Below are 142735 nucleotides of genomic sequence, written 5' to 3' on the forward strand. Positions count from 1 at the left end.
ACACAGAGACGGACAGGGTTAAAGAGATACACAGAGACGGGGTTAAATAGAAACACAGATACGGGGTTAAACCGAGACACACAGGTGGGGTTAAACAGACACAGAGTTGGGGTTAAACAGACATAGAGACAGGGTTAAACAGAGGCAGGGTTAAAGAGACACACAGAGACGGAGTTAAGCAGATACACAGAGGCGGGGTTTGGCAGACACGCAGAGAGGGATAAATCACGTACAAACACGTGGTTAATGAAAACAGACGAAGCCGGACAGAGGCGTGCATGCTTACCATACCCCTGTCGCACAAACACAATCCAGATCACGCTTTATGTAAGACTTGGGTGATATTTACTTGTCTGCACTTGCATTACCTAGCAAAGGCACGCGTGCAGGTTAAACTGAGATTATGTGGCGAATAACCCAATTTGATGAAAATACGAGGAATTCAATGCGAGCGTCCCGCATGAATATACACACCAGGAACACATCACTTTTCATTTCGCATACAAAATCAATCACATACAATCGACTCGAGTTATAAGTAAGGGTTGAGCCTGAAAAATGTGCTTGGATGGCCGAGAACCGCGCGTGTAACGGATGCTATAGGTGCTGCTGCTGTCAGCAGAGGGCAGTGCAGCCGTATCTATTGTCGTACTGTATTACACAGTGCACCACGTACTATACACGCTGCTCGACTGCATCGCCCGGCCAGTTAACGGGCATTTAGTGTGGACAAAATAACCCGCACGGTACGGCGAGGCCCTCGACCAGCAGTGGATTCACAAAGGGCTGCACAGTACGGGCGCACACGTGGACCATTGGGTAGTTCAAGCCCATTCACCGCATTGCCCAGGGGCGGTTTCTTCATTAGGGCGATTGGGCGACGCACCACCAATGTCATTCAACCACAGAGTCACGCTAGCCGTCACTGTCAGTCTCTGGATATAGTCCAATCAGCGTCATGTTACGTTCTGTGGAGTACCGCCTCTTTTTGGGCGATTTCACTACGGCTGAGAATCGCCCCGAGTGGCCCCATAGACTTACATTCAAAGATGTTTTTTTTCGAACGGGGGCGCTGCAATGCATTCTCTATGGCTTCCGGGAGGGCATGCACTAACGTGCTTACGTCATCATACGTGCTAACGTCATCATACGTAAGCACGTTTCATCCAACAATATAATTTATCGCCACCTAGTGGAATCTTTAATAAAATAAACTTGAGTGGTTTGTTTTAATAGTGAGTATATAAACAAACAAGATGTATTGTAAGAGTCACTTTATTTTTCATTAATATTAAAGAAGTGAAGTTGCCTTTACATGCTTAAGCTGTTAATTTATTCATTGCATGGGTGGACCTTATCAATCATCCAGACATTTGCCCCCCCTGAGAGATTTTGCAGGAGCCGCCACTGGCATTGCCCCCAGTCGTAGGAGCTTCGCGCAGACACTGCGGTGTCTTCCCATTCGACTCCCACACTCCATTCTCAGCCACGACGTTTCGAGCGGATTTCCGGAGTTCACCATCACTCGGACGTGTTTACTCCTGCCTCGAGCGGCGACGCCGAGTGGCTATGCCCCAACAGTGCACACGCCGCAGTCATATTTTACACATGAAATAAGCTGGCGGTAACGCCTCCTTCCCATATCTGTATGTCCACGTTCATAAAACATATTTTTTTGTTACACATCGCATCGCCAACATTACCTTCTCGGAGTGATTCCACAGCATTGCTTTATACAGGCAAACTCTAGAGCCCGTGTTGACATTCGGTGTGTCTCGTCAGTATTCAGGCTATCTTGTACCAATTATACCGATCTGCCAGATGTTTATAGGCGAGGGCGCAGCCCTATAAATACAATTGTGGCCCATATGTGTTGCCCATACGGTTATTGCACACAATACCGTGTGTGTGTGTGAGAAAAAAAGATGGCAATAAAGGTTGCTACTGTGGGGAATTGGAGGTGGACGATGAGATGAAGTCTGTTTTGGCGCATCTGGGACAAACAACACTCATCCTGCCTCGATTCTCCCCTTACCGAGCGATATGGTCTACATTCGCACAGATCCCCGGGGATCACCATCGCCCCTAATAGACCCACGTTCGCTGACAGTCCCCACCTCTGATTATTTTATCGATTTGCATAATGTAATTTCAATGTTTACCTTGTTTGCACGTGTGACGGTTTTCATTTCACGCTGTTACACGGTGAGCTCGGCCGAATAATGACGCTCGCAAGGCAATACACGAGACATTACAATCGAGTCGCATGTTGTGCGTGCAGAAATCCATCACTTACTTATATGCGCATGTAACAGTTAAGTGTATAGCCGAAACTAGACCAAGCGTAAGAGACGGACACTACAAACAAGGCAGTACCAACGAGCCAAACATTTGTTTTTATTATTCAAAGTATTTGGGGGAGCTAGTTGACATATCCCTAACGAAGGCTACATGGTAGTTGCTGATAGACCCCACTGGGTCTGGCTTGCTCCACTCGGGGCTCAATCAACGCAAATCCCGGCAAGCCGCAAAACGCAGCCGAGATGAACACGCGGAGATCAACGCCGCAGTAGCAGTGCCGGCGGCGGCAGCGTTACACGCCGAGACGAAAGGGACAGGCGGAGAAACGGTGGAGATGCGGAGAGAGTGAACGGGGAGGGAGATAGGGAAGGGGGGGAGAGAACGGGCGAGAGGAGAGGGATAAGGGGTGAGAGGCGTGGTTTTGGGGAGCGGTGTGGAGACGGAGCGGCGAGCGGCGCACATCGAAGCGCGCGCCACTGTGGACTCGGTGTGCGGAGTGCGCAGGTCCCGGGCCAGAGAGTGGGGCCACAGGACACGAGAGGTGTGGAGGGAGGGGTGCTGCACTGAGGAACGGGGCAAGGAGGGAGAACGAGGAAGGGGTACGAGGTGGGGGCACGACGGTGGCGGCCCGAGGAAGCTGTAAGTGAGGGGGGGGGTTCCTCTGCACCCCCCCCCCTGCTATTCAGTCTTCTCGCAGCTGTTTCACGTAGCCGGCCTCTTCGCTCCTCGAGCCGCCCCCGCGCGCGTTGAGCCGCGCGGCATCGCGAGCCGCGCTTTGATGGCGCCACTCGCACTGCTGCCGCTGCTGCTCGGACTGACGGGAAGCAAACCCGGCTCGTCCCAAGGCGTGTACGGTGAGTGGACTCTGTACAGTGTCTGGTGAGTGGGTTCTGAACAATGTCTGGTGAATGGTGAGTTGATTCTGAACAATGTCTGGTAAGTGGTACGTGGATTCTAGCCAATGTCTGGTGAGTGGACAATGGACAATGTCTGGTGAGTGGTGAGTGGATTCTGGACAATGTCTGGTGAGTGGTGAGGGGATTCTGAACAATGTCTGGTGAGTGGTGAGTGGATTCTGGACAATGTCTGGTGAGTGGTGAGTGGGTTCTGAACAATGTCTGGTGAGTGGTGAGGGGATTCTGGACAATGTCTGGTGAGTGGTGAGTGGACAATGGACAATATCTGGTGAGTAGTGAGTGGATTCTGGACAATGTCTGTTGAGTGGATTCAAGCCAATTGCTGGTGAGTGGTGCGTGGATTATGACCAGTGTCTGATGAGTCGATTTTGGTCAATTTATGGTGAGTGGATTCTGACTAATATCTGCTGAGTGACTGCAATACAATGTCTGATGAGTAGATTCTGGCAAATGTCTGGTGAGTGGTGATGTTCACGTGAATGTCTTAAGAGTCGTGTATGTTGGCAGGTAAGTACTTGGTGTCTAGTGAGTTGTGTCTGGTGAGTGGTATTTGGTGTTCGGTGAGTGTCGTCCCCAGTTTATTGAAAGGTATTCAATCAAAAGTCTCCTGCGACCGAGAAATGCGCATAAGGCGGTTGTCATTCTGGTGGATGGGGAGTAGGAAGTGATGTAATAATATTTGCACATGTGAAGAGTTAAAGTAGCCCAGAGATTTTGCTCCGCTCTCACCAAGATGCCCCTTGGCGAACTCTGCCGCCGTGTGTGTGTTAAGATTAATTGGGACTGGATTTGCTTAGACGATCGTTTTATCAAGAGAGCTGACTTGGGGGAGGGGGGAGGGGAACGGAGGATGAGCAGGTCTCGACGTCGGTGCGCGCGCGTGCAGCTCCCCCCAGCGCGCGGATCCTCGCGGGGGGTCACGCTTGCCTCCTCCGTGACGACGGCTTCAGCGAGTACGCCTACGTCATCAGAGAGGGGCACTCCCTGCAGCTCACCTGCGTCGTCTCGGGGCACCCACGGCCACAGGTACTCGCGCCAGACAACGGGTGGGGGGGACTCGCTCCTGGCACGGGCACTGACCGCCGCACGCGAAATTCACTAAAGCGCGGGTACTCGCATGTGGTACAAAATGAACTCCTTTCGCACCACCGTATGTAGCCAACCGTGGATAATATGAGGTGCGGGGAAGGGGCGGACAACAAACTAAACACAAATAAGTAATATTTGAAAAATACTTTTTTTAAAACATGCTTTAATGAAATGTACCGTACTCGTAATGGCAAAACTCCACGACTCCAGGAAGTGGCCCCGAAGCTGGCCATAACGTAGGGGCCGTGGTGATTTACAGTCAACGTCAATTGAGCGTGGACAATTAGACCCAAGCCGAAACATAACATATAAAAAAGATGGTTTAAAAAAATATACAAACTAAGATAGAATATAGTATTGTCATCCGTATGACATAAGTATACCAAGTTTGCAGTCGATACCATATTGGGAAGTGGGTTAAAATTGAGTTACAAGATTAGAGGATACGACAACAACAACAGAGTGAGTTAAATAAAAGCGTGTAATAATAAAAAGCAGAGATTGATGGGTAAAACCTCTGACCTGGCTTTTGAGATCTAGAGGTAAAACCTCTGACCTGCCATTGGAGATCAAGATGTTAAACTTCTGACCTGACATTACAGATTTAGAGGCTAAACCTCTGACCTGACTCTAGAGGTAAACCCTCTGGTAAATTTAGAGGTAAAATCTTTGACCACACAAAATATCTAGAGGTAAAACCTCTGACGTGACATTAGAGATCTAGAGGTTAAACCTCATACCTGACATATTCCTCGGTTCATTTGGTAAAATCACGTAGATAGAAAAATAAGAAAAAATAAAGTGAATAAAAAAAAAGAAAACATTTTTGGTTACCCCTGCTATGTATGGCAAGGCGATGGTTTTGATAGCAGGGGTAGCCAAAAAGATTTCCAAAATCATGAACAAACACAAGATCCAGGTCCGATTTAACACAGTACATAAAATTCGTGATCTGATCCCATCTGTGAAGGACAAGATTCCTGATATGCAATATCCCGGCGTCTACAAACAAAGCTGTATCTGCGGCAGCAGTTACATTGGGGAAACTAAGCGACATGTCTCGGACCGTGTTCATGAGCATAAGGCTGATTTTGAAACACGGTAGGACCAATACTTCTAACATGGCTGATCATTCTTTTAATGCGGCTGGCTCACACCAAGTTGATTTCTCTAAGATGATGGTACTTTGCAAGCCTACTGGCTATCAACAAATATTCGTTCATGAAGCCATCCATATATACAGACACAGACACAATTTAAACCGAGGGAATGATTATAAGCTCAGCAATCATTGGAAAGATGTCATCAACCACTTTGGGGCATGACTTGATTTGTGTTTTCTTGTCAACCTCCACCGTCAGTAGTGTGGGTGTGTGGAGCGAGGTGCAATAATTGCCTGGCGGCCCTTTGATTGTTGTAGACCTACTGCTGGTGTCGTTGTTTTCTCCTACATTAACATTAGCTGCCCCGCCCATGCTGCTGACACACTTGGGCTATGCCCATCTCTAAACCTTTATAAACAGTTTGGCTTTAGAGGCTAACCCCCCTTTTCTTGATGACGACCGCTTGTGTTGTGATTGAAACGTCGTGGTTTTTGTTTTTATTTTATTTGTATTACTGAAAGAACCAAAAATAAGTCTACATTATAGATGTTGAGGCTGCTGCCCCCCGATTCCTCTCCCCCTTCCTCCTCTTCTTCACTCCCCCCTGCTGCCACTTCCCCTCTGTGAAACATAACTCTTGGCTGGCCCTTGGCCACCTCGGGTCACTCACACCCACTCTCCCCGTGCATTCCCTCAAACATTAGTAGGAGACTCCCTGCACACCACTGCCCACACTCGGATACGCACAGCCACTCAAATGTGACGTCTCCGCTCTCATAACCCCGCGCACCAATCACACGCGCGATGGGGGGTCAGGGGTCAAAGGGCAATGTCACTCGTACCGGCGTAGCCGGTTGGGGGGTTGTATTGGAGATGATTTAAAGGGCTGTGGGGCGGGTATTCGGGAATGATTTTAGAACAAGTGTTGCTGTGTATTGGGGAATTAAAGAAAAGGCTTTAATCGTTCTCCAGCCCCTCTGCGCAGTGATGAGCAACTGGTGACAGGATTCACGCACTATGCTCGTGCACAATCTAAACAATAGCCGTATGAATAATCCCACGTATACCCGTGCGAGTCTACCATTGCTCCCCATTGGCACCCGCTAAACAAAAGCCGTATGAAAACAAAAGCCGTATGAATGTACCCTTGCGAGTCTACCGTTGCTCATCATGGGCACACGCTAAACAGTTAGCGCAGCGCAAGCGTAACGATAACCGAATAGAGGGTAAGATCCGCGCATTAACCCGTCGTTCACACCCATGCCCACACACGCAGCGCGGGAGTCAGGGGCCACAGGACGAAACGCGCACTCGCGGAGTCCTGTGGGTGCAGCGTTTCTTCCACCGGGACGCTGCGCACCCAGCCACACACGTTACGGCGAGCACACACACCACCATGCACTTTATTCACACTCGTAGAAACCACACGAGGCTGTTATCGATTACTAACGATTTATTCCCAGCGTGTCTGCGAGTCACTATTTCCCGAATCAGTCGGAATCAGCAGGGCAAGGCTCTAGCCACGCCCCCTCATGGAACCTTCCCGATGGTTCCCGCACGTTCCCCTTTGACTCCGCCCATTACCTTTGGCCCAGATATATCCTTGCTTGGGATTGGATACCCGCTAACCGGTGGTGGCCATGCGGTTACCCCTTTCCGCCCATTAAATGGCACTCTCTCATTACATTTGTAAGGAGAGGAGACTGTATTCATAGTCACCGTTATATTAGAAATTTATATTTATAGTTTTTTCTTCTTCTCTCAACCTTATAACAGTAGGTTAAGTCAGGTGAGAACTCACAAGACCAGAGGAGATAGTCTCAGGCTCCACCTAAAAGAAACTTCACCACAGACATTGTGACTGAGCGCATCACTAAGTACCATCCTGGGAGCACAGCAGCTCCCAGCTCTGCCTTGTAGGAGTACAGTAGAATGCGCTCGTGAGTACATACATAATACTTACTAATATTAGTAGATATATTGCTCATAAAAAATGATGGTGTCGGGAACGCATTCCCACATACACAGCGGTGTAATGACCCTCGTTTAGCGCAGATTCCATTAGCGCTCACTTTTCTAGGATCGCATCTTGAGCACCAAGCGAGCTTTTTACCGCATTCGTAAACGGTACTCACGCGCACAGGGAAATACAGTATCTATGCCCTCTGTGTGTTGGCACGTACTCAACGGCGCGTGCTGGCTGCCGTCACTGCCACAAGCGCGCGATCCCAACGATTGGCGTGCACGGCGAGAGAGCGTCTCCAACCAGCCATCTTTCTCTCCTTCTTCGCTCCATATAGGTGAGGTGGACCAAGACGGCGGGCACCTTTTTGGAGAGGTCCCAGGAGATGACGGTCTACAACGAGACGATGCGGATCAACGACATCGGGCGCATGCAGGGAGGCCGCTACTACTGCAAGGCGGATAATGGGGTGGGCGTGCCGGCGCTGCGCTCCGTCCGTGTCGAGGTCTACTGTGAGTGCCCAGAGTGGAGACGCCTCCACCCACGGGGCTCGTCACCACCGTCAGCATTCATTCACTCGCGCGCTGGGTTTTTACACAAGCTGGGCTTGCGCAGCTCTTTTCGATTTCATTTGTAACCCGGTTATTTTTGCTCTGATCTCGAATTCGTTATTTTTCTCTGATCTCGATTTGGTTATTTTTCTCTGATCTCTATTTGATAATTTTTCCTATAATCTCTATCTGGTTATTTTGCTGATTTCTATTTGGTTATTTTGCTGTGATTTCTATTTGGTTATTTTTACTTTGATATCTATTTGGTTATTTTTGCTCTGATTTCAATTTGGTTATTTTTGCTCTGATTTCTCTTTGGTTTTTGCTTCATTGCTGCACTTGTTTTTAGTGTATGGCTTTCATCATATTTGTGACCCAGGTCACTCTTTCAAATGAAACTCTCATCCTGGTTTCTTGAGCTCTTACCTGGTTGAACAAACATGAAATCCGATAATATATGTCCTGATTCAGACAAATTTGAGTGCTAATTATTTAAACAAAAGTGCAACAGTATGGCCTCTCTCCTACGTCTCCGGGGTATATCCTTCTCTTCAACATATGACCTTTGACCAAACCATGTTTCTAAATCTAATTTTTCTTTGCACCTCTGATTAGCACGGTTGGCTACTTATGGTGCGAAAATTCAACTTACATGTGTAGTGGGTTCACTTGAGAGACACACTAATTCAGGAGGCAACACGTTTATTCTACAACCACAACGGGGTAATTATATAAACAGTAACCACAACGGGATAACTAGATAACCGGTAACCACCACGGGGTAACTATATAAACGGATCAGGTACGTCGGCACACTGCCTGACCCACGATGCCGAGCACGAAGACCAGAGACCCAGGAGAAGACGTAGCACGGCGGGTTCTATTCTAGCAGACAGCCCCAATGTGGCCCCGGGACCTCCCTTTTATGCCCCTCAGCGTGGCCTGGCTCCACCCTCGGCCACGCCCTCTTCTGGAACTCACCAGAAGGTTCTAGGCCCTACACCACATGTACCTTCTGTCACCTTTGGCCCACATCCTTACCCTGTCCTGCTATGTGCCCTTGCCAGCCAACCAGGCTGCTACGTCCTCAAATGCCCCCTCTTTGCTAGCCACCAGAACCATGCTCCCCTAGGGACCCTTTCCATGACATAGCATACCCTGCTGGCAGAAAGGGCCACTACACGCCCAGTTCCTCTCTTTATCAGGAACTGGCGCTAGGTGCCGTAGTGACACATTATATGTCACTGCACATGTAAAAAATACAAATTGGATATGTATAGCGGCATCTAAATGGAACCACTTTTCCCGACACTGCACAGAACAGCTGAGCATTTATATCAAGGAAAGAAAGAGGCAGACGTAAGCAGAGTAAAAATGAATGTCTGGAGACTGGACTTAGAAAGGGAGTTGAAAGTACAGGTTACTGGGGGAGGAAGGGTGCCTGTAGGTTTTAGCAGCAAGCATGGAGTGAAGAAGTCTGAGTCAGATGACAGGATAGAGGTGGCCAGGGGAGAATCCAAGACGGATCTTGAAGACTAGCACTGCCCACGCATTTGCGCAGGATGTGACTTAACTGAGTTGCAAAGGAACGTGGATTTATTGCTCTTCATTTCCCAAATGATACGCGCTGGCCTACTTTCTATCAACTGTAACGTGATATATCAACACCAATAACGATTTGGCATAACAATAACAACACCAACACGAATGACACATCAACATGAAAAACAATACAATTATTGTTCATAGCAACACAAATACTATATGAACAGCAACAACAATGACTGATCAACAATAAAAATGTGAATGTATACATCAACATTGACACCACGTGTAGAAATATCAGCAACAGCTGTACAACTATTTTACAACCACACTTTGGTTCTTTCGGTAAAGTCACGTAGAAAATAAAATAATAATAGAATGCAACGTTTCGATTGCAACACAAGCAATCATCATCAGGTAAGAATGAATGATGAAAAACACAGACACGGAAACAACATAGGCAGACACACATGCAGAGAAAGACACACAAAGATACACTGAGCAAGACACACACCAAGACAAACAGAAGGACAACGACTCTGTGCCGAGGCCTTAAATAGCGAGAGGGGGGCCAGGGCAGAAAGAGGACTGCGGAGGCGGACCAACGAAGGAACCAGCAGACGAACGAAGGGAGCAGTGTGGAATTCCGGACCACAGTGGCCGGAGGAGAGACAATGGTTTAGAGCAAGAAAATCGAAAGTTTGAGAAAATAAATTTTATTTAAATTAAGAAGTGTAATGCAATGCAACATAGAGGGTCGGTTAACACACAGTTAACGCATAGCCTGGTTGATTAACGTTTTTTCAAAGCTGGATAAATTAGAAATTAAGTGTGGAACAGACAAGCAAGGAGAAATTTAGAGAGAGAAATAGGAAGTTTGACGACAAATTTAGTAAACTTGATTTGGAGCTTTCGTGACTGCAGGAATTACTTTTTGGTTTGTTCGGTAAAGTCATGTATAAAGAAACCAAATTAAATAATAGAATACGACGTTTCGATTGCAACACAAGCAATCATCATCAGGTACAAATGAATGAGAAAAAACAAACCTAGTAAACTTAGAAATATAAAGCAATACAACACAGAGAGTCGGCTAACATAATAGTCAACACCCTACCTGGTTGATTACGTTCTTTCAAAGAGTGCTAAATTTGAGAGAGAGACAAAACACAGACACGGAGATACAGACAGACACGTAAGCAGAGAGAGATAACACAGAGACACAACGCATCAGTGTCGAGGCCTTAAATAGAGAAAGAGGGGGGCAGAGAGAGAAGGGGGGGGGGTAGAGAAATTAGCATGTCAATGAGAGATTTTGAGCTTTCGTGACTGCAGGAAATACTAGAGAGACAACACAGAGACACAGAGAGAGAAAATAAACTTAATAAAACAAACTTGGTAAAATTTGTGAAAGTAATGCAATGCAACACAGAGAGTCGGTCAACACACAATTAACGCATAGCCTGGTTGATTATGTTCTTCCAAAGATTGCTCAATGAGAAGTTGAGTGTGACATTTGAGAGAGAGACAAGACACAGACACGGAGACACAAAGACAAACACAAGCAGAGAGAGACAACGCAGAGACATGGAGAGAGAGAAAACTAACTTAAATCCTCCCCGTAGAGGTGGTTTAAACTTGATTTGGAGCTTTCGTGACTGCAGGAATTACTTTTTGGTTCTTTTGGTAAAGTCACGTAGAAAGAAAATTAATTAAATCAAATGTCACACTTACATTTTTTTTAAAGCCAGGGTGGGGGGGGGGGCTGTTAAGAAAGTTGCACAGTTGAGAAAGTTAAGAAAGTTGCACCGTTGTTTCAACTTCCGTGTTGGGAGATTGAACCGGCAACCTCCACATTGCAAATCGCTCCGACGTGGAACAAAATCAGTTGCGTGCAATTAAGTTACGCAATTGTCGAGGACGATGTGCTCGCGTAACCGATTGCTCAACTGTGGACGCGGCTGCGCCGCCGTCTGCTGGAATGAGTTCTGTTCAACGAGCACCTATTAAGGCTGCCGTGCCAATCTAAGGGGGGATTTGGCCAGAAGTTTGCAACGGCCGCGTTCTTCTCTCGAGTGCCGATGCTCCACACTGCACTCGGTGCTCAACAACTGACGGGGTTGGTCTAACTGAAGCCCAGAGTCAGGCATCGACTTTCAACGCAAGTTGTGCATGGCAATAATCGAACCCAGGTTTCTAGGGGTCATCGCGTTGTGAGCTAACCACTCCGCCATCACTCTGCCATCACTCTTTACGAAAAAAGACAAAAAATCCCCTGTATGACCGAAACAGACGTTTGGAGCAATTGCTGTGTGCGAGCACCTATGAAGCAGGTTGGCTACGTACGGAGCAAAAGAGGTTCAACATACACGCAAAGCCAGCACAGTATACGAGGGGGTGGGTGGTCAGTACTACGCCCGACCTATTATATACACACACACATACTCAATAGATATAGATAATGGCTGCTTGAATTAAAATAGTCGATATATAATATGCAATGCGCAGCGATGAACTTCCGACATTAGTGCACAGTGTGACACATTCTTTGACAAGAAATTTACTGAAATAAAATCAAGGCAGCTGCGCACGTCGGTTTGGGACGTTTCTCTCGCTACTGTTCGGATATTCAACGAGTTACTGTGGCTTGGCTCTCCAACACACCGGTGTGCTGTACTAGTGTAGGGGTGTTACGGAGGGGCTGTATACATAGGATCACACGGGAAACAAACACAGTGGGTGGGGCTTCGTGAGTGCAGGGGGAGGTGCTCTCAACGACGTCCGCACCGGGCAGCCTGGGGGGCTGGCCCGGAGTTGTGATCCCCCGGGGGCCCCACCCCTCAGCGGGGGGTTTTGGTATAAAAGGGGATGAGCCGGAGAGCTCGGGTTACAATGTTAAAGCTAAACCAGTGAAGACCGAAGATCGTCTAGCTAGAGCCCTGGACTCCCCTGGGTCGCCGCCCTTGTCAGGGCCGCGCAGGACCGAGCCAGCGGCGTGGTCCCGAGAACCAGAGCTAGTGCTCTGGGACTCCGGGTACCGTAGCCCGACTTACCAGTGTCGGGCCAGACAGCCTCCCCTAGCCCGTTAGTGGAGGACTAGGAGGTAGGTAAGAGATAGCTAGCAGTGTATTCCCAGCTAGCCGGGTGAGGGGGCCGATACCCCCTCCAGTGTTGTATGTCCGCGGTTGTGACAACTGTTGCGGAATAAATACGTGTGCCTCAACCCCGGCGTCCAAGAGTCCTCAACGATATTACATCTGGTGACAGAAGTGAACGACCACGAACATGGACACGCGCCGGACAGCTCGAGCCGGGGTACCGGAGGCGGAGGACACCGCTGAAATTGTGGAGCCCGAGACGGCTGAAGAAGGCATCGAGCAGCCGGGGCCGGACGCACCCTTACCGCAGCATCGGGATGAAGGGGAGCAGTCAACAGAAGGACTGAGGCTGGCTCACGCGAGACTGGCGGAGCTGCTGTACGCTGCTGCCGCCACGCTCGAACACATCACACGGCTGGGGGCTGGTGGACCACCACGGGGCGAGGACAGCCGACGACCGGTGTGCCTTCCCTCCATTTCAACGGAGCCCAACTTTGAATCTCCCGCCATCGCCGCAGCAGCTGCTGAGGGCGTGGCCGGCCTGAACCTCGGGTCCGACATCGGCCTCACAGGGGCTGCCGCGTCATCACCAGCGGACAGAGCGTCACCACTGGTGCGACCGGCGATGCCATCCGTCGTTCGCGCCGAAGCCCAGCCGAGTAACGGGGACAGCGGAGTGCGAGCTTCCACGGCGGCCGCTGCGCTGCACCAACGGCTACCTCCACTCAAAGAGTTTGTGGGCGAGGAGGGTGACTGGGGCGGCTTCCAGTGGCGCTTCCTCGGATGCCGAGGCTCTCTGCGCGCTGCCGGCGCTCCTCAACAGCGACGCCCTCGCCGCTCTTACATCGGCGCCGAAGGACAAACGCTCCACGCTACAGATGGCGCTGCAGTTGCTGGCTGCGGTCTACGGACCATCGTCGGAATGCAGGCAGCTCTTTTATGATCGCCAGCGGGGTGCAAAGGAGTCGCCCCTGGCGTACCGTACGAGTCTCCTGGCGCTGGCGAAGACGGCCTTCCCACGAATGTACGACGAAGGCGTGGACGCGATGGTAACGGAAAAGATCCTCCTGCTGGCGGACGACCTGGACATCGCCGTCGTTGCACAGGAGGACACAGAAATGGGTTCCCTCCAGGCTGCGCGGCTCCTCCACGCCAACCTGCTGTCGCAGCGACGGAAGGCCAGCAGGGCAGCGGCCGGGCGTACGGTGGCTGCAGCCACCCTCCCGGCGGAGGAAGTTTGCGCCATCGACCATCGACTGCAGCAGAGGGTGGGAGTTCGGGCGGCCCGGGATGGATCGAGCCGCTCCGACCATCCGTCATCGCCGCCTGCGCTCCCGCGCTGTTACAACTGCGGCATCCGGGGCCATGTCGCCTCGGGGTGCCGCTCTCCTCGGCAGCGCGGGACGACGCCTCGACAGGACGCCGGCCCTCCTCCCAAGCTCCATCAACATAACCCGGCGAGTCGCGGCACCCCTCATGTTTGGCCCACGCACACACCCGTCACACACTCGCACACCGCAACGAACGGGGGGTCGACATTGCGCACCGTCGCGCCAACACGCACCATTATGGGGACTCAGATCGAACCCAGGCAGTGGTCCGTGTTGGCCCATCGCGTTGTGGCTGCATCGTCGGGGTCGTCAGCCGTGGTGGGGCACATTGACGGGGTTGAGGTGCGCATCCTGGTCGATACAGGAGCATCAGCGACCATCATTTCGGAACTAATTTACAATATTCTCCCTGTCCAGAGCCGTCCTTTACTGCCGGTTAACGTCCCATTCTATGCTGCTAACGGGGGCTCACTTGGCATCATTGGACAGATTCGAGCACAAATTTGTATCGGTGATATCAAATTGTCCGGCCCAATTTTTGTTTCCTCCTCGCTGGCGGTTCCGTGCCTGCTGGGGACGGACTTCTTGGGCAAAATGCCGATTCGTATTTTAATAGACCAGGGCTGCATTGAGCTCCCGTCGGGATGACGCATGGCGTTTCTGCCGTCCCCTACTGCGGCTCGGACGGCGTTCGCGACGGTACCGGCGTTCGTCGTTAAAACGGTTCGCGTACCGCCGGGGGCACAAATGTTGGTGCCTCTCAAACTTCGTCGGCCCTTTGCTAAAGGCATTGGGGACCAGGGAATTCTGCTGGGGCCATCTAGGGCCGGGGTTAGCGGACCTCATTTAATTCCGGCCCAGACCATCGTAAAAGGGGACGGGGACCCTTTCATCGCGGTCCTCAATGTGGGGTCGCAGACAGTGGTGGTTCCTCAAGGGACCGTGCTTGCTCACGCAACGCCGGTGCCCTGTGAGGAACCTGTCGCGAATCACGTAGGCACTGTCCCTCTGCCGCATCCACATTCGGACACCGATGAAGGGTGGCTCGAGGCGCTTTGTGCGGGATCGACGGACCTGTCGGATTTAGAGCGTCAAATGCTTAGGACACTGCTGCGTGAATTTTCCGACGTTTTCAGTCAGAACAAATTCGATTTCGGCTGTACCCATCTGCTGCGTCACCATATTGATACAGGTGACAGCGCGCCAATACGCCAAAATCCTTATCGGTTAAGTCCCGCCGAAAAGGACCATGTCAAATCGGCTATTGATGACATGTTAGCCACCGACATCATTTCTCCCTCTACCAGCCCGTGGGGAGCGCCGATCGTCCTGGTTAAGAAACAGGATGGCGCGTTGCGGTTTTGCGTTGATTTTCGCCGCCTCAACAAAATTTCTGTTGCCGACGCATACCCGCTCCCACGGATTGACGAATCGCTGGACGCCTTGGCGGGAGCGCGATTCTTCTCCACATTGGATTTGCTTTCGGGATTCTGGCAGCTTCCTCTGGATGATGATTCTAAGCCTAAAACTGCATTCCGTACACCACACGGTCTCTTCCAATTCAACCGGTTGCCGATGGGACTCCACTCGGCGCCGGCGACTTTCCAGCAATTGATGGAATTGGTTTTGGCTGGATTGCAATGGGACTCGTGCTTAATTTATTTGGATGACGTTATCGTCTTTAGCAGAACATTTGACGAGCATCTCCAGAGGTTGCGGGCGGTTTTCCTCAAAATGCGGGCTGCTAATTTGAAATTTAAACCCCAAAAATGTCATCTGTTACGCGAATCTGTGCGTTATTTGGGACACATCGTTGGACGCTCAGGTATTGCTACCGATCCCGCCAAAACGCAGTGCGTCAGCTCCTGGCCGACTCCCACCTCTGTGGGAGAGGTCAGGAGTTTCATTGGATTCGCGTCGTATTACCGACGCTTTGTCGCGGATTTTGCGACAATTGCAAAGCCCCTACACGCTTTGACGTCAAAGGGGTTCCGCTTTCATTGGGGACAGGAGGAGGAGGCTGCTTTCCGCTCCCTTCGGGACGCTCTGGTTAAAGCTCCTCCCTTGGTTTACCCCGATTTTTCTAAACCCTTTGTGCTCGACACCGATGCGAGCAACACAGGTATTGGGGGCGTGCTTTCCCAGGTGGTTGACGGCGTGGAACGGGTAGTCACGTACGGTAGTCGGGTGTTGTCTCCAGCGGAGAAAAGATATTGTGTCACCCGTCGGGAACTGTTGGCAATTGTCTATTTCATCCAACAGTACCGCCCATATCTGTACGGTCAGCGTTTCACCGTCCGTACAGATCATGCGGCACTACAGTACGCCCTGCGAGTTCAACAACCATTGGGACAATTGTCTCGATGGTTGGAGGTTCTCCAGGACTTTGATTTTGAAACCACGTACCGTAAGGGGGTTCGCCACACCAATGCGGACGCTCTGTCGCGCATGCCAACCACCCCCGAATGCGCATGCCTCCTGGGGTCGGGTCGTTGCAGGCATCCGGGTGAAATATCTGTTCCGGTCTTGGCGGCCGCAGACAACGCAGCGTCAATGACGAATTCGATCGCACAACAGGGATCAGATTCCCTGTTGGGGTTGCCTGTCACTGAATGGGGGCGCCTACAGATGGAGGATACCTCCCTCCTCGCGTTGCATCGTCGCGTCGGGGATGCTGGGCGGGGGAGGGGTGATGCCGACGCATGGGAAATGGTCACGGGTCTGCTGATGCATTGGGACGGGAAATCCCATCGACACCGGCTGGTGGTCCCTTCTGGGTTACGGGGTAAGGTGGTGTGGGCCGCTCATGAGCGCCTCCTCCACCTGGGGACCCAAAAGACCCTCGCCTTGCTCCAGCTTGATTTTTTTTGGCCGGGCATGACAAGGGATGTTGCAGATCTGTTGGGGTCATGCCCTCGGTGTGCGCAACGGAAACCACCAGCACGGGAGTCTAACCCGCCTTTGCAGTCTATCATAGTCTCCAGAGTCAACGAACTTGTCGCGCTGGATATTCTGGGCCCATTCCCCGCCACCCCCAGGGGCAATAGATATTTGTTGACCGGGGTGGAGTACTTTACGCGCTGGCCTATGGCCTGGCCCCTGGCCAACCAGTCGGCAGCAGCCATCGTGGAGGCCTTTGTCCAGGGATACGTCCTGGACAAAGGTGCTCCGGAGCGGCTGCTGACCGACCAGGGCAAACATTTTTCCGGCAAACTGCTCCAACAAGTCTGTGAGCTCCTGGGCACGAAAAAAATTCGTACCTCTCCCTATCACCCGCAAACTGATGGGATGGTCGAGCGTCTGCACCGAACCATCACGTCCATGTTGTCACAGCAGGTTTCGGACTCACAGACCGATTGGGACCTGCAAATTCAAGGGGTCCTGGCAGCATACAGATTGGCCCCCCATGCGGCAACGGGATTTTCCCCCTTCTTCCTCATGTATGGCCGCGAACCTGACCCACCTGTTCGGGCCCAGCTGCAGATCCCCGCGCCGCAGGGTAAAACTAAATTGGCCGACCATGTTAAATTTAACCTTGCGAAATTAACGGAGGCACGGGATGCTGCCATGCTAAATTCCGACCTACGTCAGAAAGCTAATGAGCGGCTCAGACTGGGTCGCGCGCACGTGCTACAGTGGAAGCCGGGGGACAAGGCATGGCTGCACTATCTCCAGGTACCACTCGCGACCTCCTCAAAACTGGTGCGGCCGTGGCGGGGCCCTGTCGAGGTGGTTGAGGTTTTGCGGCCTCAGTGCGTACGCATCAAATGGGGAAAGCGCCGGTGGTTTGTGCACCCCTCCAGATTGAAACCCTTCGTTGCGGTGCGAAGTCCCACTCCACACACGCGTGGCCAAACATGTGGGGGGTCGACCGACTCAAAGGGTCCGTCTCCGCTGCTCTCGCCTGATGTGTTGCCGGCTGTCCCGCCCCCAGGTGCACCAGGAATGACGGGCTCACGCCCGACAACCCCTACGGGGGATGCCGAGGGTCTCGCGACATCGAGAGGAGACTCACTCGGAAATGGACAGTTGCCACCCGACGACCCGCCATCCGGGGTTGCCCCGTGTGACGGGCCTGCTGCAAGGACGCGCGCAAGAATGCGCAGACTCTTGTTATGCACAAAAAGAAGAAAAACTAATTTATTTTTCACATGTTATGTTCACTGTGTGCTGCGTCGGTGGTGTGTTCCTGGCACGTTGGATTGTACGTATGTTGTGTTCACTGCGTGTTGTGTGTGTGCTGGGGTTCCCTGCAAATTGTATATAGGTTGGTTTTACGGAATTCGTATATATTCGGGGGTGGGGTGCGTCGGGTTATTTTCCCTTCTTGCTTTTCTGGTTCTTGTTGTTGTTCTCGTTCGCGTTATGGTTGAAAAAAATTGTGAGGCGCACGCGGGGTCGAGGGGTAAATACATTTTTATTGTCGTTTGTTGCAGCCGGGACGGCTGCGAGCTGTACGGGGGGGGGTGATGTAGGGGTGTTACGGAGAGGCTGTATACATAGGATCACACGGGAAACAAACACAGTGGGCAGGGCTTTGTGAGTGCACGGGGAGGTGCTCTCAACGACGTCCGCACCGGGCAGCCTGGGGGGCTGGCCCGGAGTTGTGATCCCCCGGGGGCCCCACCCCTCAGCGGGGGGTTTTGGTATAAAAGGGGATGAGCCGGAGAGCTCGGGGTACAATGTTAAAGCTAAACCAGTGAAGACCGAAGATCGTCTAGCTAGAGCCCTGGACTCCCCTGGGTCGCCGCCCTTGTCAGGGCCGCGCAGGACCGAGCCAGCGGCGTGGTCCCGAGAACCAGAGCTAGTGCTCTGGGACTCCGGGTACCGTAGCCCGACTTACCAGTGTCGGGCCAGACAGCCTCCCCTAGCCCGTTAGTGGAGGACTAGGAGGTAGGTCAGAGATAGCTAGCAGTGTATTCCCAGCTAGCCGGGTGAGGGGGCCGATACCCCCTCCAGTGTTGTATGTCCGCGGTTGTGACAACTGTTGCGGAATAAATACGTGTGCCTCAACCCCGGCGTCCAAGAGTCCTCAACGATATTACACTAGTGACGAATTGGCATGTTCTGTTTATGTGAGAACCCTTACTAGTTGGATGTGTCAGATGATGGCGGGTTTTAACGACATATTTATATATTTACGCGATCTAACCCAAAAACCTCTATTATACATGACCCCCGACATAGGAATGTATATTTTCCACCACTCGCTCTGCAAGCACTGTAAACGGGAGACGAGCATTTGAGCAGCAAATCCCCCCTTCTGACTTCTCGACCTCCGCTCCCCCGCGTTTTTTCCCCACAGACTTGGAGGAGCCCCGGCTCACGGTGCACCAGTACGCGGCCGCCACGCGCCAGTACTTCTATGCGGAACGCACCGTGTTCCTGCGCTGCGAGGCGCGCTCCAGCCCGGCGGCGCGGCACACCTGGTATCGCGGGGCGCAGCCTCTGCAGCAGGGCGCCGACAGCGGTGTGGACATCTACGAGCCGCTGTTCACGCACGTAGGGACCACCACACACTCGCAGATGCGCGCATGCGTCATTCGCCACCGCCGCTTGCTGCCACCGTGGTAGTGTAAAAAATATATGTTAAACACAGTTGCTGGGCAAAGGCCGGACATGTCAAGCGGACAACAACACACCAAGCACTGTCAGAACTTGCAGAAGATTCAAGTTAACACGCTTCTCAAATTGGGCGAGATCATAAAAGCTTGGAAAGAGACGATCGGATGGAATTCCAGAGTGAAGCAATGTGAGGAAATACGCAGAAAGACAAGTGAGGTGGCCTGCAGTGCGGTGTGTGAGTGGGTAGGTGAGTGATTGGGTGGGGATATTGTTGTGACCTCCAGGGTGGTAAGTGAGTGGCTAGGTAAATGATTGAGTGATTGGGTGTGTTGTTGTGACCTGCAGTGTGGTGAGTGAGTGGGTAAGTGAGTGGGTGGGTGTGTTGTCGCGATCTGCCTTGTGGTGAGTGGGTAGGTGAGTGATTGGGTGAGTGGGTGTGTTGTTGTGGCCTGTATGGTGGTGAGTGGGTAGGTGAGTGATTGAGTGAGTGAGTAGGTATGTTGTCGTGACCTGCAGGGTGGTGAGTGAGTGGGTAGGTGAGTTATTGGGTGAGTGGGTGGGTGTGTTATTGTGACCTGCAGGGTAGTGGTTGAACATAATGTGGATGAGACGAAAAATAGTCAGTCTGGCATTAAGAGTCTTCTGCAGGGGTGGGGGAGAAATCCAATGGGTGAAGTTCACGGGAACGATAACGCAAGGTTAGTAGTGACCAGAACGGCGTCTCCCCAACAGGCAGACACGAACATCCTCAAGCTGAAGAATCTGCGTGCACAGGACTACGCCAACTACACGTGTGTCGTGTCTGTGGGCAGCGTGTGCAACATTCCGGCTCGTGCAGCTTTTTTCCCGCTCACGCGCACTACCGGTGAGCAGTTGGCGAGGTTCAATGGGGATGTCCCATCGCCATTCTCGTTTGAAGATGTTGCTTTGAGAGTAAATGTTAAAATGTGCGTGGGGGGAGTCTATCGAGAGGAGCAGAGATAGGGCTGTGCTCACACATCTAATAACACAATAATGGGTCATTGGAAAGCTACCAGTTCCCACTGATCTATATTAAATGCATTATTATTTTATACAGCAGAACAATATGCCAATCTGACGATGTCATGACCGTGAGTGGTTCTACTTTGATGTCAATGCCAGTCTGGGGTGATCACATAAACACAGCCGTAGCACGTTCGCCACTTGTTTTGTCGAGGTTTTAGGTTTGAATCTGGCAGGTCACCCGAAGTAATACCGGAGGTGTGTTAACCATAAAATCTGCGTCACAGTGCAACGTGACAGATCCTGTGATGTCATTCTGTGATGTAATTCGAAGAAGAGTCGGCCATTGTGTGCCAGCATCACGGTCCAAATTTTCCAAAAATTATTCCTCCTGTGAAAACTTAGCAAATAAAGTACCTTGAGATACTCTAGAATTCAGATGTTGCAGGGTACCATGTTGTACAAAATTATGTAAAACCATGCCATCTTCAATCAGTGCTGAGGCTCAAAGCTGCTCGGACACTGTCAAGAATAGCAGCTGGTACTTCGAGGTCTGAACAGGAGTTTTTATTCTGTGCAACATTCTACCATTGCAGAGACGGCCCACAGACACAGGCGTTTGATGATCTCAGGCTCACACAAAATGATTACATCTGCGGCTATTTTTATAACATGCCCAAATTATTTTGTTCATAATCTGTATGACTACTGGCCAAGTAGCTCCATGGTAGAGCGAGTGACTCGCAATTGGAAGGTTGCGAGTTCAACTTCTGGTTGGGGGTTGACTCAAACGATCATCCTTCCGGAGTTAGTAACAAGTAAACCCGTAAAAACAAAGTTTTTCACTCTAAATCCTTTATATGCGTGGCGGCTAGAGTCCTCTCGTCCTCTGGCTTGAGATGGCTGCAATCTATGGGTCAGATGATTGTCTGCCAGTATTAAGCAATTGGTAATTAAATATTTAATTAGTTTTCCCTAAACAGTGTAAAATTTTGGAAAAAAATTCACGAAAATTTATTGTCACACACAACGAGTCTGTGTGGAAAATGTCAGCTCGATTGGATCACGGGAAGTGGGTTAAAAAACGAGCGAAAGATTTGCACGGTCCTAAGCAAGCAAGCGAACTTAATATAAAGGATTTAATAATATATTCGCCTGTCGAGGACGCGGGGATCGATCCCGCGACCTTTGGCATAGGAAGTGAGGGCGCTACCAACTGCGCTACTCCGCCACGGCCTGTGGAGGGGTTACGTTCTGGGCTCTTACACTGTGACGTTCAGCGAAAGCCACGAATGAGTTCTATTTGAATATATGTAAAATACAATTTTTTTGCCAAAAAGTGTAACATTTTGGGAATTTTTTTCACGAACATTAATTGTCACGCACAACGAGTCTGTGTGGAAAATGTCAACTCGATTGGATCACGGGAAGTGGGTTAAAAAACGACCAAAAGATTTACACGGTCGTAAGCAAGCAAGTGTAGGGGTGTTAGAGAGAGAGCCGTTATGCATGGCAGCTTATGGGAAACAAACACAGTGGGCGGGGCTACGTGAGTGCACGGGGGGGTGCTCTCAACGACGTCCGCACCAGGCAGCCCGGGGCCCCACCCCTCAGCGGGGGTGGAGTATAAAGGGGGATGTGTCAGAGGGCTTGGGGCAGAATGTTAAAGCTAAACCAGTGAAGACCGAAGATCGTCTAGCTAGAGCCCTGGACTCCCCTGGGACGCCGCCCTTGTCAGGGCCGCGCAGGACCATAGCCCGACTTACCAGTGTCGGGCCAGACAGCCTCCCCTAGCCCGTTAGTGGAGGACTAGGAGGTAGGTCAGAGATAGCTAGCAGTGTATTCCCAGCTAGCCGGGTGAGGGGGCCGATACCCCCTCTAGTATTGTATGTCCACAGTTGTGACTACTTGTACGGAATAAATACGTGTGCCTCACCAACGGTGTCCAAGAGTCATCAACGGTACTTCATCTGGTGTCAGAACAACTACGAACATGGACACGCGCCGGACAGCTCGAGCCGGAGTACCGCAGGTGGAGGACACCGCTGAAATTGTCGAGCCCGAGACGGCTCAACAAGACATCGTGCAGCCAGGGCCGGACACATTCTTACCGGGGCATCAGGATGAAGAGGAGCCGCCATCAGAAGGGCTGAGGCTGGCTCACGCGAGGCTGGCGGAGCTGCTTTACGCCGCTGCCGCCACACTCGAACACATCACGCGGCTGGGGGCTGGTGGACCACCACGGGGCGAGGAGAACCGACGTCCGATGCGCCTTCCCGCCATCTCAACGGATTCAAACTTTGAATCTCCCGCCATCGCCGCAGCAGCTGCTGAGGGCGTGGCCGGCCTGAACCTCGGGTCCAACATCGCTCTCGCTGGGGCTGCCGCGTCACCGCCAGCGGAGGGAGCGTCATCACGGCTGCGACAGGCGATACCATCTGCCGTTCGCGCCGAAGCGCAGCCGAGTTACGGGGACAGCAGCCTGCGAGCTTCCATGGCGACCGCTGCGCTGCACCAACGGCTGCCTCCGCTCAAAGAGTTTGTTGGCGCGGAGGGCGACTGGGGCGGCTTCCAGCGACGCTTCCTCGCCCACCAAGAAATGGCACGGTAGTCGGATGCTGAGGCTCTCTGCGCGCTGCCGGCGCTCCTCGACAGCGACGCACTCGCCGCCCTTACATCGGCGCCGAGGGAGAAGCGCTCCACGCTACAGATGGCGCTGCAGTTGCTGGCCGGGGTCTACGGACCTTCAGCGGAATGCAGGCAGCAGTTTTACGATCGCCAGCGGGGTGCAAAGGAGTTGCCCCTGGCGTACAGGACGAGTCTCCTGGCACTGGCGAAGACGGCCTTCCCTCGAATGGACGACGACGGCGTGGACGCCATGGTCACAGAAAAAATCCTCCTGCTGGCAGACGACCTGGACATCGCCGTCGTTGCACAGGAGGACACGGAGATGAGTTCCCTCCAGGCTGCGCGGCTCCCCCACGCCAACCTGCTGTCACAGCGTCGGAAAGCCAGCAGGGCAGCGGCCGGGCGTGCGGTGGCTGCAGCCACCCTCCCGGCGGAGGAGGTTTACGCCGTCGACCGTCGACGGCAGCAGGGGACGGGAGCACGGTCGGGCCGGGATGGGTCGAGCTGCTTCGACCGTCCGTCATCGCCGCCGGCGCTCCCGCGTTGCTTCAACTGCGGCGTCCGTGGCCATGTCGCCTCGGGGTGCCGCTCTCCTCGGCAGCGCGGGACGACGCCTCGACAGGACGCCGGCCCTCCTCCTCCCAAGCTCCATCAACATAATCCGGCGAGTCGCGGCACCCCTCATGTTTGGCCCAAGCACACACTCGTCACACACTCGCACACCGCAACGAACGGGGGGCCGACATTGCGCTGCGACGGGCCAACACGCACCACTATGGGGACTCAAATCGAACCCAGGCAGTGGTCCATGTTGGCCCATCACGTTGTGGCCGCGTCGTCGGGGTCGTCGGCCGTGGTGGGACACATTGACGGGGTGGAGGTACGCATCCTGGTCTATACGGGGGCATCGGCGACCATCATTTCCGAACTCATTTACAATATTCTACCTGTCCAGAGCCATCCTTTACTGCTGGTTAACGTCCCATTCTATGCTGCTAACGGGGGCTCTCTTGGCATCATTGGACAGATTCGAGCGCAAATTTGTATCGGGGATATCAAATTGTCGGGCCCGATTTTTGTTTCCTCCTCGCTGGCGGTTCCGTGCCTGCTGGGGACGGACTTCTTGGGCAAAATGCCGATTCGTATTTTAATAGACCAGGGATGCATTGAGCTCCCGTCGGGACGACGCATGGCGTTCCTGCCTTCCCCTACTGCGGCTCGGACGGCGTTCGTAACAGTACCAGCGTTCGTCGTTAAAACAGTTCGTGTGCCGCCGGGAGCTCAAATGTTGGTGCCTCTAAAACTTCGTCGGCCCTTCGCTGAGGGCATTGGGGACCAGGGAATTCTGCTGGGACCATCTAGGGCCGGGGTTAGTGGACCTCATTTGATTCCGGCCCAGACCGTCGTAAGAGGGGACGGGGACCCTTTCATCGCGGTCCTCAATGTGGGGTCGCAGACAGTGGTAGTTCCTCAAGGGACGGTGCTTGCTCACGCGACGCCGGTGCCCTGCGAGGAACCTGTTGCGAATCACGTCGGCACTGCTCCCCGGCCGCACTCACATTCGGACAGCGATGGAGGGTGGCTCGATGCGCTTTGTGCGGGATCGACGGACCTGTCAAATTCAGAGCGCCAACAGCTTAGAACGCTACTGCGGGAATTTTCCGACGTTTTCAGTCGGGACAAATACGATTTGGGTTGCACTCATCTGCTGCGTCACCATATTGACACGGGTGACAGCGCGCCAATACGCCAGAATCCGTTTCGGTTAAGTCCCGCCGAAAAGGACCATGTCAAATCGGCTATTGATGACATGTTAGCCGCCGACATCATTTTTCCTTCCACCAGCCCTTGGGGAGCGCCGATCGTCCTGGTTAAAAAGCAGGATGGCTCGTTGCGGTTTTGCGTTGATTTTCGGCGCCTTAACAAAATTTTGGTTGCCGACGCATACCCGCTCCCACAGATGGATGAATCGCTGGACGCCTTGGCGGGAGCGTGATTCTTCTCCACACTGGATTTACTTTCGGGATTCTGGCAGCTTCCTCTGGACGATGATTCAAAGCCTAAAACTGCTTTCCGTACACCGCACGGCCTGTTCCAATTCAACCGGTTGCCGATGGGCTTACACTCAGCGCCGGCAACTTTCCAGCGTTTGATGGAATTGGTTTTGGCTGGATTGCAATGGGAGTCATGCCTGATTTATTTGGATGACGTTATCGTCTTTAGTAAAACTTTTGACGAACATCTCCAGAGGTTGCGGGCGGTTTTCCTAAAGATGCGGGCTGCTAATTTGAAATTCAAACCCCAAAAATGTCATTTGTTACGCGATTCGGTGCGTTATTTTGGGCACATCGTGGGGCGCTCAGGTATTGCTACCGATCCCGCCAAAACGCAGTGTGTCAGCTCCTGGCCGACTCCCACCTCGGTGGGAGAGGTCAGGAGTTTCATTGGCTTCGCGTCGTATTACCGACGGTTCGTCGCTGATTTTGCGACGATTGCCAAACACCTACACGCTTTAACATCAAAAGGGGTTCGGTTCCACTGGGGTCAGGAGGAGGAGGCTGCTTTCTGCTCCCTTCGGGACGCCCTGGTAAAAGCTCCTCCCTTGATTTACCCCGATTTTTCGGAACCATTTTTGCTCGACACCGATGCGAGCAACACGGGTATTGGGGGCGTGCTTTCCCAGGTGGTTGACGGCGTGGAACGGGTGGTTGCGTACGGCAGTCGGGTGTTGTCTCCAGCGGAGCAAAGATATTGTGTCACCCGTAGGGAACTGTTGGCAATTGTCTATTTCATCCAACAGTATCGCCCATATCTGTACGGTCGGCATTTCACCGTCCGCACAGATCATGCGGCACTGCATGATCTCCAACCATCGGGACAATTGTCCCGATGGTTGGAGATCCTCCAGGATTTTGATTTCGAAACCACCTACCGTAAGGGCGTTCGCCACACCAACGCGGACGCTCTGTCGCGCATGCCAACCACCTCCGAATGTGCATGCCTCCTGGGGTCGGGACGTTGCAAGCCAGCAGGGGACATGCCGGTTCCGGTCCTGGCGGCCGCCGCCGACGACGAAACATTGCTTCCAAATTCTATCGCACAACAGGGAAAAGATTCCCTGCTGGGTTTGCCTGTTAATGAATGGGGGCGCCTCCAGATGGAGGATACCTCCCTCCTCGCGTCGCGTCGTCGCGCCGGGGAGGCGGGGCGGGGGACGGGTGATGCCGACGCATGGGAAATGCACGCGGGGTTGCTGATGCATTGGGACGGGAAATCCCATCGACACCGGCTGGTGGTCCCTTCTGGGTTACGGGGTAGGGTGGTGTGGGCTGCTCATGAGCGCCTCCTCCACCTGGGTACCCAAAAGACCCTCGCCTTGCTCCAGGTTGATTTTTTTTGGCCAGGCATGACGAGGGATGTCGCAGATCTGTTGGCATCATGCCCTCGGTGTGCGCAGCAAAAACCACCAGCACGGGAGTCAAACCCGCCTTTGCAGTCTATCAGAGTCTCCAGAGTGAACGAACTTGTCGCGCTGGATATTCTGGGGCCATTTCCCGCCACCCCTAGGGGCAATAGATATTTGTTGACCGGGGTGGAATACTTTACGCGCTGGCCTATGGCCTGGCCCCTGGCCAACCAGTCGGCAGCAGCCATCGTGGAGGCCTTTGTCCAAGGTTACGTCATGGACAAAGGTGCTCCGGAGCGGCTGCTGACCGACCAGGGAAAACATTTTTCCGGCAAACTCCTCCAACAGGTCTGTGAGCTCCTGGGAACGAAAAACATTCGTACCTCTCCCTATCACCCGCAAACTGACGGGATGGTCGAGCGTCTGCATCGAACCATCACGTCTATGTTGTCGCAGCAGGTTTCGGACTCACAGACCGATTGGGACTTGCAAATTCAAGGGGTCCTGGCAGCATACAGATTGGCCCCCCATGCTGCGACGGGATTTTCACCCTTCTTCCTCATGTATGGCCGCGAACCTGACCCACCTGTTCGGGCACAGCTGCAGATCCCCGCGCCGCTGGGAAAAACTAAATTGGCCGACCATGTTAAATTTAACCTTGCGAAATTGACTGAGGCACGGGATGCTGCCATGCTAAATTCCGACAGGCGTCAGAAAGCGAATGAGCGCCGCAGACTGGGTCGCGCGCACGTGCTACAGTGGAAGCCGGGGGACAGGGCATGGCTGCACTGTCCCCAGGTACCACTCGTGACCTCCTCAAAACTGGTGCGGCCGTGGCGGGGCCCCGTCGAGGTGGTCGAGGTTTTGCGGCCTCAGTGCGTTCGCATCAAATGGGGGAAGCGCCGGTGGTTTGTGCACCCCTCTAGGCTGAAACCCTTCGTTGCGGTGCGAAGCCCCACTCCACACACGCGTGGCCAAACATGTGGGGGGTCGGCCGACTCAAAGGGTCCGTCTCTGCTGCTCTCGCCTGACGTGTTGCCGGCTGTCCCGCCCCCAGGTGCACCAGGAATGACGGGCTCCCGCCCAACAACCCCTACGGGGGATGCCGAGGGTCTCGCGACATCAAGCGCAGACTCACTTCGAAATGGACAGCTGCCACCGGATGGTCCGCCATCCGGGGTTGCCCCGTGTGACGGGCCTGCGGCAAGGACGCGCGCAAGAATGCGCAGACTCTTGTGATGCACAAAAAGAAGATTTTTTATTTATTTATTTTTTTCACGTGTATGGTTACTGTGCGCTGCGTCGGTTGTGTGCTCCTGGCACATTGTGTTGTGTTGTGTGTGTGTTGGGGGTTCCTTGCGATTTGTATACACGTTGCTTTTACGGAATTCGTATTTATTCGGGGGGGGTGCGTCGGGTTGTTTTCCCTTCGGGGTTTTCTGGTTCTTGTTGTTGTTCTCTTCGCGTTATGTTGAAAAATAGTGAGGCACACGCGCGGTCAGGGGGTAAATGCGCTTTTATTGTCGTTTTTTTTGTATGTTGGCAGCCGGGACGGCTGCAAGCTATGCGGGGGGGGGGGGGGGGGGTGATGTAGGGGTGTTAGAGAGAGAGCCGTTATGCATGGCAGCTTATGGGAAACAAACACAGTGGGCGGAGCTACATGAGTGCACGGGGGGGGTGCTCTCAACGACGTCCGCACCAGGCAGCCCGGGGCCCCACCCCTCAGCGGGGGTGGAGTATAAAGGGGGATGTGTCAGAGGGCTCGGGGCAGAATGTTAAAGCTAAACCAGTGAAGACCGAAGATCGTCTAGCTAGAGCCCTGGACTCCCCTGGGACGCCGCCCTTGTCAGGGCCGCGCAGGACCGAGCCAGCGGCGTGGTCCCGAGAACCAGAGCTAGTGCTCTGGGACTCCGGGTACCGTAGCCCGACTTACCAGTGTCGGGCCAGACAGCCTCCCCTAGCCCGTTAGTGGAGGACTAGGAGGTAGGTCAGAGATAGCTAGCAGTGTATTCCCAGCTAGCCGGGTGAGGGGGCCGATACCCCCTCTAGTATTGTATGTCCACAGTTGTGACTACTTGTACGGAATAAATACGTGTGCCTCACCAACGGTGTCCAAGAGTCATCAACGGTACTTCACAAGCAAGCACGCAAGCACGCAAGCAAGCAAGTAAGCGAACTTAATATAAAGGATTTAAAAAGAGATATACTTCGCCTCTGTCATAGCAATGTGGAATTTCTACCACAGGCTCAGGGCTGTAAACTGCAGTGCTCATTGGAGAAGGTAATCACTGTGACTTTGCCTACCGTATGAGCGACATTGTGAGACGCACATACGACAATGGTCAATGGCTGCACCAATAGTTGACGTCACACTCATCAGCATGGGATCATGCGGCAGTGATGGGGGACTGCGAGCACGGTCACACGGTGGAGACTGCTTGGCGCGACGGCCGTCACACACACGCCCCAAAGGGCGTGCAACAAATGCTACACTCATGAGTGACAACGAGCAGCCACATGCATGCCGGCGAATTGGGTCTGTGATTAACCTCCACGGTGACTCCGGTCACTTAAAATCATTATTGAGGATGATTGGAGAGCAAAACTACACACAGACGAGAAAAGAAATTTTGGCCATGCGATTGTCAAAGTTTTCTTTGTGTCTTCTGTGACGTCATGAGTTGTCAGAGTCACACACTTGCCAGGGTTATATTGCATAAATATGAATGTGTCGTTAAACCCGCCACCACCCGACACAACCAATTATTAAGGTTTGTCACGTAAACAAAGCATGCCAATTCGTTACGAGTTCAGTACACCAGTCTTTTGGAGAGTAAACCCACAACATCTACAATTCGAGTACTATTTTTAACCGGTGATTACAACCAGCATAAATCAGGCGATAACCAGAATTGTGTCAATAACCAGCAATTACTGGCAAAACGTTGTACTCGAATGATCGATTTTTCGATTTAGAGCTTTCGTGACTGCAGGGATTCATCTTCTTGGTTCTTTCGGTAAAGTCACGTAGAAGGGAAGTAATAAAATAATAAAAATAAAACATAATAAAATAATTCTCACGACGTTTCGGGCTAAAACGCAAGCAGCCGGCTTCAGATGAAGAATGAGACACTGCCAAGCTTGGAGCTTATATATAAGCTGGGTTGGAGGTGGAAGAAGAGCGCCTTGACAAAAGAATTTGCATATCAAGAGGAATTTAGCATATTCATGGGAAATGCGTAGGAGGTGGGCGGGGGGGGGCAAATAATGCATTCACAGGGAATGCATTATTTGCTCCGCTGCGGGTCTCCTGCCACCGCTCTCCCATTGACATGTTTCATTGCTTCTACATACTATTAACATTCCCTCCCTTTGTTAATGTTACCCCCTACCCCCTCCCTTTGATGCTGCTAATCCTGCATAATGCATGGGCATAATATGACTTTGAATATTAATATTAACAACAAACAATAATATAATTACGTCCTAGACCAGCTGAAGCATAATCGGCGATGATGTCACGCCAGCCATGTTGCTTGGAGAACGTCATGGAGGCCATGCTGTATGGGATTGTCTTCCTCGCAGATGATTGGCCTGTGCAGTGGGAGTGATGACGCAATCCCTGCCATGCCCACAGCATTGTGATCTCACGAGGACTCCGTATTGCCTTTTAAATTTGCATACGCTTCACTGACATTTCTCTTGACTCAACCTTTTATCACTGCCAATCCTCCCCGACACCCCCCCCCTGTCCACCCGACCATAGCTCCTCCCGTCCTGGAGCACCCCACATCGGAGCAGCTCGTGGTGGAGCCAGGGGAACGCGTGCGTCTACGGTGCGCCGTCATAAAGGGCGACCCCATCCCCTCAGTCACGTGGTCAAGAAGCCCAGGGGGTCTCCCTCCCACGTGCCTCATTGGCAAAGACAACTTGACCATCCAGTCAGTCCGCGAGAGCGACTCGGGCACCTACACTTGCCTCATTAGTAACGGTGTCGGGGGAGCCGTGCGCAGAGCCATCAACGTCACAGTGAGATGTATGCTGCACCATCTTAACACGCGCACACCTTACCCTACATACATACACACCTTACGTTACACACATCTTACCCTTCACGCGCACACACCTTACCCTACACACGCACACACCTTACCCTACACACGCACACACAACCCCATAGGATACGTGCAGCCCTGCCTACATACGCACACATACACCAGATACATGCAGCACCACCCAAAGACAAAAATCCCCCGTATACCCTTAATAGACTGTTGGGGCAAATGCTGTTTGTGAGCACCTATGAAGGTCGGCACAGTACATGAGGGGGTGGGTGGCCAACAACACGCCTGACCGCCTTTGTCTCCCCATTGACGATGTTTGCACACTGCACCAGGTACTCATTTGAGGCTGAGTCGACCTAGGGCAGGCCCAGGACCGTTTCAAATAATCGCCACTAGTGTTGGCCGTGAGCAGGCGCCGGGTTCATAGCACAGTTCATAGCACAGTGCGCTAACCACTGCGCGACCGTTCTCCCCCAGCACCACCTACAAAAGACAAAGATCCCCCGTATAGCCTTAACAGACTGTAGGGGCAAGTGCTGTTAGCGAGCACCATGCCCGACCGCCTTTGCCTCCCCAATGGCAATGTTTACACATTGCACGAGGTACTCATTTGAAGCTGATTCGACCTTGGGGAGGCCCAGAACCGGTTCAGATAATCGTCACTGGTGTTGGCCGTGAGCGGGAATCGAACCCGGGTTGCCGGGTTCATAGCGCAGCGCGCTAACCGCTACACTATCGCTCCCACCACCTACACACGCAGACACACACACTCACATCTGGGTCACCTACATGCCCCACTATCAATACACGCACAAACACCAGTTATGAATTGCATCAACGACATAGGTGGGTGACCCAGGTCACATGCAAATGAGACTTTATCCTTGTCTACTGAGTTCTCACCTGGGTAAACAAACTTGAACACGCAGTATTGAGGGTATTTATTTGCCAATTGCCCTTGACAACATGCCACAATCCCTTCATGCCGTATATGAGAATTGTACGGTTCTTAAAAGTAATTGTCCAATACAATTTTCGTTACAGGAAATGTATTTAACTTAATGTTTAAATGTCCTTTCTAATGTCGTTATTTTTCCCATGATTTCTCGATGTGGTTGCTTTTTATCTGAGATTTATTTTTGCTCTTATTTCTAATTGGTTGTCTCTCCTCTGATTCCTAAGTTGGTTGTCTATACTCTGATATATGTACGTGTATATCTTATATTTTTGTACTTGTTTTTATGTTATTGCTTTTTAAAACGTAGGCCTTTGCGACTAATATTATCCATAATACACGTTTTTTTGGTTAGATTGCGTAAATATGAATGTGCTTAAAACCACAGCCATTTAGTAAGGGTTGTCACATGAACAAAACGTGCCAATTAGTTACGAGTTCAGCACACCGGTGTGTTGAAGAGTAAACCCACAGCATTTACAATTGAGTACCGTGACGTTTCGCCACTAATTACAACCAGAGTCAATGGTTATTGCTTTTGTCATTTTGGTGAGCCGGGACACTCTCGCACAAACCACACCGCGCTGGCCTCTTGAGCTCTCGCCTGGCTAACACAAAACAAATTTGTTCCCTCAAATTCGATCTCACGTCAAACTGTTTTTTTTGCGTTTTTCCCTCAGCGCTCCGTCGGGGTCGCTTCTGGATCACACCTGACCCATACCATGAGGACGACAACATCCAGATTGGACGAGAGGTGAAGATCTCGTGCCAGGTGGAGGCCGTCCCTATCGAGGAGCTCTCCTTCGCGTGGTACCGCAACGGGCGCATGCTGCGGTCCTCCGACCGCCTCCTGATCTCCAAAAGTGACTCGGACTTCGCGCCGGGCACCTCGAGCCTCGACATCATCGACCTCAGGTTCACGGACTTCGGGACGTACACGTGTACAGCGCGGCTGTCGCGCGCGCGCACCCTAAGCGACATTAGCATGGACGTCAACATTTCCAGCAGCACGGGTGAGAATGTGAAGGAAGCCGGCCTGGTGCTGGCAAACATAAACGCTTCCAAGGTCACGGCTGTAGATTCCGATCAGGAAGCCACTGCAGCTATGCACTTTTAAATCTAGATTGGAAACTAATTTCTTTGAAACTGTTCCTTGTGTTTAGTTTGTCCTTCCCCCGCACATCCGATTAGCGCGATTGGCTACGTACGCTTCGAAAGAAGTTCAACATACATACACACATACAAGGTCTGTTACATTAAGATTTCAGTAAAATGTAGTTAACCACTGTGCAAGGCATATTGACGGGTTGTGCTTGCCTGCTGTTTGTAAGAGCACACCTTTGTGTGTCATTAATTATAATTGCTTTGAACTTGTCCACATTTTCATGTGATTAGTCGATGATGTCTTGCTTCAATGAGCGCTGAGGCTGGGCTCATCTCTGTTCACAGCCCTGAGCCCATCGTGGAAATTCCAAATTGCTATGGCAGAGGCAAGTGTCTCCATAGGTCAACCAGTGTTGCCTTCCCAACACAATACAACTCTTTTTACTGTCCCCAGAGGAATAATGGGTGGAGTTAACCACTAAACAGGATTTGACTCTCAACCTTCGAATTTTGATGTGAAGTTTTCGTGACTGCAAGAATCCATACTCTTTGGTTCTCAAACGTATATATAACCTCTTGTTGCAACATCCCTTTCTTGTTCAGCAGTTCTACTGCTGTATCTTTCTACCTGATGACGATTGCTTGTGTTGCGATCGAAATGTCGTGATTTATTATTGTTCTACCTACGTGACTTTGCTGAAAGAACCAAAGAGTATAGCCTTCCAATAGCGAGCAACGTGCCATCATGTCTGGTTAATTCACCACAGCTTGCCCATATATCGCTGAATAAATACTTGCCTATGATTTGTAGCTTATACTTGTGTTGAGGCGTAAAGGACAACGCGGAGGCAGTCTTCAGGTAAGGGCTTGCGCCGAAGGTTTATTAAGGGTGTAGACACTTCCCGAGGGGTAGGGGTACTGTACTGGGTCCTTCCACATGACCCTACACTCTGTATGTTCCCAATCCGGGTAGCTCCAGGGCTCTGTCCACCGAGTCGGACCGGGGGATCAGCCAACACTAACCGATCGGGGAGAGCAGCCACTCTATCGTTACCGCCGGCTTCTCTCCAGACTCTCTCTCTCTCAACTCTACCTCTGGTTCCTTCTTCAACCGTTTACCATCCCGTGCTACCACAGTGACCCCGCCTTCGTTTACGGGGTCCCCGTTAAGTACCTAGAGGAGATATGACGTCATCGCCCCCGCCCAGCGTGCATGACGTCACTTCCCACGACATCATCGCACCGGAAAACGCATGACGTCAAGTCCAGTGATGTCATCGCACCGGAAGGGCGCGCATGACGCAACGTCCCCATACTATTCAGTGGAACCTCGGTATACGACCGCTTTGGAATAAGTCGAATTTGGTATACGTCATGTTTTTTCGAGAAAAAAATGTCTTGGGATACGACGTCTTGCTTGGGATACGACGCACTTGCTAGAACTTGTATGGGTCAGGATGAGTCACCGCGTACAGTACCTGCGTATGCCCCGTTCACGACTGAGACAAAGCGAGAGTGGTGGGGTGGCGTGGGGGAGAGGGGCAGGGGACGTGGGGGAGAAGGGCGGGGGGCGTGGGGGAGAGGGGCGGGGGACGTGGGGGAGAGGGGCGGGGGGCGCGGCGGGCTGCCCCCATGGAGGGTGGAGCCCCGGGTCGAGGCGCGCGCGACGTGCGGATTGAGGCACGCCATGTGACCAGCGCAGCTGGCAGCAGCGCGGTCACACGGCTTCTGTATGCATGTTAGTAATTAGAGTCTAAATTATTTTTTACAACCCTATTAATGTATAATATGCCATCTAAAATATCATTTCTTTTCCTCTGGAACGGATTATTTCCTTTTCCTTTATTTCTTATGGGAAAAATTCGTTTGGTATACGTCATTTTCGGTATAAGTCCTACCTTCTGGAACGAATTAACGACGTATACCGAGGTACCACTGTACACTTGTGAGACCTTTGTTTAACCAGCTTTGTGAGCCGAGTAAACCGGTTGTGTGGGTCTGTGTGGGTGTCTGCAGTGCAGTGTGAGCTGAGTAACCCAGTGGCGTGGCTCTGCGTGAGTGTCCCTGCAGTGCCACCCACGATCAGTGTTCCACGTGGCCGCTCCCCTGTGGTGGTGCGGGAGGGTTCTACGGCTGATCTGCAATGCATCGTCTCCGGGAAGCCCAAGCCCGTGGTGCTCTGGTCGCGTGTGGATCGAGACGCCCTCATGCCAGACGGGGCTCCATACACGGAGAGCAATGACGGATGTCTATACCTCGCCAATGTGACGCGAGACATGGCAGGCTCCTATCGCTGCCAAACGGGCAGATTCAACGGCTTCAACGTGAGCCCCCGGGAAGCTACCGTCCAGCTCATCGTGCAGTGTGAGCGTTGTTCAATGTACTGCACTCAGCGCTCACGCCAACGAGCGAGGAGGAGGCGGTGATGGGACGGTGGTGTGGCCGGCGTGGCAGCACATTTTGCCGTTCAAGGTTTTACGTGTTAGAACTATCGCGGTGTGCATCAACCATAAAATGTGAGACGCAACCGTCCACTTCGTGTGCGATGCATGTTGAAGATCCGTCATTGACATCACTCGAAGGGGGAGCCGGCCATCTTGTGCCGGCGTTAATGGTGAAATTTTCCAGATTTTAAAAATGGCACCCTGCCAATGTCTTCGTTGAGAAACATATCGCAATCGTCACCTGTTCAGTCAAGTGGCTGCTGGTACTTTGAATACAAATTTTTCAAAGATTGTAAAGAGATCCTAAGTTAATATCAAGATAATTAATATATTTTTCGCAATCAAAGTACATTTCAGGCAGTGCACACCTGTAATCTAGGCTTTGGTAGATCACAGATTTTTGAAACTCCCAAACCCACTGGACTGGGAGGTGGCCAGTTTGTTCGCCTGTAACGCGTGTTTTCATAACGCTAATTGGATATAACGCGATTAAGTGAATGGAACTACGTCGCGCGAGTAGGAATAAGCAATTGTACGGCTGCCTCAGCATAGCATCACACAAGGCGGGATGCTGCTGGATGCTTCTAGATGTTACCCACGTGCCTCAGTCTTTGTTCAGTCAGCGTACGCATCTCACGTGTTATTGCGGACTGTGCTTCATATTTTTTTGATATATTGTTTACTATAACGCGATGTTTCTCTCACGCAGTGTTCTTTAAGAATGCAACTACCACCTTATAGGAGAAAAGACTGTACAGCAAGTGGGTTTGTGTACCCACCTGTGCAGACCTTTGAGTCCTATTCTCTAATTTGCACATGTCTTCTGCGGATACTCTTCAGTTTCCTGCATCAAGCAAAATACACATTACAAAAGAATTGGCACAACATCCCATTGCAGGATCCTCCTGAGAAAGCCTTGAGAGTCAGCGAGGCTTCTGCTGGGTAAGCAAGCACAGTAGTAATCACAACAACGACAACAAAGATAACAGACGTGCGGTGCTAAGCGGGGCGACGCGCCTGTGTGCACACAGACCCCCCCGTGGTGGAGCCGCCCACCGCCCTGCTGCGCCAGGGCTTGGGCCAGAGCGTGAGCATGGAGTGCCGCGTGCTGCGCGCGAACCCGGCTCGCATCATCGCCTACGAGTGGCGCTTCAAGGGCAAGGTGGGTCGGGGCAGCCTCGAGCGTGTCGCCAATACCTACACCAACAGCTGCCATTCGCCGCTAAGTGATGGTGACATCACCACGGCGCCTGCGCCAGGCCGGGTCCGCTTTGAGGTCACGTGAAGTGTCGAAGGCTCGCTGCTGGCAGGAGGTCACGGGACAGACCCAGGTGTCATGGGTTGACCAACTTGAGATGACAGGCATGTTCACCACCAGCTGTGCAGCCTCGCACACGCACTTCGTGCCACACAGAGGAGGACCACGTGCCCCTTCCCTTTCAATGACGTTTTCAAATCGACCATTCAGTCGACTGCTCCTTAATTATAGCGATAAAGCCATGTTCATATAGTATATTGTCAGCTTATTTTATTTTGAAACTTATCTTCCACAATGACGCTCCTGACTATTCAGTGTTATTCAAGCTTTCCGTTGAACAAGCACTCATATCTAACAGACAGAGGGGAGTCCTTGTCTGTGGCAATCTGGCAGTTCACCACCGTTGTTTCAAGCAAGTTTGACTCGACTGATGAGATACTAGATGATGGCAAAACCGGTACACAGTTTGGTTGTGTGGAACAAATACTGCTGAAAAAATCACTCCCAGAAGGCCGTGCAGCTGATGGGATGTGTAAATACATTTATTTTTTAATGGTGGGAAAGATTGGGGAACGGTGCAAGTTGTCTGTGTATGTATTTCCCTTCCTTCTAGGTTGGTTGCGTAATCCACTCATTAGATATTAATTATGTAAGTTTGCATAGTGCGTGTGCATTACACAGACTAGCAACTCGATTCCCAGAAATAGAGGGTTAGGGGTCACGACCCTTACAAGATCCCATCGTCCACACCGTCTGACCCTCGGCATTTACAAGGATAATAGCCACCATTTACCACCAAGTGACGGTGATATCATTCCAGTGCTTGTGCGAGGCTAGGTGCACTTTGAGCCTATCACGTGCAATGTGGAAAGCTGGTTGACATGAGGCTATGGGACAGACCCAGATGCTCTGGGTTAACTAACTTAGTTCACTGGTAAATGGTACCATCTGTGCTCCCTGCTATGCCACGTTGGTGTATTTCATCCACCTGGTGCTCTACCTATTGTGATCTATGCAGTCTTATTCATAGCCATTACCACACAACAAGCACGTACATATTCCATTCGAAGAGACTAACAAGGGCACTTTAACGATCACTCTGGTTCCATGGCCAATACTTCAGGCAGCGCTGCTGCTTGGTGTCCAGAGGCCGGTGCAATTGCGGCCAGATTGTAGAGCTACCGCAGGTGGCTCAGTGTTACCACAGGCGGTGACAGGCACTCTGCCATGCCACGTGCGTCTGGGCTCTGCCAGCACGGGGCTTGACCTCGGATAGCCTCTGCCGCTTTAGTGAATCGATGTAATTTCCAGCAAACATTTTTTTTACTGCACAGACGCCAAGCAAAGGCTCCAAAACGTGAAGTTTTTTGGGCCTTTGCAAGGTTATCATAGAATAGAGCTTAGAAAAAAAGACGATGGGAGGGAATTGCAAAGTCGGGCAGCACCAGGAAAAAAGCAGATAGAGATTAGTGGGGCACACGATGCCTAGTCAGCAGTGAACATCAGGAGGTACTCCACCCCTGAGCACACAGATACACTTTGTATATATCAAAGAAACCTGAGGCAATGCACAGGCGGTGGTATACAAGACAGCATAAACCCACTTTAGTTCCACAAAAAGTGATTTCCTGCTCAAATTTGCGTTGAGGTGGTGCTTTTCTCCCATGGTGTAAATTACACATTCCTATGGCAGGGGTGCGTCTACCCATAGACCAACAACCACTGTTGACTTCCCATAGATTTTACCTATCCCAGAAGGATGACATGATGAGTCAACCCTCCCCACTCTTGGTGGATAACATACCTAAAAATGAGCAGGTTGTTTCCATAAATGTTTTCAAGACTGGATATCGCCCCTTAAACTGCAGAAACTTAAAAGTAAAAAAAGTGTGCAGCACAGTACCCACTGCCGATGCATAGACTTCAGGCAATACAGCCCTATGGTCTTGCAATGCAACAGTAGGATGCGAGGAGACTGCGCGGAAGGGTCTGCAGTCGGTGTCGTCTCAGCGTGTGTGCAATGTGTACAAGACCTCAGAATCAGAATATTTATTTGTCTACCGGAGGGATCCGATGAGCTATAAAGCTATTTTTCACAGATGTCCAGTAGGGGCGGGTAACAACGTTACAACAACAAAAAACATCTACTGTTCTACACGAGCCCCCAGAGGTGATTGTCTCTCTCCGTGCCTCTATGTGCCTCTCTCCATGTCTCTGTGCCTCTCTCTATCTCTCTCCAGGTCTCTCGCTATCTCTCTACAAGTCTCTCTGCTTTGCTGTGTCTTTTCTGTTTGTTGCCTCAGGTCCCTTTGACCCCCAATTGCACAGGACCACACTAAAAAACTGAGGTGACTGCCTACATTGGTCCCCCAATGGCTTTCACTGCCCTGAGGCTGCATCTGTCCCCAATAAAACCATTGTATTCTATCTTCGGTTTATGTTCACTGTCATACGCACTACCTTCAAAATTAAAACTATACAGTATAATGGATAATTGTTTTGGTAAATGGCCCAATTGTCAGAGTATGTTTATATATGTTGTATATATGTGTAATGACATAGTGACATATACTGGTTGGAAAAGGGAAGCACGGGTACAGGCACCACTATAAACATCATCCAATCCCAAAGGGAGAGGTATCAGGGCCAAAGCTAAAGGGCGGGGCTGGCCGAGATGCTCCGGGAACCGGATAGAAGGTTCCACGAGAGGGCGTGGTCGGAGGTGGAGCCTAGCCGCGCCTACGGCAATATATGCGGAGGTGGAGGAGGACTCGTAGTCGGTGTGGGGAGCCTTGGGTCCGGACTGCGACGCTGCTCGCCGTCATCTTTCTCCGTCGTTCGGCCACGTGGCAGATCTCCTGCGAAGTCCCACCACCCTCGCCGGCACGCCGTCAACCAGCGGCCAAGCCAGGAGTGGGTGGATGGAACCACGCTGTGGGATCGACCACGTGTAGCCTGTAGGGATGCTAATATATATTTGTGTATTCGGAAAAAGAAAGAGGATAAGGTTGGCCTGTGGTGTGTCCGAATGTGAATAAAAAAGAGAGTACCCTCTCCATGACGTGTCACGGAAATCGCCCATTACATATGTATGTGTAGTGGTGGTATTGACGTGCGCCGACTGTGACAGTGATGGATCACGGGGCGGCGCGGGGTGCGGGGTTGGGCACGCGTTGTGGGCGTGGTGTGGACGCGCGCGCCGGGAGTGACAGATGACGAGGCGGCGCGGAGTGAGTGGTGAGGCACGATGAGATGTGGGAAAAGAGGATCGTAGCCAGCACCCGGCGATTGGTCGAATAAGTGGGTGCTCGCAGCGACGTCCGCAGGTGGGGTATAAAGGGGGGACGCGCGAGAGCACTCGAGGAGAGTTACCCAGTTGAAGACCCGAAGACGGAGCTGAAGACCTAGTGAAGCCGAGTAGCTCAGTGGCGTTAGTCGCCGAGTAGCTAAGTGGATGTTGGTCATCCGAGTAGCTCAGTGGCGTTAGTCGCCAAGTAGCTAAGAGGATGTTGGTCATCCGAGTAGCTCAGTGGGCGTTAGTCGCCAAGTAGCTAAGTGGGTGTTTGTCACCCGAGTACTAAGTGGATGTTGGTCATCCGAGTAACTCAGTGGGCGTTAGTCGCCAAGTAGCTAAGTGGGTGTTTGTCACCCGAGTACTAAGTGGATGTTGGTCATCCGAGTAACTCAGTGGGCGTTAGTCGCCAAGTAGCGAAGTGGGTGTTTGTCACCCGAGATACAAAGTAGGTGTTAGTCACCTGTAACCAAGTTTGATAAAATAAAGAGTGTGTTACCCGTGAAGTCGTCTCCCGTGGAGTTACTACATTACAACTGGCGTCAGAAGTAAACCTGTCTTCAAGAAGTATGGACACAAGGAAGACTACCCGTACCCACGAGCGAGGTCGGGATGACGACGGCGTACCGGGGACACCGACCTCGGGAGTAGAGGACGAGGAGTTGCCGCCGATGCAGCACTTCGCGGTGATGGCCGACGCTCCGCTTGCCTCCGACACCGGCCTCCAGGACGCGCACGCCCGCTTGGCGGAGTTGCTACTCGCCGCCGCCGCTGTCTTGGCCGACATCTCCGTTCCGGCGAGCGGAAAAACGGCTGCGGGGGTCGTGGAGGAAGCGACGGTGGAGGATTCCCGCCAAAGGGCGCTTCGCGCCAAAAGCCTGGAAGTTGCCGCTGTTTTTGGGGGGCCGCCACCGATTGGCGGGAAAGACGGACGCCACGTGGCCGGACACCTCCGCGCAGCGCAGCCCACGTCATCGGCGCGCGCCGGAGCCCTCCATTTTGCGCCTGACAACCGAGCCGACATTTTACACAACTCCAGCGGAGCGCGGGAAAATCTCTCCGACGTCGACGACGATCGGGTCCTCCAGCAAAGATTGCCCGCGCTGTCGGCGTTCAAGGCGGATGGGGGCGACTGGGGAGCCTTCCAACGAAGGTTCCTCGCTCATCAGGAGATGTCGGGGTGGTCCGACACCACTGCCCTGCGTGCGTTGCCAGCGATGCTTGACGACGACGCGCTTGCAGCCTTCACATCTGCTGCAAGGTCGTCCCGCTCTACGCTCCAGGCCGCACTACACCTGATGGCGAAGGTGTTCGGGCCGCCCTCCACGTGCCGCCACCAGTTCTACGATCGGCGGAAGGTGGCTGGGGAAACGACGCTAGCCTACCGCACGGCACTGCTCGCCTTGGCGGACGCGGCTTTTCCCCGCATGGATAAGGAGGGGAAGGACGCCATGGTGACGGAGCAGCTGCTGGTGTTGGCCCACGAGTTGGGGGTCCCCATCAACGTGGCAGACGAGATGGAGATCTGCTCCCTGGCGATCGCCACGAGCATTCACGCGTACGAGGTCCTCAAACGCAAGCCGGGGGTCGTCTGCAAATGGCCGGGGAATGCGGCACTGGCCGCCACGATCGCCGAACCTCAGCCAGCTGCGGTGCAGGAGCGGGCCTTCGCTGCACCGTGTCCGGGGGAGTGGAGAACGGGAGGTCGTTCGCCCACACGTTCGCCCCGCAAGCTGGAGCAACCGAAACCTACGACGTCCGTCGTCTGCTACAACTGCGGCCTTCGGGGTCACGTCGCAGCCGGGTGCCGGGCCCCGCGTCCGCGCACCGCAGGACCACGTCGGGACGACGACCAGGGCCACAAGTCATCCCAACAAAACCCGGCAAGTCGCGGCACCTCACACGTTCGGTCCACAAACACGGCACATTCGGGTCGCCGCTTCGCGGTGGGGGGTTCGCGGCTGGGTGCCGGGGGTTCAATTCGGCGGGGGGGGTCCGTACGCGGCCCGCAAGCAGTCGAGTGGTCCGAATTGGCCCACAGGATCGTGGCTGCGTCAGCCGGGTCGTCCGTGGTAACGGGGTTCATTGACGGGGTTGAGGTCCGGGTGCTTGTTGACACGGGTGCGTCGGCCACCATCATCTCGGACCTTATTTATAACATCCTTCCCGTCCAAAGTAGACCCCTTCTGCCGGTAGACGTGCCATTTTATGCGGCGAATGGGGGATCCCTGGGGATCATCGGCCAGATTCGGGCGACTATTTGCATTGGGGACATTAAATTAGCGGGCCCTATTTTTGTATCATCATCGCTGGCCGTTCCCTGTTTGCTAGGTACGGACTTTTTGTCAAAAATGCCCATCAAAATTCTTATTGATCAGGCCTGCATAGAGCTTCCGTCAGGTCGGCGGGTTGCCTTCTTGTCGAGCCCTATCAAAGTGCGCACGGTTTGTGCGACGGTGCAGGCGCTGGCGACTCACACTGTACGGGTACCCCCGGGATCGCAAATGTTAGTACCCCTTCGGTTCAGGAAGCCACTCGAGGTGGGTGCGGAGGCACAGGGGGTGCTGTTGGGGCCGTCAAACAGAGCCAGTAAGGGCCTCGACTTAGCGGTTGCTCAAACCATGGTGAGAGGGGACAGTGAGCCGTTCATAATGGTCCTGAATACGGGGTCGCGGCCGGCCGTAATTGCGCAGGGAACGGTGCTGGCTCACGCCGCGCCGCTGCCCGTTGAGGAACGGCTCGTGGCTCAAGCAGATTTTACTGTCGAGTCGCATCCTCAAAGTGATGAGGGGACTGAGTGGTTGGACTCGCTGTGTGCGGGTTCTGCTAACTTGTCCGGGGTGCAATTGGGAGCATTGAGGGGTTTGCTCATCGAGTTTGCTGACGTGTTCAGCAAACATAAGTACGATATCGGCTGCACTGACCTGTTGCGCCACCACATAGCTACAGGGGACGCGGCCCCTATTCGTCAGAATCCTTTCCGGCTCAGCCCGGCCGAGAAGGAACATGTGCAATCGGCGGTTAATGATATGTTGGCGGCCGATATCATTTCGCCCTCTTCTAGTCCGTGGGGTGCTCCTATTGTCCTAGTAAAGAAACAGGACGGGTCCTTGCGGTTTTGTGTCGATTTCCGCCGCTTAAACAAAATCTCGATGGCGGATGCGTATCCGCTCCCTAGGATGGATGAGTCGCTGGATGCCTTGGCGGGAGCGCAGTTTTTTTCCACACTCGATCTGCTTTCTGGATTTTGGCAATTGCCACTCGATAACGAGTCTAAACCTAAAACTGCTTTCCGCACACCTGGGGGCCTTTTTGAATTCAACCGTTTGCCCATGGGCTTACATTCCGCCCCCGCCACGTTCCAGAGACTCATGGAATTGGTTTTGTCAGGCCTCCAATGGGATACCTGTTTGATTTATCTTGACGATATTATCGTCTTTAGTCGGACTTTCGAGGAGCACCTCCAGCGACTGAGAGCGGTGTTCCTCAGGATGCGTTCCGCTAAGCTAAAATTTAAACCGGCTAAATGTTTTCTGCTTCGGGAATCTGTCAGGTATTTGGGCCATATCGTGAGTCGTTCAGGGATCTCGACGGACCCTGCTAAGACGCATTGCGTCAGCTCATGGCCAACGCCAACCTCGGTCACGGAGGTTCGTAGTTTCATTGGTTTTGCCTCCTATTACCGTCGTTTTGTCAAGCAATTTGCCACCATAGCCAAGCCCCTGCACGCTTTGACGGCTAAGGGTGTGAGGTTTCACTGGGGGGCAGAGGAGGAGGATGCGTTCTGCTCCCTCCGTGACGCTTTGGTGCAGGCTCCCCCCTTGTGTTACCCCGATTTCACACAACCGTTTTTGCTTGACACGGACGCCAGCAATACGGGTATCGGGGGGGTGCTCTCACAGTTGGTCGGGGGGGTTGAACGGGTGGTCGCCTACGGTAGTAGGGTTCTTTCCCCCGCAGAACAACGCTATTGCGTAACTCGTCGTGAATTGTTAGCCATTGTGTTTTTTACACAGCAATTCAGGCCGTATCTTTACGGCCGTCATTTTACGGTCCGGACGGACCATGCGGCTCTACAATACGCTATGCGCGTGGCGCAGCCATCGGGCCAATTGTCCCGATGGTTGGAGGTCCTTCAAGACTACCAATTCACGACGATTTACCGAAAAGGGTTGCGGCACTCAAACGCGGACGCCTTGTCGCGGTTGCCGCCGTGCACGGACTGCACATGTTTGTTGGGATCAGCGCGGTGCAAACCCCCGGTCGCCGGCGCCCCGGGAGTTGCGCTCGCCACCACTGACACCCCGGGAGAGGACGCCCCCACGGGGAGGGATTCGCTGTTGTCGTTGCCCCTCATTGAGTGGGGCCGCCTCCAGATGTCCGACAGCTCCCTACTTACGCTGCGTCGGAAAGTTGGCGCTCCCGAACAAGGGGAGGCGCGGGTCGGTTCCTGGGTGTGCAGACAGGGTCTGTTGATGAGGTGGGACAACATGTCCCGGCGTCACGTGCTCGTGGTGCCTGTTGCTATGCGGGGTAGGATTGTTCTGGCAGCTCATGAACGGCTCATGCATCTGGGTTTTCACAAAACGCTCGCCCTAATCCAGCGAGACTATTATTGGCCGGGGATGGGTAACGACGTGGCGAATATTCTTAAGGGATGCGTAGAGTGCGCCAAAAGGAAACCGCCACCATTGGCGGCTAATCCACCGCTGCAATCCATTCAGGTTTCGCGTATAAACGAATTGGTAGCGTTGGACATCTTGGGGCCCTTTCCGGTTACACCAAGGGGAAATAGGTTCCTGCTGGTTGGCGTGGAATACTTCACCCGATGGCCTATGGCATGGCCGCTCGCCAACCAGTCGGCTGCGGCGGTGGCGGACGCCTTTGTCCAGGGTTATGTGTTGGACAAGGGCGCCCCCGAACGCTTGCTGACGGATCAAGGGAAGAATTTTTCGAGCGTTTTGTTGCGCGAGGTGTGCGACCTGTTGGGTACAAAAAAAGTGCGTACTTCCCCCTACCACCCGCAGACTGACGGGATGGTTGAGCGTCTGAACAGAACGATTACGTCTATGTTGTGCCAACAGGTCTGCGACGATCAGGTTGATTGGGACTTACAGGTGCCGGGGGTACTCGCGGCCTATCGAATGGCCCCTCATGCGGCGACAGGGTTTTCCCCATTTTTTCTTATGTATGGGCGGGAGGCCGATCCGGCCATGGACGTCCAACTGGGGATTTCCCAGCCACGTGCAAAATCTAAATTGGCAGACCACATCAAATTTAATATCGCCAAATTGACTGAAGCGCGGGAGGCGGCAAGGTTGAATTCGCGGTCGCGGCAAATTGCAAACGAGAAATTGCATGAGCGGAGGGTGCATACGCATGATTGGAAACCAGGCGATAAGGCCTGGCTGCATTGTCCACATGCACCGTTGGCTACGTCCCCCAAGTTGTTGAGACCTTGGAGGGGACCGGTGGAAATTGTGCGGGTTGCACGGCCCCAGAGTATACAGATTAAATGGGGGAAACGCCGTTGGTATGTGCACCCCTCCCGACTGAAGCCCTATGCGGCACCGTGTGACCCCGTTCTGTGCCGTGACGACCGGGCGTGTGATGTGACCGTCGACTCGGGGAGGGAGGTGTCGCAGGCTGATCCTCACGTGTCTCCACCTGACCCACCCCCAGGTGCCTCGGGCTTGACGGCTGATGACCATCGAGAGCCTGAACCACGGGGCACGCACGAGTCCTCGATGCCTGGCCGATGTCTTCCTGAACCGCCGGCACCACCGGACGTTCAACCGCGTCTGGTGCCGTACGACGGACCGGCAAGGCGGACTCGGGCTAGGTCTCAACAATTTTCATGAGGACGGGTTTTTTTTGTGCTCTACACCGAGCTCGCCCGGTGTTCCCCTCTGCCGGGATAATGTCCCGTTGTAGGGACGCTCGGAAGAAAAGGGGACACTGCACGAGTCGAAAGAAAAAAAAAAAATTTCCATTTATTTTTTTTGTATACACATTGCTATTGTCACTCGCCGGTTTGTATATATTGTTCTGTTGTCGCGGTGGCATTGGTTGAGGGTTGCGGATGGTGGTGTTCGCGTCGTGTTGTGTTGTTAGCTTAGTTGTTGTTCTTGTTGTTGTGTTGTGTTACGGGGCACACAGGGAGGGTTTGTAATTTTTGTAGCAGCCGGGGCGGCTGCGAGCTATGTGGTAGGGGGTGATGTAGTGGTGGTATTGACGTGCGCCGACTGTGACAGTGATGGATCACGGGGCGGCGCGGGGTGCGGGGTTGGGCACGCGTTGTGGGCGTGGTGTGGACGCGCGCGCCGGGAGTGACAGATGACGAGGCGGCGCGGAGTGAGTGGTGAGGCACGATGAGATGTGGGAAAAGAGGATCGTAGCCAGCACCCGGCGATTGGTCGAATAAGTGGGTGCTCGCAGCGACGTCCGCAGGTGGGGTATAAAGGGGGGACGCGCGAGAGCACTCGAGGAGAGTTACCCAGTTGAAGACCTGAAGACGGAGCTGAAGACCTAGTGAAGCCGAGTAGCTCAGTGGCGTTAGTCGCCGAGTAGCTAAGTGGATGTTGGTCATCCGAGTAGCTCAGTGGCGTTAGTCGCCAAGTAGCTAAGAGGATGTTGGTCATCCGAGTAGCTCAGTGGGCGTTAGTCGCCAAGTAGCTAAGTGGGTGTTTGTCACCCGAGTACTAAGTGGATGTTGGTCATCCGAGTAACTCAGTGGGCGTTAGTCGCCAAGTAGCTAAGTGGGTGTTTGTCACCCGAGTACTAAGTGGATGTTGGTCATCCGAGTAACTCAGTGGGCGTTAGTCGCCAAGTAGCGAAGTGGGTGTTTGTCACCCGAGATACAAAGTAGGTGTTAGTCACCTGTAACCAAGTTTGATAAAATAAAGAGTGTGTTACCCGTGAAGTCGTCTCCCGTGGAGTTACTACATTACATATGTATAGAGACGTAAATAGTGTCTCTACGGCACATATGCCGACTACAGCTACAATTGGTAAAATAGAGTGCACATACCTCTCGAGGGAGCTGATGGAGACATGGTGGAGAAGCAGGCCCTACAGCGCAGGGTCCCGTCGCAGAGAGAGACAGAAAGGGGACGTGCCAACTCAGGGGAGTGAAGGGGTCCCGGAAACAGGGGCCCGGAGGACATGTGACGCTGGCTCCGGTTCTGTCTTGAGAGACCGAGGAAGGGGCGTGGCCAGAGGCAGAGCAAGGCCACGCTCGGGAGGATAAGAGGGACAGGAGCGGAGCGATCGGGGTTGTCTGGCGGAAGGAGCAAACCGTGCGGCGTTGCTTCGGGGGTCTTGGAGCGTCGGTCCTCGGGGACTCAGTTTATATAGAGCCCCCTTTGGGGGTCTAGAGTAACCCCGAGTATTGTTCACCCATAGCCCTGTTCGGTTGTGAATAAATCGTGGTGCTTCCAGAATTCTGTGTGTTCCTTGTGAGATACACACTACATCTGGTGCCAGAAGTGAAAATACTTTATAGCTAGGTGATAGCGTAGGCTTAAAATGTACACGAGAACAAGACAACCTTCCAGGGCTTCTTCGGAGGAGGAAGATGAAGAGGGGGTGATTCCCTAGACAGCCCCGGGAGAGGCGGCCCCGGAGATGGACCGCGAGGGGTTTGGGCCTGCGGAGCAGCGCCAGGAATGCGACCTCGCCATGCCGCCAGCAGCGGGGAGAGACAGGCGGGTGCGTGGCCAGCGCTTGGGCGATCTACTGTCCGCTGCGGCAGTACTTGTCGTGGAGATGGAATCGGCACGAGCCGATTGAACGAGTCAGAGGACCGGAGTCGTGGGGCAAAGACTCCACCGCTGCTATGTCCCGCGTGCGGGAAACGCGGGAAGTGCAGGAAACGCAGCCCGTGCAAGCAGCCGCCATTTTGAGAGGTGCGCGGGACGGGGTTCCCGCCATTGCGAGCGTCCCGCCAAAAATGCAAGGGGAGAGGCCTGCTCTGAAGAGGCGCCTTTTCTTTGTGAAGGAATTTGTCGCTGCAGGGGGGTCTGGGTGGACGTCAGCCGCCGCTTCACTGCTACATGCGACCTGGTGGGATGGACGGAGGGGGAAGCGCTAAGAGTTCTACCGACTGTCTTGGATGACGCCGCCTTGGTAGTGTTCTATTCCATTCCAGCTGAAGATCGGGTGACGTTGGCACAAGCTCTCACACAGATGGCAGGGATTTTCGACCTGCCATCTAACATGCGCCATAGGTTTGCTGCGCAGAGACGAGAGGAGGCCGATACTCCTCTTGTTTTCCGTAGCGCGCTCATCTCGCTGGCCCAGGTTGCATACCCAAAGATGGATAAAGACGGCCTAGATGCTCTGGTCCTGGATCGCCTGCTCGGCCTGGCCCGGGACCTCGACATTGTGCTCCAGGCCCACCTCAACATCAAGCGTCGCTCAACGGTGGCGGCGTGCACAGGTGCTGCCGAGGAGGGAGCAGCACCCGATGAGGTCGAGTCGTTCCAGGCCTTCGCATTTATCGATGCCAGCAGGTGGAGGAGGGCCGAGAGGGGACAGAGCGATGACCGGGATCGACGGACGGGGGCCTCCTCCGGACCCGGATCTTCCCCCGTCGTTTGCTTTAAGTGCGGCCTTCCGGGCCACATCTCAAAAGGGTGACAGACCGAGCGTGAGAGACCATTCAGGACGTTGTCTTCCTTCAGACGACCATCGTCCGCTCCACAAGGCCCTCAGGCGAGTCTGGCTACACCACACACCTGGCCCTCGCACTCACCTCAACTCATCCGGTTCGTGCGTCGGTCTTGGTTTGCGTGTGGGGCTGTCCGCTCGGGGCGCAGGGCGGGTAGCTCAGAAATTGGTGGCTGACGGATGGCCACGGCGACCTGGTCAGTGATCGGCGTTGGGCCAACGCATTGTGGCCACAGCCGCGGCATCATCGGCCATTATTGGCACCGTGCAAGGTGTGGAGGTGCGGATGCTAATTGACACAGGGGAATCCGCCACCATCATATCTGAAATGATTTTTGACTTGATTTAAAGCTTTCGTGACTGCAGCAATTACTCTTTGGTTCTTTCAGTAAAGTCACGTAGAAAGAAAATAAGTGAAATTATAGAATACGACGTTTCGATTTCAACATAAGCAATCGTTATCAGGTAGAAAACTAACCTAGTAAACTTAGAAATACAATGCAATATAACACAGAGTCGGCTAACACAACAGTCAACAACCTACCTGGTTGATTACGTTTTTCCAAAGATTGCTAAATTTTAGAGAGAGACAAAACACAGACACGGAGACAACACAGAGACACACAGAGTGAGACACACACATAGACACACAGAGACACAATGCCTCTCTGTCGAGGCCGTAAATAGAGAGAGAGGGGGGGACAGAGATAGAGGTGGGGGTGCTGGAGCAGAGAAATTAGCATGTCATTGAGAGAGCTGTGTGGAAATCCACCCTGCGGCGACCGAGGGAGAGAAAGACCCATACAAGCCTGGTAAATTTTAGAGAGAGTTGTGTGGAAATCCACCCCGCAGTGGTCGGGGGGGGGGGGGAGAAAGTGCAAATGGACCTATGGAAGCATGGTAAACTTTTTGACTGTTACCTGTTAAATTGGCGATCCTCCGTCCGGTCAATGTCTCATGTTTTGCAGCCAACGGCGGCTCGTGTGGCATTATGGGGCAAATGTCGGCGACCGTGGCCATTTGCAATATTCAAATAACTGGCCCGGTATTAGTTTCCAAATCGTTAGCCGTGCCCTGCCTGTTAGGAACGAATTTTCTGGGGAAAATGGCCATTAAAATCCTAGTTGACCAGGGGTGCCTGGAGTTGCTGTCGGGCCGTAGAATTGCGTTTTTGCCCTCCCCGACTCTGCTGTGTAAAGCGAACGCTGTGATCCAGGCTTTCGCATGGGAAACCGTTAAAATTCCCACTGGAGCGCAAATGCTGGTTCCTTTGCGCCTCAGGAAGCAGCTCGATCGGGATGTCACTGAAGGAGGTGTTCTTCTAACACCATCCAACAAAGTAAGCCATAGCCTTATGTTGGTAGGGGCCCAAACTATTATCCGGAATGATGAGCAGCCTTTTATTCAAATTGTAAACGCTGATCTTGGGCCCACGTTCATACAGGCAGCCGCGGTCCTAGCTCATGACTCGCTAGCAGATGGCGATGTGGTAGGGACGGACCCCGTCAATATGGTCGCGGCTGCAGACCGAGGGGAGAGTTGCGATGACGCATGGTTGGATGCGCTCTGCACCGAGAGCCCTGGCTTGTCCGAGGTGCAGAGGTCCGCATTGCGTGCACTTATTCAGGAATTTTCGGACGTTTTCAGCAAATCCCAATACGACATTGGCCACACCTCATTGGTACACGATCATATCGACACGGGCGATGCGGCCCCCATTCAGCAGAACCCGTACAGGCTGAGCCCGACTGAGAAGGAGCATGTCCGCCATGCAGTCGGGGAGATGCTAGCTGCGAATATTATCGCCCCTTCCACCAGCCCGTGGGGGGCTCAAATTGTCCTTGTTAAAAAGCAGGATGGCTCCTTGCGGTTTTGTGTGGATTTCCGGAAGTTAAACAAAGTATATGTTGCTGACGCATACCCACTGCCGCGGATGGATAATTCCCTGTCAGGGGAGCGGTCCTTTTCAACCCTTGACTTGCTTCCCGGCTTTTGGCAGTTGCTCTTAGACAATAGCTCTAAGCCCAAAACGGCATTTTGTACTCCCCAGGGCTTATACTCTTTGGTTTTTTCAGTAAAGTCACGTAGATAAAAAAGTCTAAATAAATTAAGAATGAAAACAAATAAATTACGATGTTTTGGGTGCAACACAAGCGTCCTTCTTCAGGTGGGGACAATGTAGCGAAAGCACAAACGCTTAAGTGTGTCTCAGAGATGGCTGTGACGAGGGATTATATAGTCGCAGGGCATGGAGGGAGGTGGGGCCCATGGTGAGTGTGGGGGCGGGGTGTGGGCTAGGAGGCAAAGTTGTGAACATTGGCGGTGCGCTGAGAGGCAAACGATTGGAGCTGAAACTGAGGCTTTGTGATGTAGATGGCGGAAGTAGTTAAGCAAGCTAGGATTAAGCCGCCTTTTGTTATGCTGCCGGGTGGGTAAATTCCAAACGCAGGCTAACAGCGTGTGGAGTTCAAACTGAGATGTTAAAAGCTAAAAACGTGTGGTAATCGTGATGGTAGTGTGTGGAGCTGGGGGTAACAGACTGGGAATATGGATATGTTTAAGAAAATAAATCTAAACTGGCTGTCTAGCAGTAAACTGCACGGTAGCTAAAGTTTAACTTGGTTAATTACATCTTTCCAATTGTAATATGAGGATATATCTGGCTCACTGACGTATCACAACTCGTCATGGTGATTGGCTCTGCCAGTCCTGGTTTACAGCCAATGGGGGGAAGCCTGGGGGCATGGCCCTGACGTGATGGAAATGTGACAGCTATAAGGATTGGTTTTGCTGGCTTTGGCCACAGCCAATGGGGAGATGAGTCAGGGGCATGGTCCCGGGAGCTGACGAGGGAGCCTGGAAGATTCCATGCAGGCTAATGAGGATTGGCGGAAACGTACCACGGGACCCGGGTATTAAATAGGGGTGGAGACGAACGACAGGTGGTCAGAACGGGAACGAACAGAGGAAGGGGGCCACGCGGGAGCGGGGCTCCGAGTTGCCACGTAGCAGTGCGTCTCTCTCTCTATCTGTCCCTCTCACGCTGCCTATCAGCAGCGTGAAGTAACTGTAACATAAGTTGAATAAAATACGGATTCCAGAAGTCGACTCAACGAGCTTTATTACACAATGATTGCTCAATTTAAAACCATCCTCTCGGTTGAAGTTGTGTCTATGTTTGTATATCTGGATGGCTTCATGGACAAATCTTTGGTAGTATCCGGGAGGTTTGCAGAGTACTTTGGTATCGGAGAAAACAATATCATGAGAACCCGCTGTGTTGAAACAATGATCAGCTCGCAAATTCGGTCAGAAATATGTCGTTCCATCTCCCCAATATAGCAATCACCACACGTGCAACTCAGTTTGTAAACACCGGGGTATTGTAAGTCAGGAATGACATCCTTTACGGATGGGATCAGATCACGGATTTTGTGTACTGTATTGAATCGGACCTGGATCTTGTGTTTGTTTAGAATTTAGGAAATATTTTTGGTAACGCCTGCTATGTATGGCAACGTGATGATTTTGATCGGGGTTTCAGGGGGTTATTTCTGCATGGTGGGAGAAACAGCTTGGCAAATAGTATGGTCAGAGTATCCGTTCATCTTGAGGGCCAGATGTACATGTTTTAATTCACTGGCCAGGTGGTGTTGGTCAGGGATGCAGTGGGCCCTATGGTATAGTGTTTTGATGAGGGAATTCCTTTGAGCCTGGTGGTGGTGGGAATCAAGCTTCAAGTAGGAATCTGTGTGGGTGGCCTTCCTGTAAACAGAATGTCCCAAAGAGCCATTGGGCCTCCTCTCAAACAGAACATCCAAAAATGGTAGCTTGCCATCTTTCTCCACTTCCATGGTAAATTTGATGGATAGGTGTCTGGAATTGATGTGGTCTAGGAATTGGTTCAATGCTGGGAGGCCATGTGGCCAAATGACGAAAGTGTCATGCACATCACCACCACCCGATTGTGCTTTTGCTACGTTGTCTCCACCTGAAGAAGGACGCTTTTGTTGCGCCCGAAACGTTGTGATTTAATTTATTTGTTTCCATTTTTTATTTATTTATATTTTTTACCTACGTGACTTTACGAAAAAATCCAAAGAGTATGGATCCTTGCAGTCACAAAAACTTCAAATCGGCTTCCCATGGGACTCCATTCCAGCACAGCCACATTCCAATGGCTCATGGAATTGGTTTTAGCAGGGATCCAGTGGGACTCGTGCCTCATCTATCTCGATGACGTCATTGTCTTTGCACGTACATTAGAGGAACACCTACAACGGTTGCAAGCCGTCTTTCTCAAAATGCGGGCAGCAAATAAAAAATTCAAGCCGCAAAAATGCCATTTTCTGCAGAGGTCGGTCTGATATCTCAGCCACATTGTGAGTGAATCCGGAATAGCGACAGACCCCGACAAAATGGCGTGTATGCATATATGGCTGACCCCCAAGACGGTGGGTGAAGTGCAATGTTTCGTCGAGTTTGCCTCCTATTACCCTCGATTTGTGCCCAGCTTTGCGACTTTCACAAAACCCCTGCATGTCCTTATTGCCAAGGGCCATAAATTTTGTTGGGGGATGGAAGAGGAGGCGGCTTTTGTCGCGCTGTGGGAGGGTTTGGTCAAGGCACCTCCTTTCTGCTATCCTGACTTCTCCCGACCCTTTCTCCTTGACATGGATGCCAGCGACACTGGAATAAGCGCCGTACTGTCTTAGGTGGTGGACAGGGTTGAAAGGGTCGTGGCGTATGGGAGTCGGGTGTTGTCCCCTGCGGAACAGCGGTACTGTGTGACGCCACGAGAATTGTTGGCCATCGTCTATTTCATCCAATTGTATCATCCGTACCTCTGTGGGAGGGCGTTTGAGGTGTGGTCAGATCACGTGGCCCTTCAGTACGTGCTGCGTGTGGAACAACCATCCAGGCAGCTCTTGCGATGGCTCGAGGTCCTTCAGGACTATACCTTTAAAGTCTCATACAGGGAGGACGTTCACCATAGTAACGCAGATGCGCTCTCGAGATTGCCACCTCGAGACGCTGCAAACCCCATGCTGGGGAGTTGCCTCAGGCTATGGCGGCATCCGCGGATGCTCTGCCTCCGGACACGGGCCACATGTGTGATAGAACGCTCGGCCTCATGCATGATGAATGGAGGCGACACTAGATGGAGATCGCCTCCCTGCTCAAGCTGCAGCATCGTATTTTGTAAGGCAGGGGGTTAGGGTAACAGACGAGGAGTTGCATCGGTCATCCTAGATGGTGGCTTGCTGATCAAATGGGACGAGAAATCCCATCGATACGCCATGGTGGTGCCATCTGTTCTGCGGGGGAAGGTTATACAGGCGGAGCACGAGCAGCTAATGCACCTTGGTGTCCAAACACCTTTGGCTACTCTAAAAGTTAAAATTTTCTGGCTGGGCATGGCCGACGACGTTTATAATGTGCTGCACGGAATGCGCTCGCCACAAACCTCTACCAAGAGCAGATCGCCAACCGGTAAAATCCATCTGCGTTTCTCGGGTGAACGAACTTGTCACGCTCAATGTTCTCGGTCTGTTCCCCACCATTCCGTGGGGAAATAAATACTTATTGGTGGGGGTGGAGTATTTGTCGCGTTGGCCAATGGCCTGGCCGTTCCTAAACCAGTCAGCTGAGACCATCACAGACGCGTTCCTTCATGGCTACGTATTAGATAAAGGTGCCCCTGAACGTCTCTTGACAGACCAAGGCAAAACATTTTCGTCCAAGCTGTTGAAGGAGGTTTGCGAGCAATTGGGTACCAAAAAGGTGCGCACGTCGCCTTATCACCCCCAGATGGACGGCATCATGGAGAGGTTACACATAACCCTGACTTGTTGTGCCAACGTGTCAATGAAGCACAGTTTGACTGGGACTTACATATTCCAGGCGTGCTCGCAGCATACAGTTCCGCCCCGCACGCTTCTACCGGGTTTTCCCCATTATTTTTAATGCATGGAAGGGAGCGTGACCCACCAATTGATATGCAGATCAATCCACTGGAGAATTGTACTTGGATATCGAACCCCATGCGGCTTACCCTACAGCGATTGGCAGAAGCAATGAACGGCTCATCAAGCCTCGCCAATCCACTACCATATGGATGCCAGGGGACAAGGCATGGCTCCACTGCCCCCATGTCCTGATGGGTACCTCCCCGAAATTACATAAACCATGGCAGGGACCGGTCGAAGTGGTGGAGGTGAGGAGTCCACAGTGCGTGTGGATTCAATATGGTTGCCGCCGCTGGTTTATGTACCCGTCGCGGCTAAAAAAAAATTCCACCTGCCATTAGTCTTTTCTTCTCCACTTCCCGAGGGCCGGGTGTCTGGTCAGCCCGATGAGCTGGGGCACGCGTCGGCTGATGTCCTTCCTCAGGACAGTTCTATCATTCTGCCCGCAAGGTCCAAGCGCCTAACGGGACCAACGTCACCGGTCCTACTGGCCCGGGGGGAACGGGAGAGTCGGGAGCTGCCATCACTGTGCTCGTCGAGCCATCTTCCGGCTGCCCCCGAAGCCTCTAGGGGACCTGCACCCTCTTCGCTTGACGGCCCGGCATCAAGGACATGGGCAAAGACCGCTTGATTTAAATGTCCATCCTCCAGGATAAAAGTACACCTACACTCATGGTCCACGGCCGCCACTCGAGCCAGATGGGTCAATGGCTGACCCGGGCTCATCTTGTGCTCAAGTGCGGTGTTGCATGTGCAAGGTGTAGTTGTGGCCTGTCCGGGGGGTGGCTCGTCCATTGTAAATAGTTGCAACTAAGTTTTTTTTTTCTCTCTTCTTCCCACTCTTCTTCTCTCCCTGGTCCTCTATATAGTGTATATATCGGTTCTTCCTCGTTCAGGATTATTTATTGTTGTTCTTGTTGTTCTCTTGTTGCATTATAAATTGGAGGCCCACACGTTGCGTTGGTTATATGTCAGTCAGCCGATATGGCCGAATTTCATAAAGGGGAGAGGGGGGTGATGTAAAGACGTAAATAGCGTCTCTACGGCGTATATGCCGACTACAATTACAATTGGTAAAGGAGGGTGCACGTAGACGTGGCAGAGAAGCAGGCCCTACAGTGCAGGGTCTCGTCGCAGAGAGAGAGGGGACGTGCCAACTCAGGGGAGTGAAGGGGGCCCAGAAACGGGGACCTGGAGGACATGTGACGTTGGCTCCAGTTTCGTCTCGAGAGACCGAGGAAGGGGCGTGGCCGGAGGCGGAGTGAGGCCACGCTCGGGAAGATAAGAGGGACGGGGGCGGAGCGATCGCGGTTTTCTGGCGGAAGGAGCTAACCGCTCGGCGTTGCTTCGGGGGTCTTGGAGCGTCGGTCGTTGGGGACTCAGTTTACATAGAGTCCCCTTTGGGGGTCTAGAGTAACCCCGAGTATTGTTAACCCGTAGCCCTGTTTGGTTGTGAATAAATCGTGGTGCCTCCAGAATTCTGTGTATGCCTCGTGAGATACACACTACATATGCACTAGACTGTCAATTATAATCCGTGCTAATTATGGGGAGGACGGCCGCAGATAATTCAAAATCACGGATAATTATAATCCAAAAATATCCATTCTCCGCGGATCTCTATGCCAAAAACAACTCATATATCAACCGATTGATGCCCGTGCTCAGTGATAATACTCTCGCTTCTATGCAAAAGACTCGGCCCACAAAGTCGATAGCAGAGCCACGCCAATCAAAATCAATCAAACTCTGCCCACTGTTGTAAAGATATGCAACTACTGCACTGTGGAGGCGATCACATGGATTTCGGATTATATATTTTTCTTCGGTTTAAGCACGTTACTTGTCATGCACATTTCCAAGAATAACAATGTAAAGCTGTTTTTAGATTATTATGAAATTGGACTTCAGGGAAAATTAATGAGTTATTAATTGATCTCAAAATCTCAGATGCGCGGTTAATCCGCAAATTGGATAACTACACGCGGATAATTTATATATAGTCAAACCTCTTCATTGGCAGATTTTTCTTTAGTGAGATTAGATTATTTTCTATATTATATTTGTATACCAGTTCAGCTTATGCAGCTTTTTCCTTCAACTATTTGCGATTTAGCAACATCGCATCATGGGGAGGAGTACCTGCACAGTACCGGAGCACTGTTTTACTTTGATCATGGGGTCGAAGCGTCGAGTGATTGGAGGAAGTGAGAACGAGCGTAAAGAACCGAAAAAGTGATGAGTTTAGCTAAAAAAGTAGAGTTGTGGGGTAGACTTGGTCACGGTGGCGCTGTCTCTGCTGATCATCATCATCGCACCCCCACCATCATCCAAGGGAAATACAACTTCAAAATTTACAGTATAATTAGTTTTATTTAATTTTCTCTATTTTATGTTTCCGTATTTTTTGTTCCATGAGCTATTGTATTATTATAAATTTTAAATAAGTATATGAATGTTGAGAATAGGTTTTCCCCTTTTTTCTGGCAACAAACAGGGGTTAAGATGTTAAAACACCTAACTAAAACATTTTACAAGGAATCATGCCTGCATTAACCACAATACTTGTGGTCAGAATGCAAACAAAAAACATACTCTGATAATATATGCATTGTCTTTGAAACTGATTGCTCCACACCAGAGACAGCTTTCTTTTGAGCCTAGTCTCAAAACGGTGGCGTCCTCTGGTCTAACACCGTTTTGAGAGAAAAAAACGTGCAAAGAAACGTGGAATTACATGTAGAGACAGAAAGAGGAGCACACCGGATAGTTTGCAGGCTTGATCAAGACTCACTATTAGAAGAGACGATGGTCAGGAATAGCAACGGCGTGGCAGCTAAGGAATGGAACGAATCGGAAGAGGATGCCCACCTAGGAGATGGAGCGATGAAATCAGTAAACTAAATATTTATTTACACTGGAGGAATCTGATGAACTTTTAAAAGCAATTTTTCCCACAGATGTCCCGAAGATGGATTGTGCAGGTGCTGGATGGATTGTTGCTTGGCAGGATCGTGAAAGGTGGCGTCGTCTTGAGAGAAGCCTTCATCCAGTAGTTGATTAATCATGGCTGAATATGACAATATATGCTGATACGGTACTATAATCGATCATTACATTTTAGGTTGTTTGTTGTCGTCTCTGCTGAAATGTCACGCGAGTTTCAATGTTCGCAACGTCGGGGTGTGTGTGGAGTAGGTGCTGGCGACGAGCCGCCTTGACTCCGGTGGGTTTCTCTCGAGTCACAGGATCTCAAGCCTCTCGAACGACGACTATGGGAGCTACTCGTGCATCCTGGCCAATGAGGCCGGCTCCACCAGCTGCGTGTTTACCCTGACAGGTTAGCCCACGAGCCGAAAACACTCAATTACCAGCTTGCTAATTCACACTTTACTTGTACAGAGTTGTTTGGTGAATCAACAGAATGGATGGTAACCTAACATACGGTAACTATGAATGTTTTTATTAATATAATTTGTCAAAGCCAATTTTTCATATTGGATATTTCTACTGTAACTCAGTTGTTGAAGCTCTGATTCGTATTTGGTTGTCTCTGCTCTGATCTTTATTTAGTTATTTTTGCTCTGATTTGTACTTGGTTCTTTTTATTTTGGTTTCTATTTAGTTGTCTTAGCTCTGATTATATATACACACGCTTCATTTTTGTATATCTTTTTATATTATTGCTGTTGCCATCTTGGTCACTCAAGTTATTCTTGCAAATGAGACTCATCTTGGTCTCTTGGGTTTTCACTGCCAGGTTAAACAAAATAAACTCGAAACTATACTTTTAAATGTCCTGCCAAAGAGCTTATTCTGCTCATGAACAGGCAAAAACATATGCAAGTGCTTTATATTTTTTTAATAGATGTTTTTGAATGCAGTTAATACATGTTTACTCCGAATAAGCTACAGGTGATGGATTTTATCCAAATACACATCTGTAATCAGGATGCAACTTAGCAGCACCAGTGACAGCCATTAAATAGAAACATTTTCCTTGTTGTGTAATGGTAAGTTATTCCTACGACTAATTCAAACTCAGCCAAAGCTCAGTGGTGGAGCAGGTGGCTCACAATCGGTCGTTGGGGGAGTTTAATTTATGATTCGAGGGTACGACTCAGCTGATCATCCCACTGGGGTTGATAAAATGTGTCCCACTTTGTGTCAACAGTGGTTATCTTACGGATAGGCTTGCCCCCGACATGGGAACATGTAATTTCCACAACAGGAGATGAGCACCACCTACTTTCTCATTTGAGCGGGGCGTCACTTTGACTCTTGTTATGGAGAGCTGCGTGAACAAGGCCCATTGTGGCAGACAAACAGGGGTGACTCAGAGTGTGCGCTGGTGCTTGTGTGTGGGGAAGGAAGGGCACGTGCCCCAGAATTTTACTACGACAATCCGTCGCCAGTCCACCTGCAGCATCTCTGGGTCTACTCATACCTGGTGCAGTGGACTCAAGCTGAACCCACAGCTGTGGACCCAGTCACTGAGTACCGCCTGGAGGTGCGACAGGTGAGTTACTATATTGCAATTCACACCAGTCACTCACCGTCAAGCTGTCACCCCATCATCACTCTTCTTTTCGCTACTGAAATCGTAGCTGTTCCCATGAAATCCACTCATTAATTCCTCCACCCATGTTGAGGACACGGTCTACTACACTGACTGTTTATGTCTCACCCATGCTGTTTTGAACTAACACACTCACCCACTCACACACTCGTCTGTGCACTACTGCAGGTTCAATCACTTTTCTTCCCTCACACTGCTCGACTCCCTCCCATCGTCTCTTTTCCAAATTTCAGTTAAACTTTTGGACTTAAAGAAACCCATTAACTTTTATCTATTACTAACGGGAAGTACCCGGCATTGCCCGGGCAAAAAGACACACACATCGACTTACACACACACATCGACTCACACACACGCATACAAGAACAACCGCCATTCGCCACTAAGTGGTGGTGACGTTACCACAACGCTTGTGCCAGGCTATGTGCACCTTGAGGCCACGTGAAGTGTCGAATGCCCGCTGGCAGGAGGTCACGGGGCAGACCCAGATGCCACAGGTCGACTGACTGAGACGACTGGCTGATGCACCACCTGTGCCCCCTACTGTGCCAACTTGCTGTGCTTTAGCCACACGGCGTTCCGCTCGTTGTTGTGAGCGTCGCTCCTCCGCCCTCTGTTGTTGTTGGAGGGCGACTGCCTCCAACTTCCCAGTAGTGTCCTTCACGAGCCTCCTCCACAGAGGCCGATCTTGACACCGCTGGTACCAGTCATCGGCAAGTCCACTCGGCTCCACGTCCTCCTGTACCACATAACTCCATCTCTTCTCTAGCCCGTGCCATGCCCGTTTAGCCCCCTCGATCCAGCCGAACAAAATCTGTTTAGGCATGCGATGGCTGGGCATGCGGGCTACATGACCCAGCCAACGCAGCCTTGCCTGCTGGAAGAGCTCACCGATGGGACTTTACCCAGATCTTTCAAGAATTTGTGAGCTCCTCACACAATCCAGCCTGGTTAAACCCAGGATGGATCGTAGGCAGGCCAGCCTAAATGTTTATAACCGGCGAAGATGCTCCATTAGGGGAGTCCACGTTTCGCAAGCGTAGAGAAGGGAGGGAATGACTGTGGCCGAGAAGACCTGAAGCTTCGTGTGGAGCGACAGACCAGGTAGCTTCCACACAGCGTTACGCAACCGATGAAAAGATATTGCCGCTCGACTGATTCGGAGTGAGACCTTTGCTGTTAAACTGGAGCCGGTCATGAGCACACTGCCCAGGTATGGGAAACTCTCCACTCTCTCCACAACTGCCCCATCACCGATTGGGAGTTGTGTGGGTGGAGTGTCCGATAGTACAAAATACCCAGGCAGGTGCTTAGTTTTGGTGGGGCTGATGGTAAGGCCCCACATCTTAGTAGCACGCTCCAGTCTCAGCAGCAGCGTCTCCCAACTCCTCCTCTGAATGAGCAGCTATTACCAAATCATCGGCATACATAACGTGGTTGACCAATAGGGAGCCATCCCTTGATCGCACCCGAGCATCGATCAGCCTCCCATTATATCTGTACCAAATGGAAATTCCCTCGGTGCAGCTATTGAAGCCTTCACGAAATACGTGGTCAAAATAGATGTTAAATCATGTGGGAGCCAGAGGACATCCCTGTCGCACCCCAAGGTGTATAGGGAATGGCTCTGACTCCCGGCCACGTAGTTTTACCTGGGCCCGCTCACCATAATGAAGGTCCTTAATGATCGTGAGCAGAGGGTCAGGGACTCCGAAAGCACGAAGAACAACCCAGAGCCCAGGCCTACTGATGGCATCATAGGCCTTGACCAGGTCAATAAAGCAGAGATGTAGGTCTTGTTGGAATTCCCTACACCTCTGCTGTAGCAGACGGATAGAAAATATGGCATTTGTGCAGGACCGCCCTTTCCTATAACTGCATTGGGGCTCCGCAAGCCTCTCCTCAGCGTGCCTAGCAAGGCGATGTTGAATAATCCTTGCCAGGACCTTTCCCGGCACACTGAGGAGTGAGATACCCCTGTAGTTGTTACAGTCTGTGCGGTCCCCCTTGTTAAAGAGAGGGACCACCAGGGCATCATTCCAATCCTGCGTGGTCCAGACTGTTGTTCTGATGTCATATAGGGCAGTTTGTGCACAAACACCACCCTCCTTCAGCATTTCGCTTGGGAGATCATCTCTGCCCGGTGCCTTTCCTGGTCTCAGACTCCGGATCGCCTTCAGTACTTCCTCAACAGATGGCACCTCAGCCAGCCACTCACAGGGGTGACTTCTTCCAATATTTGAGGCACCACAGCCTCAGCAGGGTCATCTCTACTTGGTGCCATGATGTTTTCCTGGCTGAGGGATTTCCCCTCCCCCAGTACCTCACAGAAATGCTCAGAAAATCTGCAAACCTGTTCCTGCGGGTCAGAGATTGGATCAAATTAAGAATAACACTCCCAGAGCAGAAGGTTGGATGGCCACAGTGAGACGCGAATAAGAGCGTTGTATATCAAGGATGCAGACTCAGCTGAATAACAAGGCTGCGGAGGTTACCAGGAGTTCGCGTTCGCCTAGTTAAGTCGAAAAGCTCAATTATTCTGTATTGCTATTAAAGTAACGTTAAAGTCGGAATTTAACAACAGGATAGGCTAAAGTTATCGATATTCACACCCACTCCAATTAAACCAGGCCACAAGTTACGCCTACTGAACCATCACCATCATTAAGTCAATATGAAATGTTATTTCCATACTTTAATATACAACTCGACCCGAAGCATATGACAATCAGAACCTTCCTAAGTCAAAATTGAATCGCACCCAGACAGGAGCGAATAGTCGATATAAGGTTGAAGAGGGAAGGAAATTAAGAGCACGGCGAACTGCAAACGTAAGCAAAAAAGCCGGGAACAACACACCAGCCAGCAACAGCGAGTCGGGCTTCGACAGGCCATAAAAGTAGGAATGATAACTCCCGGGGTCAGGGGACATCAGAAAAAGCAAGCAGACAAAAACCAGCACTGACTCCAAGGTTCAACCGCCCTCACCTACAAGGAGTGACGGAAATTAATGAGGCCTTGAGTTAACGGCGTCAGCTGGACAGCAACAACAACGGCGAGCAGAGACAGAGTGAGGCAAAAACCTGCGAGGCTATGAAATGCAACTTCATGTCAGTGAAGCCTGACCAACAAGTTAAGTTAATGACATCACAATACATAATATCGTACATAACATCAATGTTAACGCTATTCACCGTCAACTATATTCCGCTTATATAACCATGCAGACACCAAGGAATACGAATTCCTAGGATCAAGAAACTTACCCCTTAACCTAAGATATCGGAAATAAATTAATAATAATAAGCCTATGCATGAAAGACAGTGTGGCGCTGCAGGTTACTTTTTTGATGGAGTTAAATAGTGATTTGTGATCGTGGGCCACTGAGGCAGACTCCATTTCCTCAGCAACCCGCGACCACCACTTACACACACACATCGACTCACACACACACATATCGACTCACACACACACACACATGGACTTACACACACATCGACTCACACACACATCGACTCACACACACAGACACATTGACTTACACACACACACATCGATGCACACACTCACATCGACTCACACGCACACATGGACTTAGGCACACACATTATTATTTTAATATTTCCTCACTTAATTTTGAAATATTACTTTTGAAATAAAGGACTCTGCAGGCGATGTAAGTCTCCGTTCGTCCTTTATATTGGGTTCTTCTCCTCCGCACCCCGCTGGCCTCCTCCTCGGACCAGCGTCGTCTCTCACGCGCCCCGCGCACTCTCTTCCTCCTCAGCTCCTCCACTTGTCCTTCCACCCCGTTGGTCCTGACAAGGGACCAGCGTCTCCTCTCCCGTGCCACGCACGCTCCTCTCGCGTGCCCCGCACGCTCCGCTAGCCACCCCGCTAGTTCCGTGTGCCCCGCACACTCTGCTGGCCACCCCGCTAGCCCCGTGTGCCCCGCACACTCTTCTCTCGCTCCTCACACCCTGGCCGACGGTGTGCCAAGCCCCCATCAGCCACGTGGCTGATGGCGCGGCGGCCACCCAACGTGGTCCCGCCTCTTCACTCCATCGACTGGCCCTAATCTCTTCCGGGCTCCCCTCTATAACCTCTCTCCCACGTGACCCTGACTCCTCCCTTCCAGATCGTCACATCCGGCCTTCCCATTTACGCTCGCATTACATGACTCCCCCCCCCTGATGAAATATCCAGCCGTGCCGGCTGCAATAGGATAAAATAATGCGAGCGAAGGCATCCCAATCAGGAGTCACCCAAGACACAACGGAGAGTATAACAACAAACACAATTAACGAAAGGGAAGGGATCTGGATCCGGTACGGAACACTGTCTTCCGCGCAACAAGCAAGAAAGAATTAAGCAATGGAAAGCAATACACAACAACGGTAACCGACATGCGAGAAAGGCCGACGCGCATAAACCAGGAATGCGGTGTCTTAGAGCGTGTCCGTGTTGCTGGTCCATCTGCCTGGCTCAAGTCCAACTTCAGAAGCAACTGGTAGAGCAGGAGTGACGAACAGACGCTTCACTCCCCCTTCAAGTCCACATCCGGTTAGCACAACCGGTAACACCCAGTGTGGCAGGCGCCGAAGATCTGTGACGAGAAGGAGAAGCCAACCCCCTGAGGCACAACACAACAAAACGCACATCTCACGTACACAGCATCTACCCACTGTCACTCTCAACAAAGCCCCCAGCCGCACACCCTCGCGTGGAGAGAGCCACGCTCCCCAGCGGTAACATTTAACTTGCCCTCACCCTCACCGTGGTCGTCCAACCACAGCAACGTCCACTGGCCATACACTCGGCCAGTGCAATTTCGGGGACGAGACAATGGCACATCGCAACAACTCAGCCACGCTCCATCCCGTACTATCCCCTCACCAATGGACACACCCTAGCATCTTATAGTCTGACGCTTAACAGACAAGGGAAGGTTCATCCCTTGGCAAGGCCAAACCCCATCGACCCCGCCCCCCCCACGGAGCAATGTTCCCTCATACATTAAATAACGTCTTAACCCAGAGCGGAATAAGTCCGCGGCCCTTCCCGCTGGAGGACCCGCAAGGGGAATCCCCGCCCCATGGTAGCCAGGTCTCCCCGTTCGCTGCCACGTAACGGAACCTCTACTCCTGAATCCCGTGAAACCCGGCACACCAGGTTCAGTCTGCCACCGCACGATAGAACCCTGACTCCCCGAGCCATATGAGCACACGGCCCATTAGTTTGAGACAAACCACGGAGTGTCTCGCCTCTGGGCTGTCAGGTCAGCCATCGGCCATAGGCCGGTGTGACCACAACTCGAGCATCACCCACCCAACAATGTTCAGGCATATACTGATTAATTATTTGCCCCAGAATAGAACCCAGCCAGCATCTCTGTCCCAAAATGCTGGTGCAATGACACGCCCCTCTTTAGTCAGCCATGTGCCACTACACACCTGTTACCCTGATGGGCGCCAACACGCCAGCATTGCGCACAACACGCAATGCATGCACACAAGTTAGAGCGCAACACGAGAGTCAAGGGATGATATCCATAACCACATCCCCGCGGCTCGACGTGTATACTCAAAATGGTGGCGGCCCGTGCGAAGCGCCCCACCAAGGTTTTTCTTGCACGCTCAAAATGGCGGCCCCCTGCGCCAAGCGCATCCCCGTGATTTCCCGCGTGCACACAAAATGGCGGCCCCCTTGCGCCGAGCGCATCCTCGCGATTTCCCGCGCGCGCTCAAAATGGCGGCCCCATGCGCCGAGCGCATCCCCGCAATTTCCCGCGCGCGCTGAAAATGGCGGCCCAACGTACGACCACGTCGCCAGTTTTCCCCGTGCGTGCACCCCAGCTGCCATTTGCTGGGGGTCACAATACACATCCCCCGTCACGTTTTAACAACCCCCAACGATAGGATGCACAGCCGCAGCTCGCTGCGCACAGCAGTCGTATCGGGGGAATTTTTACCCATAGTTGAACAAGACACGTTGCTCACACACACCAACTCACAATGCAACCCCTGGCCGCATGCAATCAACAGAAAGAGCGACGCCACTTGGTGGCAATTTACGGCCCCATCTCTCAACACTCGCAATTTGCTTTGAACACACACGCAATCTCGTGTGCATGAACACCCATACAACCAAAATTTTTGGGTCCCCCCGGAATTTACCAATTTCCGAACAGGTTCGCACAACTAATAACAATCCCGAACCCAATGGTCAAAACAATGCACCGCACTCCGTATTCGTACAGAAACAGTCTATACAGTACATGCAGTCAGCATATCGCGATTACAAGCGTACATTATGCACAATCGCAAGCAGAGCTGCAGGCAGACACACCATTAACTCTGTCGTACCTTGCAGCAACAACAAAAAAAGATTATCTAAATAAACACGTCGCACACAGCAACCCACGGGATGTTAACAGCGCAGGATACACTACGCAACCGAGTTAATAATTAACTTCGCCATCAAGATAATATCTCCATGCCGCAACGCACACACACTATTTGACACCGAGCAAACAAGCAGATAGCGCGTCCATCCTCAACACACACACACACAGCCCGAACTGCGCTCCGCATGCTCAAGACATGACAACAATCGCCCCCCGGCACACAATAGATGGGTGAGGTGTGTGTTAGGGCCGGGTGCATATCGTCACGACTCGCCCGGGGCTGCACCGAGCAGAGGACGGCAGGGTGGTGACTTGAGACGCCTCGCAGAACTCAGACGGTGAGCGCGGCGTCCTCCCTTGACTGCTCCGGTGTCTCGCACACGAGCCAGGACGGGAGTGCTCCCGCCCCGGCAGCAGCAGCGTCGGCGTCCTCTCCTTGCGGCTCCTTCCCGCAAAACAGCAGCTCAGCAGCAGGATCCACACCACGCGGCGCCTCCGAGATGGCAGCGAACGGCCGCCTCTCCGCCGCGATGTTCAAGATGGCGGCGGCTTCCCGCCGCGGCGACGACAAGATGGCGGCTTCCCGCCGTTCGCTCCTCACACCCTGGCCGACGGTGTGCCAAGCCCCCATCAGCCACGTGGCTGATGGCGCGGCGGCCACCCAACGTGGTCCCGCCTCTTCACTCCATCGACTGGCCCTGATCTCTTCCGGGCTCCTCTCTATAACCTCTCTCCCACGTGACCCTGACTCCTCCCTTCCGGATCGTCACATTCGGCCTTCCCATTTACGCTCGCATTACACTTTTCTATCTAAGTGAGTTTGAGTTTAGCGAAAGAAGCAATAAAAGAGTACTGACTTAACAGTGCCAGGGTGAAACCTAGTCCTGTGCAAAGGACTAGGCCTCGCCTAGATTGCCCAGCCGGCTGAGGTGGCACCTTAGCATGCTGGGGCTAGACAGCTATACCCCCCCCCCCCCCCCACTTCCCGCTCTACAGTAGCAGTACATACAAACTGTACAGTAGGACCTACCCACTCTACAGTAGTATCTACCCACTCTATAGTCGTATTTATATTATTATATAATACTATATATCGACTCTACAATAGTACTCACTTCACAGAGTGTAGTCGTGAGGCCTAGTCCCGTGCAGAGCCCCCGGCCTCGCCTAGATTGCCCAGCCGGCCGAGGTGGCACCTTGGCAGGCTGGGGCTGAGCCGCTACCCCTCCCACCATCCCCCCGCCCGCTCTACAGTAATAGAACACAAGCTCTATAATATTAGTATCTACCGACCCTATAATAGTAATTGCACACATTGGGGTGGTGGGGGAGGAAATCACACTTTGAAGAATGTACCTCAGCCTTGTGTGTTTTTTTGTTGCATTTTTTACGCGAATGAGAATCCCCCCCCACCGAACGCGTGCACGTCGCTAGGAGACACGCATGCCAGATGCGTGCTTTGGCGCGTGCTAAGCCTGATGACGATTGCTTGCGTTGCGATCAAAACGTCGTGATATTTTTATTTTTATCTAAGTGATTTAACCGAAAGACCCAAAGAATACGGCGTAAGGAAATAAACAAATAATAATAAATAGTACTAAATTGGTAATTAAAGTACTTTAAAGTTGACGGATGTGAAATCGGAATAGGGCTAGCTCACCACGGGGCTTATCGCGTGGTACCTGGAAACTTTTTTAAAACGTCAACCCCACGGTTTGCGAGCCAAATCCTTTGGAAAATAATGCCTTTTATAGGTTAGATAGCCCGTAAGAGCACTGTTTGCTGCTGGCCACTTGTGGTTTTTAGTCTGTGAGTCTGTACTTAGCAACTGTGAGAATATATTATTATATAACACACACCAGACACAATTGAGTCCACACAGTGTGCTTAGTGCTGGAGAGACGATGTGTTTAGTATGGCAGTGTGTGCCCTCCCAGTGTCTGCAACTGCACAATTACATTCGCAACTCAAGTGGTGTAGGTAAATTGAAGGAAGTTAAACTGTTCAATAATTAAGTAGCATTCACAGACCACCCGTTAAATTCTGCTTGCAAAAATAGTTAAAGCCTTCTAAAATAAGGTTACTTGAAAAAGAGAAAAAACATAACATGAAATTAGATACTTAATATTTAATACACTGTATGTCTAGGCTTCCAAAGCCATTGTGAAGTGCAGTGGGTAAAGGTGTAAGTATGGATGGCAGAGTGGGTGTACATTTGTATGTGGACTCTATGTGCGTGTGTTGAACATATGTACATCCGTTGTGGTGCGGTGGTTGTGTCTACCCATTTGTGTACTTACCTATGTGCCGCTGGACGTAGCCAACCATGCTAATCGGAGGTGTGTAACTGTACGTGGGCATGCATCAGCTTAAGATTAAACTAAATGCTCTTTAATTTGTTGAGCTGGGCACTTCCATAATGTATGGAGTGTGTTCCTACAAGTAGTCAAAATGGGCTTGCTCACTTTACAACATGCGAGTGCCTGCATTACACTGTTCATAAAGTACCAACAATGGAGAAAATTCAATTTTAATTTTGTAATTAAATTAGCAGCCTTGAAAACCTCTAGATGCAAACTTAATCACAAACAATTCTAAATTTTCATTCGAATGTTTTGGGGCCCAAATGAAAAACATTGGATTTACAATTTCTAAATCTGTTGTCATACTCTTTGGTTCTTTCGGTAAAGTCACGTAGGTAGAAAAATAAAATAAATCACGACGTTTTGATCGCAACACAACCGGTCGTCCTCAGGCGGAAAAAATAGAATCCAGCAGTGGAACTGCTGAAACCAGGAAGAAAACAGTGAGAGAGCTGTTACAACAAGAGGTTATATATGTGGTGAAGGGCAAGCAGGCGGGGTCTGAGCTGGAAAGGAATTCCATCCCCGCACGCAAGCACGTCAGTTGTATTAATGGGGAAGATTATGGAGAGAGAGCTTAGGGAGAGAGATTAGCATGAAATGAGTTTCCGTCACCGTATAAGAGTATCGTCTCCGCATATGCACACAACAGCAGTGTTAATGGGAGATTAGCACTATGTTGATGGAAGAGATTAGGCAGAGAGATTAGGGGGATTAGCAAGTTAATGTCTGTCTGTAAAACAAGCTGTGGCGCTGCCAACTGCGCTGTGAGAGGCAAGCACGTCCACGCAAGAGAACTACCGTAATGGTGGTCGCGCCAGTGAGACACACAGCCCATCACACAGCCAGAACCATCGATACATTGAGGCTAAGGATGCAGATGTGGCCATGTTAGTGAGACCCCAGCCCGTTAATGCAGAGGCACCTAATAGGGCAATGCAACTCAGAGAGTTGGAGATAATAGCCAAGCGGCAGGGAAAAATGGAAGCACCACAGCAAGTTACGACTTTGCTTGGTCAATAACGTCCTTCCAATGATTTCTCAACTTATACCCATCTTCTCGGTTTAAATTGTCTCCATGTTTATATATCTGAATGGCTTCATGGACAAATCTTTGATGGCAGCCCGAAGGTTGGAGAGTACCTTGGTCTCGAAAAAAACAATATTGTGCGAGCCCACTGCGTTATAACAATGATCAGCCACGGCAGAGGTATTGGTTCTGCCACGTTTCAAATCTGCCTTGTGTTCGCGAATACCATCCGAGACATGTCGTTTCGTTTCCCCAATGTAACTGCTACCACAGACACAACTTAATTTGTAGACACCAGGGTATTGTATGTCAGGAATGACATCCTTCACAGATGGGATCAAATCAAGGATTTTGTGTACTGTATTGAATCGGACCTGGATCTTGTGTTTGTTTAAGATTTTGGAAATATTTTTGGTAACACCTGCTATGTATGGCAATGTGATAGTTTTGATTGGGTCCTCAGATGGTTGTCTCCCCATGGTTGGGGATACAGCTTTGCGGATTGTGCAGTCTGAATATCCATTCATCTTGAGGGCTTGGTGTACGTGCTCCAGTTCACTGGCTAGGTGGCGCTGGTCGGAGATGTAGCGGTGTAGTGTTTTGATGAGGGAGTTCTTCTGGGCCAGATGGTGGTGAGTCAGGCTTTAGATAGGAATCCGTGTGGGTGGCTTTCCTGTAGACGGAATGTCCCAACGAGCCATCAGGTCTCTTCTTGATCAAAACATCCAGGAATGGTAGATTGCCATCATTTTCCACTTCCATGGTGAATTTGATGGAAGGGTGTATGGAATTGATGTGGTTGAAAAATTGGTTCAGTGCTGGCTGGCCATGTGGCCAGATGACGAAAGTGTCATCTACGTATCTCTTCCACAGGCAAGGACGTAGGGTGGATGTCAGTATGGCATCTGTTTCAAATTTCTCCATGAAAACATTCGCTACCACTGGTGATAAGGGAGAACCCATAGGGGTACCTCAATTTTGGTTGATGTATCGATGGTTCTGGCTGTGTGATGGGCTGTGTGTCTCACTGGCGCGACTACCGTTGCGCTAGTTCTCTTGCGTGGACGTTCTTGCCTCTCACAGCGCAGTTGGCAGCGCCGCAGCTTGTGTTACACATAGACATGACATTAACTTGCTAATCTCCATAATTTCTCTGCCTCATCTCTCCCATCAACATAGTGCTAATCTCCCATTAACACTGCTGTTGTGTGCATATGCGGGGACGATACTCTTATGCGGCAATGGAAGCTCATTTCATGATAATCTCCCTCCCTAATCTCCCCCATTAACACAACTGACGTGCTTGCGTGCGGGGATGAAATTCCTTTCCAGCTCAGACCCCGCCTGCTTGCCCTTCACCACATATATAACCTCTTGTTGTAACAGCTCTTTCGCTGTGTTCGTCCTGGTTTCAGCAGTTCCACTGCTGGATAATTTTTTTCCGCCTGAGGACGACCACTTGTGTTGCGATTGAAACGTCGTGATTTATTTTATTTCATTTTTCTACCTACGTGACTTTACCGAAAGAGCCAAAGAGTATGGATTCCTGCAGTCATGAAAGCGTCAAATCTGTTTTCATATTTGAAAAAAAGCAGCACCATTTAATGTCCGTATACAAACTATATATCATTGTCCAGGGTTTTAAAATATTAAAGTCAAATACATTTACACATATACATTTAAACACTCTGCTCAGTTGTGTTGATCACCTCTTAAATGGACCGTGGAGTCAAATGGACAACTCAAGCCGTCGAGTGTTCATTGCTGAACAGCGGTTCCTCGTGGGTGGGACCAAAGTCAGCGTGGCTCATCCTTGAACTCGTCTGGGTTCCTTTGTGGGCTGCGTCACCCCTGCGAAGTGCGTAGACAATTCACGGGGTAAAAGGGGTTTACTCCTCCGCTCTCAAGAACATATACTGTACATATTTATTTGCATATTTATAATATTTCTTTAAATACGGGCCTACTGCTGGATGAAGGCGTCACCTAGCCTTCTCTCCCCTCTAATTCACCATGAGCATCAGCCAGGGTCTGTCCACTGCTGGATGAATGCCTCGCTCCCCTAACATTCTCCCCACTAGAATTCACCATGAGCATCATCGGCCGCGATCTGTCCACTGCTGGATGAAGGTCTCCCCAAGCCTTCACTAATACATCAGCAGCAGCCATGATCCATCCACTATTGGCTGATTGGCCATGCTTCACCACGCTGGTCAATGCATCACTCTCGACGTGGCCACCACTCACAGACACCGCTAACCGCAGTGGTGGTTTTAATAAAGCACGCGCGGCTGCTGCCCTTCATCCCGAGATCGGCAAGTTCACAGAACCACGCGGAACTGGCAACTAGGAGCTGGCACCGCAGCTATGTGGAGTGGCGAGGGCGGGCAGTGCCACTACGCGCATGTGAGCTGTGGGTTCCCCCCTCAGTGCCCCGAATTACCCTCGCCATTCAGCATCATGGACTCCCCCGTGGACACAAAGGCCTGCACGCGGTACCGGAGGTGGGCGGTGGGGAGCCGCACGCGTATCCGGGCGCTGCCCCTCGGCACCACAGGCACCACGCCCATGGCGTGGGGCTCATCAGACGAAGAGCGGCGCTCATCAGACATGGAGAACAAACACCCTGTGAAGCACACGCAGTGAAGTGCTGCGCATGCCACTTCCACGACCACCTCAAGGTGTGCCGACAGCCCCAGCTGCTCCGTTGCCTCAGCCACTAATCTGGGAGTTCGCTTTGTGAAGATCTGGTGCTGTGGCCATGGCCTTCAAGATGTGCTCCTGCTCGAAAGAGGTCCTCCCCTGGCTGGTGTGTGTGTAGTGTCATAAGAGGGGAGGGGCTGCTGGGGGCTCTGGGACCCTAGACAGATAAGCCTCGGCGCCAGGCGCTAGGATCCCAGGCAACCCAGACGCTTAAGCCCCTTGGCGCCACCAACGGGGGGGGGGGGCTGTGTGTACTCTGTGGGATACCTGGGGGCGCACACAACCCCACCCCTCGTTGGGGACGAGGCATTAAAGGGCAGCTCCCTGGCCGATCGAAGCCAGTTGTAGCTCAAGACCCAAGACCAGCCACAGTAGGACCCTGGACCCCCTCGTCTCGCTTGTTCTTGTAAGGGCTGGGACGCTGTGTGGGCCAGTGGTGGGACTCTGGGACTCCCGGCTCTACGTCCTTGTAAGGGCGAGCTCCGAGGAAGCCAGAGTCCAGACCCGCACCTTGGCTGGGTCGGGTCAGATTAGCCTTTCCTAGAGTAATTGTAGCCGGAGGACCCCAGAGCGTAGCCAGAGTAGTGTATCTAGGCTGTGTACCTAGGCTATGTACCTAGGCTGTAACAGAGTATCAGGACTGTTGGAGTGTTGTATTGTAATAAAGAAGTTACCTCTACAAGTGTCTCCGGAACCCATTACATGTGTGTGTGCTGCTACTGAGTCGTCTGGAACCGGTAGGGCAGACTGCTGCTGGTCTCTCATCCAGTAATTCTAGTCTGTGTTTGAACCCCATTGTCACTCAAACCATCAAACTCACTGTTACCTCATCCATCACACACAACACACCCCTATACTTTCTTAATCAATGGCACTTCCCATATTCTATTAATTATTTTCCTCCAGTCTACAATACTCTACAATTTCATGATATTGTCCGTTTCATAAGGTCACCCATAGCTTAAAGATTACTCGTCGACATGCATTGCTACATGTCATATTATAAAATACATTATGAAGCTATTAATATTTATAGATAATTTCGGGCCATGTAGGGCCCTTGTTGAGGCTGTTGGCCCCCGGGTCCTCCCCCGGTGGGGGGTTGACCTCGGGGGGGCTGCTGCCTCCGGACTCCTCACTCGTGTGAGAGCTGCTGCTACTCCACTCCTCGCTCGCGGGTGGAGGGTTGCCGCTCTCCGCTTCTTCTCTTCACGCCGCGGCCCCTCGGGTCCGAGAGTCCTGTTTGTGGGGCATAGCTCTGGGCTGGCACATGCCTGCCTGGAATCAACCCGTCGCTACCTCAGCTACTCAAACGCGACGTCTCCGCTCACACAACCCCGCGCACCAATCACACGCACGGAACGGGGGGTCAGGGGTCAGAGGGCAATGACGTCCCTCACACACGCGTTGCTGCCGAGGGTTGGCAATGGAGATTGTTTAAAGGGCTGTGGAGCGGGTATTCGGAGTTGGTTTTAGAGCGACACACCAATCGCACGCGCGGAACGGGGGGTCAGGGTTCAGAGGGCAGGGATGTCACTCATACACGCGTAGACGATTGGGGGGTTGTATTGGAGATGATTTAAAGGGCTGTGGGGCGGATATTCGGGATTGGCATTAGAACAAGTGTTGCTGAGTACTCGGGAATTGAAGAAATGCTTTAATCGTCCTCCAGAGTAACTGGCGACAGGATTCATGCACCACGCTTGGGCACAATCTAAACAATAGCCGTATGAATAATCCCACGTATACTCGCGCGATTCTACCGTCGCTCACCGCGGCCACACCACTCCCAGCACTCCTCAATACCACAGAGACCACACAGCATCGGTATCCTATGCTTTAGGGTTTATTTCCGGCGCGTCTGCGAGTCACTATTACTTGAATCAGAGTCGGAATCAGCAGGGTAAGGCTAACCTATCTCCCGACGGTCTAAACCTGACCTACCTCGTCTATTTGGAATTAACCTCCCTAGGCTTTTACGCTAAATAACAACTCTCTCATACTCACGGTTCTGTTCGGATGTGCGGGAAGTCGAGGAAAGACGAGGCTGCACGAAGCTCTCGCTGGGAGCGGGGCCTGGCTGCGCTGATACTCGTCACACGGACGATCCAGTGGCCGGCAAGCTGACTGCTCCAATCGCTGACTTGAGGAGAACACGTACTGATAATCGTGCCCTCTCTCTCCCTTTTATCAAAGAATCCCTTGGCTAACCCACGATCCTTCACGGCCATTGGTGTGCCCGCATCGGTGCTTTCAGCGACGTCCGCACCTGGGCTTCCACATTAAAGGGACTGCCGCTAAGCACCCGACCAATCAGGGTGCCTGCCCTGTTTTCCCGCCGTTCGTGGCTCCGCCCCCTACCGGCCTGCTGACCCGTGTGTGTTGTATGTGTCTTAACCGCGGGGCTGAGTAGCCTCATCGTGACCGTGTAATTCCACGTTAATTCACGGCGCCGCAGTACAATTTAGCCTGGGGGAAGCCTCAGTCAATTCCCTGGCCTCAGGGAAAACCGTGGAGAATGTCCCCCCATGAGGAGGGCTCCTGGGTGAAAACCTGTGGGCCAGGCGACTTCCCCGCGAGGCTTTATGTGGGGGTGTATGCGTGTGTTTATGTGGGGGGCGGTGAGGGAAGAGCAATGTCGGTCAGGCTGCTTGGTGGTGGTGGGATCGTAGGTGGGGCGTCAGCAGAGCGGCTTCGCTGCTGTGGCATCATACCCTCATTTCCTACGTCGTGCGGAGGGCTTGGGGGCCTTCGGGCTTCAATTCGAACCTACAAAGGATAACATAAGGTTCGGCTTGATAGGTTAGTAAATTCTAAACTACTCTGAGTCAGAAATGAGTAGACAACAACATTAAGGAATACTGTGAGACCTCCTTTACCAGTGGCAAAATATAGTAATAGGTTTTTACCCTTTCAACTGGTACAAAAACTGACACCTTTATACAAGGCATCATGTTTGCAATAACCATAACACAAGCAGTCAAAAAGAAACAACTCCGTTCTCGGAAGTGTTAACATTTTTTTGAAGCATCCTGTATAGACATCGTAAATGTATTGCAAATCTGACTGTCGAAAACCAGATGTAATATTTCCCAAACTTTAAATCAACATTTTACTGACATTTTAAAATGCGTAAAATGAATACTTAATTGAACAGTCACAAACGTTATGCGCTCAAAAAAATGGGCTTCAAGAAACAAAATCTGGACAGAGTAACAAACTCACTTTCACTATAGTATGATATTGTTGATTAGGTTGTGTGTTGAAAACAATCCTGGCCCCATTACTGCCACATCTTCTCCATCACTCACCTTTAACTCAGATTAAAATAAAACAGGGTCTTGGCATTGTCTATGCCAATGTAGTGGTGGTATTGACGTGCGCCGACTGTGACAGTGATGGATCACGGGGCGGCGCGGGGTGCGGGGTTGGGCACGCGTTGTGGGCGTGGTGTGGACGCGCGCGCCGGGAGTGACAGATGACGGGGCGGCGCGGAGTGAGTGGTGAGGCACGATGAGATGTGGGAAAAGAGGATCGTAGCCAGCGCCCGGCGATTGGTCGAATAAGTGGGGGCTCGCAGCGACGTCCGCAAGTGGGGTATAAAGGGGGACGCGCGAGAGCACTCGGGGAGAGTTACCCAGTTGAAGACCCGAAGACGGAGCTGAAGACCTAGTGAAGCCGAGTAGCTCAGTGGCGTTAGTCGCCGAGTAGCTAAGTGGATGTTGGTCATCCGAGTAGCTCAGTGGCGTTAGTCGCCGAGTAGCTAAGTGGATGTTGGTCATCCGAGTAGCTCAGTGGGCGTTAGTCGCCAAGTAGCTAAGTGGGTGTTTGTCACCCGAGTACTAAGTGGATGTTGGTCATCCGAGTAGCTCAGTGGCGTTAGTCGCCAAGTAGCTAAGAGGATGTTGGTCATCCGAGTAGCTCAGTGGGCGTTAGTCGCCAAGTAGCTAAGTGGGTGTTTGTCACCCGAGTACTAAGTGGATGTTGGTCATCCGAGTAGCTCAGTGGGCGTTAGTCGCCAAGTAGCTAAGTGGGTGTTTGTCACCCGAGTACTAAGTGGATGTTGGTCATCCGAGTAGCTCAGTGGGCGTTAGTCGCCAAGTAGCTAAGTGGGTGTTTGTCACCCGAGATACAAAGTAGGTGTTAGTCACCTGTAACCAAGTTTGATAAAATAAAGAGTGTGTTACCCGTGAAGTCGTCTCCCGCCGAGTTACTACATTACAACTGGCGTCAGAAGTAAACCTGTCTTCAAGAAGTATGGACACAAGGAAGACTACCCGTACCCACGAGCGAGGTCGGGATGACGACGGCGTACCGGGGACACCGACCTCGGGAGTAGAGGACGAGGAGTTGCCGCCGATGCAGCACTTCGCGGTGATGGCCGACGCTCCGCTTGCCTCCGACGCCAGCCTCCAGGACGCGCACTCCCGGTTGGCGGAGTTGCTGCTCGCCGCCGCTGCAATCTTGGCCGAGATCTCCGTTCCAGCGGGCGGGAAAACGGCTGCGGGGTTGGAGGAAGGAGCGAGGCTGGCGGGATCCCGCCAAAAGGCGCTTCGCGCCAAAAGTCTGGAAGTTCCCGCCGTTTTTGAGGGGCCGCCATTGATTGGCGGGAAACACGGACGCCACGTGGCCGGACACCTCCGCGCAGCGCAGCCCACGTCATCAGAGCGCGCCGGAGCCCTCCATTTTGCGCCTGACAACTGAGCCGACATTTTACACAACTCCAGCGGAGCGCGGGAAAATCTCTCCGACGTCGACGACGATCGGGTCCTCCAGCAAAGATTGCCCGCGCTGTCGGCGTTCAAGGCGGATGGGGGCGACTGGGGAGCCTTCCAACGAAGGTTCCTCGCTCATCAGGAGATGTCGGGGTGGTCCGACACCACTGCCCTGCGTGCGTTGCCAGCGATGCTTGACGACGACGCGCTTGCAGCCTTCACATCTGCTGCAAGGTCGTCCCGCTCTACGCTCCAGGCCGCACTACACCTGATGGCGAAGGTGTTCGGGCCGCCCTCCACGTGTCGCCACCAGTTCTACGATCGGCGGAAGGGGGCTGGGGAAACGACGCTAGCCTACCGCACGGCACTACTCGCCTTGGCGGACGCAGCTTTTCCCCGCATGGATAAGGAGGGGAAGGACGCCATGGTGACGGAGCAGCTGCTGGTGTTGGCCCACGAGTTGGGGGTCCCCATCAACGTGGCAGACGAGATGGAGATCTGCTCCCTGGTGATCGCCACGAGCATTCACGCGTACGAGGTCCTCAAACGCAAGCCGGGGGTCGTCTGCAAATGGCCGGGGAACGCGGCACTGGCCGCCACGATCGCCGAACCTCAGCCAGCTGCGGTGCAGGAGCAGGCCTTCGCTGCATCGCGTCCGGGGGAGTGGAGAACGGGAGGTCGTTCGCCCACACGTTCGCCCCGCAAGCTGGAGCAACCGAAACCTACGACGTCCGTCGTCTGCTACAACTGCGGCCTTCGGGGTCACGTCGCAGCCGGGTGCCGGGCCCCGCGTCAGCGCGCCGCAGGACCACGTCGGGACGACGACCAGGGCCACAAGTCATCCCAACAAAACCCGGCAAGTCGCGGCACCTCACACGTTCGGTCCACAAACACGGCACATTCTTCCCGTCCAAAGTAGACCCCTTCTGCCGGTAGACGTGCCATTTTATGCGGCGAATGGGGGATCCCTGGGGATCATCGGCCAGATTCGGGCGACTATTTGTATTGGTGACATTAAATTAGCGGGCCCTATTTTTGTATCATCATCGCTGGCCATTCCCTGTTTGCTAGGTACGGACTTTTTGTCAAAAATGCCCATCAAATTTCTTATAGATCAGGCCTGCATAGAGCTTCCGTCAGGTCGGCGGGTTGCCTTCTTGTCGAGCCCTACCAAAGTGCGCACGGTTTGTGCGACGGTGCAGGCGCTGGCGACTCACACTGTACGGGTGCCCCCGGGATCGCAAATGTTAGTACCCCTTCGGTTCAGGAAGCCACTCGAGGTGGGTGCGGAGGCACAGGGGGTGCTGTTGGGGCCGTCAAACAGAGCCAGTAAGGGCCTCGACTTAGCGGTTGCTCAAACCATGGTGAGAGGGGACAGTGAGCCGTTCGTAATGGTCCTGAATACGGGGTCGCGGCCGGCCGTAATTGCGCAGGGAACGGTGCTGGCTCACGCCGCGCCGCTACCCGTTGAGGAACGGCTCGTGGCTCAAGCAGATTTCACTGTCGAGTCGCATCCTCAAAGTGATGAGGGGACTGAGTGGTTGGACTCGCTGTGTGCGGGTTCAGATAACTTGTCCGGGGTGCAATTGGGAGCATTGCGGGGTTTGCTCATCGAGTTTGCTGACGTGTTCAGCAAACATAAGTACGATATCGGCTGCACTGACCTGTTGCGCCACCACATAGCTACAGGGGACGCGGCCCCTATTCGTCAGAATCCCTTCCGGCTCAGCCCGGCCGAGAAGGAACATGTGCAATCGGCGGTTAATGATATGTTGGCGGCAGATATCATTTCGCCCTCTTCTAGTCCGTGGGGTGCTCCTATTGTCCTAGTAAAGAAACAGGACGGGTCCTTGCGGTTTTGTGTCGATTTCCGCCGCTTAAACAAAATCTCGATGGCGGATGCGTATCCGCTCCCCAGGATGGATGAGTCGCTGGATGCCTTGGCGGGAGCGCAGTTTTTTTCCACACTCGATCTGCTTTCTGGATTTTGGCAATTGCCACTCGATAACGAGTCTAAACCTAAAACTGCTTTCCGAACACCTGGGGGCCTATTTGAATTCAACCGTTTGCCCATGGGCTTACATTCCGCTCCCGCCACGTTCCAGAGACTCATGGAATTGGTTTTGTCGGGGCTCCAATGGGATACCTGTTTGATTTATCTTGACGATATTATCGTCTTTAGTCGGACTTTCGAGGAGCACCTTCAGCGACTGAGAGCGGTGTTCCTCAGGATGCGTTCCGCTAAGCTTAAATTTAAACCGGCTAAATGTTTTCTGCTTCGGGAATCGGTCAGGTATTTGGGCCATATCGTGAGTCGTTCAGGGATCTCGACGGACCCTGCTAAGACGCATTGCGTCAGCTCATGGCCAACGCCAACCTCGGTCACGGAGGTTCGTAGTTTCATTGGTTTTGCCTCCTATTACCGTCGTTTTGTCAAGCAATTTGCCACCATAGCCAAGCCCCTGCACGCTTTGACGGCTAAGGGTGTGAGGTTTCACTGGGGGGCGGAAGAGGAGGCTGCGTTCTGCTCCCTCCGTGACGCTTTGGTGCAGGCTCCCCCCTTGTGTTACCCCGATTTCACACAACCGTTTTTGCTTGACACGGACGCCAGCAATACGGGTATCGGGGGGGTGCTCTCACAGGTGGTCGGGGGGGTTGAACGGGTGGTCGCCTACGGTAGTAGGGTTCTTTCCCCCGCAGAACAACGCTATTGCGTAACTCGTCGTGAATTGTTAGCCATTGTGGTTTTTACACAGCAATTCAGGCCGTATCTTTACGGCCGTCATTTTACGGTCCGGACGGACCATGCGGCTCTACAATACGCTATGCGCGTGGCACAGCCATCGGGCCAATTGTCCCGATGGTTGGAGGTCCTTCAAGACTACCAATTCACGACGATTTACCGAAAGGGGTTGCGGCACTCAAACGCGGACGCCTTGTCGCGGTTGCCGCCGTGCACGGACTGCACATGTTTGTTGGGATCAGCGCGGTGCAAACCCCCGGTCGCCGGCACCCCAGGAGTTGCGCTCGCCGCCACTGACACCCCGGGAGAGGACGCCCCCACGGGGAGGGATTCGCTGTTGTCGTTGCCCCTCATTGAGTGGGGCCGCCTCCAGATGTCCGACAGCTCCCTACTTACGCTGCGTCGGAAAGTTGGCGCTCCCGAAGAAGGGGAGGCGCGGGTCGGTTCCTGGGTGTGCAGACAGGGCCTTTTGATGAGGTGGGACAACATGTCCCGGCGTCACGTGCTCGTTGTGCCTGTTGCTATGCGGGGTAGGGTTGTTCTGGCAGCTCATGAACGGCTCATGCATCTGGGTTTTCACAAAACGCTCGCCCTAATCCAGCGAGACTATTATTGGCCGGGGATGGGTAACGACGTGGCGAATATTCTTAAGGGATGCGTAGGGTGCGCCAAAAGGAAACCGCCACCATTGGCAGCTAATCCACCGCTGCAATCCATTCAGGTTTCGCGTATAAACGAATTGGTAGCGTTGGACATCTTGGGGCCCTTTCCGGTTACACCAAGGGGAAATAGGTTCCTGCTGGTTGGCGTGGAATACTTCACCCGATGGCCTATGGCATGGCCGCTCGCCAACCAGTCGGCTGCGGCGGTGGCGGACGCCTTTGTCCAGGGTTATGTGTTGGACAAGGGCGCCCCCGAACGCTTGCTGACGGATCAAGGGAAGAATTTTTCGAGCGTTTTGTTGCGCGAAGTGTGCGACCTGTTGGGTACAAAGAAAGTGCGTACTTCCCCCTACCACCCGCAGACTGACGGGATGGTTGAGCGTCTGAACAGGACGATTACGTCTATGTTGTGCCAACAGGTCTGCGACGATCAGGTTGATTGGGACTTACAGGTGCCGGGGGTACTCGCGGCCTATCGAATGGCCCCTCACGCGGCGACGGGGTTTTCCCCATTTTTTCTTATGTATGGGCGGGAGGCCGATCCGGCCATGGACGTCCAACTGGGGATTTCCCAGCCACGTGCAAAATCTAAATTGGCAGACCACATCAAATTTAATATCGCCAAATTGACTGAAGCGCGGGAGGCGGCAAGGTTGAATTCGCGGTCGCGGCAAATTGCAAACGAGAAATTGCATGAGCGGAGGGTGCATACGCATGATTGGAAACCAGGCGATAAGGCCTGGCTGCATTGTCCACATGCACCGTTGGCTACGTCCCCCAAGTTGTTGAGACCTTGGAGGGGACCGGTGGAAATTGTGCGGGTTGCACGACCCCAGAGTATACAGATTAAATGGGGGAAACGCCGTTGGTATGTGCACCCCTCCCGACTGAAGCCCTATGCGGCACCGTGTGACCCCGTTCTGTGCCGTGACGACCGGGCGTGTGATGTGACCGTCGACTCGGGGAGGGAGGTGTCGCAGGCTGCTCCTCACGTGTCTCCACCTGACCCACCCCCAGGTGCCTCGGGCTTGACGGCTGCTGACCGTCGGGAGCCTGAACCCCGGGGCACGCACGAGTCCTCGATGCCTGGCCGATGTCTTCCTGAACCGCCGGCACCACCGGACGTTCAACCGCGTCTGGTGCCGTACGACGGACCGGCAAGGCGGACTCGGGCTAGGTCTCAACAATTTTCATGAAGACGGTTTTTTTGCTCTACACCGAGCTCGCCCGGTGTTCCCCTCTGCCGGGGTAATGTCCCGTTGTAGGGACGCTCGGAAGAAAAGGGGACACTGCACGAGTCGAAAGAAAAAAAAAAAATTTCCATTTATTTTTTTTGCATACACATTGCTATTGTCACTCGCCGGTTTGTATATATTGTTCTATTGTCGCGGTGGCATTGGTTGAGGGTTGCGGATGGTAGTGTTCGCGTCGTGTTGTGTTGTTAGCTTAGTTGTTGTTCTTGTTGTTGTGTTGTGTTACGGGGCACACAGGGGGGGTTTGTATATTTTTATAGCAGCCGGGGCGGCTGCGAGCTATGTGGTAGGGGGTGATGTAGTGGTGGTATTGACGTGCGCCGACTGTGACAGTGATGGATCACGGGGCGGCGCGGGGTGCGGGGTTGGGCACGCGTTGTGGGCGTGGTGTGGACGCGCGCGCCGGGAGTGACAGATGACGGGGCGGCGCGGAGTGAGTGGTGAGGCACGATGAGATGTGGGAAAAGAGGATCGTAGCCAGCGCCCGGCGATTGGTCGAATAAGTGGGGGCTCGCAGCGACGTCCGCAAGTGGGGTATAAAGGGGGACGCGCGAGAGCACTCGGGGAGAGTTACCCAGTTGAAGACCCGAAGACGGAGCTGAAGACCTAGTGAAGCCGAGTAGCTCAGTGGCGTTAGTCGCCGAGTAGCTAAGTGGATGTTGGTCATCCGAGTAGCTCAGTGGCGTTAGTCGCCGAGTAGCTAAGTGGATGTTGGTCATCCGAGTAGCTCAGTGGGCGTTAGTCGCCAAGTAGCTAAGTGGGTGTTTGTCACCCGAGTACTAAGTGGATGTTGGTCATCCGAGTAGCTCAGTGGCGTTAGTCGCCAAGTAGCTAAGAGGATGTTGGTCATCCGAGTAGCTCAGTGGGCGTTAGTCGCCAAGTAGCTAAGTGGGTGTTTGTCACCCGAGTACTAAGTGGATGTTGGTCATCCGAGTAGCTCAGTGGGCGTTAGTCGCCAAGTAGCTAAGTGGGTGTTTGTCACCCGAGTACTAAGTGGATGTTGGTCATCCGAGTAGCTCAGTGGGCGTTAGTCGCCAAGTAGCTAAGTGGGTGTTTGTCACCCGAGATACAAAGTAGGTGTTAGTCACCTGTAACCAAGTTTGATAAAATAAAGAGTGTGTTACCCGTGAAGTCGTCTCCCGCCGAGTTACTACATTACACCAATATTAGAGGCCTCGTAGCTAAATTTCAACAATTACATTTTTTATTCAGTAATCTTTGCCCAGACCTATTTTGTCTGTCTGAAACGTGGCTTACCTCGCATATAAAAGCTAGCCTAAAATAAACTGAAGGATATAATTATATTCTGATTAGACAATCAAGAGATGAAGGTATGGCAGTATATGTGAAAAATAACCGACTGGCTATCAACAGAGATTCGTTCATGAAGCCATCCATATATACAGACATGCATAATTTCAACTGAGAGGGTGTTTATGAACTCAACAATCATTGAAAAGATGTCATAAACCACTTTGAGTCATGACTTAATTTGTGAAGTCAAGCTCCACCGTCAGCAGTGTGGGTACGTGGAGCGAGGTGCAAATGATTGCCTGGCGGCCCTTTGATTAGTGTAGATCCACTGCGTTGGCGTTGCTTTCTCCTACATTAACATTAGCTGCCCCGCCCATGCTGCTGACACACTCGGGTTACGCCCATCTTGTCAACCTTTATAAACAGTTTGCCTTTAGAGGCTAACCCCCCGTTTCCTGATGACGATCGTTTGTGTTGCGATCGAAACATTGTGGTTTTAGTTTTTTATTTATGTATGTTTATATATTTTTTATATTTAAATTACTGAAAGAACCAAGAAACAGGACCCTGCGGGGTGGGCTGGTAGGAATAATACTAATACCGGTACAGGGATATCGACCGCACACACACGCGCACACACGCACACACACACGCACATACGCGCACACACGCGCACACACGCACATATACGTACACACGCACACACACACGCACACACACCGCACGCACACACACACACGTACACACACATGCACACACGCACACACGCACGTAATGAAGTTGTGTTGCTACGCTTCCAGTTCGCCGTGAATAACGATCCGAAGCCCAATAGCGCCCATTCATCACGCCGCTCGAGTGGGCCGGACACGCACACGCACACACAGACACGCGCATACGCACGCACGCAAACACACACGCACGCGCACACACGCACGCACGCACACACACGCACGCACACACACACCTCTCACCTGCAAGGCAGCGGTCGCCGCTTCTCCTCCCACATCTCTCGTCGCGGCAGCTGTAGCAATGGTGCAAGTTTGTTTTTATCATCAATTCCTCCTCCACCCTTCTCCGCCACTGTTCACCCACCAGAATAAATGAGTTCGCCCATAGTCAGTCGATCAATAATAGGTAGATTATTACATCGCAGCAGGATAAGGGCGTGGGGGGGGGCGACGGCTTGGGGTTGGCGTTCATCCAGCAGTGGATTTATCACGGCTGCGACCCCGCGTCACCGCGATCCTCGTGTCCTCCCCTAGGTCAACTCAGCCTAAAATGGCACACCGGGATTGGTGGCACAGACGTCTTGGCACACTCACGAAGCCTTCTGCACTAGGCCTCGCGAAGCCTTCTCTGCAGTAGGCCTCGCGAAGCCTTCTCTGCAGTAGGCCTCGTGATGCCTTCTCTGCAGTAGGCCTCGCGAAGCCTGCCGCACTAGGCCTCGCAAAGCCTGCCGCACTAGGCCTCGCGAAGCCTGCCGCACTAGGCCTCGCGCCGTGCTTTTCGTGCACAAATAAGGCGATTAAATGTATCTCGTCTCTGTGTTAATAAATGTATCTTGTCTCTGTGTTAAAAAAAACGTGCTGCGTTTCAGTAAAGTAAATTTGAAGCGAAGTTTAAAGTTTCGCCGTGAGGCGCCGGAAGCGACGGCCATCTTGTTTAATTCACAGATCGCAGGGGGAGCGGGCGGCCATCTTGTCGGACAGGGTCATGCCAAGTGTTTGCAGTAGGGGGCGATGTTGATACACGGACGGACGGACACATTAATCTATTGGTGGTCTGGTCCACTTCGTTCCTACCAGTATAAGTCTACATTATAGACTGCCAGTACGTTCACTCAGTTTAATAACCATTGCTACAGTCTACATCATACTGTCAATATGCTCACCAGCTTAAAATCAGGCTACAGTCTACATTATAGACTGCCAGTCCACTCACCAAACGTAATAACCAGGCTACAGTCTACATTATAGACTGCCATTACACTCACTCCGATTAAGAACCAGGCTACAGTCTACATTATTGTTTTTTTGTTGTTTATTATTTAAATTGTATTTTTTTAAATTATATTTTTGATCATTATTTTGCTATTTATGTGACTTTACCGAAGTTCCAAAGAATAGAACCTACCTTGCATTCAACTTACTACTCTAACTAATCCGTGCTCTTTTGAATGCATCACACTCAGAATTATTCTCCAGGTAATACAAAAAATAGTCTGATGTTTTTCTGTAGACCACGAAACCAAATGGCAAAATATGAAATTAATTTCTGGATAAAATTACATCACCCATTCCAAAAGGTGAACTATTGATCATTTGGGACCTAAATTGGAATTGGCTAAAACAGCACATGGACGTGTAGTGAGTCCAACTGAGTCGCAAACGTTATGGTTGGAGCAACACTATTTATTACACATTAACACACAACACAACACGATCTACACTCGGGTCTCGAATGCCCATCTAACCACGCTACAGCAGAACTAGACACGGTTTGCTATCCCGGTCCGGACCACAAACGGGGTCCCGGACCGCGTGGCTAGAGGCTTCTCTCCGACGTGGATTTTCGTAATACCAGCACACGAAGAACCTCGAGCTCCTCACGGGGCCCTCGTTATATGCCCCTGGGCCGGGGCTGGCTCCGCCCTACGCCCCGCCCACCTTCCAGGTCTCTCGAGTTCCTTCTCGAAGGTTCCCGAGAGCTCTTTTGGACCACGTGACCGCCCCACGGCCCCTGTCCACCGGTGGCCCCCCTCCAATATCATCCGGTCACGTGACAGCAGGTCAACCAGCGTATCATGCCCCAAGGTAACCCTGGCTGGCTGACGCTCCCTCTCGCTCCCTCACCGGGAGCCCGCACCACACACTGCTCGTGGTGCCTCAGCGCTAACCAGTGCTCACCCAAACCCCACTAGGGCTGGTACTACATCCCATAACCTGGGCTGCCCATAATCACAACACATTACCGGCCGTGGCTTTGCAAGCCCCAGCACCATACACTATACTTAGCTAATTCATTAATCCCAATGTCAAACACAAGAAACCTAAGACGTCCATATAATTGCCTTTTAACTATGCCTTATTTTCTCCAGTAACATCGTAAATCTTCCTTCAAAAAATAACCTGAAGCAGAAGATTAGTGCTGGATACGACATTTGTCATTGTGATTTGTAACTTTGATCCTTACCCACGTATTGATAGTTCAATTTTAACGTGCAATTGTATTGAGGTACTGTGTGTTGTTGTCTTGGTACAGTCTGGATCTGTTGTTGTTGTGTTACCTTGTCCAAGCTTGATATTAGTGTTGAAAAATTAGCAAGAATTGATGTACTTGTGCAATTTGTATTTATAGACTTAAGTTATTGTTATTTATTTTAGTGACTTGCTCACGTTTCCTATACCATTGTTTTTTGTATTGTGTTTGTTGTAACTTTCTGACCGGCCCCTACTGGACATCTGTGAAAAATACCTCTATAGCTCATTGGATTCCTCCTCCAGTCTAAATAAAATATTCCTATTCTGAGTAATATGTGGGTAATTTTTCAAACTTGAACCATGACGCTGGCATACATTAGGCCTAATTGTTTCGTATGATGTCAAGGGATTTTTAAAGTACCCTTGTGAAGCAAACGGCGAGTGTTCCTGTGGTTACAACATCCACAGGTAATAATCATGGTGGCCTGACACATTCGAACCACAGTGACATGGCTGTCACTGGCTGGGGCCATGTCACCGTAGTTCGAATGCTGGGGCTGGGGCCATGTCACCAGCCCGAACCACAAGCAAAGCTTGAGCAGGGCTCAATGTTTGTGTGCAGGGTGGGCAAGGCTCATGGCAGAGTGTGCAGGTGGCCATAGCCGACCCTGTGCAGAGAGGAGACCTGCTGAGCCACAACCTTGTGGAGCTCGCTCTGCCGCACGCGCACCAGCTACGCCTCACTCCCTTCACCTGCTTTGGGCCCGGGGACTCGGCCATGCGCTGGATCCACTACTCTGATGGTAGGGCACCGCTCCGACACACGCTGCCAGCCGGCCACACCATGGTACCCCAGCGTGCTCCTCATGAAACATGGGTGCGTGTGTTTTTCAGGTGAGGCTTTCTGTGGGTTTGAAGAGCTGCTGCTGTGTGGCTTCATGCAGGACACGCATGATGACTTTGACTGGAAGCAGCGCCGTGGGGCGGGAGAGTGGCCGAGACCTACTCCTCCCCCCAGGACCCACAGCTCACCCGGGGTCCCTGGCATCCCCGCATCACCTCATTTTTCTGCTACAACTCGTCCGTTTGGTCTATCGGCATCCCCAGCCTCTGCCACTTTCACTGATCAACGCTTCCAGTCGAGGCTGACTAAATTGCGAGGTGACCGCTACAGATCATTGTCAACATCAGAAATATAGGTACAGATACAAGCCTAGACTTGTCAAAGACGCGGCCCCGCAAGCACTTGCTCACGCCACTGAAGATGGGCTCCACTACAGTGAACTCGGGTGTATTTGGTCTACTCTCCACAATGACCAGACTTTTTGGAAGAGGTGGACCACATACCCACATTTTACCTGCCGATTGACTAAATGGTGTAATATGTGTACTGATCAGTGGAGAGAGGCGGCAGAGTGATTTGAGAAAATTGCCCCACTATTTAAACTGCCGCATCGTGAAATGGAGTAGCTCTTAAACATTGACATTTAAAAAAATAATTAAATGTATTATTACCAAATATCGTATTTTAAGATTATTTACAAGAATGAAAAGTAAATTATTTTAAGCGATCTTAATTTTGGCTTGTCGACTACAACTATATGCAACGATGTCTACTAACTTCAAAATCTATTCCTGAGGCCAACTTGAACCGGGTGACGAGCGGGTGAGTATATATCACGGACGCTTGTCCGACGTATTGAATGTCACACCGTTCCTCGCCCAAATTGTGCTGCATTCAGGTAACCTGATGTACGCGGAGGCCTTGCAGCAGGGCCAGGCCGGCCAGCGAGCTCGTCTCATCAGCCCCATTTATAACATCAGTGGCAGCGGCACGAGTCTCAAATCTGCCTGCCTGGAGTTCCATTTCCACAGCCGTGGGAACAGCTCGGGTCAGCATTTGTATCGGCTCGACTTCTATCAGTTTTGCAAGTAGGGTCACCACCTTTCCCACAGACCAAATCCGGACGTATTTCTCAGTCAGTCTAGGTCTATCAAAACCGTGCAGTTTTACTGTGATAAAAGTTCAACGCGATGCATCCAGATCTCGGTACAAGTTAATTCCTGTCAATTCCTGCCCCCCCCCTAAACAGAGACCAATTCTTGGACTGTCAAAATAAAACAAGAACAGGTGGCATCCCTAGCTGCAAGTGACTCACGTGTTTGAGATTCACATTACTGTCGCTGTGCTTTGTTTACCCCGTACCCTGGGGTCTTGTCCATGTCTCACTGCTGTTCTTGTCCCTCTTTTGTGATCTTAAAATGTGGTTCACAATATTCAGCGTTTGCGTGAATGACTCGATGTAAAATAGGATATGTATTTATTATTTTATAAATAATACTAATTTTCTTTGTTTACACTCATATTAACGTGTAATTAGATGAGATATCTGTATGATAAATGCCATTTTCTCCACTTAAAATGACGAATTTCTGTATTTCACAAAGTAAACCTCATAACTGTGTATTGATAGCTACTATATAGATAATGTTAATAATATACTTTGGGTCTTTTGGTAAAGTCACGTAGATAGGTTCAAAGAAAATAACAAAGAACTACGACGTTTCGATCGCAACACTATTTGAACCTATCTACGTGACTTTAGCGAAAGACCCAAAGAATATAAATTCCTGCAGTCACGAAGGCTTTAAGTCAAGATGTAATGTTAATAATGGTGATGCTTAAAGTATTTTTAAAATGTGCTCTATCTCCATTGATGGCTGTCACATTTAATCTGAGTTTATGGTTAATATTGTGAGAGCATTTACCTCCAGCCTACAAAAAAATTTAACACACGAGTGTGATGTATCACCACATCGTGTAGCAGACGAAGACTGTTTAAATTGAATTACGGAAACACGTTGCAAAAGGGACAAACCTGTGGCTTTTTAGGCCCTTGTGACTGGTTATAATATAGCTCACCATATAACCACACCGCGTGAGTTCTTACATATGCTGTAGATGTCAGCTGTCTCACTGTGATACGTTGTCGTGATGTCTCGTGAGATGTCCGCGTGGTGTCCTCTGCTGCAGGAATGTTGAATGTGCTTGTTCGAGTTGGGCCCAATCAGGACAGGCATGTTTGGGTGTCCAAGGGCCGGCCCATGGAGGAATGCCTGGTGCAGCTCCCTGTCAACCCTGCTGGGCCCTTTCAAGTAAGCCCTCAATCTCCCAGTAAGTTAACCGCAAAGCTAGGGGCCATGCGATTGCTTGGTCACGCCACTGCTGGCGGAAGGGCCCTCCACTAGACACGAGAACCAACTATAGAAGCACTTGGTCTACTCTTCCACATTGACCAGACGTTTTAGAAGCGGTGGGCATACCCACGCTTTACCCCACCACACGCGACCTGATGATCGATTGACTGGAGTGAACCAACTTATCAAAGGGATGCGATATCAACCACAGCAGTTTCAGGTCTCTTTGACCTGAGGTTAGAAATGATTTGGGGATTGCTTGAGGATACAAATACCAGTACTTGACAGAGGTAAACACTTTTGAGAATGTCGGTCTGTATCCCACTGGAAATAACACACATTCACCACATTCATCTATCCATGCTCACGGTAATACGTGCAAGTATTGTTTGTTGGAGCTTTCTGACCCACCCCTACTTTATATCTGTGAAAAAGCATCTTCATAACTCATTGGATCTCTCCAGGATAAATAAACATTCTGATTCCGAGTCCCACGGTGCGCTCTGCTAGGTTGTATTTGAAGCAGTGAGAGGGCCTGGCGGACAAGGCAGCTTTGGGATTGATGATGTGAGCATCTCGGAAGGGGCATGCCCACAGGAGAAACAGGAGGCAACTCTTAACTGTAAGCACCAGCAAGCACATCACCCCTGATATACGGAGTGCCTTGTATTCGCAGTGTACACCATGGGATATCCATGGCAGTTCAATATCACTCAACGCGGTTGTTGTTGTTAACAGATAAGCAGACACTCTGTCTCCTTCATACATTAGTCTCTCCACATAGAAACAAAAAATGTATTTTACACATCTTATCAGCAGGGGCACAGCTATTGGTGGCAGCATTATGCGACACATAGGGGCCCAGTCGGCTACAAATGGGGCCCGAATCAACCAGACAAACAAGTTAAAACATCAATAATATCGGTTGTTTTTGGGTTAGATCGCGTAAATATGTGTGGCTGTCACCAGATGAAGCTAGTTGTAATTACTGGCGAAACGTCGTACTGAGATTGTATATGTTGTGGATTTGCTCTCCCAACATACCGGTGTACTGTACTAGTAACGAATTGTTATTTTATGTTTACGTGACAAACCTTACTAATTGGTTGTGTCGGGTGGTGGCGGGTTTAACGACACATTCATATTTACGCGATCTAACCCAAAAAACTTATATTATGGATGATATTGATCACGAAAGCCTACGTGTTAGACCCAGTTAAAAAATGTTAAGAAAACATTTCAAACAGAAATATTCAATTAACCGTAATAAAAACATTGCAACAAATGAAAAAGATTTTTGAAAAATACACATCGTAAAATATAGGAGTGCTACTCGTGTTTGTTACTGAACACCAGGCTGTTTGATAACTGACATGTGCATGAAAGAAAGATGCACGATAACTTAATGTGAGTATTGTACGTTTACATTTTTGTATAAAAACTGTCACTGTGAGACTGTCTTCCTCTAAACCCAATATACAGTGCAACGAACATAATATATATTTATAGCCGACATTATTGTGTACGAGTTTAAAATATCCGTAGCTATTTCAGTAAAAAGCAATCGGGAGAAAAGAGGGGGGCCCACAGTCGTATCTTGCATAGCCCCCGTTGAGATAGGAAGTTGTGACCCTGATCCCATCTACCCAACATCCTCATGGGAGTGCCATAATTTTAGTAGTGTTGATTCAGTACAAAAATTATCTGTACCGGTTTTCATATGCAGTGTCTCATCATCAGTCAGGCTTGCCTGAATCAATGCTCGTGATTTTACAGAGGTTCCAGGCAAAGACCCTCTCTTTAAGATATAGAATTGTTCATGATACGATAGCAAATCACAATATATAAATTATTGATAATTTTCCCATAACTTTGTAATTGTATTTTTACGTTGTATTATGTTTGTGCTTGGCTGTACTTCCAGTACAGTACGTTTAAATAGTACTGTACTTAATGATATATTCAACTGCAATTTACTCAACATAAACATGCCATAGCCCTCTCATATTTACAACTTTACAACCTGTAGTGCTTATACACAGTCAGTTACACAATAATCAATTAAATCATCTAACGGATTTGACAATTATGCCAGACTAGCTTTACTACCCGGCTTCGCCCAGGACTTGGATGTTCACACACCACACCAATTACTTGTTTCAGGCTGAGTCGACCTAGGGGAGGCCCAGGACCGGTTTAAATAATCGTCACCGGTGGTGGCCGTGAGCAGGAATCGAACTCGGGTTGCTGGGTTCATAGCGCAGCGCGCTAACCACTACACTAACGCCCCCCCTCACACACGCGCGCGCGTCCATAGGTACACATACACGCGCTTGCTGCAGACACACACAACTTTCAGGGTGTGTAAGGTAGTAAACGACTCAAATAATAAACCAATACTGCGCGAAGAACGCCTTTGACCTGCAACACATTTGTATGGCACTTTACTCGCGGAGAGTTGGGGCTGGATGCGTGACATCAGCAGGCACACTGAGTAACGCTTCCGCATGCAGGTGACATCAAAGATGTGACGTCACAGCTCACTTGTCGTGCAAAATATCCATTATTGCGCCCCCCCCCCAAAAAAAATACAAACGTATATTTTTATACTTGTTGCATGGTGTACAGTCTGGAAACTACCCATACGCCATATTTCAAGTTTGTTGCATGTCGGGAAGTATGCTAAACATTTCAAACAGACACACATATTCACAAATTTCCCCTTATACAGTTAGGGAAAAAAGTATTTGATCCCCTGCTGATTTTGTACGTTTGCCCACTGACAAAGAAATGATCAGTCTATAATTTTAATGGTAGGTTTATTTGAACAGTGAGAGACAGAATAACAACAAAAATCCAGAAAAACGCATGTCAAAGATGTTATAAATTGATTTGCATTTTAATGAGGGAAATAAGTATTTGACCCCTCTGCAAAACATGACTTAGTACTTGGTAGCAAAACCCTTGTTGCCAATCACAGAGGTCAGACGTTTCTTGTAGTTGGCCACCAGGTTGGCACACATCTCAGGAGGGATTTTGTCCCACTCCTCTTTGCAGATCTTCTCCAAGTCATTAAGGTTTCGAGGCTGACGTTTGGCAACTCGAACCTTCAGCTCCCTCCACAGATTTTCTATGGGATTAAGGTCTGGAGACTGGCTAGGCCACTCCAGGACCTTAATGTGCTTCTTCTTCAGCCACTCCTTTGTTGCCTTGGCCGTGTGTTTTGGGTCATTGTCATGCTGGAATACCCATCCACGACCCATTTTCAATGCCCTGGCTGAGGGAAGGAGGTTCTCACCCAAGATTTGACGGTACATGGCCCCGTCCATTGTCCCTTTGATAGCGGTGAAGTTATCCTGTCCCCTTAGCAGAAAAACATCCCCAAAGCATAATGTTTCCACCTCCATGTTTGACGGTGGGGTGTTCTTGGGGTCATAGGCAGCATTCCTCCTCCTCCAAACACGGCGAGTTGAGTGGATTCATATTCTTAGGTTTTTCGGTTGTAACAATGATCGGCAACGCTGTGGGCTCTCATAAAATTGTCTTTTCCGAGACTAAGGTGCTCTGCAAGCCTCCTGGCTACCATCAAAGGTTTGTACACGAGGCCATCCAAATATACAAACACAGACATAATTTCAACCGTGATGATGGGTACAAACTTAGTAATCATTGGAAAGATGTTATTAACCATGCAAAAAAGATTTAACTACACATTTGGAGCATTCCTGGCAGCGATTTCAGCCGCACCACCCCTACATAATAATAGGCTCAGTCAACCATTCTACACAACAAAGACTCGTTTCCTGGCAGAGATTTAAGCCGCACCACCTCTATATAATAATAGGCTCAGTCAACCATTCTACACAACAAAGACTCATTTCCTGACAGCGATTTAAGCCGCACCACCTCTACATAATAATAAGCTCAGTCAACCATTCTACACAACAAAGACTAATTTCCTGGCAGCGATTTCAGCCGCATCATCTCTACATAACAAAAAGGCTCAGTCCCTTTTACACACACCTTTACATCATCCGCACCTAGTTTACACAACAAAGGCTCATTCCTAACAGCGTGCTTCAGCTGCACCGAACCTCACAAAAATAATATTCAGGGCCTACCTTGGCTTCTCCCACCCTCAACCAGTATATTTACAAATACTGTGTTCTTGGAATTTCTCTCACATGATACAGCTATCGTGCTGTGACGGTTCCACCTGAAGACAGACGCTTGTGTTGCCTCCGAAACGTTGTGATTTTTATTTTATTTTTATTTAACTTTTATTAATTTTATTTTTTTACCTACGTGACTTTACCGAAAAAACCTAAGAATATGAATCCTTGCAGTCACGAAAGCTTCACATCTAGAGTTGAGTGGATGCCAAAGAGCTCCATTTTGGTCTCATCTGACCACAACACTTTCACCCAGTTGTCCTCTGAATCATTCAGATGTTCATTGGCAAACTTCAGATGGGCATGTATATGTGCTTTCTTGAGCAGGGGGCCTTGCGGGCGCTGCAGGATTTCAGTCCTTCACGGCGTAGTGTGTTACCAACTGTTTTCTTGGTGACTATGGTCCCAGCTGCTTTGAGATGATTGACAAGATCCTCCCGTGTAGTTCTGGGCTGATTCCTCACCGTTCTCATGATCATTGCAACTCCACGAGGTGAGATCTTGCATGGAGCCCCAGGCCGAGGGAGATTGACAGTTGTTTTGTTTTTCTTCCATTTGCGAATAATCACACCAACTGTTGTCACCTTCTCACCAAGCTGCTTGGCGATGGTTTTGTAGCCCATTTCAGCCTTGTGTAGTTCTACAATCTTGTCTCTGACATCCTTGGAGAGCTCTTTGGTCTTGGCCATGGTGGAGAGTTTGGAATCTGATTGATTGATTGCTTCTGTGAACAGGTGTCTTTTATACAGGTAATAAGCTGAGATTAGGAGCACTCCCTTTAAGAGTGTGCTCCTAATATCAGCTCGTTACCTGTATAAAGGACACTTGGGAGCCAGAAATCTTTCTGATTGAGAGGGAGTCAAATTCCTATTTCCCTCATTAAAATTCAAATCAATTTATAACATTTTTGACATGCGTTTTTCTGGATTTTGTTGTTGTTATTCTGTCTCTCACTGTTCAAATGAACCTACCATTAAAATTATAGACTGATCATTTCTTTGTCAGTGGGCAAACGTACAAAATCAGCAGGGAATACTTTTTCCCTCACTGTATATATAGATAACCATGCTGTCAACTACTCCACAATGTGTTTAAAAGCGCTGAGTGAATGATTTTTTGCGATAAAATCACATCCACACCGTTCTTAAATTCACCTTTAGGGTCCTCCACTTTTAGACTCCACCTGTTTGCAAGATGTGCTCATTGTCTCCGAGTGTCTGCTGGCTGTGAACTCCAGTAGGCACTCTCCCCTCTCATTGCTCTTTCCTTTGCCAATTTACCAACCACCCTCTCGTCCGTGTGTCTCTTGCCGAGTGTGACACATTAGGAATGGACCACTCTTTAATAGTTTCCTCATGCAGCAAGGGAGAAAATTGTGGTTTTGTGAAAGTCCTTATGTGCTGTGCAGTACAGCAATGCACGTGTACACACCAGCATGCGATACATGAGTTGGGCCGATAGGTGGCTGACAGGGTAATTGATTTACCGCACTTGTACACAAGTCACATTGTTAATGGCGACTCGGTTGAAGATTGCTGTGTGTGACACACGTGCTGTTGTATTTTACAGATTTACCACAATAAATGTCGATTTCAAGCTTACGTGACTGCAGGGATTCATCTTCTTGGTTCTTTCGGGAAAGTCACGTAGAAGAGAAGTAATAAAATAATAAAAATAAAACATAATAAAATAATTCTCATGAGGTTTCGGCCACAACGCAAGCAGCCGTCTTCAGGTGGAGAACAGGTCTGTCAAGTAGACAGTCTGAATGGCACGCTCCAGGCTTGGAGCGACTATTTATGCTGGGATGGAGGGTCGAAGAGCGTCTTGACAAAATAATTTGCATATCAAGAGGAATTTAGCATATTTATGGGAAATGCAGATATGCCACCAGTATTACTTGTGAAATGCATAGGAGGTTTGGTGAGGGGTTTAAAGTCATTATGCCCATGCATTATGCAGGATTAGCAGTATCAAAGGGAGGGAGTAAGGTTAGAATTAATAAAGGGAAGGAATGTTAATAATATGGCGCCGCAGCAGTTTTGATGTGGTTTCCTTATTCACCAAAGTTCCTGTACCTGACACCATCACAATCATTGAAGACTTGGTTCATCAAGGACTGAACGCTGGGGTACCCCCCCTGGTGAGACACTGCTTAACCAATACATACTTCACCTGGAATGGACTTTCTACAAGCAAACTGAGGGCACCCCAATGCCCCCCCCCCCCTATCTCCGGTTGTAGCCAATGTGTTCATGGAGAAATTTAAGAGACTGACGCCATCCAGACTGCCACTCTACGCCCGACCTTATGGAAGAGGTACGTAGATGACACTTTTGTCATCTGGCAACATGGCCGGCCTGCTCTAGACCAATTTCTCGACCACATCAATTCCATACACCCAGCCATCAGATTCACCATGGAAGTCGAAAAAGATGGCAAGCTACCCTTTTAGGATGTCCTAATTAAAAGGAGACCTGATGGTTCAATGAGCCACTCTGTCTACAGGAAAGCCACCCATATGGATGCTTACCTAAAACCGGATTCCCACCACCATCCATCCCAGAAGAATTCCCTCATCAAGACTCTATGCCATAGAGCCCAATGCATTTCCGACCAGGAACACATTGCCAGTGAACTCAAACACGTACGCCAAGCTCTTAAGGCTAATGGTTACTCCGACTACACAATCCGCAAATCCATCACTCCAACCATCAAGAAGGATCCTGTTGAGGAGCCTCTCAAGACCATCACCTTACCCTACATTGCTGGGGTCACAAAAAAGATCTCCAAAATCCTGATTAAACACAAGATCCAGGTCCGAGTCAACACAGTACATAAAATCCGTGATCTGGTCCCGTCTGTAAAAGATGTGGTTCCAGACATACAGTACCCTGGCGTCTACAAACTAAGTTGCCTCTGTGGTAGCAGTTACATTGGAGAAACCAAACGACATGTCTCGGACCGCATCCGTGAACATAAAGCAGACTTGAAACACGGTAGGACAAACACCTCAGCCATGGCAGATCACTGTTACAATTCAGTGGGTTCAGATGATATTGACTTCTCCAAGACAGAGGTTCTCTGCAAGCCATCTGGCTACCATGAGAGATTCGTTCATGAGGCGATCCACATATACAAACACAGAAAATTTCAACCGAGAAGATGGATTCTGGCTTAGCAATCATTGGAAGGACGTAATAAACCATTTCGGATCTTAACTGATTGTGTCCACGTTTACGTTGACTTTCAGACCGCGTTCCACTCACTGACATTGACTATATATCCTGTATTCTCCGCAGGGAATGGATTCTTTGCTCCGCTGCAAGCTTCCTACCACCACTCTCCCACTGACATATTTCGTTTCTTCCTCTTAGTACCTTTCACGCGACGGTTTATGGTATAGTGTATAGCATGTTATATAATAATAAATAGTATTAAAGTGTAATGTTTAATACAATGTATAAGGTAATATATAGTATCGTAATTTTATAGTGAATATATAGCAGTGTGCTATACAGTTGAGTGGGTAGAATAAAACAGTGTAATATGACAAGGTATAGTCAATAAGCATATTAGTTGCTGCGGCGCCATATTATTAACATTCCTTCCCTTTATTAATTCTAACCTTACTCCCTCCCTTTGATACTGCTGATCCTGCGTAATGCATGGGCATAATGACTTTAAACCCCTCGCCAATCCTCCTACGCATTTCACAAGTAGTACTGGTTGCATATCTGCATTTCCCATAAATATGCTAAATTCCTCTTGATATGCACTCCGCAGGGAATGGATTCTTTGCTCCGCTGCAAGCTTCCTACCACCATTCTCCCATTGACATATTTCGTTGCTTCCTCTTAGTACCTTTCACGCGACGGTTTATGGTATAGTGTATAGCATATTATATAATAATAAATAGTATTAAAGTGTAATGTTTAATACAATGTATAAGGTAATATATAGTATCGTAATTTTATAGTGAATATATAGCAGTGTGCTATACAGTTGAGTGGGTAGAATAAAACAGTGTAATATGACAAGGTATAGTCAATAAGCATATTAGTTGCTGCGGCGCCATATTATTAACATTCCTTCCCTTTATTAATTCTAACCTTACTCCCTCCCTTTGATACTGCTAATCCTGCATAATGCATGGGCATAATGACTTTAAACCCCTCGCCAAACCTCCTACGCATGTCACAAGTAGTACTGGTCGCATATCTGCATTTCCCATAAATATGCTAAATTCCTCTTGATATGCAAATTATGTTGTCAAGATTCTCTTCGCTCTCCATCCCAGCATAAATAGTCGCTCCAAGCCTGGAGCGTGCCATTCAGACTCTGTCTACTTGACAGACCTGTTCTCCACCTGAAGACGGCTGCTTGCGTTGTGGCCGAAACGTCGTGAGAATTATTTTATTATGTTTTATTTTTATTATTTTATTACTTCCTTTCTACGTGACTTTACCGAAAAAACCAAGAACACAATAAATGTGTTTGCCCTCGATTCGGAGCACCTGCCCCCGTCCTTCATTTCGAGTGTGCAACATTTTGGCGAGCCTGCTGGTTCCCCCTCCAGCAACCCTCGCCAGTTTCCCTGCTCCTGTGTCTTTGGCTGTCTCCTCTCTCTTTGAGGGTGGAGTCTCCTGTTGTGATGACTACTCTCATCCTCTTCATCACTCTGTTCCAACTGCTCTCCATTATTTATAGCCAAATCGGTCTCACTGTATTCTGATCCCTTCCACAAGATCTGTCCCTCAGTTCCTTCAGTTAACTGATATTCACTCTCTGAATCTGTCTCCCTGCTCTCTGTACCAATTGGTGATACATGTGCCTCGGCTGTTGCCGATAACTGTTGTTCACCTTCTATCTTGTGTGGGTGGAATTCTTCAGCTTCTGGGTTCAACGGTGATTCCGTGTATTGTATTACTGTAGCTTGCTGAACAGTTTTTGGCCAATTGAAGTAACCTCTATCAAATCCTTCCTCAGTTTACAACTCACTGTCTGTTGGTTCCTGCGTGTCTTTCCATGGGCCTCTTGTCCTTGTTTGGTGAGTTTTCTTTGTTGCTTTGTTACTCCGTTGCTGCTCAATTGAGAGGAAGTCACAAGGTTGCAGCAAATTCCGATAAATCACCTTGGTTCTCCCTTCACCGCTCTCAGGTTTCACCTCATAAATTGGGCTGTCATTACTTTTTCTGCCAATGACAACATACACCTTGGCCTCCAAGTAGGAGCGAATTATACCTAGTCCCCCTTTCTCACTCATTTCTCACCAGGACACGATTGCCTTGCTGTAACTCTGCCCCATGAATTTTCTTGTCATACTGGCCTTTCTTTTTAGTGGCTTCTTTTGTTGCACAGTCGGATGCTATTCTGTAGGCTTCCACCATTCGCTGTCTCCACATATTGGTTATAGGAGCCTTCCTCTCCCTGGTGTTCAAAACCAAAAATAAGATCTACTGGTAGTTTTGGAGACCTCCCAAAAAGAAGATAAAAAGGTGAGAATCCTGTGGCTTCACTACGAGTACAGTTATAGGCATGCACTACCTTGGCCAGGGAGCTCTTCCAATCTGTATTCTGCTCAGAGTCCTTAAGATTAACAGCAGGGTCCTGTTGAATTTTTCTTTCATTGGGCCATCAGCTGATTCTCAAATTATATTCCCTGATCATGGTGTATTTTTGTGGGGAAACCAAATTTAAGAGCGTAGTCATTGAATGGCTTGTCAGCCACCTTTTTTGCTGTTTTATTTGTTCTAACATAAGCTTGAGCAAATCGTGTAAAATGATCCATTACCACCAGGATATATTCATATCCCTGCTTACATATTTCTAGGTTTATAAATCAATGGAAACCATCTCAAAAGGGTATGTGGTTTTGATGTTAGACAAAGGTGCCGTGTTGGTGTGTTTGGCTTTCTTTTCTTTAGGCAGTCACATACCTTTGTGACAAAATTCTCGATGTCGTTCTGTATCCTGGGCCAATAAAATCGATCTCTGATCAAGTCCAATGTCCTTTCTACGCCAAGATGGCCCATTTCCTGATGCATTTATTTATAGACCAATGGGTGATACATTTTAGGCAATACCAGATAGGACCTGGTATTGGTTTTCCGTTACAGAATTCCCTCCTTACTGATGTGAAGCTTTGCCCATTCTCTTAATAATGCCCTCACGTCCCAGTTTTCTATCTGGCTTGCTTTTACTGTGGGCCTTTGATTTTGCCTTTGTACTCCAATAATTTGCCAATTACTGCGTCTCTTTGCTGTGATTGTCTGAGTTCACCCATTGGGATCGGTTGCACCGAGCAAGCTAGTGAGTGACAATCCTCCTGTATTTCAATGGCATAGAGTGTTATCAATCTGGAACAGGCTGTTGATTCCTCATATTAAATGGTGACTCCCTGCATTGTTGCACTAATAACCTCTGGGCTGACTTTTTCAGTGCACTGAGCTATGAATCCATCAATGTCCAGTGGCATCCTTGACAGTCCATCAGCATCTGCATTGGTTCTACCCGGGTGGTACTTGATTGTGAAATCAAAGTCGGCCAAATCGGCAACCCATCTTTGTCCAGTTGCATTGCGTTTGGCAGTGGTGAGGACATAGGTGAGGGGATTATTGTCTGTATACCACAAACGAAGGGGCATGATACAGATAATCCCAGAAACGTTCACAAACTGCTTATTTCAGTGCCAGAAATTTCAGCCTCAGTGAAGGTGGTAATTTTTCTCTAGTGAGAGTTCTGGACCCATATGCTATGACTATAATTATTCCATCTTACCTCTGGTAAAGGATAGCTCCCAGACCTTCTTGTGAGGCATCACAATGTAAGATGAATGGTTGATTAAAGTTTGGGTATGCCAATATCGGTGGACTGGTGATCAACCAACTGTATCAGAACCCTTTGGTGGGAATCTGTCCATGTTATTGGTGTTCTGCTAAGCAGTTGGCCTGATTTTGTTCCCTGTACTGTTTTTTTTTGTTTTTAAATTACTTGAAAAGTTCTGTATATACGACCTGTAGTAAGAGATGAATCCCAACATCTTCCTGAGCTCTCACACTGTTGCAGGCTTCCTTGCTTTAAGTGCTTGAGCTGGGGCAATCTCTGCTGGGTACATAGTATAGCCATCTTTCGATACAATTTTGCATAAGTATCGCACCTTGCTCTGGAACAACTCACATTTCTTGGCTGTCAGTTTGACACCATGCTGTTGATACCGACGCAAGACCGTATGTACATGCCGCACATGATCTTCAAAGGACTTTCTGTAAACAAGGTTGTCATCCAGATAATGCTGACATATTTCATCCCGAAGGCCAGACAGGCAGTCCTCCATGCTCCTCTGGAATTCTGCTGGTGCTGAACTCAAACCAAAGGGAATACGCACCCATTCATATAATCCCCATGGTGTGATAAAAGCTGTGAGGGGGCGACTTTCTTAATCGAGGAAGCCTTGATGGTAGGCTTTCCCTTGGTCTAAAACCGAAAACCAAGAACTCCCACTCAAACTGTCAAGCATGTCTTGGATCCTTGGAATGGTATGCCTGTCAGGGACAGACTTCCAGTTCAGCTCTCGGTAATCACAAAATAGTCTCAGGTTTCCGTCTTTCTTCCTTACGCAGACAATGGGTGAAGAATATGATGATCTTGATTTTGTCACCCAGCCTCGATTGATCAAGTCTTGCAGATACTGCTTAACTTCATTATGCAATGGTTTTGGGACTGCAACGTACATCTTTTGCACTGGAGCCTATCCTTGAGGGTGATATGCATTTTAAATTAAGGTATGCTCCCAACATCATTGCCATCCCTAGAAAAAGAATGGCATTCCTGTCTGAGCATCATCTTGGCGGCAATTTGCTGTTCCTTTGTTAGGTGGTCCAGTTTTACCAGTGGGTTCCATTTTTCACCTTGCTGTTTAACTTTTGGCCTCAGCTGCAGCCCCTTAGCTTTTGCTCCACCAGTTGTGTGGTCACCCTGTGTTTCTTGGCATGTCCTGAATATGGGTGCCTTGGTGATATGCCACAGGTCTTACTGCTGCTGGATACACAGATTTCACCGGCTGTAAGTGTCCTAGGGTGACCCGCTGATCAAATATGATGCTGTTTGGTTGTGTTGATCACTGAGATTGGTATGCTGGGTGAGTTGCCTCTACTCAGTGTCACCAGGACCTCATTGATGTGTAAACCCTCTGGCCATTAGGGCTTCTCTTCAGGGACAAACAGCATCACTTCATCTTCCTCCAACTATCCCAAATGAGCACGACTTCGAACCATTGTGGCTTGAGCTGGTGGTAGCACCACTCTTTGTTTGCCTGTCTTGACTGCCCCACCATCACTGTCCCGGTTTCCAGAAGACAATAGGTGGATGAGGACGTTTGTGTCTCCCGGAGTGATGGAGAAAGCCTCACCCACAACCCCCACAATTGGCTCTCCTCCTTCTACTCATTCTACCAGCCCATTGATGACCTCATCGATGACATTACAACCAATAATGGGATCTTCTGCAACCCTGGGGTCACTGGATACCAGCATTGGAATGAGAAATCACTGACTGGTCCCCATATTACTGTTCAATCTAAATGCCACCTCTACCCAGCCTGTGAATGGTATTTCTGTTTGGTTAACTGCCATTCCAGTAATTGTACCAGTTCCCAAGAATTCTTCAACTGGTCTCACTATTGACTTCGCTAGATGCTTATTTCGCCATACTTCATTTATAACAGTGGCCTGAGCTCCTGTGTCCCAAAGGGCAGAGGTTGATACGTGGTCCAGTAAACACTTCACCATGCATCTTTTCCCAATTAACTGTAACAGTCTGTTGTTGCATTTAGGCCTGAGAAAGCTAACTTTGCCAATATTTGGGTTCCTCCACTCTGGTGTCTTTTGTCATTCTGTTTCTTTCTATAATGTGTTGATTGCTCTGCAGAGCACCTTGTGCTCTTGCCAGTGTTGTTTTTGGCAGGTATTCGAGCAGTACTGTGCTGCGTGACAACCCTGGCACTTCTGCAGTCTTACAACATCATTCTCTTCACATAAACAGTACTGACACCCGTGTAGGTTACTGCTGGTTCCCCCTGCAGCAACCCTCGCCAGTTTCCCTGTTCCTGCCAGGCTCGCCAAAATATGTTGCACACTCGAAATGAAGGACGCTCCACCAGTTGTGTGGTCACCCTGTGTTTCTTGGCATGTCCTGAATATGGGTGCCTTGGTGATATGCCACAGGTCTTACTGCTGCTGGATACACAGATTTCACCGGCTGTAAGTGTCCTAGGGTGACCCGCTGATCAAATATGATGCTGTTTGGTTGTGTTGATCACTGAGATTGGTATGCTGGGTGAGTTGCCTCTACTCAGTGTCACCAGGACCTCATTGATGTGTAAACCCTCTGGCCATTAGGGCTTCTCTTCAGGGACAAACAGCATCACTTCATCTTCCTCCAACTATCCCAAATGAGCACGACTTCGAACCATTGTGGCTTGAGCTGGTGGTAGCACCACTCTTTGTTTGCCTGTCTTGACTGCCCCACCATCACTGTCCCGGTTTCCAGAAGACAATAGGTGGATGAGGACGTTTGTGTCTCCCGGAGTGATGGAGAAAGCCTCACCCACAACCCCCACAATTGGCTCTCCTCCTTCTACTCATTCTACCAGCCCATTGATGACCTCATCGATGACATTACAACCAATAATGGGATCTTCTGCAACCCTGGGGTCACTGGATACCAGCATTGGAATGAGAAATCACTGACTGGTCCCCATATTACTGTTCAATCTAAATGCCACCTCTACCCAGCCTGTGAATGGTATTTCTGTTTGGTTAACTGCCATTCCAGTAATTGTACCAGTTCCCAAGAATTCTTCAACTGGTCTCACTATTGACTTCGCTAGATGCTTATTTCGCCATACTTCATTTATAACAGTGGCCTGAGCTCCTGTGTCCCAAAGGGCAGAGGTTGATACGTGGTCCAGTAAACACTTCACCATGCATCTTTTCCCAATTAACTGTAACAGTCTGTTGTTGCATTTAGGCCTGAGAAAGCTAACTTTGCCAATATTTGGGTTCCTCCACTCTGGTGTCTTTTGTCATTCTGTTTCTTTCTATAATGTGTTGATTGCTCTGCAGAGCACCTTGTGCTCTTGCCAGTGTTGTTTTTGGCAGGTATTCGAGCAGTACTGTGCTGCGTGACAACCCTGGCACTTCTGCAGTCTTACAACATCATTCTCTTCACATAAACAGTACTGACACCCGTGTAGGTTACTGCTGGTTCCCCCTGCAGCAACCCTCGCCAGTTTCCCTGTTCCTGCCAGGCTCGCCAAAATATGTTGCACACTCGAAATGAAGGACGTGGGCAAGTGCTCCAAATCGAGGGCAAACACATTTATTTTGGTAAATCTGTAAAATGCAACAGCACGTGTGTCACACACAGCAATCTTCAACCGAGTCGCCATTAACCATGTGACTTGTGTACAAGTGCAGTTAATCAATAACCCTGCCAGCCACCTACCGACCCAACTGAGGTATCGCATGCTGGTGTACACAAGTTCATTGCTGGACTGCACAGCACATAGGACTTTCACAAAACCACACTTTACTCCCTTGCTGCACGAGCAAATGATTAAAGAGTCGTCCATTCCTAATGTGCAACACGACCTTTGAAGTCTTCAGTGACCATGGTGCAGTATTGTTTTTCTGGCAATTAAGAGTTTATTAATCTTTTCATGCATTTGGTATATATTTGTGTTATCATTCCGTTATAGTGATTTGAGAATTTTCATTGTAAGTAAATAGGGAAGCAAGGCATTTGAAATATGATCATTCACAACACAAATCCAGTCTAATATGTGTCAATGTCTTCAAAGCTGCTGTTAGATGGAGCTTGTGTTGATGCGTGTAGATTTTTAAAATTTTAATTTCTAGCAGTCTGGCACCTTGCATTGCTCTCAGCAAGCCTGACTGTTGATGATACACTGAAAGTCAAAGATGGTCCTCAGTTTGCTTGTGTTAAACCAATACCGCTGAATGAAATTGCTCCCAGAAGGCCATGTTGATGTTTAAATAAAATCGTTAATTTTTTTATGTGGAGAGACTGAGGGGGGAAGGAGAATTGTCTGCTTATTGATTTTGTTCGCTTAACTTCTCCACAATGTATATTGAACTTTTTTCGATTTAAAGCTTTCGTGACTGCAGGGATTCATATTCTTGGTTCTTTCGATAAAGTCACGTAGAAGGGAAATAATAATAACATTCTCACGACGGTTCGATTGCAACACAAGCAATCATCATCAGGTGATTGCTTGTGTTGCAATCGAAACGTCGTGAGAATGTTATTGTTTAATTTTTATTATTTAATTATTTCCCTTCTACGTGACTTTACCGAAAGAACCAAGAATATGTTGAACTTCTTTAGTACCACACATAGCCAACCGTGCTACTCAGAGGCGCAATGACGCGAATGACTGTTTTGGTTTTAAGCAGACAGGGTTGAGGGACCTCGCATGTCACACTGCATTGTTAATCGTGAGTGCTTGTGCTTCAGGTGCAAGGGGAGTGCCGGCAGTGGCCCTCTCTGCCTCGTGTCTGCCTCTGCTCAGTATCGCCACCGCCTGGCTGACGCTTCGGTGATGGGAGGACCAACACCAACGGTTTCCTTATCGGACGAGTTGGTGATTTACAATGTCCAGAATCCGCATGAATACCTCTGGCCACCTGGTGGAACTCTATATGAGCAGCAATGTATTATAATGGAATGAAAAAATAAATGTACAGCATCAATACCTCTCACGTCACGAATTAAGCATAATTCCGAGAGCATGTGTGGGTTTTCAAGAAGAAAAAACTGGAAATCTGAGCAAAGGAACATCAAGAATTTAGTGCAAGCAGGGCATTTTATGGCCCTTGTTTAATGCACCGTAGATACCTCTATTTCCGTCTGGTTTTTGCAAATGTTTTATAAGACTGATAGACACAAGATTACAAGAACGAGTGATATCAAAGCACTTTTATGCAACGCTCCATCATTCCGGTTGGTTTAGTTTTCCTAATTATTGTTGTATGCAAAGTGAAGCACAGCATTTTTACCGTCATCACATCAAATTTTAAAATATATATTTGATATTACCATCTGCACGATACACATTTTGTATTGTGTTCCTTTTTGTATCCAGCATTATAGAGTACTGAACCCAAGTTTAAATTTGCAAGAGACTTACCGTGTCCATAGGCTCTCGTCTGTTAAGGGTTGCCGAGTGTGCAGGACGGGCTTTGACCACTCTGTATGCACATCACGTGTCCAAGACTGCCAGTGTACACCTGAAATTCTGCACTTGAGAGACAAACTGGGCAGAATTGTAACACTCTCAAACCCACTGACTCTAAGGTGGCCAGGAGATAGCAAATACATTTCTTTGGTTTTTGCATATATTGAGTGTTATCCCCTCTTATGCTTGGGTTTTCTCTGGATCCCGGCCAAATATATTTCAATGTTTCCTTCCTGAAAAATGAGCCGTTTCCAAATCAAACGATCGCATTATTACTACTACATCAGAAGAGGCTTGAGAAGTAGTGTGTGGTGGTAGTTTATTCTGACAAGACTCACGACTAGCTTGGCATGAAGCTTACACATGTTCTAGTATCATTTTACCTGCAGCGAGGGCTTCAGACAAGGCAAGGCAGTGAAATTAACTGAAAATTGAGCCGTATGTATTTATCGCCATCTACGTCCACTTTAAATGTATGTACGTACAGTTTTGAAGCAAGATTATGGCTTACACCTGCAACGTGATTCGTATAATGCCCATACAGAATGCATGTCACACAATTCGTAAATATACACTCTTACGGTCATATTTATACTGTATACCACAGTACCACTTTATATCAATCATGCACTGACAAACACAATCCTCGACAGTTCTTCATGGTTATGTCTCCAGGAGTGTTGCTCCTCCTGGGCATTGCAGTGGCAGATCTGCACACCTTTCCACGCTCCACGCATGTCCACGTGAAGAAAAGCGATCCTGTTGGCAGATAACAACTCCTGTGTGGCAGTTAGTAGTCAGCGCAGCTCAGGCTGGGCCAATGCGTGCATTTTCTGTGACCATTTTAAATATTGCTGTTTGTGAAATGGTTGAAAATTTATTCTGTAAAATGCATTTTTTTTACTTCACTACCACATATGCTAAGCTGATTACATTAGTGGCACGCAGTTACAGAAATTATTTCATATATATATGTTAAGTGGGCTCAAACGAGCAACGGAAATGTGGGTATATTATATATAATAGTCTTCGATTCTCATAGAATAAAGTGCATGTGTCTAGGCAGCGTCTAAGCCTGGAAAATGTCTTCAGAAAGTGTCACGAGTCATTGAATAATCAATTTAAGTACGCTCAAAAAATTTATAAGCTCGCATAGATTTTCCTAGTTGTAAAGCACACATCACTGCAAATTACCGAGGTCAGACATTTTCTGCAGTACACATAGAATTCTGGAACGAATTCCAAAGTGCCTAAACTCACCAAACCAGAAAGCGACTTCCTCGCTCCAGGGGGTGACCCAATGACGCACTCACTTGCTACACTTCGTAAAGAAATGCGAACACACTCGGTGCCATCGTTACACATCGATGCACACATACACAGAGGCAAGTGTGACAATGTATATAGTGCTGATAAACCTGAACAACACCAAATCACGCTGTAATATTCATAAAATGTGCACAATTTAGTTCGTACGTTTCAAAATGAAATATACTAAATTCCACGCGTACAGTGAGGAAAAAAGTATTTGATCCCCTGCTGATTTTGTACGTTTGCCCACTGACAAAGAAATGATCAGTCTATAATTTTAATGGTAGGTTTATTTGAACAGTGAGAGAGAATAACAACAAAATAAAAAAAAACGCATGTCAAAAATGTTATAAATTGATTTGCATTTTAATGAGGGAAATAAGTATTTGACCCCTCTGCAAAATATGACTTAGTACTTGGTGGCAAAACCCTTGTTGGCAATCACAGAGGTCAGACGTTTCTTGTAGTTGGCCACCAGGTTTGCACACATCTCAGGAGGGATTTTGTCCCACTCCTCTTTGCAGATCTTCTCCAAGTCATTAAGGTTTCGAGGCTGACGTTTGGCAACTTGAACCTTCAGCTCCCTCCACAGATTTTCTATGGGATTAAGGTCTGGAGACTGGCTAGGCCACTCCAGGACCTTAATGTGCTTCTTCTTGAGCCACTCCTTTGTTGCCTTGGCCGTGTGTTTTGGGTCATTGTCATGCTGGAATACCCATCCACTACCCATTTTCAATGCCCTGGCTGAGGGAAGGAGGTTCTCACCCAAGATTTGACGGTACATGGCCCCGTCCATCGTCCCTTTGATGCGGTGAAGTTGTCCTGTCCCCTTAGCAGAAAAACACCCCCAAAGCATAATGTTTCCACCTCCATGTTTGACGGTGGGGATGGTGTTCTTGGGGTCATAGGCAGCATTCCTCCTCCAAACACGGCGAGTTGAGTTGATGCCAAAGAGCTCCATTTTGGTCTCATCTGACCACAACACTTTCACCCAGTTGTCCTCTGAATCATTCAGATGTTCATTGGAAAACTTCATAGGGCATGTATATGTGCTTTCTTGAGCAAGGGGACCTTGCGGGCGCTGCAGGATATCAGTCCTTCACGGCGTAGTGTGTTACCAACTGTTTTCTTGGTGACTATGGTCCCAGCTGCCTTGAGATCATTGACAAGATCCTCCCGTGTAGTTCTGGGCTGATTCCTCGCCGTTCTCATGATCATTGCAACTCCACAAGGTGAGATCTTGCATGGAGCCCCAGGCCGAGGGAGTTTGACAGTTGTTTTGTGTTTCTTCCATTTGCGAATAATCACACCAACTGTTGTCACCTTCTCACCAAGCTGCTTGGCGATGGTCTTGTAGCCCATTCCAGCCTTGTGTAGGTCTACAATCTTGTCCCTGACATCCTTGGAGAGCTCTTTGGTCTTGGCCATGGTGGAGAGTTTGGAATCTAATTGATTGATTGCTTCTGTGAACAGGTGTCTTTTATATAGGTAACAAGCTGAGATTAGGAGCACTCCCTTTAAGAGTGTGCTCCTAATCTCAGCTCGTTACCTATATAAAAGACACCTGGGAGCCAGAAATCTTTCTGATTGAGAGGGGGTCAAATACGTATTTCCCTCATTAAAATGAAAATCAATTTATAACATTTTTGGCATGCGTTTTTCTGGATATTTTTGTTGGTATTCTGTATATCACTGTTCAAATAACCCTACCATTAAAATTATAGACTGATCATTTCTTTGTCAGTGGGCAAACGTACAAAATCAGCAGGGGATCAAATACTTTTTTTCTTCACTGTACATATACAGCTCACAAACTCATGACATTTTCACGCACTTGTGAAAATGTTACCCAAACAGCATTTTATATAATGTATGGTGCAATACAAACAAAACTTATTTTACCAGGTGAAGCCCACTGAGCTACAATGCTCTTTTTGAGAAACGACCTGGCCACAAATGATAGCTCTACAAAGTATCTTAAGTGGAAATGTATAGAAGCCCGAGAAAAATCTACGCGACCACGGGAAGAACATGCAAACTCCAAATATACAGGCATCAGGGTCGGGATCGGGATCGAACCTACGACCTCCTGTATACCATATTCTTGGTTCTTTCGGTCAAGTCACGTAAATAGAAAAAAAAATCAGGTGAGGTAGTTGACATCTCACCACCGTGGCGCCCAGATACACATATTCTCTACAAGATATGTATAAGACATGTTATAAAGTATTGATATTGTTTATTTAACCACTGAGATATGTTTTCAAATGGAGTGGGAAAACAACTTTATGGTGCAGTTAATATATATTAAATGTAGTTTCAGGTGAGCTCATATTCGGAATTTCAGCTAGGACAGTCAAGCAGTCATTTAGAAAATGACATAATCAACCATGATCAATCCACTGCTGGATGAAGGGCTTCCGAAGTCGTCGCCATCTCGTGGTGCTGCAATGTTAGAATCCACGAGTGGTGCCCTGCGGTGGACATAGTTGCAGACACGTCCCCTCCCTTGTTTGCTCCTCTCATTCTCTCATTCTCCTCTCATTCTCCACCATCGGCCAGCATCCCTTCCTGTCACATATCCTACCCAAGTCCACTTTTCTTAACGGCCAATATAATGCATTCAATCTGCATTTGTCTCTTTTTATGTCTCAACGGATTTCCAAGTGTGCATCTCTACATGCTTCTTTGTACCATTTTCAGCTCCTGTTTGCCTATGTTTCTAACCCATGTCATTGCAGGTGTAGTACCGTTGAGGACGCGTGCACACCGGAGTAGAGGCACACGTATTTATTTCACAACAGTCACTGGGGACATACAGTACTGGAGGGGGTATCGGCCCCCTCACCCGGATAGCTGGGAACACACGGCTAGCTACCCCTAGCCTGCCTCCTAATCCTCCAATTACTGGGCTAGGGGAGGCTGTCTGGCCCGACACTGGTCAGTCGGGCTACGGTACCCGGAGTCCCAGAGTCCTGGCTCTGGTTCACGGGACCACGCCGCTGGCTCGGTCCTGCGCGGCCCTGACAAGGGCGGCGTCCCAGGGGAGTCCAGGGCTCTAGCTAGGCAGTCTTCGGTCTTCAAGAGTTTACTTAAACATTCTGCCCCGAGCCCTCTGACACATCCCCCTTTATACTCCACCCCCGCTGAGGGGTGGGGCCCCGGGCTGCCTGGTGCGGACGTCGTTGAGAGCACCCCCCCCGTGCACTCACGTAGCCCCGCCCACTGTGTTTGTTTCCCATAAGCTGCCATGCATAACGGCTCTCTCTCTAACACCCCTACATCACCCCCCCCCCCCCGCATAGCTTGCAGCCGTCCCGGCTGCCAACATACAAAAAAAACGACAATAAAAGCGCATTTACCCCCTGACCGCGCGTGTGCCTCACTATTTTTCAACAATAACGCAACGAGAAGAACAACAGGAAGGGAAAATAACTCGACGCACCCCACCCCCGAATAAATACGAAATCCGTACAACCAATGTATATACATTTTTCCAGGAAACCCCCCAGCACACCCACAACACACAGCGAACACAACATTCGTCCAATGCAATGTGCCAGGAACACATCACCGACGCCACACACAGTGAGCATAACATGTGAATGTACACAGGAAAAAAAATATTTCCCAAAAAAAATGTTTTCTTCTTTTTTTTTCCCATTTTCACTCCGTGCAACACAAGAGTCTGCGCATTTTTGCGCACGTCCTCGCCGCAGGCCCGTCACACGGGATAACCCCGGCCGGCAGGCCATCGGGTGGCAAGTGTTCATCTCCGAGTGAGTCTGTTGTTGACGTCGCAAGACCCTCGGCATCCCCCGTGGGGGTCGTCGGGCGTGAGCCCGTCACTCCCGGTGCACCTGGGGGCGGGACAGCCGGCAACACGTCAGCGGAGACGAACTCTTTGAGTCGGTCGCCCCCCCACATGTTTGGCCACGCGCGTGTGTAGTGGGACCTCGCACCGCAACGAAGGGTTTGAGCCTGGAGGGGTGTACAAACCACCGGCGCTTCCCCCATTTAATGCGTACGCACTGAGGTCTCAGGACCTCAACCACCTCGACGGGGCCCCGCCACGGCCGCAGCAGTTTTCAGGAGGTCGCGAGCGGTACCTGGGGACAGTGCAGCCATGCCCTGTCCCCCGGCTTCCACTGTAGCACATGCGCGCGACCCAGTCTGAGGCGCTCATTAGCCATCTGCCGCATGTCAGAATTCTGCATGGCAGCATCCCGCGCCTCTGTCAATTTTTCCAGGTTAAATTTAACATGTTCGGCCAATTGAGTTTTTCCCTGTGGCGCTGGGATCTGCAGCTGGGCCCGAACAGGTGGGTCAGGTTCGCGGCCATACATGAGGAAGAAGGGGGAAAATCCCGTGGCAGCATGGGGGGCCAATCTGTATGCTGCCAGGACCCCCTGAATTTTCAAGTCCCAATCTGTCTGTGAGTCCGAAACCTGCTGTGACAACATCGACGTGATGGTACGATGCAACCGCTCGACCATCCCGTCGGTTTGTGGGTGATATGGAGAGGTACGAATCTTTTTCGTGCCCAGGATCTCACAGACCTGTTGGAGCAATTTGCCAGAAAATGTTTTACCCTGGTCGGTCAGCAGCCGCTCGGGAGCACCTTTGTCAAGGACATATCCCTGGACAAAGGCCTCCTCGATGGCTGCTGCCGACTGGTTGGCCAGGGGCCAGGCCATAGGCCAGCGCGTGAAGTACTCCACCCCGGTTAACAAATATCTATTTCCCCTGGGGGTGGCGGGGAACGGTCCCAGAATATCCAGCGCGACAAGTTCGTTCACTCGGGAGACCCTGATAGACTGCAGGGGCGGGTTCGACTCCCTCGCTGGTGGTTTCCGCTGCGCACACCTAGGGCACGACCCTAACAGATCCCCGACATCCCTTGTCATGCCCGGCCAAAAAAAAATCAAGTTGGAGCAAGGCCAGGGTCTTTTGGGTTCCCAGGTGGAGGAGGCGCTCGTGAGCGGCCCACACCACCCTACCCCGTAACCCCGAAGGGACCACCAGCCGGTGTCGATGGGATTTCCCGTCCCAATGCATTAACAACCCACCGAGCATTTCCCATGCGTCGGCATCACCCCTCCCCCGCCCCCGGTCCCCGACGCGGCGGCGCAACGCAAGGAGGGAGGTATCTTCCATTTGCAAACGCCCCCATTCCGTGGCAGGCAACCCCAACAGGGAATCAGATCCCTGTTGTGCGATGGAATTCGTCATTGACGCTGCGTCGCCAGCAGCCGCCAAGACCGGAACAGGCATTTCACCAGGATGCCTGCACCGACCCGACCCCAGGAGGCATGCGCATTCGGGGGTGGTTGGCATGCGCGACAGAGCGTCCGCGTTGGTGTGGCGAACGCCCTTACGGTACGTGGTCTCAAAATCAAAATCCTGGAGAACCTCCAGCCATCGAGACAATTGTCCCGATGGTTGTTGGACTCGCAGGGCGTACTGTAGCGCCGCATGGTCTGTACGGACGGTGAAACGCTGCCCGTACATATATGGCCGGTACTGCTGGATGAAATAGACAATTGCCAGCAGTTCCCGACGGGTGACACAATATCGTTGCTCCGCTGGAGACAACACTCGACTACCGTACGCGACCACCCGTTCCACGCCCTCAACCACCTGGGAAAGCACGCCCCCAATACCTGTGTTGCTCGCGTCGGTATCGAGCACAAAGGGTTTTGAAAAATCGGGATAAACCAGGGGAGGGGCATTAACCAGAGCGTCCCGAAGGGAGCGGAACGCAGCCTCCTCCTCCTGTCCCCAATGGAAGCGGACCCCCTTTGACGTCAAAGCGTGCAGGGGCTTAGCAATGGTGGCAAAGTCCGCGACAAAGCGTTGGTAATATGACGCGAAACCAACGAAGCTCCTGACCTCTCCCACCGAGGTGGGAGTCGGCCAGGAGCTGACGCACTGCGTTTTGGCGGGATCGCTAGCAATACCCGAGCGTCCAACGATGTGCCCCAAATAACGTACCGATTCGCGCAATAAATGACACTTTTGGGGTTTAAATTTCAAATTAGCAGCCCGCATTTTGAGGAAAACGGCCCGCAACCTCTGGAGATGCTCGTCAAATGTTCTGCTAAAGACGATAACGTCATCCAAATAGATTAAACACGAATCCCACTGCAATACAGCCAAAACCAATTCCATCAATCGCTGGAAAGTCGCCGGCGCCGAGTGTAATCCCATCGGCAACCGGTTAAATTGGAAGAGACCATGTGGTGTACGGAATGCAGTTTTAGGCTTAGATTCATCGTCCAGAGGAAGCTGCCAGAATCCCGAAAGCAAATCCAATGTGGAGAAGAATCGCGCCCCCACCAAGGCGTCCAGCGATTCGTCAATACGGGGAAGCGGGTATGCGTCAGCAACGGAAATTTAGTTGAGGCGGCGAAAATCGACGCAAAACCGCAATGATCCATCCTGTTTCTTAACCAGAACGATCGGCGCCCCCCACGGGCTGGTAGAGGGAGAAATGATGTCGGCGGCTAACATGTCATCAACAGCCGATTTGACATGGTCCTTTTCGGCGGGACTCAGCCGGAAGGGGTTTTGGCGTATGGGCGCGCTGTCACCCGTATCAATATGGTGACGCAGCAAATGGGTACAGCCTAAATCGAATTTGTTCTGACTGAACACGTCAGCAAATTCGCGCAGGAGTGTCCTAAGTTTTTGACGCTCTACATCCGACAGGTCCGTCGATCCCGCACAAAGCGCCTCAATCCACCCTTCATCGGTGTCCGAATGTGGAAGCGGCAGAGTGGCAGTGCCAACGTGATTGGCGACAGGTTCCTCGCAGGGCACCGGCGTTGCGTGAGCAAGCACGGTCCCTTGAGGAATTACCACGGCCTGCGACCCCACATTGAGGACCGCGATGAAAGGGTCCCCGTCCCCCCTTACGATGGTCTGGGCGGGAATTAAATGCGGCCCGCTAACCCCGGCCCTAGATGGCCCCAGCAGGACACCCTGGTCCCCAACACCCTTAGCGAAGGGCCTGCGAAGTTTTAGGGGCACCAACATTTGTGCCCCCGGCGGCACGCGAACCGTTTGAACGACAAACGCCGGTACCGTCGCGAACGCCGACCGAGCCGCAGTAGGGGAAGGCAAAAACTCCATCCGTCGTCCCGACGGGAGCTCAATGCAACCTTGATCAATCAAAATCCGAATTGGCATTTTGCCCAAGAAGTCCGTCCCCAGCAGGCACGGAACCGCCAGCGAGGAGGAAACAAAAATCGGGCCGGACAATTTAATATCACCGATCGAAATTTGTGCGCGAATCTGACCCATGATACCCAATGAACCCCCATTAGCAGCGTAGAATGGGACATTAACCGGTAGCAAAGGACGACTCTGGACAGGGAGAATGTTGTATATGAGTTCCGAAATGATAGTCGCCGACGCTCCTGTATCGACGAGGATACGCACTTCGACCCCGTCAATGTGCCCTACTACGGCCGACGACCCCGACGACGCAGCCACAACGCGATGGGCCAACACGGACCACTGCCTGGGTTCGATTTGGGTCCCCATAGTGGTGCGTGTTGGCCCGACGGTGCGCAATGTTGGCCCCCCGTTCGTTGCGGTGTGCTTGTGTGTAACGGGTGTGTGCTTTGGCCAAACATGTGGGGTGCCGCGACTCGCCGGGTCATGTTGATGGAGCTTGGAAGGAGGAGGAGGGCCGGCGTCCCGGCGAGGCGTCGTCCCCCGCTGTCGAGGAGAGCGGCACCCCGAGGCGACGTGGCCCCGGATGCCGCAGTTATAGCAGCGCGGGAGCGCAGGCGGTGATGACGGACGGTCGGAGCGGCCCGACCCATCCCGGCCCGCCCGTACTCCCACCCTCTGCTGCTGTCGGAAGTCGGTGGCGTAGACTTCCTCCGTCGGGGGGGTGACGGCAGCCACCGTACGCCCGGCCGCTGCCCTGCTGGCCTTCCGTCGCTGTGACAGGAGGTTAGCGTGGAGGAGCCGCGCCGCCTGGAGGGAACCCATCTCCGTGTCTTCCTGTGCGACGATGGCGATGTCCAGGTCGTCCGCCAGCAGAAGAATTTTCTCAGTGACCATCGCGTCCACGCCTTGGTCATCCATACGAGGGAAGGCCGTCTTTGCCAACGCCAGAAGGCTCGTACGGTAGGCGAGGGGCGACTCCTTTGCTCCCCGCTGGCGGTCGTAAAATCGCTGTCTGTATTCCGCCGAAGGTCCATAGACCCCAGCCAGCAACTGCAGCGCCATCTGAAGAGTGGAGCGCTTGTCCCTCGGTGCCGACGTAAGAGCGGCGAGGGCGTCGCCGTCGAGGAGCGCCGGCAGCGCGCAGAGGGCTTCGGCGTCCGACCACCCCGCCATTTCTTGGTGCGCGAGGAAGCGCCGCTGGAACCCCCCCCCAGTCGCCCTCCTCAGCTACAAACTCTTTCAGCGGGGGCAGCCTTTGGTGTAGCGCAGCGATCGCCATGGAGGCCCGCGCTTTGCTGTCCCCGCAACTCGGCTGAGCGTCGGCACGAACGACAGATGGAATCGCCTGTCGCGCTGATGGTGACGCTCCGTCCGTTGGTGATGACGCGGCAGCCCCTGCGAGGTCGATGTCGGACCCCAAGTTGAGGCTGGCCACGCCCTCGGCAGCTGCTGCGGCGATGGCGGGAGATTCGAAGTTGAAGTCAGTAGAAATGGCGGGAAGGCGCAACGGTTGTCGGCCGTCCTCGCCCCGCGGCGGTCCAGCAGCCCCCAGCCGAGTGATGCTCTCGAGTGTGGCGGCAGCAGCATACAGCAGCTCCGCCAGCCTCGCGTGCGCCAGCCGAAGTCCGTCGGATGGCGACTCCCCTTCCTCCCGATGCCCCGGTAAGGATGCATTCGGCCCCGGCTGCTCGTTGCCCCCATCAGCCGTCTCTGGCACCGCACTTCCCGCGGTGTCCTCCGCCTCCTGCACCCCGGCCCGAGCTGTTCGGCGCGTGTCCATGTTCGTATTAGTTCACTTCTGTCACCAGATGTAGTACCGTTGAGGACGCGTGCACACCGGAGTAGAGGCACATGTATTTATTTCACAACAGTCACTGGGGACATACAGTACTGGAGGGGGTATCGGCCCCCTCACCCGGATAGCTGGGAACACACGGCTAGCTACCCCTAGCCTGCCTCCTAATCCTCCAATTACTGGGCTAGGGGAGGCTGTCTGGCCCAACACTGGTCAGTCGGGCTACGGTACCCGGAGTCCCAGAGTCCTGGCTCTGGTTCACGGGACCACGCCGCTGGCTCGGTCCTGCGCGGCCCTGACAAGGGCGGCGTCCCAGGGGAGTCCAGGGCTCTAGCTAGGCAGTCTTCGGTCTTCAAGAGTTTACTTAAACATTCTGCCCCGAGCCCTCTGACACATCCCCCTTTATACTCCACCCCCGCTGAGGGGTGGGGCCCCGGGCTGCCTGGTGCGGACGTCGTTGAGAGCACCCCCCCCGTGCACTCACGTAGCCCCGCCCACTGTGTTTGTTTCCCATAAGCTGCCATGCATAACGGCTCTCTCTCTAACACCCCTACACAGGTAACATGAAATGATTACATTTTTTTCTGTAAGCACATTGGTCTGGTGTTTTCATGATCAAACTCAGCTTTCTAAAAGCAGTCCAACCTGCTCTGGTGCTTGTTATCATAACTTTATTATTATTATCCCAGTCTGCCATCAATAATTGACCTAGGTGCTTTGCTAGTTGTGTGCTTTCGGCAAATATTTCCAATAACCTAGTAAACTTGTTGTACATGACTATTGTTTTGCTCACTTGTATCTTGTTTTTCTAACACATCTTGATTTTAAGCTTTCGTGACTGCAGGAATCCATACTCTTTGGTTCTTTCGGAAAAGTCACGTAGGGAGAAATATAAAATAAAAAACAACATATCACGACGTTTCGATCGCAACACAAGCGGTCGTCCTCAGGTGCAAATAATAATCCAGCAGTGAAACTGCTGAACCAGGAAGAAACAGCGAGAGAGCTGTTACAAGACGTTATATATGTGGCGCAGGGCAAGCAGGCGGGGTCTGAGTTGGAAAGGAATTCCATCCCCACACGCAAGCACGTCAGTTGTGCTAATGGGGGAGATTAGGGAGAGAGAGATAAGGGAGAGAGATTAGCATGAAATGAGCTTTTGTCGCCGCATGAGAGTATCGCCCCCGCATATGCCTACAACAGCAGTGTTAATTGGAGATCAGCACGATGTTGAGTGGAGAGATTAGGCAGAGAGATTAGGGGGATTAGCAGGTTAATGTCATGTCTATGTGTAACACAAGCTACGACGCTGCCAACTGCGCTGTGAGAGGCAAGCGCGCCCACGCAAGAAGAGAACCACCGCAACGGTGGATGCGCCAGTGAGACACACAGCCTATCACACAGCCAGAACCATCGATACATCGAGGCTAAGGGAGCAGAGGTGGTCATGTTAGTGAGACCCCAGCCCGTTAATGCAGAGGCACCTAACAGGGCAATGCAACTCAGAGAGTCGGAGATGAGAGCCAAACGGCAGGGAAGAATGGAAGCACCACGGTAAGGTACGACTTTGCTTGGTTAATAACGTCCTTCCAATTGTAATAAAGGACTCGTTCACTGGGTCTGTCTCCGTTGTCCTTTATTTGGGTTCTTTACACTTGTCCCACATGGCCCTCGCTCAGAGCCTCCCCGCTTGGCAGCTCGACAGCTGCCTTCGCTCCCGTAGCCTCTCGCGCTCCTGCAGCTCCGCTGCAGGTCCCCTGTGTAGTCCTCCGGCTGCTCTCACTGCAGCTCCACCGCTGCTCCCCGTTCCTCCGTGCTCGGTCACCGCTGGCCGACGGTGCCGAGTCTTACTGCGTGTGGCGATCTCGCCACTCTCCAACCTCCGCCCTGCGTGGCCTCACTCTGTCTCTATTCCCAACACTCTCTCGTCTCTTCCGGTATCTCTCCCTTAAGACCTCACCCCTCTCTCTCACGTGACCTAACTCCTCCCCCCCGTGACGTCATATCCGCGAGGCCGTTTACGCCCGCATTACACAATGATTGCTCAGCTTATACCCATCTTCTCTGTTGAAATTGTCTACATGTTTATATATCTGGATGGCTTCATGGACAAATCTTTGATGGCAGCCCGAAGGTTGGAGAGTACATTGGTCTCGAAAAAAACAATATCGTGCGAGCCTACTGCGTTATAGCAATGATCGGTCACGGCAGAGGTATTGGTTATACCGTGTTTCAAATCTGCCTTGTGTTCGTGAACACGGTCCGAGACGTCGTTTTGATTCCCCAATGTAACTGCTACCGCAGACACAACTTATTTTGTAGACACCAGGGTATTGCATGTCAGGAATGACATCCTTCACAGATAGGATCAAATTCTGGATTTTGTGTACTGTATTGAATCGGACCTGGATCTTGTGTTGTTTAAGATTTTGGAAATATTTTTGGTAACACCCGCTATGTATGGCAAGGTGATGGTTTTCTTCAGATGGTTGTCTCCCCATGGTTGGGGATACAGCTTTGGGGATTTTGCGGTCTGAGTATCCATTCATCTTGAGGGCTTGGTGTTCGTGCTCCAGTTCACTAGCTCGGTGGCGCTGGTCGGAGATGCAGCGGTGTAGTGTTTTGATGAGGGAGTTCTTCTGGGCCGGATGATGGTGGGAGTCAGGCTTTAGATAGGAATCTGTGTGGGTAGCTTTTCTGTAGATGGAATGTCCCAACGAACCATCAGGCCTCTTCTCGATCAAAACATCTAGGAATGGTAGCTTGCCATAATTTTCCACTTCCATGGTGAATCTGATGGATGGGGGTATGGATTTGAAGTGGTTGAAAAATTGGTTCAGTGCTGGCTGGCCATGTGGCCAGATAATGAAAGTGTCATCCACGTATCTCTTCCACCGGGAAGGACGTAGGGTGGATGTCAGGATGGCAACACAACTGACGTGCTTGCGTACGGGGATGGAATTCCTTTCCAGCTCAGACCGCGCCTGCTTGCCCTTCACCACATATATAACGTATTGTAACAGCTCTCTCGCTGTGTTTCTTCCTGGTTCAGCAGTTACACTGCTGGATTAATTTTTCCGCCTGAGGACGACTGATTGTTTTGCAATCGAAACTGTGATATTTTTTTTTTATATTTTCTTATTTCTAACACATCTTTAGTGCGTTCCCACTGGCTGTTGGATGACTGAGTCAGCAAATCTTAGACGGTGAATGTTTTCTCCATTAATATTTCTGCCTTTTTTTCTACAATCCAATTTTATAGGTGTAAAAACACCTTCGAATCTGTGAACAGCTTTGGCAAAAGCGTGTCACCTTGTCTGACTGCAGTTCTGATATGTATTTTGGTATTTCATATAATCTCGATGTAACTTTTATTTTATAAAGCTTTATATATTTTTATATACTAGCACAACCGGGGATGGATGGTGGTGGGTTGGGGGAGGAGTGACGCTGACGTGACGCACGAACCCGGCTCAACGCTGTGGGATGCGGGTGACGTCACCAGACAGCAAAACTTTTATATTTTTTAACCTCGCCCTTGCTTTGTGAAAGCTTGGATGACTACATAAATTACCAAATCGTCAAATGCCTTATATTCATAGTCTACAGAAGCTAAGCAGAATGGTATATTTGATTCATATTTTTTCCCAGAATCTGATTGATAGTGTGTGGTCAACAATAGTATCTCCGTGACCAATTTATATACAAGATGGGAATTGGTCTGTAGATATTAAAATCAGGTTTATCACCCTTGTTGAAAATAAGAATTAACCAATATTGCAACTATCATGGTGGGAAAGTGACCAAGATATGCGATTACTTCACGATGGTGTGTGCAAATTAGTAAAGATAGTAGCAAAGGGCATCACGGTTTAATGATTGTATGGTAGATGCAGACCTTTACTGATTCCCCAACCACCTGACTAAGTTTAAACGTAGGCTTTCGCATAAATATAAATGTGTCGTTAAATCCGCCACCACCCGACACAGCCAATCAGTAAGGTTTGTCACATGAACAAAATATGCCAATTTGTTACCAATTCAGCACATGGGTGAGTTGGGGAGTAAACCCACAACATTTACAATTCGAGTACAATGTTTCACCGGTAATTATAACCAGCCTGCTGATTTTGTACGTTTGCCCACTGACAAAGAAATGATCAGTCTATAATTTTAATGGTAGGTTTATTTGAACAGTGAGAGACAGAATAACAACAACAAAATCCAGAAAAACGCATGTCAAAAATGTTATAAATTGATTTGCATTTAAATGAGGGAAATAAGTATTTGACCCCTCTCAATCAGAAAGATTTCTGGCTCCCAGGTGTCTTTTATACAGGTGTAGGGGTGTTAGAGAGAGAGCCGTTATGCATGGCAGCTTATGGGAAGCAAACACAGTGGGCGGGGCTACGTGAGTGCACGGGGGGGGTGCTCTCAACGACGTCCGCACCAGGCAGCCCGGGGCCCCACCCCTCAGCGGGGGTGGAGTATAAAGGGGGATGTGTCAGAGGGCTCGGGGCAGAATGTTAAAGCTAAACCAGTGAAGACCGAAGATCGTCTAGCTAGAGCCCTGGACTCCCCTGGGACGCCGCCCTTGTCAGGGCCGCGCAGGACCGAGCCAGTGGCGTGGTCCCGAGAACCAGAGCTAGTGCTCTGGAACTCCGGGTACCGTAGCCCGACTTACCAGTGTCGGGCCAGACAGCCTCCCCTAGCCCGTTAGTGGAGGACTAGGAGGTAGGTCAGAGATAGCTAGCAGTGTATTCCCAGCTAGCCGGGTGAGGGGGCCGATACCCCCTCTAGTATTGTATGTCCACAGTTGTGACTACTTGTACGGAATAAATACGTGTGCCTCACCAACGGTGTCCAAGAGTCATCAACGGTATTTCATCTGGTGTCAGAACAACTACGAACATGGACACGCGCCGGACAGCTCGAGCCGGAGTACCGCAGGTGGAGAACACCGCTGAAATTGTCGAGCCCGAGACGGCTCAACAAGACATCGTGCAGCCGGGGCCGGACGCATTCTTACCGGGGCATCAGGATGAAGAGGAGCCGCCATCAGAAGGGCTGAGGCTGGCTCACGCGAGGCTGGCGGAGCTGCTTTACGCCGCTGCCGCCACACTCGAACACATCACGCGGCTGGGGGCTGGTGGACCACCACGGGGCGAGGAAAACTGACGTCCGATGCGCCTTCCCGCCATCTCAATGGATTCAAACTTTGAATCTCCCGCCATCGCCGCAGCAGCTGCTGAGGGCGTGGCCGGCCTGAACCTCGGGTCCAACATCGCTCTCGCTGGGGCTGCTGCGTCACCGCCAGCGGAGGGAGCGTCATCACGGCTGCGACAGGCGATACCATCTGCCGTTCGCGCCGAAGCGCAGCCGAGTTACGGGGACAGCAGCCTGCGAGCTTCCATGGCGACCGCTGCGCTGCACCAACGGCTGCCTCCGCTCAAAGAGTTTGTTGGCGCGGAGGGCGACTGGGGCGGCTTCCAGCGACGCTTCCTCGCCCACCAAGAAATGGCACGGTGGTCGGATGCTGAGGCTCTCTGCGCGCTGCCGGCGCTCCTCGACAGCGACGCACTCGCCGCCCTTACATCGGCGCCGAGGGAGAAGCGCTCCACGCTACAGATGGCGCTGCAGTTGCTGGCCGGGGTCTACGGACCTTCAGCAGAATGCAGGCAGCAGTTTTACGATCGCCAGCGGGGTGCAAAGGAGTCGCCCCTGGCGTACAGGACGAGTCTCCTGGCACTGGCGAAGACGGCCTTCCCTCGAATGGACGACGACGGCGTGGACGCCATGGTCACAGAAAAAATCCTCCTGCTGGCAGACGACCTGGACATCGATGTCGTTGCACAGGAGGACACAGAGATGAGTTCCCTCCAGGCTGCGCGGCTCCTCCACGCCAACCTGCTGTCACAGCGTCGGAAAGCCAGCAGGGCAGCGGCCGGGCGTGCGGTGGCTGCAGCCAACCTCCCGGCGGAGGAAGTTTACGCCGTCGACCGTCGACGGCAGCAGGGGACGGGAGCACGGTCGGGCCGGGATGGGTCGAGCCGATTCGACCGTCCGTCATCGCTGCCGGCGCTCCCGCGTTGCTTCAACTGCGGCGTCCGGGGCCATGTCGCCTCGGGGTGCCGCTCTCCTCGGCAGCGAGGGACGACGCCTCGACAGGATGCCGGCCCTCCTCCTCCCAAGCTGCATCAACATAATCCGGCGAGTCGCGGCACCCCTCATGTTTGGCCCAAGCACACACTCGTCACACACTCGCACACCGCAATGAACGGGGGGCCGACATTGCGCTGCGACGGGCCAACACGCACCACTATGGGGACTCAAATCGAACCCAGGCAGTGGTCCATGTTGGCCCATCGCGTTGTGGCCGCGTCGTCGGGGTCGTCGGCTGTGGTGGGACACATTGACGGGGTGGAGGTACGCATCCTGGTCGATACGGGGGCATCGGCGACCATCATTTCCGAACTCATTTACAATATTCTACCTGTCCAGAGCCGTCCTTTACTGCCGGTTAACATCCCATTCTATGCTGCTAACGGGGGCTCTCTTGGCATCGTTGGACAGATTCGAGCGCAAATTTGTATCGGGGATATCAAATTGTCAGGCCCGATTTTTGTTTCCTCCTCGCTGGCGGTTCCGTGCCTGCTGGGGACGGACTTCTTGGGCAAAATGCCGATTCGTATTTTAATAGACCAGGGATGCATTGAGCTCCCGTCGGGACGACGCATGGCGTTCCTGCCTTCCCCTACTGCGGCTCGGACGGCGTTCGTAACAGTACCAGCGTTCGTCGTTAAAACAGTTCGTGTGCCGCCGGGAGCTCAAATGTTGGTGCCTCTAAAACTTCGTCGGCCCTTCGCTGAGGGCATTGGGGACCAGGGAATTCTGCTGGGACCATCTAGGGCCGGGGTTAGTGGACCTCATTTGATTCCGGCCCAGACCGTCGTAAGAGGGGACGGGGACCCTTTCATCGCGGTCCTCAATGTGGGGTCGCAGACAGTGGTAGTTCCTCAAGGGACGGTGCTTGCTCACGCGACGCCGGTGCCCTGCGAGGAACCTGTTGCGAATCGGCACTGCTCCCCGGCCGCACCCACATTCGGACAGCGATGGAGGGTGGCTCGATGGGCTTTGTGTGGGATCGACGGACCTGTCAAATTCAGAGCGCCAACAGCTTAGAACGCTACTGCGGGAATTTTCCGACGTTTTCAGTCGGGACAAATACGATTTGGGTTGCACTCATCTGCTGCGTCACCATATTGACACGGGTGACAGCGCGCCAATATGCCAGAATCCGTTTCGGTTAAGTCCCGCCGAAAAGGACCATGTCAAATCGGCTATTGATGACATGTTAGCCGCCGACATCATTTCTCCTTCCACCAGCCCTTGGGGAGCGCCGATCGTCCTGGTTAAAAAGCAGGACGGCTCGTTGCGGTTTTGCGTTGATTTTCGGCGCCTTAACAAAATTTCGGTTGCCGACGCATACCCGCTCCCACGGATGGACGAATCGCTGGACGCCTTAGCGGGAGCATGATTCTTCTCCACACTGGATTTACTTTCGGGATTCTGGCAGCTTCCTCTGGACGATGATTCAAAGCCTAAAACTGCTTTCCGTACACCGCACGGCCTGTAACAATTCAACCGGTTGCCGATGGGCTTACACTCAGCGCCGGCAACTTTCCAGCGTTTGATGGAATTGGTTTTGGCTGGATTGCAATGGGAGTCGTGCCTGATTTATTTGGATGACGTTATCATCTTTAGTAAAACTTTTGACGAACATCTCCAGAGGTTGCGGGCGGTTTTCCTAAAGATGCGGGCTGCTAATTTGAAATTCAAACCCCAAAAATCTCATTTGTTACGCGATTCGGTGCGTTATTTGGGGCACATCGTGGGCCGCTCAGGTATTGCTACCGATCCCGCCAAAACGCAGTGTGTCAGCTCCTGGCCGACTCCCACCTCGGTGGGAGAGATCAGGAGTTTCATTGGCTTCGCGTCGTATTACCGACGGTTCGTCGCTGATTTTGCGACGATTGCCAAACCCCTACATGCTTTAACATCAAAAGGGGTTCGGTTCCACTGGGGTCAGGAGGAGGAGGCTGCTTTCTGCTCCCTTCGGGACGCCCTGGTAAAAGCTCCTCCCTTGATTTACCCCGATTTTTCGGAACCATTTTTGCTCGACACCGATGCGAGCAACACGGGTATTGGGGGCGTGCTTTCCCAGGTGGTTGACGGCGTGGAACGGGTGGTTGCGTACGGCAGTCGGGTGTTGTCTCCAGCGGAGCAAAGATATTGTGTCACCCGTAGGGAACTGTTGGCAATTGTCTATTTCATCCAACAGAATCGCCCATATCTGTACGGTCGGCATTTCACCGTCCGCACAGATCATGCGGCACTGCAGTACGCCCTGCGAGTTCAACAGCCATCGGGACAATTGTCCCGATGGTTGGAGATCCTCCAGGATTTTGATTTCGAAACCACCTACCGTAAGGGCGTTCGCCACACCAACACGGACGCTCTGTCGCGCATGCCAACCACCTCCGAATGTGCATGCCTCCTGGGGTCGGGATGTTGCAAGCCAGCAGGGGACATGCCGGTTCCTGTCCTGGCGGCCGCCGCCGACGGCGAAACATTGCTTCCAAATTCTATCGCACAACAGGGGAAAGATTCCCTGCTGGGTTTGCCTGTTAATGAATGGGGGCGCCTCCAGATGGAGGATACCTCCCTCCTCGCGTCGCGTCGTCGCGCCGGGGAGGCGGGGCGGGGGACGGGTGATGCCGACGCATGGGAAATGCACGCGGGGTTGCTGATGCATTGGGACGGGAAATCCCATCGACACCGGCTGGTGGTCCCTTCTGGGTTACGGGGTAGGGTGGTGTGGGCTGCTCATGAGCGCCTCCTCCACCTGGGTACCCAAAAGACCCTCGCCTTGCTCCAGCTTGATTTTTTTTGGCCAGGCATGACGAGGGATGTCGCAGATCTGTTGGCATCATGCCCTCGGTGTGCGCAGCGAAAACCACCAGCACGGGAGTCAAACCCGCCTTTGCAGTCTATCAGAGTCTCCAGAGTGAACGAGCTTGTCGCGCTGGATATTCTGGGGCCATTTCCCGCCACCCCTAGGGGCAATAGATATTTGTTGACCGGGGTGGAATACTTTACGCGCTGGCCTATGGCCTGGCCCCTGGCCAACCAGTCGGCAGCAGCCATCGTGGAGGCCTTTGTCCAAGGTTACGTCATGGACAAAGGTGCTCCGGAGCGGCTGCTGACCGACTAGGGAAAAAATTTTTCCGGCAAACTCCTCCAACAGGTCTGTGAGCTCCTGGGAACGAAAAAAATTCGTACCTCTCCCTATCACCCGCAAACTGACGGGATGGTCGAGCGTCTGCATCGAACCATCACGTCTATGTTGTCGCAGCAGGTTTCGGACTCACAGACCGATTGGGACTTGCAAATTCAAGGGGTCCTGGCAGCATACAGATTGGCCCCCCATGCTGCGACGGGATTTTCACCCTTCTTCCTCATGTATGGCCGCGAACCTGACCCACCTGTTCGGGCACAGCTGCAGATCCCCGCGCCGCTGGGAAAAACTAAATTGGCCGACCATGTTAAATTTAACCTTGCGAAATTGACAGAGGCACGGGATGCTACCATGCTAAATTCCGACAGGCGTCAGAAAGCGAATGAGCGCCTCAGACTGGGTCGCGCGCACGTGCTACAGTGGAAGCCGGGGGACAGGGCATGGCTGCACTGTCCCCAGGTACCACTCGTGACCTCCTCAAAACTGGTGCGGCCGTGGCGGGGCCCCGTCGAGGTGGTCGAGGTTTTGCGGCCTCAGTGCGTTCGCATCAAATGGGGGAAGCACCGGTGGTTTGTGCACCCCTCTAGGCTGAAACCCTTCGTTGCGGTGCGAGGCCCCACTCCACACACGCGTGGCCAAACATGTGGGGGGTCGGCCGACTCAAAGGGTCCGTCTCTGCTGCTCTCGCCTGACGTGTTGCCGGCTGTCCCGCCCCCAGGTGCACCAGGAATGACGGGCTCCCGCCCAACAACCCCTACGGGGGATGCCGAGGGTCTCGCGACATCAAGCGCAGACTCACTTCGAAATGGACAGCTGCCACCGGATGGTCCGCCATCCGGGGTTGCCCCGTGTGACGGCCTGCGGCAAGGACGCGCGCAAGAATGCGCAGATTCTTGTGATGCACAAAAAGAAGAATTTATTTTTTATTTTTTATTTTCACGTGTATGGTTACTGTGCGCTGCGTCGGTGGTGTGCTCCTGGCACATTGTGTTGTGTTGTGTGTGTGTTGGGGGTTCCTTGCGATTTGTATATACGTTGCTTTTACGGAATTCGTATTTATTCGGGGGGGGGGGGTGCGTTGGGTTGTTTTCCCTTCGGGGTTTTCTGGTTCTTGTTGTTGTTCTCTTGGCATTATGTTGATAAATAGTGAGGCACACGCGCGGTCAGGGGGTAAATGCGCTTTTATTTTCGTTTTTTTTGTATGTTGGCAGCTGGGACGGCTGCAAGCTATGCGGGGGGGGGGGGGTGATGTAGGGGTGTTAGAGAGAGAGCCGTTATGCATGGCAGCTTATGGGAAACAAACACAGTGGGCGGGGCTACGTGAGTGCACGGGGGGGGTGCTCTCAACGACGTCCGCACCAGGCAGCCCGGGGCCCCACCCCTCAGCGGGGGTGGAGTATAAAGGGGGATGTGTCAGAGGGCTCGGGGCAGAATGTTAAAGCTAAACCAGTGAAGACCGAAGATCGTCTAGTTAGAGCCCTGGACTCCCCTGGGACGCCGCCCTTGTCAGGGCCGCGCAGGACCGAGCCAACGGCGTGGTCCCGAGAACCAGAGCTAGTGCTCTGGGACTCCGGGTACCGTAGCCCGACTTACCAGTGTCGGGCCAGACAGCCTCCCCTAGCCCATTAGTGGAGGACTAGGAGGTAGGTCAGAGATAGCTAGCAGTGTATTCCCAGCTAGCCGGGTGAGGGGGCCGATACCCCCTCTAGTATTGTATGTCCACAGTTGTGACTACTTGTACGGAATAAATACGTGTGCCTCACCAACGGTGTCCAAGAGTCATCAACGGTATTTCACAGGTAACAAGCTGAGATTAAGAGCACACTCTTAAAGGGAGTGCTCCTAATCTCAGCTTGTTACCTGTGTAATGTGAGGATATATCCGGGTTGCTGATGGATCACACCTCGTTACGATGATTGGCTCTACCGGTCCTGGCCCATAGCCAATGGGGGGGGGGGGGGAGTCTAGGGGCGTGGCCCTGACGTAATAGGAAGGTGACATCTGTAAGTAGAGGATTGGATCTGCTGGCTTTAGCCACAGCCAATGGGGGGACGAGTCAAAGGCGCGGTCTTGGGAACGTACGATGGAGTCTAGAAGATTCCATAGAGGTTAACCAGGATTGGTGGAAAGGTACCACGTGACCCGGGTATTATAAGGGGTGGAGACGGACAACACGTGATCAGATCTGGAACGAACGGAGGGTGAGGCCACGCTGGAGCGGGGTCCAGGCTGCCACGTGGCCGCGCGTGTCACTCTCTCTCTCTCCCTCTCACGCTGTCTGTCAGCAGCGTGAAAGAGTAAGATAGGAGTGTTGTGAACGAAAGACAAATAAAGACTGGATTCCAGAAGTCGCTTCCACGACCTTTATTACATGGGTGACAGAAGTGCTTCTTGAGACCGTTTGGACAATTATTAGAAAATGTCCAAGCACCTCAAGAAAAGAAACCCACCGGATCCTCCATCGGATGAAGATGTCGAGGCGGACGAGGACGAGTTGCTGGGAGCCACGGGTCCTCTACCGCCGTCTGCCGCTCTCCCCGACGCTGCGCATCGACGATAGGCCGGCAAGGCGACGTCTCCGGGTGTGGACGAGGGGTGGCGTCGAGTGGCGGAGCAGATAGAATCGCTCCGTGCGATGCTGCTAAATCTTGCAACGGCGGTCGCATCATCAGTGGCCCTCGGTCGGCCACGTAGAACTTACCCAAGGATGATGACCAAGATCTTCAGCGGGAAACGCCGTCCGCCATTACTCCTGCCGCGGAGGGGGAGGCCTCCATCTTGGGCGGGGCTGCTGCCACGCGGCCACCGGACGCCATCTTGGGTGGGGCTGCTGCCACGCGGCCGCCGGACGCCATCTTGACGGAGCCGCGTGCTGCGTGGGGAGCGGGATCTGACACGCCCGAGGCCTCGGATATTCACCGCGGCCATCGCCTTCCTCAAATTAAAGAATTTGTCACCGGGGGCGACTGGAGCGCGTTCACGTGGCGGTTCGAGTCAGCCTTTCGGTCGGTGCGATGGACAGAGGCAGAAGCGCTGGAAGCTCTGCCCACGCTATTGGACGACGTCTCCTTGGCAGTCTTCCGCTCCATCCCGGCGAGTAAGAAAAAGACGCTGCGTGACGCTTTCGCGGAAAAAGTTTTACGAGCCGACGATGGCGGCTAACAGGAAATTCATGCACCGGCGTCGAGGAGCGGATGAATCGCCCTTGGCCTACCGCGGGGTGCTGTTGGCGCTTGCCATGGCCGCCTACCCCGATTCGTCAGCCAATCTCCTGGATCCTCTCATCCTTTCTAAAATGATTGAGTTGTCCCAGGAACTTAACATATCATTGCCGGTGTGCGGCCACGTACTGCTAACGTCTCGATGGGCGGCGCGCTGTTTGGACGCCAAGTTCAACCTCAAACGCTGGGACCAGATGGCTGCATGGACGGGAGATCCTGAGAGAGACGGACCACCATTGGGATGGGCCCCACGTCGTGTCGTCCACGGCTCCAACGACTCCAATGACGACGAGGTGATGGCAGCCGTTCCTCGCTGGGTCGCGAAACGCCGGCCGCGCGACCAGCGTGACGGGGCCGGACGTCCACGAGCGGGGACCGGGGCAGCCGACCGCCGGGAGGCGACGGCCACATGTTTTAAGTGTGGCCGACGAGGCCATTTCACCCGGAATTGCCGCTGCCGACTTCAACCTCCTCAGCTCACGTCGGGCTGACTTCCAACTCAGTTACACAATGGAAAAAATTGGCTCCAAGGGTGGTGGCAGCCGCGTCGTTGTCCTCGACGGTACGGGGTACTATCGATGGGATCGATGTCCGTTTTTGGTGGACACCGGCGCGTCTGCAACCATCATTTCCGATGTTATTTTTCATCTCCTGTCCATTCCAACGTCGCGGATCCGACCGGCTAACGATGCATGCGTTGCTGCAAATGGGGGTAGCATGGGTATTTTGGGGCGAGTAGATGTGCGCATTGCTATAGGGAATATCACCGCGGTGGGACCAGTTTTGATCTCAAGTTCATTGGCCGTCCCATGCTTATTGGGCACCGATTTCCTTCGTCGGATGCCTGTTAAAATACTCGTCGATCAAGGTTGCTTGGAAATGCCAAGGGGCCGTAGAATGTCCTTCCTGCCATCCCTGCTGGGCCGTTCGCCCCCAGGAAACGCTGTTAACGCGATTGTTGCTGTCACGGTAGAAGTACCATCAGGCTGGGTCACGTGGGGAGTGGGTGGAGTTAGGGTCACGTGGGAGAGAGGATTTAGGGAGAGAACCGGAAGGGGAAAGGGGAGTTGAGATGGAGTGAAACAGGAGGAGGCCACGCTGGGCAGGATGGAGAGAGTGGCGCGGTCGCCACGCGGTGGGAAACGTCGACATCGTTAGCCATCGGTGTCAGACGAAGAAAGCTAGCGGCTGTGGGAGGCTAGCTGTATATGGGGCAGCAGTGAAGCTAGAGAGTGGAGCAGCGGTGGGGCTGCAAGGCGGAGCAGCAGGGAGACTGCCTTACAGAGCAGCAGGGAGACTGCATATCGGAGCAGCAGGGAGACTGCATATCGGAGCAGCCGAGGGCTGTGGAGAGGTCGTCGAGAGGGACGCGGGCCTGAGCGAGACGCCATGGTATCGAGATTCTACGAACCCAATAAAGGACAATGGAGATCGACATCTGAGAGAGAGTCCTTTATTACACAAGTGTTAAATGGGGGCCCGGACCGGGTCGTCGTCCCGGCTGGCTCGGTGGTGGCTCACGCCACTACCGATTTCTCCAGCTTTGAGAGCGACGAACCCACAAAAATGGCCGCTGGCGTGCCACGATCCGATCGTTCGGACGATCGATGGATCGCAGAATTGTGCGGGGAAAATACGTCCTTGTCGGTCACGCAGCGGAGCGCCTTGCATTCACTATTGTCGGAGTACGCTGACGTTTTCTGTAAAAACGATTTGGATTTGGGCCATACCTTGCTCTTGTCGCACCATAACGACACCGGTGCGGCGGGACTGATTTGTATGCACCCACATCGCATGAGCCCTGCAGAAAGGGAACACGTGCGTGGCGCGGTGGACGACATGTTGGTGGCCGATATAATTTTGCCGTCCAACAGTCCTTGGGGCGCGCCGGTGGTGTTTGTTAAAAAGAAGGATGGCGGAACGAGGTTTTGTGTAGACTTCCGCCGATTGAATAAGATATTCGTGATGGACGCATACCCCTTGCCATGGATGGATGACTCGTTGAACGCTTTGTCGGGGGCAAATTTCTTCTCTACCCTCGACCTGTCGTCTGGGTTTTGGCAGCTTCCCCTCGATGACGCGTCCAGACCGAAACTGGCGTTCCGCACGCTGCAGGGCCTCTTTGAGTTTAACGGCCTACCTATGGGCTTGAATGCAGCACCGGCGACGTTCCAACGCCTGATGGAACTGGTGCTAGTGGGGCTGCAGTGGGAAACGTTCCTCATATATTTGGACGATATCCTTGTATTCAGTCGCACCTTCGAAGAACACCTCCAACGACTGGAGACTGTCTTTCAGAGGATGCGGTCGGCTGACCTTAAATTTAAACCAAAGAAGTGCCACCTTTTGCAACGATCTGTCCGCTACCTGGGACACATCGTCAGCTCTGACGGTGTGTCCACGGACCCTCAGAAAACGTCGTGTGTCCGAGAGTGGCCCATGCCCACTTCAGTGGGCGACGTACGGCAGTTTATAGGGTTCGCATTCTACTATCGCCGATTTGTTAAGAATTTTGCGACGCTGGCTAAGCCGCTGCATGTGCTGACAGGGAAGAATCAGAGATTTAAATGGGGCCCGAAAGAGGAGCGCTCTTTTCAATCTGTCCAGGATCGCCTGGTCACCGCTCCGACACTCGACTACCCAGACTTTTCCTAGCCGTTCATCCTTGACACGCATGCTAGCGACATCGGCATAGGGGCCGTTTTGTCACAACGAAAAGACGGGGTCGAGCGAGTGGTGGCATACGGCAGCAGGGTTCTGTCTCCTGCCGAGATGCGCTATTGCGTGACGCGACGGGAATTGCTGGCAATCGTCCATTTTGTTCGCCAGTACCGGCCGTACCTGTATGGAAGGAAATTCCTCGTGCGCACTGACCATGCTGCCGCCTTGCAATATTCTTTGAAATTGGAACAACCGTCCGGTCAATTGGCTCGGTGGTTAGAATCGCTGCAGTTTTCCTTCAATATCACGTACCGCAAGGGTACTCGCCATGGCAAAGCGGACGCTCTCTCTAGGTTGCCCGCGACTCCTCCCTGCGCCTGTCTGACGGGTATGCACCACTGTGCAGCGCTGCCTACCCCACCCTGTCCGGTCATGGGAGCGATGTCAAAGGATGAAAGTCAGGATGTACCCGTTGGCGCCGACAATATGCTGCATTTTCCGCACTCGGTGTGGCTATGCGAGCAAGAGGCTGATGCCTCTTTGGCTCCACTGTGGGAATTGGTTGGGAAACCGAGATCTCATTTGGCAGGATGGAAATGGCAGTTGCTTCGGGGCCAGGCGGGATTACTGATGTGTACGGCTGGGTTGTCGGACCGTTCACGCCTGGTTGTGCCGACGTCCCTTCGCCACAATCTGATCCACGCGCTGCACGCCGACAAGCTGATGCACCTTGGCGTGCAGGAAACATTGGCCGCGATGCAGCAGGATTTCTTATGGCCAGGCATGACAGCGGATGTCACTAACTTTATCCGGTCATGCCATGATTGTGCGAAGCGGAAACCGCCACGTCAAAATTATGTCCCGCCCCTACGATCGATCGAGGTGACACGTATTAATGAGCTGGTTGCTATGGATATCCTGGGCCCGTTCCCTCCATTGGCTAGGGGAAATAAATACCTTTTGGTCGGGGTCGAATACATTTCTCGCTGGCCTATGGCCTGGCCTCTACCTGACCAAACCGCCTCATCCATCACCGAGGCTTTCTTGAATGGGTACGTCATGGATAAGGGAGCACCTGAAGGGCTGCTCACGGATCAAGGACGTAACTTCTCCTCTAAATTGCTCAAAGACGTGTGCTCTGCCTTGGGTACAAAGAAAATCCGCACTTATCCTTACCATCCGCAAACGGATGGCATGGTGGAACGATTTAACCGCACCCTTTCGGCCATGCTTTGTCACACGGTCAGTATAAAACAAACCGATTGGGACTTGCACATACCGGGCGTCCTGGCGGCATACCGCATGGTTCCGCACGTGTCCACAGGATATTCGCCATTTTTCCTGATGTATGGCGGTGAGAATGTACCCCCGATTGATGTGCAACTTGGTGCAGCGGGGGAAACAACCGTCCCCTTCCTTGCCTGACCACGTGCGGGACTCGCTTAAACGGGTTACGGAGGTGCGAGAGGCCGCCAGATGTGCGACGGCCCGTACGAAGGCAAGGAACGAGAGGTATGCGCGTCGATCACGAACTGACATGCCTTGGTCGGTGGGGATATGGCATGGCTCCATTGCCCTCACGTGCCAGTGGGTACGTCCCCTAAACTGCACAGGCCTTGGCGGGGGCCTGTGAGGCTGGTGGACATTCGGAATCCCAGAGTGTTCGCATCCAGTACGGCCAACGTCGTTGGTATGTTCATTCGTCGCGGCTCAAGCCCTATGTTGACCCGCATGCTGGCCCTTCATCCCCACTTGTTGACCTGCCGGGGTCTGGCGTGCCGAATGTGCCACTTGCCTCGCCGATTGATCCCCAGCGGGGCTGTGTTATACCCCCCGCAGAAGCTCAGGTTTTGAAGGACGACGAGACCCCGGACGTTACACCTCCAACGGGGCCTGTCCCAGACACAACGGATACCGAAAATTATTCTTCTTCTCCACTGCAACCACCTCCTGCTGAGCAGTCGGCGAGGCAACCACGCGTGAGGGGAGGAGAGGGTCCGGCGTCGCGTATGCGGTCAAAGTCTCTCCCATTTCGCTAATACTGTTGTCCTTGCGGTCTGTCGCCCTGGTGTTACTGCGCTACAGGGGCGCCCGAATGTACATCGGTTGTTTTAATGTTTTAATTCATCTGCGCGTTGGCGCTTACTCCCCTTACCTTGTTAATGCGTCATGGACACCCTAAGTTGTTATTCAAAGGGATTCGGGCTGTCACTATTTTCCCAGCCGAGACGGCTGACTTTTTACACCGGGGGGGGGGGGGGTAATGTAATGTGAGGATATATCCGGGTTGCTGATGGATCACATCTCGGGAGGAAGTCTAGGGGCGTGGCCCTGACGTAATGGGAAGGTGACATCTGTAAGTAGAGGATTGGATCTGCTGGCTTTAGCCACAGCCAATTGGTGGACGAGTTAGGGGCGCGGTCCTGGGAACATACGATGGAGTCTAGAAGATTCCAAAGAGGTTAACCAGGATTGGTGGAAAGGTACCACGTGACCCGGGTATTAAAAGGGGTGGAGACGGACAACACATGATCAGATCTGGAACGAACGGAGGGTGAGGCCACGCTGGAGCGGGGTCCAGGCTGCCACGTGGCCGCGCGTGTCTCTTTCTCTCTCTCCCTCCCACGCTGTCTGTCAGCAGCATGAAGGAGTAAGATAGGATTCATACTCTTAGTTCTTTCGGTAAAGTCACGTAGGTAAAAAATGAAATTAAAATTAATAAAAATAAAACAATAAAAATCCCGACGTTTCGGAGGCAACACAAGTCTCCGTCATCAGGTGGGACCGTCACAGCCAGATTTTCTGCATCAAGTGAGGGAGGGATTCAAGATGTAAGCTTTTAAGTACCAGTTAAGCGGGGATGCCGTTGCCGATCATTGCTACAACGCGGTGGGCTCTCATGAGATTGTTTTCTCCGAGACTAAGGTGCTCTGCAAACCCTCTGGCTACCATCAAAGGTTTGTACACGAAGCCATTCAGATATACAAACACAGACATACTTTCCACCGTGATGATGGGTACAAACTTAGTAATCATTGGAAAGATGTTATCAACCATGCAAAAAAGATTTAATTACACATTTTTGGACCATCTTATCTGACAGGCACTATTTTACTTTACCGAGTGTTTACATCCCTAACGTTTAACAGTACTCTCTTTATTGTCAGCCAACACTGGTATAAACAAAGGCATTTTCTTTCCTTTTCTATTATGTACATCCACAGTGACTTGCGCACAAACACGTCGTTGACCACGACCACGAGTACCCCGTCCCTCTGTTAGCCCCGCCCCCCCCCCCCCTCCCGATACGTTCCATTCATTGGCTACCACATTCTGACAAGCCCCTCCCCTCCCTCCCCCCTTAACTGGTACTTAAGAGCTTACATCTTGAATCCCTCCCTCACTTGATGCAGCAAATCTGGCTGTGACGGTCCCACCTGATGACGGAGACTTGTGTTGCCTCCGAAACGTCGTGATTTTTATTGTTTCATTTTTATTAATTTTAATTTCATTTTTTACCTACGTGACTTTACCGAAAGAACTAAGAGTATGAATCCTTGCAGTCACGAAAACTTAAAATCTAGAAGTAAGATAGGAGTGTTGTGAAAGAAAGACAAATAAAGACCGGATTCCACAAGTCGCTTCCACGACCTTTATTACACCTGTATAAAAGACACCTGTTCACAGAAGCAATAAATCAATCAGATTCCAAACTCTCCACCATGGCCAAGACCAATGAGCTCTCCAAGAATGTCAGGGACAAGATTGTAGACCTACACAAGGCTGGAATGGGCTACACGACCATTGCCAAGCAGCTTGGTGAGAAGGTGACAACAGTTTGTGCGATTATTCGCAAATGGAAGAAACACAAAAGAACTGTCAATCTCCCTCGGCCTGGGGCTCCATGCAAGATCTCACCTCGTGGAGTTGCAATGATCATGAGAACGGTGAGGAATCAGCCCAGAACTACACGGGAGGATCTTGTCAATGATCTCAAGGCGGCTGGGACCATAGTCACCAAAACAGTTGGTAACACACTACGCCGTGAAGGACTGAAATCCTGCAGTGCCCGCAGGGTCCCCCTGCTCAAGAAAGCACATATACATGCCCGTCTGAAGTTTGCCAATGAACATCTGAATGATTCAGAGGACAACTGGGTGAAAGTGTTGTGGTCAGATGAGACCAAAATGGAGCTCTTTGGCATCAACTCAACTCCTCGTGTTTGGAGGAGGAGGAATGCTGCCTATGACCCCAAGAACACCATCCCCACCGTCAAACATGGAGGTGGGAACATTATGCTTTGGGGGTGTTTTTCTGCTAAGGGGACAGGACAACTTCACCGCATCAAAGGGACATGGACGGGGCCATGTACCGTCAAATCTTGGGTGAGAACCTCCTTCCCTCAGCCAGGGCATTGAAATGGGTCGTGGATGGGTATTCCAGCATGACAATGACCCAAAACACACGGCCAAGGCAACAAAGGCGTGGCTCAAGAAGAAGCACATTAAGGTCCTGGAGTGACCCAGCCAGTCTCCAGACCTTAATCCCATAGAAAATCTGTGGAGGAAGCTGAAGGTTCGAGTTGCTAAACGTCAGCCTCGAAACCTTAATGACTTGGAGAAGATCTGCAAAGAGGAGTGGGACAAAATTCCTCCTGAAATGTGTGCAAACCTGGTGGCCAACTACTGTGATTGCCAACAAGGGGTTTTCCACCAAGTACTAAGTCATGTTTTGCAGAGGGGTTAAAAACGTATTTCCCTCATAAAAATGCAAATCAATTCATAACATTTTTGACATGCGTTTTTCTGGATTTTTTTGTTGTTAATCTGTCTCTCACTGTTCAAATAAACCTACCATTAAAATTATAGACCGATAATTTATTTGTCCGTGGGCAAACGTACAAAATCAGCAGGGGATCAAACACTTTTTTCCCTCACTGTACATGTGTAGTGCTGTACTTTACGTGGACAACTTCTTCCTTTTCTGTCGTCACTTTATTTTACCAAACACAGCACATTTCCCCACCATTCTCCACCGCGTTCTCCGCTCGCTCGCCGTGCTCCGCCGGTCTCGCTCACTCCGATCCTCCCTCTCTCTCTCCATCTCTCCCGACTCCCCTCTCTGCTTCTCCGTCCCACCCCAGCCGTCACTCTCTCTCGGCTTCTCCGTCTCACTCCAGCTGTCGCTCTCTCTCGGCTTCTCCGTCTCATCCCGACTGACTCTCCTGTTCCCGTTACACTGCTAGCCTATCCATCCTCTCATCACCTCTTCTTCCGCTGCTCCACCGCTCCCCTATTCTACCTTCCGTATCTTCCTCGTCTCCGTCTCTACTGCTACCCTATACTTCTTCTTATACTCCGCTGCTACCCTACACTTCTTATTCTACTCCACTGCTACTCTGTACTTCTTCTTGTATCTTCTTCTTCTGCTCCAACCGTCTCCGTCCAGCTCCCAGGCGCAACTCCCTGTCTCTCTCTGATGCCCCTCTATTTATCCCCGTCCCTATTAATTTCCAATTAATTAACTGGCGTCCCCCCGACACCCCACGCCCTTGGCCCCCACCACCACCTGTCGTCCTTCCCAGACTTAGAGGTGCCACCTTGTCCCCAACAACAACAACCGGCCAATCACTGCCCTGCATCTATAATTGCCAATTGGGCCGTCTCTGTCTCACTCGTTGTCCCCCAGCAACAACAGCATGTCCCGATACGACCCCACTGTTCCCGACCGTGTTTACAATTACCCCCTTGGTGCGCGTTAAACCACTACACGTGTAGTGGTGATACGAGCTGGTAGTACGGATCGTGGGGTAGCGCGTGGTGATTGGCTGTGTGTTGGTGACGCGCGCTGACGGTGAGGGATCGTAGGTCAGCGCGGGGTCATGGGTTATGTGATGGTGATTGGCTGTGTGTTGGTGACGCGCGCTGACAGTGATGGATCGTGTGGCAGCGCGTGGTGATTGGTTATGTGCGCTGACACGAGAAGGGATCGTGGGGCAGCGCGTGATGATTGGTCGGCTAGGGTGGGTGCTCACATCGCGGTCCACATAGGCTCCGTCTCCTTGGAGCGGAGGGCTATATAAGGCGGTGCGCGCGGGCGCTCGGAGAGAAGTTGGTGACCAGTGAAGACGGAAGACGGAGGAGGAAGAGATAGGGCCCTGAGACACCTAGTCCCGCTGTCCTTGTAAGGACCGGGGCCCTGTGTGGCTCAGAGGCGGGACCTTGGGACCCGGGGGCCGGACGTCCGTGTGAGGACCAGGCCGCGGGACCCAGTGGTCGTGATCCGTACCCAAGCTGGGGTGGGTCTAGAGGTTCCCCGGATGCTACGGGGCTGGAATGCCCGTGTGTGTGTAGCCGGGTGGAACGTGTAGCGTGAGCTGTAGTTACCACCCGTGTCAGGTGGAACGTGTAGCGTGAGCTGTAGTTACCACCCGTGTCAGGTGGAACGTGTAGCGTGAGCTGTAGTAACAACACGTGTTATTGTGACAACCCAAGTGTGAATAAAGTGTGCTACCCGTCAAGTGGTTTCCCGCCGTAGTTTACTATACTTCACACGTACTGAACTAGTAACAAATTGGCATGTTTTTTACTGACAAACTTTACCAATTGGTTGTGTCGGGTGGTGGCAGGTTTAACGAAACATATTTACTCGATTTAACACAAGAATATCTATCACCTGACTGTACACCACAAATTGAATTGTAAAGTAACCAACATGTGATCTAACCATTTACCATATATATGACGTTGAATATCTAAGCTTATGATAATTGTGTATTGAGGAATTGATGATTTTGAATATGTAAATGTTGTAATTGGTTTGCGTGTTCTGCTAATGCCAACACATTTTTTTCCCTCCACATTTAGAAACATGTGTTAAAGAGTATTTGGCTGCTATGAATTCCACATGATAAGCAACTTCATTGAGCTATCATTTGTGGCCAGGTCGCTTCTGAAAAAGAGCTGTGTAACTCAGAAGGCCTCACCTGGTAAGAAAAAAAGATTATGGACACATTTTATACGACACCATTTGTTTACGCAAGCAAACTCTGGACCAGTTTTGATATTGTGGGTTCATCAACAATGCCAAGGTTTTACTCTATCAATCCAAGGTTTTACTGTATCAGATTTTGGTGGGCTCAACCCAAGGGTAAGTGGGCGAAGCTAGAGAAGGAATTTGTACATAAATGTAAATGTGAGAGATTAACATTAGATTTGAAGCTTTCGTGACTGCAAGGAATCATCTTCTTAGGTTTTTTCGGTAAAGTCACGTAGGTCAAAATTAATGAAAATAAAATAAAATAAAAAACAAAAATCACGACGTTTCGGAGGCAACACAAGTCTCCGTCATCAGGTGGGACCGTCACAACCAGATTAGCTGCATCAAGTGAGGCAATGATTCAAGATGTAATCCCTTAGAAGCGAGTTGAGGGGGGGAGGAGAGGGAGGGGGGAGCTCATCAGACTATGGTAGCCAATGAATGGAACGTATCGGGAGGGAGGGGGGGTGAGCGACGGCGTGGAAGCGATTGTGCGCAAGCGGCCAATTACTGCCAATTACTGCACAATGGAGCGGTTGTGCGCAAGCGGCCAACTACAGCACACGCCAACACAATGGACAGAGAGGGGGAGGGGAGGTCTGATAATTCCTCCCCGTAGAGGGAGTTGAGGGGGGAGGAGAGGGAGGGGGAACTCATCAGACTATGGTAGCCAATGAATGGAACGTATCGGGAGGGAGGGGGGGTGAGCGACGGCGTGGAAGCGATTGTGCGCAAGCGGCCAATTACTGCACACGTCAACACAATGGAGCGATTGTGTGCAAGCGGCCAACTACAGCACACGCCAACACAATGGACAGAGAGGGGGAGGGGAGGTCTGATATACATGATAGAACGAAGATGCCCATGTTTAACCAATGCTGGCTGAACAATGAAGAGAGTACTGTTAAAAAATAAAAATAACTGGGGATATTAACACTCGGTAAAGTAAAGTAAAATAGTGCCTGTCAGATAAGATGGTCCAAAAAATTTGTAATTAAGTCTTTTTTGCGTGGTTGATAACATCTTTCCAATGATTACTAAGTTTGTACCCATCATCGCGGTTGAAAAACAAACATAAGATCCAAGTCCGATTCAGTACAGTGCATAAAATCCGTGATCTGATTCCATCTGTGAAGGATGTCGTTCCTGACTTACAGTATCCTGGAGTCTACAAATTGAGTTGCATTTGTGGTGATTGCTACATTGGAGAAACGAAACGTCATGTTTCTGATCGTGTCCGCGAGCACAAGTCAGATCTGAAACACGGCAGAACTGATTCTTCTGCCGTTGCCGATCATTGCTACAACTCGGTGGGCTCTCATGAAATTGTCTTTTCCGAGACCAAGGTTCTCTGCAAACCTCCCGGCTACCATCAAAGGTTTGTACACGAAGCCATACAAATATACAAACACAGACATAATTTCAACCGCGATGATGGGTACAAACTTAGTAATCATTGGAAAGATGTTATCAACCACGCAAAAAAGACTTAATTACAAATTTTTTGGACCATCTTATCTGACAGGCACTATTTTACTTTACTTTACCGAGTGTTAATATCCCCAGTTATTTTTATTTTTTAACAGTACTCTCTTCATTGTTCAGCCAGCATTGGTTAAACATGGGCATCTTCGTTCTATCATGTATATCAGACCTCCCCTCCCCCTCTCTGTCCATTGTGTTGGCGTGTGCTGTAGTTGGCCGCTTGCGCACAATCGCTCCATTGTGTTGACGTGTGCAGTAATTGGCCGCTTGCGCACAATCGCTTCCACGCCGTCGCTCACCCCCCCCCTCCCTCCCGATACGTTCCATTCATTGGCTACCATAGTCTGATGAGCTCCCCCTCCCTCTCCTCCCCCCTCAACTCCCTCTACGGGGAGGAATTATCAGACCTCCCGTCCCCCTCTCTGTCCATTGTGTTGGCGTGTGCTGTAGTTGGCCGCTTGCGCACAACCGCTCCATTGTGCAGTAATTGGCAGTAATTGGCCGCTTGCGCACAATCGCTTCCACGCCGTCGCTCACCCCCCCCTCCCTCCCGATACGTTCCATTCATTGGCTACCATAGTCTGATGAGCTCCCCCCTCCCTCTCCTCCCCCCCTCAACTCGCTTTTAAGGGATTACATCTTGAATCATTGCCTCACTTGATGCAGCTAATCTGGCTGTGACGGTCCCACCTGATGACGGAGACTTGTGTTGCCTCCGAAACGTCGTGATTTTTGTTTTTTATTTTATTTTATTTTCATTAATTTTGACCTACGTGACTTTACCGAAAAAAACCTAAGAAGAGATTAACATGTCAATGTGAGATGGTCCCAGCCACCGAAGGTGGCGGGGATCCTCCTGTGGCTGGGCCGCCTCACAGATATTTAACCTGGTGATGTACTCAGAGAGTCGGAAATAACAGCTGACATAGGCAGGTAGGATGGAAACATCACAGTCAGTTAAGACGTTACTTGGTTAATAACATCCTTCCAATGATTGCTCAGTTTGTACCCATCCTCTCGGTTGAAGTTGTGTCTGTGTATATATATCTAGATGGCTTCATGAACAAATCTCTGAAGGTAGCCAGGAGGTTTGCAGAGTACCTCCATCTTGGAAAAATACATTTCGTGTGAGCCCACAGCGTTAAAACAATTATCAGCAACGGCAGAGGTATTGGTCCTACCGTGTTTCAGATCTACCTTGTGTTCACGAACGCGGTCCGAGACATGTCGTTTCGTTTCCCCAATGTAACTCCTGCCGCAACCACAACTCAGTTTGTAGACACCAGGGTATTGCACGTCAGAAAAACATTCGCTACCACTGGCAATATGCAAGAACCCATTGGGGTACCCTCATTTTGTTTGGAGAATGTACCATTCCAGGTGAAGTATGTTAACAAGATTGTCATCAATCATAGTAACATCCCAATTTCCGACAGCCTAAAATCGGTATGAGCTAAAGGGTTGAATTTTACAGTCACCCCTAAACACATCCCAGTGGATGATATAATTGCCCAGGTCGACGTAGTCCTCAAAGGCTTGGGACACATCCCGGCAGACGTTGCTAGATCTGAAATCGCTATCCTCAAAAACGCTAAGAAACACATTAGTAACATGAGCAAGGACGAGCGTTTTGAACTCTAAATAAAAAAACAGAGATGACATTGTCATCATCTCAGCCGACAAGGGCAATTCCACTGACATCATGGATAAAACAACTTACAACAAAATTCAGGACCTTCTTAATGATGGCAGCTATACCAAAGTCAACATAGATCCCACCAACCGCCTAGCCAGAACAACCAACAATATCATGACTAATTCGACTTCTCTAATCGATCAGACCAAGCAGAGCTCCCTAAAACCTTCGGCTGCTAGACCACCCAGATTTTATGGCCTTCCAAAATTCCACAAAGTAGGTACCCCGCTCCGTCCTATCGTCTCCACCATTAACTCACCCACCTACAAACTGGCCCGATTTATTTCTGAGACCCTGCTTCCTTTCACGGGCAAGTCCACCTCAGCTATACTTAACTCAGCTCACTTGGCTTCTCTAATCAAGGACATCTCACTGTCTCCAGATGATTTGCTTGTCAGTTTCGAGAAAGCCTCTCTGTTCACCAATGTACCTGTACCTGACACCATTGTAATCATTGAAGACTTGGTCCAACAAAGACTCAATCCAGATGTACCAACTTTGGTAAGGCACTGCCTTACCAACACATACTTCACCTGGAATGGTACATTCTACAAACAAAATGAGGGTACCCCAATGGGTTATCCCTTTTCACAAGTGGTAGCGAATGTTTTCCTGACATGCAATGGCCTGGTGTCTACAAACTGAGTTGTGGTTGCGGTAGCAGTTACATTATGGAAACGAAACGACATGTCTCGGACCACGATTGTGAACACAAGGCAGATTTTAAACACGGTAGGACCAATACCTCTGCCATTGCTGATCATTGTTTTAATGCTGTGGGCTCACACGAAATTGATTTTTACAAGACGGAGGTACTCTGCAAACCTACCGGCTACCTTCAGAGATTTGTTCATGAAGCCATCCAGATATATAAACACAGACAGAACTTCAACCGAGTTGGGTACAAACTGAGCAATCATTGGAAGGACGTTATTAACCAAGTAAAGTCTTAACTGACTGTGATGTGTCCATCCTACCTGCCTATGTCAGCTATTATTTCCGACTCTCTGTGTACATCACCAGGTTAAATACCTGTGAGGCGGCCCAGCCACAGGAGGATCCCTGCCACCTCCGGTGGCTGGGACCGTCTCATATTGACATGCAAATCTCTCACATTTACGTACAAATTCCTTCTCTAGCTCCGCCCACTTACCCTTGGGTTGAGCCCACCAAAATCCTATATAAACTCTTGTTGCAGCAGCTCCTTCTCCTATGCCAGCAGTTCTCCTGTTGTATCTGTTCCACCTGATGACGGTCGCTTGTGTTGCGATCGAAACGTCGTGATTTATTTAATTTTATATTTACGTGACTTTACCGAAAAAACCAAAGAGTATGGATTCCTGCAGTCACGAAAGCTTCAAATCGTTACTGATGACTGGTACAAGCTGTGGAAAAATGGGCCTATGTGGAGGAGGCTCGTAAAGGATGCTACTGGGCAGTTGGAGGCAGCAATAACGGAGAACGATGCTCACAACAACGAGCAGAGTACCGGGCGGATAAAATAAAGCACGTTGGCACAGAAAGGGGTACCGGTGTTGCATTTGCCAGCCATTTCAGTTAACCCAACCTGGCTTTGTCCCGTGACCTTCCATTCGACACTTCACCTGGCCTTCGACTGCACCTAGCCTGGTACAAGCGCCGTGGTGACAACACTGCTACTTAGTGATGAAAGGCGGATGTTGTTGTGTGAGAGTGGGGAGCGGTAGTGCAGCGGTTACTGTGCTGCGCTACGAATCTGGTGACCCGGTTTCGATTCTCGCTGACGGTCAACACTAGTTAGGATTTTCTGAATCAGTCCTGGGCCTCCCCCCTAGGTCTACTCAGTCGATTAGCACGGTTGACTACGTACAGTGCAAAAGTATGTCAGGATACTTACAAATGTGTAAACATTGCCACTGGGGAGACAAAGGCGGCTGGGTGTGGTGTTGGTCACCCACGCCCTTGTGTGCTGTGCCGTCCTTCATAGGCGCTCTGTTACAGGCTATATGGGGGCGATCTTTGTATTTTGTGTTGTGACCTTTAGGTGTGGCGATTGAACAAGGTGTGGATGGAGATGATAGACAGTCGGTGTCTGCTCTCGACCGAGTCCTCCACATGGGTGGAGAAATCAATGGGCTGAATCCACGGGAACGTGAGGCTACAAACAGTAGTAATTTTTAAAATCGTGCTGCAGGTGAAGCTATGAGGGCATTTCCCACGTAACCTATGAGTCAGCAGCAGCAGCTCACCGCACTGCAGGCTGTAGCTTGAATGAGTGGCAGCAACATTCCTGT

General features: G+C 51.0%; 1 protein-coding gene across 1 annotated transcript; it reads left to right on the plus strand.

Annotated features, from left to right (window-relative positions):
• Nucleotides 1–3079: 3079 nt before the first annotated feature.
• On the plus strand, nt 3080–104290 carry LOC144729820 (MAM domain-containing glycosylphosphatidylinositol anchor protein 2-like). The gene is made up of 17 exons (XM_078610333.1): nt 3080–3155; nt 4105–4244; nt 7711–7885; nt 19204–19400; nt 20196–20328; nt 30248–30517; nt 32181–32513; nt 34675–34968; nt 36080–36210; nt 57436–57577; nt 58608–58756; nt 85769–85949; nt 86041–86307; nt 86889–87038; nt 88181–88302; nt 88855–88966; nt 104055–104290. The coding sequence occupies exons 1-17, from the start codon at nt 3080–3082 to the stop codon at nt 104138–104140; spliced, it is 2958 nt and encodes a 985-aa protein (XP_078466459.1). The 3' UTR covers nt 104141–104290.
• The last annotated feature ends 38445 nt before the right edge of the window (nt 104291–142735 follow it).

This window comes from Lampetra planeri, chromosome 33 (genome assembly GCF_965212315.1).
Source record: "Lampetra planeri chromosome 33, kcLamPlan1.2.h2, whole genome shotgun sequence".
NCBI lineage: Eukaryota > Metazoa > Chordata > Hyperoartia > Petromyzontiformes > Petromyzontidae > Lampetra > Lampetra planeri.

Bases quoted from the DNA above. Each gene is read 5' to 3' on its own strand.
- LOC144729820 (XM_078610333.1), top strand. From the start codon at position 3,080: ATGGCGCCACTCGCACTGCTGCCGCTGCTGCTCGGACTGACGGGAAGC. The intron at 58,757-85,768 runs GTGAGTTACTAT...GTTTGTGTGCAG, and splicing joins ACCGCCTGGAGGTGCGACAG to GGTGGGCAAGGCTCATGGCA. The intron at 86,308-86,888 runs GTGACCGCTACA...TGCTGCATTCAG, and splicing joins GAGGCTGACTAAATTGCGAG to GTAACCTGATGTACGCGGAG.